Raw genomic sequence first — 144,179 nt, forward strand, 5'->3', positions numbered from 1 at the left:
ACTCTTGGGAGAGAATTGGCCAGTTAGCAGGTGTATGAGTGTCAAATCCTAAATCCTAGTTGTGACCTGTGACCTTTTTTAAAGCTGTGTATAATTTGTTGTATGACAGATAGTAAAACATTCGTTCCACAGGGTCACATAAAGACTGGTATATTTGTTTTAGTTTATTTAATAATCTTAAGGTTCAATGGGTCAATGTCATTTTGTATAGACGTATAAGTTGCCTTTTCATTTTATGCTTAGCTACTGTTTAGAGTTTATGACTGTTCATTATACTTTATTATATAGTTATTATATCATGTCATTATATGTTCTCTATGACTGTTCAGACAGAGGTCAGTCATCATCACACACTGTGTACATTCTATATGCCCTGATAAGCATAAGTACTGCATACATAGTGAAACTGAGAAACATGACCTTAGAATTGATCTCCCCGTCTCCCTAGAGTTCCCGTCTCCCAAGTACTCTTGGGCCAGAGAATTGGACAGGATATTGTTCAGCAGGTGTACGAGTGTCATTTTTGTTAATAAAAAATCCTAGTTGTGACCTGTGACCTTTAAGCCATATGTAATTTGTTGTATGACAGATTGTAAGAAATATCCATTCCACAGGGTCACAACATGTCTAGTAACCAATAAGTAGTTCATGTTTGCCTTGTATTGATGATGTTATACCAGGAGCATTTGATCATTATTCATGTTACATTATTACAAGCAGAGTATTAGTACTCTTTATGGGTCAAACTATTCCTGCCTTCCAGACATTTTTGTTGTATATTAAAGGTTAAAACAAGTGTTAAATTGCTCAATAGTCTAATAGTAATCATTGCTATAGATAGAGATGTTTCAGTAATAGGGGTATCCTTGTCTCTCCAGCTCTTTAGTAAACAGAAAATACATTTTCAGGTCAGGATATCAATTTCATCCAATCAGGAGAGAGAACTCATACAGGATAAACTAGTGTAATTGTAAGTGATGAAATAAATAAATTAGCAGACAAATTGGAACTGTAACACCATCTGCAATTTTTTGGGAGAGATATGGTATAAGTCATAGGCTTATTCAAATTGTTAATAACCTGTATTATTGTATATGAGCTGTTTGAACTTTTAAGATGTGTGTCAATGATTGATTCCCAAAAGAAAGGAACAAAGTGTTTCCCTTATCAGATCAATAAGGGACACTAAATAAGGGACACTTCTGTATTTCATTAGGTGCTGTTCTTCTCTGGCTGGCTGACTGTCTGAACTGTGCTCACTTGAGTTTTTGACCTTCATAAAACTAACGACAAGCGCCATCTTGTGGCGAAAGCAGGAATAGCCTTTAATACTGCTCATGAACTGCACGGACGTCGGACACACAGAAACGAATGATGATTTAACGTTACAACCACGTTAATTATGATTCAATAGGCTTATTACAGACAGGCAAACTGCACAGCGGCAGACAGCCTTGCAAAGACAAACGACAGCCTACTATTACCAGTCCTGCTCCTTGCATTTGCACAGCGGCAGCATTACAAGAAAAAACAGAAACACAGGTCCTGCGTAAATTACGCATTTTACGCAGCAGCATAATGCACATTAAATGAACAGTGGCCAACTTAACCAAGCTCACAGGACAGGTACTCTGGTAGTACAGACTGTACTGCGTACAGTACAAAAATATGCAATGGAGAGGCAGAGAGAGAGAGAGAGAGAGAGAGAGAGAGAGAGAGAGAGAGAGAGAGAGAGAGAGAGAGGCAGGAGATGCTGTCGGTTTAGGTAGGTAACTGGATAAGTAAATGCACAGCAGCATTGCTCCAAAGAAAAAAAAAATATTATGCAGGCCCAGACATGAGCTGCACAGCATCAAATAAAGCCATCTTACCTGAAGCCTTGCGTTCTGGTGAGAAACTTTTAACAAGGCATGTATGTCCAATGTGTCCAGCAGGATGGCACAGTGCGCATGCATCACAGCAAACCTTTCTCTTGCCTTTTCCAGTTGTTAAATCCTCCCTTAGCGAACGAACAGCCACTGTTGTCATGCAACAATCCAAAGGTTGGCACGGAGAACTTTGAGAGAACATTTCAACGAAGCTAGTTTGAGAAATAGCAGTGGTTGCAATGCATTGAAGAAACAGAACAGACTGTGTGTGCTTTGCGTCATTTGCAAAAAAACAGTGACCAAGGGATTCCCCTGAAATTCCTGAAATCAAATGCAAATGAGATTTCCGAAGGGGGGGGGGTTTACCAGGCTGGACCTGAGAGGCTGTCTGTGCACCCCATGGTGCACCGTTACAATCATGCGCATTCCGAACTTTGAGTGACCCGGGCCGGTGTGATTACTTTTCTGCTTTGGCAATGTAAACGTATGTTTTCTCATGCCAATAAAGCCCTTTGAATTGAAATTGAATTGATTACTAAAAACAACACACACACACACACACACACACACACACACACACACACACACACACACACACACACACACACACGCACACACACGTGCGCGCGCAGTCACACTGTGTGTGGATGCAAGAATAGCAGCCTGGTGTTGGTAAACCAACCCAAACCAGCTTCCATCTGTTTTATCCACAGGGAACAATGTTTTTTTCTTATGTATAAGCAAATACCTAACTCTATGGCAAATACACGTAAATATTTTAATGGTTTGAATTTATCTAGTCAATAACCCCCTCTCAACTATTTTTAAATGGCTAATTATCGTTACGTGGTTCCTATTAGAATAAAAATAAATAATGGGCTGGAACAAAGATCTTAAATAATCTTTGTTTCCGTCCGGACTCAATACCAGTGGCCAGCGTTGCCATGTCGGCTTATTATAAGCGACTTTGACTTTTTCTGTAAAGTTGATTGAAAATGCTTGCAGTTACGGGTTGTGTTTTTTGGGGCTTGTTTCTAAAGTGTACATGCTTATTTAGGCTTGTTTCAATAATAATAATAATAATATTTAAACCAGTGGTTCTCAAACATTTTAATAAAAATGTTTTGTGCCGAGGGGAGCATTTGTGTTGTTAGAATGTTTTAAAAATGTATATTCAAAAATATTTCCCATTTTATTGCAAGAGTTTTTGAAAATAACATATCTACAAGCTCACGATTCGACGCGTTGTGAGCTTGTAGATCGGCTATTTTCAAATAGCCAATTAAAAAGCGCTCATGTGACCTAAGTTGCTTCTTTTGGGCTTGTTTTCCTAGACCCGGTTGCTTATTTCTCTCCCAAAACCTGGCAACACTGCTAGAAGCACCGCCATATTGAATGTTTACCCTGCCATGCTGGGTTGAGCTCCGTTCCGGTAGCAAATATAACACATCCGGTTTCTGAGCTAGCAAATATAAGGTTTCCGGTTGCCTTCAAAGTAAGAGCATCGCATTTAATGTTTTATGAAAGACATACATGCATTTCGAAAAAGACATTTATACAGTGGTGGAAAGTAACTAAGTACATGTAATCAATTACTGTACTATGCATTTTGAAAAATACACGTATACAGTGGTGGAAAGTAACTAAGTACTACTCCACTACATTTCAGAGGCAGATATTATACTAGTTACTTGTTACTTTGTATATTTTTGATTATAATTACAAGACCACTTCAGCCCTATTTAAACTTTGGAAATTTGAAAATAGCCGATCTACAAGCAAAAGATTTTTATATTTATACAAGACCACTTCAGCCCTATTTAAACTTTGGCAATTTGAAAATAGCCGATCTACAAGCAAATATTTGTATATTTAATTACATTTTGATACCAGTACTTTTACTTAATTACATTTAGAATTCAGGACTTTTACTTTTGCAGAGTATTTCTACATTGCAGTATTGATACTTTTACTTAAGTAAAACATTTTAGTACTTTTTCCACAACTGCATTGATGGATGTAAATATAAGAATTAGTCCTTGTCAATGCACAATGACCCACTAGATTTGATACACAAATTATTAATCTGGTTGCATGATTGTAGTGTCCAAACAACTGCTATGGCAAAACATACAGACATCTGTAAAAAATGTGCATCGAAAGTTGAAAGCATTTCATGCGCGCCTACTGTTTTTGCATTACCGCTGACACAGAAATGTGAGTCCCTCAATTCTCTTTTCGAACACACAATCATGGAAGGTGAAGGTCAACAGAGATGTACAGCATGTGGTTCAGAAATGAAGAGACAAATATGTTGGATTGATGCTCCTGATGTCATTACTCTTTCTGTGTCCCGTGTTGATAATGGTGGGACGGTGCTCCACACGCCTGTAGTCCCATCTGATATAATCGAAATTCCCATTCGTGACAGCAGTAAAATTAAGTATAAGTTGGGCTCAATCATTTGTCATGTAGGCTCAGTGGCCAAAGCCGGACACTTCTGGGCACATTTGCTTTATGACAATGTTGTAATTAGAGCAGATGATACAAATATAAACATCCTTCAACCAGCAAATGCATTGCAATTGGCAAAACCACATGGGTACATTTATTTCTATGTGAAATGTAATGATGCATCACTTAATGCTGTTATCACAATAGAGGACAATTTGGAAGATATTGGCCATGGTGTGGATGTGTTTTTTTGCAATGAAAGACCAAATCACAATATGTGTGAAGCCATACCATTACCAATACTAACATTTCTAAAACAGACATCTGCTTTCCAAAAATGTCACACACGGCTTGCAGCAGCAGCAGCAGCAGCGCAGTCCCCAGCATTGTTTAAAAGAGCGCTTGAGAAACTTGCCAACACTCAGGTGGTGTCATTAGTGTCTCGGCAATTTTCTATGACAGACGTGTACCACATATTAAACAGCTTTGTGAATGACACACTTGGGGCTCCTTTCCTTGGAAATGACCTGCTTTGCCTTAAAAGTCTTGGTCGCTATATTTGTACTCAATGTGGTGACCAGGCCGTACCATCTAGAAAGAACATATCAGAACTCATAGTGCAGCCACTTGAAGTGTCACAAAAAGGCATCTTGGACACAGTTGCCAAAATATGTTCTGCTCAACTTGACCAATGTGAAACATGTAAGCAGGACTTAAGCTTATCAACCTATCAAGTAATTCACAGCCCACAGACTTTACTTCTCCTGCTAAGATCTGGTGCAGAAATTCCCAAAACGTTCACTCTCTCCTGTCTGTACCACCAAAATGATTATGCTGTGTCCAGCATTTGTGCATTTTTTGACAAGTCACCATATGTGTCATTGTACACGTGTAAAGACCAGCAATAGTGCAGCGGCTAAAAGCAATATTTTGGGAGAATCGTTCACTTGGTGATACAAGCGTGAAACTTGGTACAGATCATCTTTAGAGGTCATTTATCGATTTTTTTAATCGAGCCACTTGAAAATCAAAGATGGCGGCCATTTTTCAAGATGGCCGACATCTTAGTGGGCAGTTAAGTGATATGATGGTTTATTTGGTGATACAAGCATGAAAATCGGCATGAGCAGTCTCTGTGGGTCACTTGACAATAGGCCACCCACAGCTACTTGAAATTTCAAGATGTCGGCCATTTTTCAAGATGGCCAACACTTTAGTGGAGCAATTAAGTTATATAATGGTTTATTTGGTGATACAAGCATGAACATTGGCATGAGCAGTCTCTGTGGGTCACTTGACAATAGGCCACCCACAACTACTTGAAATTTCAAGATGGCGGCCATTTTTTAAGATGGCCAACACTTTAGTGGAGCAATTAAGTTATATAATGGTTTATTTGGTGATACAAGCATTAAATTTGGCATGAGCAGTCTCTAAGGGTTGCTTGACAAGAAAACACTCCCAGCCACTTTACATTTCTATTTTCAAGATGGCCGCCCCCTGGATCCTCAAAAGATACATTTTCTCATAGAAATGTATGTTTTTTTTTCATTAAGGACGATTATACGATTATTATTATTATGCTAAAGAACAACTTTTAACACATCACAATATAGTTGTGTTGATTTGTTGATCATAGATAGATTAGATAAGAGTGAATATCTGCACTACCAGGGCACACTGGTGATATATCACTGCTGTTAAACTCAGAGTGGGGTTCAATGTCAGCTAATTGAAAGTTGGTATCCCAAATGCTGTCTAATTTACCCCAAAACAGTTAGATAGCCGCACCTGAATTGACAGGTTGTGCCAGCACGGGAGAGCCGAGCCAAGGTTAATGGGGTTTTAGTTAACCGGATGGTGTACAGATCGCTCAGGATTTAAATGGCATTGGATGAACGATCGAACTAAGTGTAGGGTTAAGGCACGAACTTAGTTGTATCCCATACATCAAAGTGCTTGGTAAAAGGTGGTAAAAGGATAAACCCTCGGCCTCTGCCTATGCTGCAGACATGGCAGAAGCCATCATAACAGTTGTGAAAACTAACTGGGACAGATGTTTAATTTGTCAGCAGGTCACCAAGGAAAAACTCATTCAGCCGAGTTTATTCAACAGAGAGCACGATCGTACTGGTTATGATACCATTGCAAGAAATGTTCCATTATTTCATAAGATCAATGCTCTGCCTATCTTACTTAGTCCAACCCGACTAGATGAAGGTGATGGCATAGAAAGCACATCGACAAGAAACAGAGCAAAATATAATTCAAGCTGTAAACTTAGGTTCAACAACACAGAGCTGGAAAGGGCCCAAAAGAGAGCATCTACATCTGCTGAAGACACTGAAGATACCAAAGATATCCATGTCAAGAGGCCAAGAAGATCTAATGTATGACCGGTCCAGCGATGTCACAACTGTGAACGAGGCCAGGCTTGATCTCTTTGCCAGAAAGCAAAGACAATATGACTTGATCCCACCAACTCAAGCAGCACTCAAAGAGCATGCCAAACATGCTTCTTATGAGGCTGGATACGTGTGGGGACAGGCATTGAAGCGACATCCACAAATGCCGAGCCCATCTGACTGGGGATGGGTGGAACAGGACGAGAAGTGGAAAGTCTTCTGGACTCCACTTCCACCTATTGCGGAGAGTTGTTGGGAGTTGACCAAATGTGGGTGCTCCAAGGCATGTACTGGAAGGTGTAACTGCTTCAGATATGGACTCAGTTTCACATGCCTATGTAGTTGCCCCTGCTAGAACCTATTTGCATGTTTATTTTGCCAGAGTTATTCCCTGTTGTCCTCTGTGTTTTCAAGTGGAGGCCTATGGCTCGGCTTCCCCTCGTCACATCGACGCATCATGTTTTACTTTTTATCTAGTCTATTACTGTGTAATTTTCAGTTGTTACTTTGTAACATTGCTTCCACTGCCTTCCACTGCCATATCTAACAGTGAAGCACATTTTCAGTTTAGTTCCTTAGTATCGTTTGTCATGGTTCCGTGGCTATTGCCATTCAGTTTTAGCCATTACTCATAATTTTGGAGCACTGTCCGTTCAGCACCACAACTGTGCTTATCAGCACCACAACTGTGCTAATTTATTCATCTTATTTTTTGTATCCCCACCCCTTAGTATTTATTTGACACATGTAATGGCTGTTAGTTTAAAAAAAACAATATATATATATATATATATATATATATATATATATATATATATATATATATATATATATATATATATATATATATATATATATATATCCTCCCTTGTGACTGTTACCTTGTCGTGGTAAGGGAGCTTGTTTAGGCCTACCTCAGTGAACCCTGAGAGCTATGCCGGTGGGAGGCAACTCCTGACAGGTCTTACCAAACTGGACAGGTCGTGGGCGAGGAGTCAGACAAAACACAGTCAAACAACCTCTCTTGACAGAGCTTTTTGAGGAACCCAATACATTTCTATGAGAAAAGGTATCATTTAAAGATTGACATCTTGAAATTTCAAGTGGCTGTGGGCGGTTTCTTGTCAAATGACCTTTTGAGACGGCTCATGGCAATTTTCATGCTTGTATCACCAACTAAATGATTTCTTAAGCTTAACTAGTCCACTAAGGTGGTGGCCATCTTGAAAAATGGCCGCCATCTTGACATTTCAAGTAGCTGTGGGTGGCTTATTGTCAAGTGACCCACAGAGACTGCTCATGCCAATTTTCATGCTTGTATCACCAAATGAACCATTATATAACTTAAATGCTCCACTAAAGTGTTGGCCATCTTGAAAAATGGCCGCCATCTTGAAATTTCAAGTAGCTGTGGGTGGCCTATTGTCAAGTGACCCACAGAGACTGCTCATGCCAATTTTCATGCTTGTATCACCAAATAAACCATCATATCACTTAACTGCCCACTAAGGTATCGGCCATCTTGAAAAATGGCCGCCATCTTGGATTTTTGAGTGGCTCGATTAAAAAAGTCAAAGAGTTGACCTAAAGGAATGTTCATGCCAATTTTCACGCTTGTATCACAAAGTGAACGATTGTTCCTACTATCCGCTCTACTACAATGGCATATCATGACAAAAGCATCCAATGACACAGCAGGCTATACCTTTGAGCTGATGCTAAAAATACTGACCACAGCTAGTTGCTTTGTCGTGTCATACGAGAAAACTAATAGTGTGAAACTAATCAACTTTCAGCAGGTCGAACAAAAACATAAATGCACAGACAGATGCAAACAACACAAGCAGACAAGGGCTAGAAAAGGGAGATCCATTCCAACGGCAGCTGTGGAGAATAACGAGTGGCTGAGTGATAAGATGATCGATGAGTACCATAAGCTCTTGCTTTCGAGTGTTGAAAGAAAAAAAAATGCATTTATTTGTCCCAGCACTTTTGTAAGCCAACAGTTACAGAGTTTTTGGTGTGATGACATCAGTGTCCTCCCAGATGTACCACGAGCATCACGCAATTGGTGGAACTACGAGTTGGTGATATTGCCCGTCAACGCAAATAAGTCCCATTGGGGAGCCATCGCGGTAGATTTCACCAAAAAGACAGTGAATGGTGATGTTATAGTATTAGATGTTGTGATAATGGATTCACTACGTGTGCATGAGCAAGACCTGGTTAAGGCATTTTTTCCACTGCAAAGGTACTTAGCATTACAGTACTTTGCATTGTATGGTAGAGGTATGGGTATTACATTTAGATATGAGTGTTATCACAGTTGTCCCAATTTCATAGAACAAACTGACGGCAGCAGCTGTGGTATTTTCACTTGTTTGTTTTCCAAAGCTGTTCTGTTTGATGTGAGCCTCAACACTTTCAAAAGCCACCGTGAAAAGCGAGATTGTGTTATGCATGAGTTGTCAGGCAAAAAGATATTTATCTGAGTACAAAGTTAAAGCATGTACTGTGATTTACTGTATCTTGGACAAACTACCTAAAAGGCTCTGTTGTGTCTGTTGTAGGAGAACGTCACAAATGGAGGATGCGAGGGACCAGAACTGACATGTTCCCAAGACACCAGGAGGGAACGTCATTTTGGTCTTCCTTTTTTTCCTTTAGGTTTTGATTTAATCAAATGTTTTCTTCTTTTTTTCTTTTGTCTTTGTGCTTACTGTGATCATCTAAAAACAAACATTAGAGCACAGGACTATGCAATGTTTGGACTGAGCTGGTTCTGCTTTATATACGTACATCTATCTATTGATCAATTTGTGTGTGTGTGTGTGTGTGTACAATGTTTGCACTTTAAGTTTGCTGTGTTGCACTTTTGAGTGATGTTTGCACTTCAGTATATTGCATGTTATACTTTTTTATACATTTGAGTGATGTTTGCACGTTGGTACATTGCATGTTGTACCCGTTTATTATACATTTGAGTGATGTTTGCACTTCAGTATATTGCATGTTATACTTTTTTATACATTTGAGTGATGTTTGCACGTTGGTACATTGCATGTTGTACCCGTTTATTATACATTTGAGTGATCTTTGCACTTAGGTACGTTGCACGCAGTACCATTTTATACTTTTGAGTGTGGTTTGCACTTCCTAGAACTTCCACATTTTTACAGTTTTGCATGATGATTGTGTTTGAATAATGTTTGCTGTTATTAACACACACACATATAGTAAATTGATCAAATCTGTGACTACTAAACTACTAAAGTAGCCTCTCAGTCCACCTTAAGACAATTGGCAATGTTTAAAAACAAATATTGGAAAATGTATTTATATATATTCTGTTTTTGATAAATTGTACACTGTTTTATTAGTAAAGAGTAATTAAAAGGTCTTTTTTTAAACTTTCAAAGCCTGTCTGTATTCTTTTATGGTGTGGGGTTGTGTGGCCACTTGTATACACTATTGGGTTAGGGTATGGCCACTTGTATACACTATTGTCTGAAAAGGGCCCTTTTCTGACCCCTGACCTCACTGGACGTCCCGCCACTTTTTTTTACACCTTAGTGCCGCTTAGCGGAGAGTGTGGCTGTGTAGAGGGGGTCTCCCCGAACGCGTGCGTACCTCAGAAGTTCCGGCACTAAGCACCGTCTCCTGTCCAGTGTCCAATTTGTATAGGCTATGCACTGAAAAGGGCCCTTTTCTGACCCCTGACCTCACTGGACGTCCCGCCACTTTTTTTTACACCTTAGTGCCGCTTAGCGGAGAGTGTGGCTGTGTAGAGGGGGTCTCCCCGAACGCGTGCGTACCTCAGAAGTTCCGGCACTAAGCACCGTCTCCTGTCCAGTGTCCAATTTGTATAGGCTATGCACTGAAAAGGGCCCTTTTCTGACCCTTGACCTCACTGGACGTCCCGCCACTTTTTTTTACACCTTAGTGCCGCTTAGCGGAGAGTGTGGCTGTGTAGAGGGGGTCTCCCCGAACGCGTGCGTACCTCAGAAGTTCCGGCACTAAGCACCGTCTCCTGTCCAGTGTCCAATTTGTATAGGCTATGCACTGAAAAGGGCCCTTTTCTGACCCCTGACCTCACTGGACGTCCCGCCACTTTTTTTTACACCTTAGTGCCGCTTAGCGGAGAGTGTGGCTGTGTAGAGGGGGTCTCCCCGAACGCGTGCGTACCTCAGAAGTTCCGGCACTAAGCACCGTCTCCTGTCCAGTGTCCAATTTGTATAGGCTATGCACTGAAAAGGGCCCTTTTCTGACCCTTGACCTCACTGGACGTCCCGCCACTTTTTTTTACACCTTAGTGCCGCTTAGCGGAGAGTGTGGCTGTGTAGAGGGGGTCTCCCCGAACGCGTGCGTACCTCAGAAGTTCCGGCACTAAGCACCGTCTCCTGTCCAGTGTCCAATTTGTATAGGCTATGCACTGAAAAGGGCCCTTTTCTGACCCTTGACCTCACTGGACGTCCCGCCACTTTTTTTTACACCTTAGTGCCGCTTAGCGGAGAGTGTGGCTGTGTAGAGGGGGTCTCCCCGAACGCGTGCGTACCTCAGAAGTTCCGGCACTAAGCACCGTCTCCTGTCCAGTGTCCAATTTGTATAGGCTATGCACTGAAAAGGGCCCTTTTCTGACCCCTGACCTCACTGGACGTCCCGCCACTTTTTTTTACACCTTAGTGCCGCTTAGCGGAGAGTGTGGCTGTGTAGAGGGGGTCTCCCCGAACGCGTGCGTACCTCAGAAGTTCCGGCACTAAGCACCGTCTCCTGTCCAGTGTCCAATTTGTATAGGCTATGCACTGAAAAGGGCCCTTTTCTGACCCTTGACCTCACTGGACGTCCCGCCACTTTTTTTTACACCTTAGTGCCGCTTAGCGGAGAGTGTGGCTGTGTAGAGGGGGTCTCCCCGAACGCGTGCGTACCTCAGAAGTTCCGGCACTAAGCACCGTCTCCTGTCCAGTGTCCAATTTGTATAGGCTATGCACTGAAAAGGGCCCTTTTCTGACCCTTGACCTCACTGGACGTCCCGCCACTTTTTTTTACACCTTAGTGCCGCTTAGCGGAGAGTGTGGCTGTGTAGAGGGGGTCTCCCCGAACGCGTGCGTACCTCAGAAGTTCCGGCACTAAGCACCGTCTCCTGTCCAGTGTCCAATTTGTATAGGCTATGCACTGAAAAGGGCCCTTTTCTGACCCTTGACCTCACTGGACGGCCCGCCACTTTTTTTTACACCTTAGTGCCGCTTAGCGGAGAGTGTGGCTGTGTAGAGGGGGTCTCCCTGAACGCGTGCGTACCTCAGAAGTTCCGGCACTAAGCACCGTCTCCTGTCCAGTGTCCAATTTGTATAGGCTATGCACTGAAAAGGGCCCTTTTCTGACCCTTGACCTCACTGGACGTCCCGCCACTTTTTTTTACACCTTAGTGCCGCTTAGCGGAGAGTGTGGCTGTGTAGAGGGGGTCTCCCCGAACGCGTGCGTACCTCAGAAGTTCCGGCACTAAGCACCGTCTCCTGTCCAGTGTCCAATTTGTATAGGCTATGCACTGAAAAGGGCCCTTTTCTGACCCTTGACCTCACTGGACGGCCCGCCACTTTTTTTTACACCTTAGTGCCGCTTAGCGGAGAGTGTGGCTGTGTAGAGGGGGTCTCCCTGAACGCGTGCGTACCTCAGAAGTTCCGGCACTAAGCACCGTCTCCTGTCCAGTGTCCAATTTGTATAGGCTATGCACTGAAAAGGGCCCTTTTCTGACCCTTGACCTCACTGGACGTCCCGCCACTTTTTTTTACACCTTAGTGCCGCTTAGCGGAGAGTGTGGCTGTGTAGAGGGGGTCTCCCCGAACGCGTGCGTACCTCAGAAGTTCCGGCACTAAGCACCGTCTCCTGTCCAGTGTCCAATTTGTATAGGCTATGCACTGAAAAGGGCCCTTTTCTGACCCTTGACCTCACTGGACGGCCCGCCACTTTTTTTTACACCTTAGTGCCGCTTAGCGGAGAGTGTGGCTGTGTAGAGGGGGTCTCCCCGAACGCGTGCGTACCTCAGAAGTTCCGGCACTAAGCACCGTCTCCTGTCCAGTGTCCAATTTGTATAGGCTATGCACTGAAAAGGGCCCTTTTCTGACCCTTGACCTCACTGGACGGCCCGCCACTTTTTTTTACACCTTAGTGCCGCTTAGCGGAGAGTGTGGCTGTGTAGAGGGGGTCTCCCCGAACGCGTGCGTACCTCAGAAGTTCCGGCACTAAGCACCGTCTCCTGTCCAGTGTCCAATTTGTATAGGCTATGCACTCCTTTGAACAGCATCTATCAATTTAGATAAATAATTAATGTTTTAAATCCGTTTTTGTTACACAGAAACATAATATGTGATATATAGCTTCGTTTAAATGCTTAATTTATAGTTTTAATGTGCAAATGAACCGTTTTTCAATGGTTTTCAATGGTTTCTTTTTACTCTAGAGGGTACTCTTATTCTGAAGAGATCGTCCACCGGAAGTCTTATATTTGCTCCGTTATATTTGCTGACTGAACACTGCTGCTGGGTTGTAGGCTGAGTTAAATACCATTATGTTAACATTAGCGATCAAAACCTTACATGTAAAGTAGCTCTTTGATTCCTTACATCCAGCTCCATAAAGTCTAACATTTTAGGTGATAAAAGGCGGATTATTAATCATTAGTTAGTTTAATAGCTCTCTAGTTTTGCTGTCCAGGCACCATGAAAATCAAACGACAAAAGCAAGCCAAGAAGAACATAAGCTTCTACAAATACAACTTTAACTTCAGGCAACCCTTTCAGATCCTCATCGACGGGACCTTCTGCCAAGCGGCTCTGAAGAACAAAATCCAGATCAAGGAGCAGCTGCCCAAGTACCTGATGGGAGAGGTGACACTCTGCACCACCAAGTGAGTATATAATATTATGTGTAAATACCTGATGGGAGAGGTGACACTCTGCACCACCAAGTGAGTATATAATATTATGTGTAAATACCTGATGGGAGAGGTGACACTCTGCACCACCAAGTGAGTATATAATAGCTCTGGTCCATAGCCTAGACAGTGGAGTTCCTCTCCCCTGGGGAGAGGAACTCCACTGTCTAGGCTATGGACCAGAGCTATTATATAATATTATGTGTAAATACCTGATGGGAGAGGTGACACTCTGCACCACCAAGTGAGTGGACTTGGACTTGTTGTCTGCTTTCATACTAGCCATGGTTCACATGACGCTTGTATACAAGCGTCATGGTGCCGAGTCCCCCTGGTCTAAAGTTGTGTTCGATTTTTTCACATTGCCATCTCTCACATAAACATAAACGTTCAGATTTCAAATATAAAGTGCTTACCACCGAGCCACGGATGTTACAAGGCGATGCGGACCGCGATGAGTACCCGTATCTCCCGTATTGTTCAATAAAAAGCATTTTAATCCCATCGCCGGCCATTTTCTCCAAATTGTCTCCGATACTTTCAACCATGCGACACTAATGGTTGGGAGGTGTATTGCACTCTGATACATTACAAAACAAAAAAAACAAAAAAAAAATGGCCGGCGATGGGATTAAAATGCTTTTTATTGAACAATACGGGAGATACGGGTACTCATCGCGGTCCGCATCGCCTTGTAACATCCGTGGCTCGGTGGTAAGCACTTTATATTTGAAATCTGAACGTTTATGTTTATGTGAGAGATGGCAATGTGAAAAAATCGAACACAACTTTAGACCAGGGGGACTCGGCACCATGACTGTCATGGTATGACAGTCATGTTTCAGGGCTACTTTCATACTAACAGTGGTGGAAAGTAACTAAGTACTGTACTTAAATAAAAAAAATGTTTTTACTTTACTGGAGTATTTCCAATTTTCAGTACTTCTACTCCACTACATCTCAGAGGCAAATATTGTCCTTTTACTCCACTACAATTATTTGACATTTTGAATTCTGGACTTTTACTTGATACTTGATACTTTTCAGTAAAACTTTTGAGTACATTTTCCACCACTGCATAGTAAACATGGCTTAAAGGTGTACTAGTACGTGGTTTTCTTGGTTAACGTAAGTGTTAAATAGCTCTATATTCCGATACCAAGCAATCATTGTTGTGTTTGTTCAGTAACAAACATCCTGTCCCCACTACAGCTCTTTAGTAAACAGCAAATGGGTTTTCAGGTCAGACACCAATTTGATCCAGTCAGGAGAGAGAAAGGATACAGGATAGACAATTGAAATTGGAAGTGATGACACAAAGAAATGACCACACACAATTGAAACTGGAACACTAAAATCGAAGCTGATAACTGAAAACAAAACATTTTCACAAAAAACACTTAATAGGCTCTATGCACAGCAGCCACATTGGAAAGAAAGTGGACCTCTTCCTCACTTCCTTCACAGGTGTTACCAATGATACTAATGAAGGCTCTGTTCCTTGTAGCACAGTGGTTCTCAGACTTTTTAGTTTCAAGGACCCCATAACTCTGAGAATGTACAAATTACGGGTCCATTTGGTTCCATTTGTACACTATGGGTCCATTTGGTTCCATTTGTACACTCTCAGTTACACACCTGTAAGGGGCCATCTGGAATCCCCTCAAGGAACCATACTGTAAGGGTCCCTGGACCCCACTTTGAGACCCACTGGTGTAGCAGAGTGTCTCCAGTGAGCCAACATGCACAATATCAGCACCCTGACTCTGGTTGACCAGAATGGAACAGAGCCTTAATAGTATCATTGGCAACACCTGTGAAGGAAGTATGGAAGAGGCCCAATTTCTTTCCTATATGGCTGCTGTGCATAGAGCCTATAGTTATCTTAAAGTGTATCAATTAAACTCATGTCATTGTCATTGTAGCATAATTGTTTCAATCTCTCATGCACTACAGTTGTGCACTGAAGGAACTGGAGACTCTGGGAAAGGAACTGTACGGGGCCAAAATGATCCTCCAGAGGTTTCAGGTCAGGAACTGTCGTCACCTCAAGGTTCCCGTTCCTGCCTCGCAGTGCCTGCTCTCCATGTTAGAAGACACAAACCCACACCACTACTTTGTTGCTACACAGGTTTGTATAATTTCACAATTAATTTAAAGGTTTATTCTCTTTAGCACTTGTATAAGAGGATATGAAGAACTTTCAGGCTTTGTATGTACCTTTAAAATAATCGAATATAACGTCTTCTCTTCAGGGAATACAAACTGTTATTCTGTCTTACTTTCGGGACTGAAATTAGGCAGCATTAGAGTACTACGTTTGTTTTTAGGCATTTAGCCTATGTACTTATACACACCAAACAGTGATGTAAAACAAGTACAGCAGCAGAATAACCTTCTGTTCCTACAGTAGCTTGCTGAAATTTACAATGAGCATCAGAGCTGTAGTACCCACTATCCAGACAAAGTTGACAAAAATTGAATTGAAAAATTGAATTGAATGACATTTTTAGCCACACACTTCTTCTTCTCATGCCTTAGTTTAACCCATTAAGACCTGAGGCCGATTCTACAAATGTCTTCTAAATCCTAACAGTTTTTCAGAACGTATGTTGCAATATCAGTGGTGCTCCAACTTTTTCGAAATTATAATTCCAAAATGATATGTATTTGGCCGCTGACCCTCATCTCAAAATATTTTGTTCCAGGGACCCCCAGAAGCAAAGATTTGAGTTAAAAATGTTCGCTTCATATATAAAAAAATATATATTTGGGACAATTTTCTCTATTTTTTTTAATAGAGGCTATGAGCGTGACATCATCGTACCCGGATGTTATGCAGGAATGCCTACTGAGTCGTTCAGTGTGACAGGATAAAGGACAGCCTTCTTCAAGCTGATGCCGTTAGGCTATGAGTTCTGCCGATTTTGTGCCATGTGCCATGGTCGTTAAGTGTGCTTCTACCATAACCAGACAAACTGCTGCAACAATTATTTTACATGTTTCATGTGTTAAAGCACAGGAATCAAACACTACTGTATCTGCTAGTCTATGTGTACACAGTTTTGTGTAAAAATATCTGGAGATATTTCCACTGAATCATCAATCCAAGTCTGAGTCTAAATCTTCCTCCATTTATTTGTTTTTTTTTGTTTTTTGTTTTATTCAAGGTAAATATTGCCCCAACATATGTCAGCTGAAATACTGTAGGTTGTAGTTTCATCACACACACAAACGGGTAGACTCCATTCAATAATTGGCACAGTGTGAAAGATTTTAGCATGGTCAAAAATGGACAGGCGTTTGATTCATAATGTCTGGTCCTACTAAAAAACACAGCCTGTTACACTTGTTAAGTTCTCTCTCTCTCTCTCTGTTCCTCTATAACAGGTAGTCTTCAGACTCTAAGGCAAGAGGGAAGTCTGTATGAAACAGACCAAGATGGCAATATTGCTTTCACATGGTATGTGTGTTTCAGATATGCTGACATTCACCAATATGTGAGTGTACTGTATATGTCAGAATATTATTTGGCTGCTTAGAGGATACCAACAACTAAATATAGTATAAATGAATATTTATTTTTATTTTTCCTGTCCCATGTGATATAATTTGTGAACCACATTTCACAAACAGTACTCAAAAAACCCTTTAATCTCAAAAACCCTTTTATTGTCAATTTCAAATATATTGAATATTCCTCCCATTACAAAAATATGAAAATATTTAACATTTTGGTCTAAGTATCTTTGCATAACAAGTTATTGGTTCTGTGTATTCAATATGAAAATGTGCTCCACTTGGCAGGGAGGGAAAAATGATGCTGCACAAAGAGACTCCCACGACAAAGAACCCCTTCCTCCAAGACCTGGACAAACTAGATGTGAGTATTTATAATGAGATGTAAATCCTGTGCATTACGATATGTTATTTAAATTGATCTTATGACACAATGCTTGTAAATAGTCTTTTGAAAATGAAAAAAGAAAAGAGGTTCCGTCTTCTGTGACATCGACATGTAATTATTTTCAAAAGAAAGGACGGTTATGTTTCAGACAGCTCTGAGAGCATAGCGTTTGTTTATTGTTCATTCCATCACTGGGAACAAAAAGAGTCCTAAGATTAAAGGACAGGGCTTTGTTTTTCATCCACTTACAACTTTCATGTGCATAGTACTGAACTTGAATCATGAAAACATCCTCATTCAATCTTATTTTGACGTCTATCTTTCTTTTCAGAAGGGGGAGGTATTTGCTGATTTTGCCTCCGAGTCTCACCCTCAGTGCTCAGGTAATAGAACGATCCAATCATTTTCTCAACTCCTAATCAGCAATTTTCTCTTAAATATGTATTTATATTATTTTTATTAGCAATTGTTTGAACTTTGCATGTGATATGTAAATGCAGTTTATGGTGTTCCCTTCTGCGTGTAATTAAAAGTAACCAGAGATCATTCATAAAACTCCTGTTGTCAACTGCAGTGAGCATGGCTACTGTGAACGACCATCTGGAGCGTTTGCAGAACACCTACAGGTTGGAGGGCAGTGTGAGGGTATGGTCTGACTTCCTCAGGATCCACCTGCACCCTCGCACCATCTCCGTCATCCACCAGTACAACCATGATGGGTGAGGGGCAGCGCCGATCCACTTTACACACATTCTTGGAGGAGCGATGTGGGACTATTTGGGATGTCCAGATTATGTTATAGAGTTATCTGGGACACCATAGTTCATTATATTCAGTTTCATGATATAGATGCCATGTCAGAGTCTCAACAACAGTGTGCATGTGTGGATGTCCAGGGAGACTCACCGTCTGGAAGCGTTTGGCCAGGGAGAGGCACTGCTCCAGGGATCTGTGTTGGAAGAGCTGGAGGACAGACTGCACTTCTTTGTGGAGGAATGTGATCATCTTCAGGTAACTACAACACATACACACTTAAACTCTACTCATTGTTTTGATTTAGATTTTAAATAGTTTCATTGTACACACTCTCAATTTACAATTTAGCTCCACCTCTCATTTCACACACGCACACGAAATAGTGAGCCTCATTCACAAAACTTTGATTTGTTTGCAAACTTAGGTGTATCATTTGCCACATTGACACTGGTTTGTAAATCGATTGAGCATTCATCATTTGATGAAGTTATAGCTATAGTTATATAAGCTAACATAGATTCTTGCTCCTTGCTCCCCCCCTCTTCTTTTCCTTTCTTACTGAAAACAACAAAAACAATGGCGCTAGCACAAACTAATTTCCCCCACTTCATTTCACCTGTAAACCTAAAGGGACATTTGTAGGTAAAACATTTTTAGGGTAGCTTTATTTTGAAAAGTGTTGGTTTATTTTATTTTTTCAGGGTTGTTTTTTTTCAAGGTGCAGGGAAAAAACTAAGTTGGTGAATTGAGTTTTATTTTATTTTATTCGTCCACATTTGTTTTTCACAAACTTCACAAACTAATTCACTAACTTTGTTTTTTGTAAAGCTACTCCTATTTTTTTTTTACCTACAAATGTCCCTTAGGGGCTCTGTATAAACCTGTGATGAGACAAAGTGGATTCTAGACACTTGCATGAGCGCATTAATATCAAATGTGATCATAATTATATGCATGTTCTATTATAGGTGCATTACACTGAAGATTATAGAGGAACTTGGGTTAAGTCGGGTACATCCAATTACTACTGTATCTACTTTATTTCAAGTGCATTTGTGATGTTGACCAAAAACGGGAACATATTTACTCACTAGTGAAAGTACTCTTATCATTTCTTCCTTCTGTCCTTTTCTTCATTCCCTTCTTTCTTTTCCCATTAATTCCATCTCTTCCTCTTCCTGCATCCCTTGTTTCTCTCAGGGGTTCCAGGTGCTGTGTGACTTGGCCGATGGCTTTTCCGGCCTGGGATCAAAGGTCACAGAAATGCTGCAGGACTCATATGGTGGGAGAGGTATCCTAACCTAGGGGCTGGCACCTGTCAGCCACCCAGATTCGGTGAGTAATGAGAAACGTTCTATGGTAGCTATCTGCAAAACTCCCCAAGATTACAGTTTTGTTCATTGTCTAACCCTGTCATTTAACCCAGAGGTAGTTTATCGTTCTTTTGTCATTTTTTTTTTGTAAAAGCACCATTTCTTTTTATACTGCTGCAACAAACTTATTTTGTAATGCTATTGCTTCTGTTGATTCAGACTCCAATGAAGGACCTCTACCACCTGATGAACTGTGCATTAGGGACAGTGCATATGGCCAGGCACAGTTCTTTCTTCTGCCCTATGACCTTGAGGGGTGGGCTGGGCAGACGACCCACCTCTCCCATGGCCTTTCCTCATCTAAACTACAATGTGAGTCTCACTTATCAGTTTCTCTCTCTCCAGACTGTTTTCTTAGTTTTGTTTTGCACCCTGTCCATCCATGAGTGTGTGTGTGTGTGTGTGTCCGTGTGTCCGTCTGCGAGCAGCTAATCTCCGGTACCGTTGGCCTGGTTGCAGCGAAACTGTGCACACACACTCCCTGGATGCCAGAGCAGAACCTCTGCCCCAAATGTTTCACATGGGCCTGTTGTAGCGTCACCAGGAGGCCGATTTTTGCAAAACACATTTTTTAACAGTACTCCTACAGATTTTGTCCAAACACACGTAAATCGGTACACAGCAGTATCTCTATAGTCATTAAACGAAACAGATTTTTTAACTGATTATTTCAGATTTTTTTAACTGTTTTTTTTTTTCAGATCTTTCATATTCTATCCTGATTGGCTAAGATTGTCTTCCAAAGTTTGCAGTAGTGCTCCATTTTGAACAAAATGCCACAAATCCTGAACACAGCTTGTGATTTCCGTGAACTTTTGCATGCACATTCCCACTAGGCCGAGGAAGAAAAGCCACTTGAATTTTCAAATCAGCCTTATGGTGGCGCTATAACAGGCCGATTTGCTTTTTTACCTATAACTTCACAGATTTGCATAAAACTTTGTATGCTTACTCCCTAGAGGCCAAGGAAAAACCTTTGCCCTGCATTTTTCACATCTGCCTTTTATAGCGCCACCAGGAGGCCGACTTATGTAAAACATTTTTTTTATATTATTTCAGATTGTATCCACATTTCACGCACATCGGTACACATGATCTCTTTAGTGATAAAGACGAATCTGTTGGATTTTTCATATGCCATCCTGATCGGCTAAGATTGACATCTAAAGTTTGCAGGAGTGGCCCGTTTTGAACAAAATGCCTCAAATCATGAACGCAGCGTCCGATTGTGGTGAAACTTGCGTTTACATTGCCCTATTATAGCGCCACCAGGAGTGTCCGACACAATTGAACTCGGGCGGTGTGGGGGGCGAGTGTTTTAATCCTTTGCCATCCAGACACCCTCTGCCTGCCATTCCTAATTGCCAGTTTACCATAGAGATTTTCCAGTTTTATTTAATTTATCAATTGATCTATGTCTAAGTACATCTTTATTTCCTTTGTGCCAGCCCTTACTGTGGTACCACAGCAGCGCTGTCCTGGCTCTAGGTCTGGATGCCCTTACTGCATCCTACAGGCTGAGGAACAACACTGTCCCCATGTGGCAAGTGGCAGATGCGCTGGCCTCGTCCGGGAAAAAGGTGACTTCAAGGTTTTAGGGTCATCATATGTGATCATCATCAATGTTAAATAAATGTGATTGTCCTCTATGAGGTTTCCTACATACCATGCAAGAGGCTTTTAGCTTGTACTCAGTGAGGTAATGTTAATTTCAGGTGGTGGCTGCGTATGGTGCCGTTCCCTTTCCCATGATGCACGGCAGCTGTCTCCCTGATGCCTTGACATCCTGTGCTGATGCACTACCATGGAAACCCTTATCAGCTTGCCCGGAACTTGGTGATGGTCGATGTTACGGCCAGATGGTAACACTCAAGGGCTTGGAGGGACAGAGCCTGGTCAGGTCAGCATCTTCCCCAAATGAATGAATAAATTACTGTTGATTTTCTTTCTGCCATAAAACGTTCCATAGCCCAGATAAGCATCTTCCACGTGACTTTTGTAATACTTGATGAAAAAACAACTACAAAAACTACGATCCATGCTATCAGGTCTCTGGAACCAGGAACCCAGCCACGCACTCCCCTGTACAGCCTTAACCGTGGGGAAGATGTCCTTGAAGACTACATCAGATCCTTCTATCCTACCACACCTCTGTGAGTTCCCCATTCACACACACACACACACAACAGATAACTACTATTTTGTATGTAACTACAACTGATTGACGGTTTCTGCTCTTGTCTTTTTGCCTCTCTCTCCTTTGCTGTACAGGGCATTGCATCTGGTGTCAGCCCCCAGCAAACTGACACCTCCTTTCCCACACATATGCAGCCAGTCTCTTGGTGAGCAGGGCTTATTACAGAGTCAGGCCCCTCCCCGTGGCTGTGAGTATACAGTGATTTCAATCGTTGTTTTGGCATTTTTTTCTGAACAAAACCGATTCTGATTCATTTCTTTCAAGTGGAGCCTCTGTGATTTTTGCCTTCCTTTCTTGAACTTCTGTTTCTCTTTCTTCATTGTGTGCAGCCTCAGCACCAGTAGTCTCTTCCCTGCCCATCCTGACCTCCCTCCAGTCAAGCCCTGCGGTCGGCCAATGGCTGTCAGATATGCACCGCGGTGTCAGCACCCTTAACATTGGCCGTGTGGCCCCCAGCTTCCTCTCACAAGGACCTGAAATGGCTGACTACCTGGAGGCTCTGGAGGAGCTGCGTCTCCTGGCCCGATGTTACCGGGATGACAGCGGTGGAGTGTTACGCTCTTCTTCGGAGGAGGAGGATGATGATGATAACTGACAATGACGTTATTATGAGAGTCTGTGTTTAGAAGAGTTCCATGCACTCCATAGTCATGTGGATAGACTGATGTCCACTGACATATATACAGTATGTCAGCCCAACAGCTGTGTATTCACCCTGCCGATCAACATATGCACCTTTCATACATAGTGAGAAGAAAAAGAGCTGTACTTCTTCTGGTTTGGATGAGGACACAAAGTCACAGAATGAGGTGAAACGGTTAGTAGATTGCACATTAACCAGAAGAAAGAAGCCTGTCTCGTTAAGATGTAAAAAAAAACATTAGCCTACAGTAAATCTGTTAATTTAACGCTGAGAGTGTGAGAATGCCATTTCCATTTTTACACTCTAGTTAAATTAACAATGAGGATTTTACAGTGCACAAGGAACTGTTATGTTTCTTAATGTGTAATTAAATGTGTTTTATACTAAGTGCTTTTGTTTTCAAAAAGTACATCATTACAATATCTAATACCTGTCTTGAAGACATCAAAGCCGTTGTTTAGTGCCAAGAAGTTGTTGAAAGAACGCTTTTTCATTTATTTTACTTAAACCGGTTGATATGGACCTATAATTGTTCATCAGGGATGTGTATAGAATATTGTAATTTAAGAGTGGCTTGATGACTCCGTTTTCAGGGCTTGTGGAAACCAATCTGAGAGAAGGGATGTGTTGACAATTTATAGAAGATCTGATACCATGCAATTTGATTTTTTTCCTTTTGGAAAAGCTTGTTGGCCGAATATCAAGGCTGCAGGAGGAGGATTTCAAATGTTGCATAATGTACTCCAGGTTTTTATGGGGAGATTCACTCTTTCAGACACTACATGACATTGGTGCAGCTCTGCACTCTTTTGGGAGGGAGGGGGTCATTGGCAGAATCTTAAGTTTAGTTATGCCTGGCAATGAAGAACAGATATAGAGTAGGGGTTAGTTGTTCCTGTTAGGAGGGGAGGTCTGCTGCCTCCTGTAGATAGTCAGGGCCGGTGTAGCTGCTACCGCTCCTTGTGTGTTGCTTCTCATCGTCTGGTGTGACATTGACACCCGACTCATTTCTGTCCATGCCGTCCAGCAAAGCTAGTTCCCCAGGGAAATAGCTTTACAGTAGCATGAAGTTGCATAGGTGTAAACTGGCCTTAAGCCTTTGTAGCACAAGCGATATGGCAGGGGTTTATAAGCTGAAGGTTTAGGTTTCCAAGCTGGTAAGGAACATTTTCACACTAAACTCTAAAAGATCCTCTCTAAACTCTATAAAGTTAACTATTTTCAATGCTGTGGCATGAGAGCTATGCCCGTGGTGTGTAAACCAAAGGTTTGGGGTTCAAGACCAGAGTTTGGCAAATTTTCACTCTCCATCTAAATTCTACAAGGTTAAGTATTTTTTTTCTCACTTGCATCTTCCATGCTTCCGTGGCATGAGAGCTATGTCCAATTGTCCATGATTTGTAAACCAAAGGTTTGGGGTTCAATTCCACCATTTGGCAGATTTTCACTCTCCATCCTCTACAAGGTTAACGATTTTGTTCTCACTATTACCTTCCATGTTTCTGTGGCACGAGAGTTATGTCTATCAATTGTAAACTAAAGATTTGGGATTCAAAAACAGACATCTAATCCAAATAAAGGATCAATCAAATGCCACAATAAACTAGAACAGGAGTCAAACAAAACTATTAATATGAAACACTGGGAGAAAAAAAATACTAAAAGGAAATCTCAAAAAATGAAATGCTTTAAAAAAAAAAATACAAATAATAAAATGAAATACTAATGTCACTTTGCTTAATATGTAAATGTCTTAAGGTAGTAGTATGGAGTATGGAGGCAGGCTGCCTCCATACTCCTCGCCTTACAAAGCCCAAAAATAAAGATTCACCGGGAACAAGATTCAAACCCACGACCTTCAAATTGAAAAATCTCTCCTTTAACGTTGCACCACCAGGCCTTCCACTCTAAAGTGATGTTTGAGGTTATATTTAAGGTCGAAGGGAGCGGTGGCAAGTCAAAAGATGAAAATCCACAGAAAACACCTCTCCCCTACAGAATGACTGTATCTACAGATACATCCACTGATGATCAGGGTTCATCATTGACACAACTGAGATTTAGGATATTGTTTAAAAACATCTGTTGGAAAACTTGTACTCTGCACCCATATTTACTTTTTCATTAGAGAAGATTAGTTTTAGCCTTAGTAATGTCATTACAATTCATACCAATTATTGTCATATATTAATAATTTCTTAGTTTTAGATGACCAAAACTATAGCAGTTTTAATGACTCGGAACTAATAAAGTACATTCATTGGCTGTTATTGTCACGTTATATTAACAATGTTGTATTATGACCACAGTTCCTCTTTGAATAGCTGTAAATTTGAGTAAATACCACTGTACACTCTTGGCATGCAGCATATCAAATCAATGATCAATTAAAGGCAGAGCCCCATACTTATACATAGCATTGATTTGTTTTGTGGTATTCTAGTGACTTTGGGATAACAAATTAAGTCAACTGAATCCAACCACTTTACACCAATTTATGTGTTCATTGCAATTAAGATCAATCACTTAAAGGTAAGTGATATTTTTGGGTTAAAACAAAAAGTATTTTGTCAAAAGGTTAAAGCACGATATTCTGATAGTAATCATTGCTATAGAGTGTTTGTTCATTAACAGGAGTCTCCCCGTCTCTCCAGCTCTTTAATAAACAAAACATTGATTTTCCGGTAGGTGTCAAAATCTCAGCCAATCAGGAGAAAATACCCATTTTTAAGCTTCATTTTTATAGTGTTCCAGTTCCAATTTTGCCTGCTCATTTCTTAGTGTCATCACTTCCAATTTCACTTGTTTAATCTCTATCCTGATTGGATAAAATTGGAAATGAAACTGGAACGAAAATGCATTTTCTGTTTTATAAAGAGCTGGAGAGACAAGGAGACTCCTTTTACTGAACAAACACTCTATAGCAATGAGTACTATCAGAATATAGAGCTATTTAACACTTATGTTAACCAAAGAAAATCACTTACCCTACCTTTAAATACAAAAATAGATCACAATTTAGGCTAATGGGAACAAAGCATTAGACTATGACATAATGTATGACTCTTTTTAACAACAGTACTATATGACATTTCTTTTCTTTTTTTAACTACAGTATTGTATGACTTAATTTTTAATTACTTAATTTTCATACCGAGGTACAAAAAATCTTGTTAGTGTCATAATTTATGTTCTCTTTCTACTCTCTTGATCTGTCTGTCTGTCTCTCTCATCCATAACACTTAAGTAAAGGTAAGTCATTACATCTTGTGCATCGTGTATCTCAGACAAATACAAAGGATGCTTCCCAATGAGGGTAAAACTATAATAAAACCATTTGTTGCGCCTCTCTTCAAGAGAACAATACCATAAAGTGCAGTCATATTTAGATCCCATAATAAATCTGATAGTGTTACTGAGAGTAACACTGCCTCCAATACCTTTTCCTACAACCTAAATGGAAACTGGACTGAACTTGTCAATGAGGAATTTAAAATTGACTTTTTTAATAGTTTTGTCATACTTCCACCATGTCTTTCAAATATATTTCATGAATAAATGTACATAATTTGTAGGCTGCCCTTCTTAATTAGCCTATATAGACATCAATACAATCTGGCAAGAGGTCGAGGCTGTCAGTTCTCCGAGTCACCACTAGAAGGAAGCGTTGGCCTAAAAGTGAAAGAGTGTATTTGGTCCTATCCTGGTCAGCCAATGACACTCAGAATAGGTAACCCAGCTAGGGTTCGTGTGGTTTAAATGGAGGTCAACTCAGGGCCCAGCATGTACTGTTGGTGGTGTTGCTGGTGTGTGCTCCTCCAGGAATTGTCCTTGTATCCTCTCACAACTTTGTGTCCTTCCCTCTTTGTCTCCCTCTCTCAACCTTATTTATCTCCCAATTTATTTCACCCCTCCCACCCCCTCCATGTTGCCCTCATTCCCTCAGCCCCCTTCACCTTTTCTCTCTTACGTTCCCTTCCTCTTCTACCTATTTAAAACCCCACCCTTATTTCTAGTGATTGTAGTCTTTTTGCAGCCTGTCTTCTTAACTTCCTCTAAATGGATTAATCTTTGTCTATCCTTCTCTGCGTTCAGTTTCAGTTTGACAGAAATACCTACACTGTTCTATGTGTGTGTGTGTGTGTGTGTGTGTGTGTGTGTGTGTGTGTGTGTGTGTGTGTGTGTGTGTGTGTGTGTGTGTGTGTGTGTGTGTGTGTGTGTGTGTGTGTGTGTGAGATAGAGAAATACATAAACGCCTATAGCCTCTTAGTTCAGTGTCCATGTTGTACACAAGTCTCGATTATCTAAGCGCCACTATATAAGGGAGACCAACAGCATATGTCAAGTTGTTAATAATATCTTCAGATTCTAACCATTCAAACTGGTTATTCTGTGAATTATCATTCTCCATAATAAGAGAGACTAGTAGGCAGTGGTGAAAAAATAACTCAATTTCTTTTACTTAAGTAAAAGTATCAATACTGCAATGTAGAAATACTCTATTACAATTACAAGAATTCAAAATGTACTTGAGTAAAAGTACAAAAGTATTGGTGTCAAAAATGTACTTAAAGTACCAAAGGTAGAAGCCTACTCATTATGCAGAATGTTCCATTTCGCAAGTTTTTAAAATGTATTAAAATCCTTGGGGAAAAAACTCTACAAGCTCACAAGGTGTCGCTGCATTGTGAGCTTGTAGGTTGGCTATTTTCAAATAGCCAAAGTATATAGGGCTGAAGTGGTTAATGTATGTTTTGTAGTAATAATCAAAATCTGCAAAGTAACTAACTAAAGTTTTCAAATAAATGTACTGGAATAAGAGTAACTGAGTAAAAGTATTTCCAATATTTGGATCTGAGAGGTAGTGGAGTAGAAGTAAAAGTATTGAAAATTGGAAGTACTGCAGACAGTAAAGTAAAAAATACTTCAAAATTGTACTTAAGTACAGTAATTGAGTAAATGTACTTAGTTACTTTAGTTTACACCACTGGAAATCTGTACATTGCAACTGCGTGTGTGTGTGTGTGTGTGTGTTTGCACTGTGTGTATTTTAGACTCGATGTAGCCTTTGAAGAGGAATTTGTGGACGTATTAAACTGCATTTAATAATTGTTATCATTAAATCATTTTGATATTTTTTAATCATGACAACAAGTTTGTGCGCAAACACAATTATGTAGATTTAATATAATATAAATTCTTGTTTGTATTTTATTTTTGCCGTTTAACCCTACTGTCTGTATTGTGTCAATAACATTGTTAAATAAAGTTAAACCCTTTAAAATGCCACGGTTTCGCCGTGTGCGGGAAAGTAGCTGATCTACAAGCTCACGACGTGAGTCTGACGTGTGGCTTTGTGAGCTTGTAGATCGGCTATTTTCCCCACACGCTGCACCGCGCGCACCTTCGAACGTCGCGATGTGCATTCCTTCAACCAATGAGCGGCGTGCTTTCCACGGGAGGCCGGCCAATCAGAGGAGGCGCTCGCGGTCTGTGGAGGTTAGCTAGCAGACAGCAGAGAAAGTGAACCAGTCAGTGTTTGTTAATCTAACGAAGAGCATCTGACTCACTACTGCGGTAGATAACTGAAGACTAGAGACATCAACAGAGATTTATTATCGGTTGCGTTCAGAATTGAACTATTTTTATCGTCTTCATCGGTGGAGTTTGAGATTTATTGTTAGTTGTATTCAGAATTTAACGGTTTTATCGTCTTTTCGGTGGAGTTCAGCGTTATGGTGAGTACAATAATTATGAAAATATAACTAGAGTTAAGCTAGTTATTCTTCCGTTAGGCTAAACGTTAACATGTCGCTCGCCGAACTGATCTTCCCAGCTTATAACGGACGCTTTGTCAGCTTGAGTATCTGTTTTGGCTGCTGTTTGCTCATGTTTGTTGTTTGTTCAACGGCTTTTAAACGTTGGTTGTTGAGTGAATTTTGAATGTTGTGAACGTTGGTGAAGTGTGTTTTGAACCGTCTAAACGTAACTTATACAGGTTGAACGTTGCTTTTTAACTAAACACGTTGTTTTTAACGTCTGTTTTGGTCGGCAAGTGACATGTCGATTGAGTCTTTTGCTATTTTGGGTGTTTTTTGCTAGTTTTGTAACCTGAAGACGTTATGAATCTTTTAAACCTCAAGTGAATTTTTAACTATGGGTTTTTGTAACGGTTATTGTTTCTGATTTTGAGTTCAGCGTTATGGTGAATACAATAATTATGAAAAATAACTAGAGTTAAGCTTGTTTTTCTCCCGTCAGGCTAAACGTTAACATTATGGTGTTGGTGTCGCTCGCCGAACTGAGCTTATAACGGACGCTTTGTCAGCTTGATTATCTGTTCTCTGCTGGTCGACAAGCGACGTGCATTAAGTTTGAGTCTTTTGTTTTGTGGTTTGTGGCTTATTTAGCTTTATTTTATTGTGTCCGTGCAGTTTTGGCTGCTGTTGGTTGTTCAAAGGCTTTTAAACGTTGGTTGTTGAGTGAATTTTGAATGTTGTTGAAGTCTGTTTTGAACCTTCTAAACGTAAAGTGCAGGTTGAACGTTGCTTTTTAACTAACGGGTGTTTGTAACGGTTTTTGTTTCTGATTTTGAATGTTTCCTGAACAGTGGATGAACGTGGAGATGGAGAACCCTGCACACATGGGGAAGACCAACCTAGCTGGTCCAAAGAGAGCTGCTCTTGGAGACCTGTCCAACTTTGCCAACAAGGCTTCTAACACCAAGGTAATATTTAAACCCCTGGTTCTCAACATTTACAATTTCACAGACCCCAATTTGATACTTTTTTCCAGACCCCTACACTGAAAAATCCCTTTGTTAATTTAAACTGACTGTCAATTTAAACAAATTACATTGTTTACATTTAGTTGTTTTAGTTGAGTTGCATACCTCTAATTTAAGGTTCCCTTTGTACACTCTCAGTTCAAGACAGTACAACAGGACAAGGCCCTGGATGTCATCTACACAAGAATGATACAGAGGATCCCTGATGTATCGTGCGTGGACGTGGACCACATCAGAAACGTGGACCTCCCGAGAGTCGCGGACAAGGTCAGGGAGAGAATGATGAGGCTGGCTGGGCACTGTACCAGGCCCCTGAAACTGATGGCCAACAAGCTGACACAAGGCACAGCAAGGAGGGGAGAGAGGCGCACCACCTATGTAGACACACTGCAGCGTGACAGCAGAGCTAACAACACTGCAGAGCGCCTGATGCTGGACAGGAAGGTGTGGAGAGCATCCATCCTGGAATCCCGAGTAAGTTTTTGCTAGTCTGCACTGTAGCACTGCATATCATCGCTGTCGGGTTGAAACATTCTCCATATTTCAATGTTTTATATAAATTAATGCCCTATGTTGTTGTGTCATGCAAAAGGAGCCGTGACTCGACTAGTCACAACGCGTTGTGAGCTTGTAGATTTGCTCATTTGGAAGATAGTGAAACCCATTTAGACCTGAGGCCGATTTGTTTATAAAAAAAAACGGCCTCTAAATCCTAACCTTCTGAAAAACCTCAATTCTTTATTAAAAAAAAACGTAACCCTAAAACTAAAATCAAGTTTATAAATATTGAACCAATGACAAGTATTAACAAGAGTTTGTGACTAAATAATAACTACATTGGATCCATTGGAATTGGTTATTTTTTCCATTTCCTCAAAAGTAACAGTTATGGACATGCAAGGTTTCCACCCGACAGTGACGATATACACTCAGAGTTACAGACCTGTAAGGGTCCATTTGGACCCCTGGTGGTCTCTGGACCTGATGTTCAGAACCAGTGATTTTAACTATATACAAGATACAAATTACCTACAGTTTAACTTCATTGAAGAACGTGTTTTGAATGTTTTTTTTTTTTCTCCTTCTCAGAGGACTGGAGCAGCCAGAGTTGAGGCACCTCCTCAAGTGTCTCCCTCCACTGGTCCAGAACAAGCTGCAGATGTTTCCATGAAGGAGGAAGAGGAGCTGTTCTGGCTGGCCTTCCCTGACCCACTCACAGTAGAGGACATTGATGCAGGAGACTCACAGATGACCCACCTATGTTCTGAATATGTGAAAGACATATATGCACATCTAATGGATCTAGAGGTACGTGACGCCAGAGGCATGTTTTTTTACTGCATGAGGTGACAAGGGTTGTCATACAATCATGACTTTTTACTTGACGATTCATTGTCATACAAATTATGGCGATTTTAATTGTGTTTTTCCATTGAACATTGGAACATAAATTATGTTTATCTATTTGGCTTTTAGGCTTTGTAAACAAAAATTGCACTGGGCAGATTTGACAAATAATTTAAATATGCAAAGAAATGACTGACAAGGACCTCTACCAATAATTAAAATAAATAATGTGCTATGGCCATAATAGGCCATATTTAATAATTTCATACTGAAAATGTGTAAAAAGAAATTGTGGAAATAGACAAGCTTACAACGCGGTGTGACGCATAGTGAGCTTGTAGACCTATTTACACTATTTTTGAACATGTATGAACATTTTTGAACATGAAACTGATTATGACGACAATGCAAAATAATTGCAATCGTGCGATTATGTAATAATTGTGACAGGCCTAGATGTGACCTGGTGTCTTGCAGCAATGTAATGAAGTCTTTTGTTTGTACAGGTAAAGCAGGCTGTGCAACCCGGGTACTTGAAGGGCTGCGACATAACGGCACACATGCGAGCTGTCCTAATCAACTGGCTGATCCAGGTTCATTCCAGTTTCCAGCTGCGGCAGGAGACACTCTATCTCACAGTTGCCATCTTGGATCGTTTTCTGCAAGTAAGGGCAACTTACAAATTTGTTTGCCATTTGATCTGCTCTTGTCTTTCTTTCTTTTCTTTTCCCTTTCTTTTTTTAATTAGCTGTTGTGATGTATTACAGGTTCGGTCAGTTTCACCAAAGAAGCTCCAGCTTGTTGGTGTCGCTGCCATGCTGCTGGCCTCAAAGTATGAGGAGATATATGCCCCAGGGATCCAGGACTTTGCCTACATCACAGACAACACCTTCACAACCACTCAGATCAAACCGATGGAGCGGGTGGTGTTGAGGGCCCTCAACTTTGAGCTGGGGTTCCCGCTGCCTTTGCACTTCCTCAGGAGAGCATCCAAGGCTGCAAGCGTGAGTCACTGTTCACATGGTTCATTAACATACACGGTGTAGTGATCAGACTTGACCCTCTGCCCCAAGGCTTTGTCGAGACTGCATCTGATCTTTAGGACTGACTGTCAACACTTATCGCCGTTAACCTTATAACGTTATTGGCAAGTGGTTAATTTGGATTTGTGTAGAAAATAGCACAATTTGACATGTTAGCTTGTGGATCGTCTATTTCCCACGAGCGCCATGGTCGTTCGCAGTGTCAATGTTCAGACTAAAACACACAGATTTGAATATTTCAATCCACCCCCAAAAAATTGTGGACATTCTTATTTCCATGAGGGTTTAGCAGAGTATTTTAAATTGTATATGCAAGCAGGCTTTTTAATAGTGTTGTTTGTTTGTTCTAGTGTACTGTGGAGAGACACATGCTGGCCAAGTATCTGATGGAGTTGACACTCCTTGACTACGAAATGGTTCACTACCGGCCCTCTGAGATTGCTGCTGCTTCACTGTGCCTCTCTCAGCTGCTGCTGGGTGGCCTGCCATGGGTGAGTTCAATAGAATCAATGTATATGTTGGCTTATTAGTACAGATGGCTAGCTTGACATTTTGTCTTTTGATTCTAGTCCGTTTTCCTTTCCTACAGAGCAGTATTGCACCACATATGATGATCCTAATTATTGTTTTTCATGTGTTGCAGACTCCTACAGAGCAGCATTACACCTCATACGACGAGGCTCACCTGAAGCCCATAATGCAGCACATCAGTAAGAATGTCGTTAACGTCAACGAGGGGAAAACAAAGTTCCAGGTGAGTTGGCAAACGAAGGCATTTGGAAGTTGATGGAGTAAGATGTGGATGTTTGAATAGATGAATACTCATGCGAAGATTCCCTCTTCACTAGTATAAATGGAGGTTAGATAGCATGTTGTTTAGACAGATGCTAGGTTCATTTGTTTACCTTGCATCCTATAGTTTCAATGTGCAGATCATTTATATCATATTGTTTAGACTGATGCTAGCTTCTTAGTTTACCTATCCTGTCTTGATCCTAGATTACTGAGACACTACACTGTCTCTGCATGTGATGTACAGTATGTGTTTACCTGGCTTAATTGCTTACTGTAAATTGCTCTGGATAAAGAGCTTCTGCTTAATGCCTAGATTGTAATTGTAAATTGTAGTACAGTATAATGGAGTAAGATAGGGATGTTTGCATAGATGAATAGTGAATACTAATATGTTCCCTCTCCACTAGGTTAGTATAATATAATGGAGTGAGATAAGGATGCCTAAATAGATGAATACTAATGCTAGTTTTCCCTCTCCTCCACTAGGCCGTCAGGATGAAGTACGCAGGGAGCAAACTGATGAACGTCACTCGCCTGTCTGAGCTGCAGTCCTCCACTGTGAGGAGCCTGGCTGCTCCCCTGCTTGAGAACCATAGAGTTAAAAGTAATAGAGAGGGCACCGGAAATCCCCGCCCGTCCACTTGTATGGAGTTGCTCACCCAGCGCATACTCCCTTTTCACTCCTTCTTCCGGATTGGGAAATGTGACATGCTATTTGGGGCCTCTGTGACACGTTTTGCGTCATGGAGGTGACGCCTCTGTGCGCAACCCTGTGCGCAAGCTCGCAAGTCGAGCCCATTGGTCGAAACAGTTTTGTCAAACGTTTGTCTACTGTTTGTCTGTCAGCTTGTCATGTACATATTTGTTTGTTGTACATATTTGTTTGTTGTACATATTTGTTTGTTGTGCATATTTCTTTGTTGTGCAAAAACAAATGTAACATAAATTGTGTTCATGTTCTGTGTACCATCAAGTATGTATATATGTAAATAGCAAAGGTCTCATATCCATGTACTTTTGTAAATATCTATAAATGATGTAAATATCCATTAATGTAATAAATGATCAGTTTGAACCATGAGAATTGTTGGTCTGACTCTTGAATTGGAGGTCTAATCTCCTTTCAGTAGTATGGTAATGTTTATTATGTTGAAAATTAAAAGAAAGTTGTGGCATTAGGTCAGTGGTGGGATGCAATACACTAGCTTTTGTTACATTAGAATGCAAAATTAGGCTACATTAGGATATGATGTTTGGACAAATTCTGTTAGAATTTAATTCATTGTTAATGTTACAGTATTTATGATTTAACTAACTGCTTGCTCTGAGACGAGCCCTCTAAGTTCCTGTGTCTCTGTTTCTAATGGCCATCAGACAGTACAGTATATGTCCTGTTTATGGGTCACAGAGGTCATGGCAGGTAAAGGATATGCAACCAAATAGTAAACATTACATAATGGGCTAAACTCTACTCCCTAGCTGTCTACCTAGCTGTCCTGAATTATGTTATGCATGTCTTAAACTACATGTCTTAATACAGGTAGCTTACTTCAAGGTTACTGTATTTTGTCTCCCTTGGGAGAAATGTGTCTTATAATTCACTAGTGTTGCAACTTGCAGGTAAAGCATTCAATGAGCCTCAATGAGACCCCAACACACCCCTGGATCACAGTGCAAGGGGATGGAACAGTCCTTATGGCTCATTGCACCTGTAAGAAAAGCTTAGGAGAGGTGCGCTCTCATGCAGCAGCTTTAATGTATGCTGTGTTGGCTGCTATATTGATAAAAGATGAGCAGGCTTGCACCCAGGTGCCCTGTGCATGGAGTCAGCCCAGCATGGAGGCTGTCCGAGGTGTCCCATATGCAGAGATCTGCAACATCAGTTAGGTTGAAAGTACCTAAGTACAGTTACTCAATTACCGTACTTAAGTACAATATAAGGTACATACAGTACATACAGTACCTTACTGGAGTATTTCCAATTTTCTAAACTTTTACTTCAACTCCACTACATCTCAGAGGCCAATATTGTACTTTTACTCACTACAATCATTTGAAAACTTTAGTTACTACAAAACATACATTAACCATGTCAACCCCATTTAAACTTTGCCTATTTGAAAATAGCAGATCTACAAGCTCACAACACGTGATGTGACGTGTTGCGAGCTTGTAGATTTGCCATTTTAGGCATAACTTGTGAAACACGTTCTGTAAAATTTGTACTTTTACTTTCAGTACTCAAGTATATTTTAATGCAAATATTTTTGTACTTTTACTCAAGTATATTTTGAATACCAGACTTTTATCTGGAAGAGTGTATTGCTACATTGTGGTATTGGTACTTGTACAAGATGTGAGTACTTCTTCCACTGCGTACCAGCTATCATTTGTGTCCACACCAGATCTAGCCAGCAAATATATTACAAACGTTACATGAACTTCCAACATACTTCCTTGAGTATTGTAAACATGCCTAAACAAACCAGATATTTATATTGCTCAAATTATTTTTATTTGAAAATACAAAATGTAAAGACACATTTAAAATTATACATAGAAAAAAAAATCTATTAACCCAAAGTGGCTTCTCATATTTAAGATTGCGCTGCAGAGCCCTTGGAGCTCAGCAGCTTCTCCACCATCTGCTTGGCGTAGCGCATCCTTGTGGCCAGCTCCCTGCTGCAGCCAAACTCCTCCAGCAAGGACAGTTTGTAGGTGTGGAAGACTCGCTTCTCATCGATGTATGTCACAGCACCATCAGGGGGCAGAGGATCACCTTGGCGTGGTCCTGGAGGAGATGAAAACAATGTCATTTAATGTGTTACGCCAAGTGCAATCTGTGATGCAGCGTGGAAGGAGCCCCCAACACTAGCGCTGCTTTTCCTTAACAATCCAGCACAATATGTAGAATTTAGAGGTTTAGATAATATCGTTCTAAATCTGTGTTCGTTTTTGTTGCAGTCGTTCTAGTCCTACAGTAAGTTCTTGCCGTTCTAAATCCAGCCAACCAGTTGAAGAAATTGCAGATTGAATATATACCTTTTGAAATATTCGGGACCAGTACGGCTGCTTCTGAACATGTATTCCATTGCTAGTTTGACCCATTGAACAAGTCGCATGAAAAAAATAAATAAGTGTATTCTACTTCACAATAGCGTACAAAAATAGCCGCCCTACAAGCTCACAACGATTGTGAGCCTGTAGATCTGCCATTTCCAATGGCAGATGGCAGATCTATCAGAATAATTGGGACATCAATGTGAAGTCATATCACCCAGCCCTACCTGAAAGTACAACAGAATTGTGCTTGGTCTTGGTCCCAATTCCCAAATATAAACTCCTGAACACTCCCAACTAGCAGTGTGTGAAGCCTACACGTGTGTTGTTGGTCTGACATTACTCTTTGGATGCAGTGAAGTTTACCAACCTGGAAGAAGTTAATCTGGACGGTGCCGTTCGACAGGTGCAGCACGATGGCACTCTTGGTCCTGAATCAGTGAGAGAGGTAGGGCAGGCGTGCCAGCTCGTCACCGTCTCTACGTGCCATGTTGGCACCGGCCTTGAGAAGGTGCTCGCTCATGTAGCTACGGAAGTACTTGAGCAACGTTATCTGCACGAGAGGCGATAAACAAAGTGATAAGGATTAACAAACATAAAAAAGGAGGCAGTGAGACAGAAAAGTGTAAAGACTTCCACAGATCAAGCTGTAATGCTACGACTACTTTAAGTGTGACTACACCAAGAGATCAGGATAGCATGAGATCTCAGGTATAAAAGGTGCTCCAAGCAGAATACGTGAATGAATTGAACTCCTTTCCCACTGCCAGTAGATGAGTGAGTATATAGTGTTGAGCCTAGTGTACTTTCAAGCCAGATCATAATATGGGGTGCATGGGCAAAAAACTCGCTACAGGAACGAAATGGATCTGTCATCTGATGTTTCATCAAATAAGTGTATGTCTCTCTTTCCCACAGACTCACTCCCCGCCACACACTTTACTTGCTGTGGACCCAATAGCAAATTACAAAGTACATTTACTCAAGTACAATCTTAAGGTATTTATTACTTTACTGGAGTATTTCCCAGTACTTTTACTCCACTACATCTCAAAGGCAAATATTGTACTTTCACTCCACTACAATCATTTGAAAACCTTACTAGTTATGTTGTAGATTTTGATTACTACAAAAGATACATTACCCACTTCAGCCCCTATATACATTTCGGCCATTTGAAAATAGCCGAGCTACAAGCTTGTAGATCTGCTCTTTTCAAAAGATTTTTATACATTTTATTCATTTGAAAAAATGTGAAATGGGACATTCTGCATAATGAGTACTTTCAGTACATTTTGATGCCAATACTTGTACTCAAGTACATTTAGAATTCTGGACTTTCACTTGTAACAGAGTTTTTCTATATTGCAGTATTGGTGCTTTTACTAAGTAAAGAATGTGAGTACTTTTTCCACCACTGCCTTAAATACATCTGGCTCCCTGTTTTTGGCTCCACGCCCACCAATAGGTGAGTTAGTAACATCTTAAATGTTAAAAAATAAAAAATAAAAAAGTACTGGGTCAGAGACAGAGACAACTACTGACCTTCTTGGTGAGCGTGGCAGGGTACGATGTAGCTCTCTGCATTGGTTTTGTCAATGTACTGCAGGCTTTCTCCATCAGTGTACATCATCAACCGTGTGTAATCGATGACGAGCACACCCACGCTGTTGTCACACAGCTGGTAGCCTGGAAAAACCCCATCAAAACTTTTAAAATACACCAAGCTAGGAAGAAATGGCAGAAGGCAAGTCTACATAGACACTGCACATTATTGCAGTACTGTAGTCACATCATGCTACTTCTACCCCTGAAAACAGTTGCATACAAATTCAGTTGCAAGAGGCTTTAACTGATATGATGTGAAGGCAGAATAAAACATTTAGAAAATAAATATTTCCCCAAAATGCAGAAGTGTGCCTTACCTAGCCCGTATTTATCAGAATAGTCGACCCATTTGCTGATCCAAAAGATGGGGATGCACTCGGGGTCTTCTGCCTTTTCTGAAAGTTCACACAAACAGAATGATTGTCAGTGTCAGAGGTGGCTTCAGTAAAAGTAGCAATACCACAATGTATAAATACTCTGATTCCATTAACAGTCAAAGGGTCAAGGGTCCTTGACATGAGAATGTTTGAGAAACACTGGTTTAAACAACATTACACAGCAAGCCCAAATAAGCAACTACACTTTAGAAACAAGCCCCCAAAAAACGCAACCACCAATATTTACAAGCAACTTTACAGAAAAAGAAGCCCAAAGTGGCTTATAATAAGCGGACATGGCAACACTGGTGTGTAGATCTTAAACTCTAGTGCATTGGTTCTCAAAGTGGGGTCCGGGGACCCCCAGGGGTCCTTGAGGAAGTTCCAGGGGGTCCCCAGACCCAGCTAAATGATGGATAGTTAGGAACCAAATTCGACCCATATGGGTCTGAAACTCAGAGAGTGTACAAATGGAACCAAATGGACCCTGACGGGTCCATTTGGTTCCATTTTTACACTCTCAGAGTTAAATTAACATTCATTTTACAATATAAATTGGGGTCCCAGAGATAGAAATGTCATCAAATGGGGGCCGTAGCTTGAAGCATGTCTGGGGGTCCTTGAAATTAAAATGGTTGAGAATCAGTGCTAGAGCCTTAAAAATCTTCTCTTAGTTATGGGGGTCCCCGAGGCATATATTTTCGAATGGGGGTCCGCAGGCTAATAAGTGTCAATTTGGGGGTCCTTGACATGAAAAAGTTTGAGAACCACTGCTCTAAGGGACGCTGTCAGCGGCGCTATCCATGGTTCTGAAGCGATCAGCGTCAATAAAGAACGCAGTAAAACTCTGCACTCTACTTACATATATATATATATATATATATATATATATATATATATATATATATATATATATATATATATATATAAGCAGTGGTGTGTTCTAGATTTTTTGGGAGGGTATACTATAACTATTCCCTCTCTAGTTCCTAATGTAAAAAAAATTGCGCGCGCTTCGCCAGGCCCACTCAGGCCCAGTTTCACAGTAACACTGAGTACAATTACAATATGCTTTGTACTGATTTTCTACTGTTTCTAATGTTAATCACCCTGTTTATTACCATAGAATAGTGCAAGGATTGTTATAAATAAATGCTGGTTAGGCTTATCAGATATAATAGCAGTGTTAACAGCGAGCATTCCTGTATCTATTACAGAATAGTATTAACTTGGCATTGAAGACATAAACTGTATTGAAGATTCAAGATTTTGCTGTGCTATGACACGCAATTTGAATACTAATGAAGTACTCAATTCAGTGACCTGCCGTTCAATGAAGTGAATGGCAGGTCGTTGAGTTAATGTGTGAATTCCGTCGCCAGCAGCCTTTAATTATCACGTCAATAACAATAGCCACACACGTGAGTTAGACTAGTCAGCAGTGGTGGAAAAAGTACTCAAATTCTTAAGTAAAAGTACCAATACTGCAATATAGAAATACTTCGTTACAAGTAAAAGTCCAGAATTTACTTGAGTAAAAGTACAAAAGTATTGGCATCAAAATGTACTTAAAGTACCAAAAGTAAAAGTACTAAAATGTTTGAAAATAGCCTATGTATAAAATAGGGCTAAACTGGTTAATGTATGTTTTATAATGTAATAATTTATATCAGCAAAGTAACTAGTAACTAAAGTTTTCAAATAATTGTAGTGGAGTAAAAGTACAATATTTACCTCTGAGATGTAGTGGAGTAGAAGTAAAAGTATTGACATTTGGAAATACTCCAGTAAAGTAAAAATACCTCAAAATTGAACTAAAGTACAGTACTTGAGTAAATGTACTTAGTTACTTTCCACCACTGTCCTAGTGTAATGTTGTTGTCGTTTTAGTTTTTTGCATTATTTAACTTTCCAGCACTTAGAATTATTTATGAAGTTATTTAAGTTATAAATGATCTGTTTGTAGCTCAGTATCACGATTGTATGCATTTGGTAGCTATGGAGCGAATTTGTTCACGGATTCTGTTTCTAAATTGTTCTAAAATGAAGCAACGCTGCACACATGCATGTTTTTAACGTTGTTTTCAAGTAGTTACGAGTTATGACGCTTCAGTGACGACGTCACGCTTACGTCAGTTACGACGCGACGTAAACGTACGAAAACGTTGGGCGTGCTGTTGCTGCTAACGAAGTGCTGTGATTGGCTAGAGGAGAACGAAGTGCTGTGATTGGCTAGAGGAGCGGTAAACAACCTGGCGCGCGCTGTTCTACACATTCGAAACGTTGCCTCAGCCAATCACAGTTCGAGGCCGTTGGGTCGCCACCGCTATTAAAACACCTGACGAGACGCCAGCGTTTCAGAGCTTTGAGAACAGAGGCACGGAGCATCATCCGAGAGAATCAGCAGAGAGACATCAACGAATTTAACAGAGTCAACGCAGGACGTTTATCAGCTGAAGACGAGGAGAACGGAACGAAGCTAGACTAGAGATGGATCTCATCTGCAATATAGCAACTTGGCTTGCGATCACCGAGTCCCTTGACCGTTCTGAACGTAAGTGATGTTGAATTATTATATATGCAACGGAAATGTTATTCATGTAGATTTGGTAACTGTGCGATTTAGGCCAGTAACGTGTATGGACCAGAGCTACTAGTAATGCTAGTTCATGGATTATTTTTCTACCGTTGGCACGAAAGCACACGTTATTCCTGCAAACGTGTTGATAATTTTTTTATATTTGCTTCAGTGAACTGTAAGCAGTTACAAACTAATGTTATGATTTGAATGAGAAACTGTTGGTCGCCGTTAGGTTAGCCTACTGCAGGACAATGAGTCGCAGCTAATCACAACTCTAGGGTTCGTTAAATGTAGTTACTTTTAAATCATAACAATCAAAAGTGGCTTCTAAATAATATGTAGCCCATTTGGCCACGGACCCCACCTGAAAATATTTCGTGCCAGGGAGTCCAGGCCAGGGACCCCCTTACAAGATCTGTGTTGTTGAAATGTTTTTCAAGATTTCTTTGAAAATAGCAGATCTACAAGCTCACAACTTGTGTGACTTTAGATCGGCTATTTTCAAATAGCTGATGGTTAAAACTGATTTTGATGCTATATTAAGTAATTTTGCTGGGGACCACCTGCAACCACCTCTGCAAGGACCCCTGGAGGTCCCATGACCCCACGTTGAGAACCATTGACTTAAAGATACAACTTATCGCATTGCATTAATTCTGAGTTCTAGCAAGTGACCCATGGATAATTTCCTGTATGTGTTTCCTGTGTGTTTTTATCCATCCATTTAGTCAAGAATCTTGGTTGGCAAAAGTGTAGATCTCTTAAGAGTCCAATAGTTTGAGCCAAATTTGAATTAGGATGTCCAACTCAATGTTTCTTTTGAAGGCGTAAAAACATGTTATTTTGTATTCGTATATAACCTTTATTGATTATGATTTACAACCTTCTGTCAGTATGTCTCTCTTTCTGTTAAGTTTCTCTTAACTACAATATTGTCTTTGTTATAGCTGTGGTGTGGACTTTGCTTAACTCTCACTCACTAACTCTCTGTGTGGCTGTGTTTCCCCCTAGTCGCTAAGGAAGGAGCCAGAGGGATGAACAGTAGGAAACCCCTGTACAACAGGAGAGGACCTGCAGAATCCAAGGCCTCCTCCCTCCTCCTGCCCAACACCAGAGCCATGCTCCAGAGGATGTACAGCAGAGGACCAGCCCCCTCCACCACCTCCTCCATGCAGTCCAACAGGAGACGACCCACACGCCACACCACCGCCTCCTCTCCCGTGCTCACCAACCCCAAATCAGGTAAGGAGAACTTGCACATGAGAGCCCATTTTCTCAACCCCAATGTATGACATAGTAATTCATAATATAAAATACAAATGTGTTATAATAGTGTTGGTCTACTCTGCATAGAATCTGAGTGTGCAATCCATCTCCCTCAATTTTGCAATTAGAGTCCAACCGACTTTTGGGTCAGAAACCAATTTGAGGACATTTAACTTATAAACAAAAAAAAATAATACGGATAAACATTTTGAAAAATAAACACATTGAACTTTTTTATTTAACCAAAGGTTTCACCTATAATAATTCCACGCCCAAAGTAGGGACGCCAGGATAGAAGTGGTTTATAACTGGGTTCGGCTGCATATTTTGCTAAAGCCAGTGTCATCAAAAAAGTCAAATAATGGTTGGTCGGGCTCTATATGCAATCTACTGTAGTGTGAGTTTAACCATTGCAATCCTGTAGAAGAGATAAATAAACTAAATAAAGTTTTCAGACAGTCATGATACCTGTTTCAATTTGCAGTCCTGAAGAAAACTGTAACTCCAGAGGAACTACAGCAACCAGCAGGACCCTACAGGAAGAAAATGTTAAGAGTACGTACCCACAATAATTCACTTGCAACTCTGAACTCACAATTCATCAAGCTCTGCTCAAGAGATATACCCCCTCCATGTACACACACACACACACACACACACACACACACACACACACACACACACACACACACACACACACACACACACACACACACACACGCACACTTTCTGCTACCGACAAATACAAATGTTTGTCATGTGTTGTCTTTGCACAGATCGAGAGCGACGGGTTGGGCTGGGGGTTCGTTGTTCGAGGGACTGGACCATGTCACGTCCAGGCTGTGGAGCCCCATGGACCAGCTGCGGTTGCTGGGATGAAGGTAGGAATCATGGAAAATGGCGTTGAATGTTGTAATGTCATACTTTTTGGTAGCCATTATCCCCAAAAGATCCTGCTTTGTTGCATTAGCCTGGTACTGTAGGACGTTAAAATGACCTCTCTCGGGTGGATCAAGACTGAAGCAAGTAAATGTAAAAAGCAGCACTTCTACAAAGGCTTACATAAGTAAATGGCTATAAGCCTTCATGACTTTGGAGTATCATTCTCAGAATATAGTGAAAAGTGGGTCAAATCATTTAATTTCAAGTCATTTTGTGTTTTTCTCTCCCGCTCTCTCTCCACCATACCCCTTCCTCTCCCTCTGTATCTGTCCCAGGTGTGTCAGCTTGTAGTTGCCATCAATAACCAGAGCGTTCTGGAAATGGACTACAAGGCCATCAACCACCTCATCTTGACTGGCCCCAGGAAGATGCAGATGGAAGTCATGGAGGTTACTGAAAAGTAACGGTTTTGGTAGGTATCTGCCTGACAGCACAAACATGTTATTTTGTATTTGTATCTAACCTTTATTCACCCATTGAGACAATGGGTTCTTACACTTTTATTGAACCCTTTGATAAAAAAGGGGGGGGGGGTCCTACTCCTCCTCCATCCTCCTCAGATTGTAATTTGGTTAGAGTCGGCTAGAGTCAGTCTCTCTGTTAAGTTTCTCTTAACTAAACTGTATATTGTTCACTATTGTCTTTGTTATAGTTGTGGTGTGGACTTTGCTGAACTCTCACTCTATCACTCTCACACACTCACTCACTAACTTTCTGTGTTTTCCCCCTAGTCGCTGTGGTGAAGTCAGAAGTTCAGGAAGGAGCGAGAGGGATGAACAGTAGCTAGCTACTGTACAACAGGAGAGGACCTGCACCACCAAAGGCCGCCTCCAATCATGTGCAGTCCCAACAAGGGTTGGATTAGCCCTTGTGTTGGCCGGTGGCATCGTTTTGCCGCTACCTCAGCAGCCCAACAGCAGGACAATATTTTGCCGCTGTTATAGCCATTTTTGGCCCCCAGAGCTTGGTGCCCAATGTGGCTGCAGCCCTAATGCCTGTGTGATCAGGCGGGCCTGGACAGCAACATGACCATCACCAAGGATTACACACTGAAAAGCTACTTTATTTCTTTAAAGTTGACAATGTGTCCTGATGTAGGGGTGATGTAACCACAACTTTCAGATGATTTCTTTTTTTATTCATCACCAGGTAAAGGCACACATTCACATTCTAGATATTGATGATGCTAATTTGTTTGTTATAAGTGCAAATATGTTTTTATAATCATTGAACTTTTGATTTGAATGTGTATGCTTACATGTGGTATTAATTATTGTATATTTGAAAGGTCTGAATATGAGCCACTGATCAATATGAAGTGCTAGATATCTTTCATAAAAACAATTATTGACCACAGACTGATTTGATTTAATATATATCTCATTCTAGATATTGATGCTAATTTATTTGTTTTCTAAATGTAAATATTTTTGATTAAGATAATGCAGTAGATATTTATTAAATTTAATAAATTATCACCAAGTGATCGGCTAGCTTTTGATACTAATGGTTGTAAGTGTAAATATTTTGATTAAGACAATGCTGTAGATATTTATTAAAATACAATTGTAAATATGACTTCTGTGTCCTTTTCAACAATGTCAGTTTGTTGACAACAGTGGCCTGTTGCATTCTTTTCTCTTCAGGGTTTCTTTTTTGTCTGTAATCCCTGTGTAAGTAACTAGTCCACAATCACCTGTACGTCTAAGCCTAGCTGAGTTGAAAACAAGATCAACTGATATTAGATTTAAGCGGCCACATTGCAGATCCACCATCTTCTTTCTATTTGATATCCTTCTTCCACACTCATTACAATGCATGATATGATGATGAATCCTATTCATTGCACAGAACATGCACTTCAAGCCTAACTAGTGAAGTATGGAATGAACACTAGTTTCCTGTGTACAAGGTCACATTACAGCATGCATGTGTCTATAGCAGCCACATGCATTTGGTATGAGGAGATGACAGGTTTGAGGAATGTGAAGGAATGACTCAGACGAGGTAGAAAGTTGGTACAAGTGACTTTGCTTCAATACTGTTATGTAAAGTCAGTCACCTGTCCTGTATGGATAAAATTAGTAACTTAAAATGTAAACACACAAAGTTCTATTACAACCACAATCCACACAGCACTGTTACATGCATTATCAGTCTTTTTAATTTCAAGGGCCCCAGTTTGATATGCATTAGAGTCCTCAGTATTCATTTAACTCTGAGAGTGTATAAATGGATCGGATGCACCCTCGAACACCCCTGGGGTCTCCCACACCCCACGTTGCAAACCAGTGCTGTGTATAGTGTACCTGTGGAAGCATTCAAGGGGATGTGTATTTGAATGAGTGCTATAATCACTTGTCTTATACGTATAGGATGATTTGGTGTGCAAATACTAGACAGCTCTAAGGTTTAGAGCTCTTAATATTAACACAACTGAGTCTAAACAATTGTGTTAATATTGTTCTTTAGGACAACAGTGCAGCTGCACTGGAATACTTTTCACATCTGGATGAGCAGACAGCAAGTGAATTCCACCATACCATTCAAATTCAGGCAGTAGTCAAGAGGTGAGGCTGATCATACATTGGCATTTGAACTGTGGCGTTGAATAGAATCCTAAAATCAGTAGAATTCATGACTTCTTGGGGTCAGTTTTGGCTGGCCATTCACACGTTTAACACGCCCCGTCTCAGAACCATTACAGATGCCTGCGGATTTAACTTCTGCTAGCCCCAAACTAGGAGCTGCATAGGGTCATAAACATTTGTATTTGTGCTGGCACCAAGGTAAGATGTATGACAGAGCCACAGCGTGAGACATTTACACTGAAAAGTTTTGAGTATTGTTCAGTACCTGAGGTTCACGTTGAAAAGCCCATTTTCATTGCACTAGTTTGCCATTATCCGACCAGAAGATCTCACAGAACCTAGTGGCCGTCACTCTGGGTATTTGCTAAATTTTTAGTGACTGGTTTATAAATACAATGGAAGGCTGCATGTGTCACTTATTTAATATGTTATGTTAATCACATTGTTCTGGTGGTGATACAGTTGTGATCAAATATTTGGAATAGTTAATTGAATAAATCTGTATTTGGTTTCTTTTGTATGAAATCATATTCATATTTTTTCCTGAAATGCTTATGCGTATACGTTTCAGAATGGAGTGTCTAGTCATTTTATGATATAGTAGTCATTACGGTCAGCAGTATGAAGTGAATATTCATGATGGTTTTCACAGTGTGAGTTGAGGTTTGCTTAAACAGGAATTGAGTTGCTAGTTTTGATACTAGCATACAGTAGGTTTACTATCTGAGATGATCCAGATAGTATCCATGATTTTAATTAAGCCCAGATAAGCGAAATAAACTTAAATATTTTGAGGAACCCAGTTGACCTAAAAAGTTGTGTAATGAAAACTTGAGTGAATTTAACTTAAAATAGCAATTTCAGCATAAATATACTAAATGCCAAATTGATTTAACTTCAAATAATTATGCTAATTTGTTTCCAATTACTCCACATAGAATCTTTTTTTTTTGTAATTCAAATGTTTATTTGTTTTTTAATATGATACAAAATGTAACTCCAGTGGTACAAATCAGCATACAGCATAAAACAACAATACAGCCATTCCAAAAAATAAAATACAAAATAACAAAATACAAAATAAATGCTGTCCCAATATCAGAGGTTCATATATATCCAAAATCTGTCCCATGTGTCCTTCATCTTTTTTTCTCCATTCACTCTACCCAACATATATTCGTATGATGTAATCTTAATCATTTCCTCATTCCATTCTTTAAGCCCAGGTGTCCTAGGGGTCTTCCAATTCCGCAGCAGTATTCTGGCAGCTGTAACAAGTCCAACTTTCACAATAGTGAATTCGTTGTTATTTATCCCAGGAACCGCTGCCCTGTCCCCCAATAGGCAGAGCCGCGGTTGTGGGGATAGAGTGAGTCCCACCCATTTCTCCAAATATTTTAAAACTGTACACCAGAATGGATACACCATGCGGCAATCCCATATCATATGCATATACGTGCCAACCTCTTCATTACATTTCCAACATGTATTGTTATCTGCTATTCCCATTTTAAGTAATCTAGTCGGTGTAAAATAATTACTATGAATTATTTTATACTCCACATAGAATCTTAAACAAAAAGGCAAAAGCAAAAAAGTACATTATTCTTCTGTTTATTTCATTTTTTTCATTTGAAAACAAACATTGTGTTTAAAAAATGTGGCTGAGAGACATGCTGGAGCTTCGTTTTAGTAGTTATTTTGGTTTCCTTTGTGCTTTCCTGTTTCCTTTTGATACTGTACATGATGCATTTCTGAGTAAGTATTGGTTATTTTTCTATTATTCGCTCAATATCCCTATATTTCACACTCACAAACTCTGTGTGACTGTTTTCCCCTAGTAGCTGCATATGTGGTGAAGGCCACCGTCCTTCTAGCCTGGTAAACCCTCCCTCCGGAAATCTCATTTCCATTTGATTCCAGGAGTGGAATCAAATGGAAATGAGATTTCCGGAGGGAGGGTTTACCAGGCTTCTACGAGAGCAGAATACGGGTGGTTCTTGAGAGATTAGCATAATGTTCCGTTCATATATCAGAAAAATGATTGACTCTATAACGATTCCTGCTTTACCGCCTGGTGTTGATCAGGCCAAAGCATCAAAAGTTGATTTAAAGTCACCCCAGATAAAATTGACCACCCGTTTGGCCGCTAATGGGGTCCTTATGGCCTTTCATGGGGAAAACCTAACTGTTGTGGGGATAAGGCTAGCGTGGGCGGTGGGTGGCGTCGCCATGTTCAGCACGTGTCTCCAATTGTATCTGTCACACAGGTAGGTCAATATACTAACACTGTACCCTAAAAAATAACATACTAAATGTGTGTTTTACAGTTTAATATTTGTACTTTTATTAGTGTTGCATGGCACACAACGTCATGGCTTGACCATTGTTTAAGGATTATGCCTGAAATGTACGGGAACGGCCAAGAATTCACGCCCCATTCGATTTTAGCTGGGGGAAAACAACCATCTGCCTCATAGAGTTACATCATACACGATCGTTTGGATCACTTTCAGAGCTTCTAACTTGTGGTCATAGTCGCGAAACTTTTCAGTTGTGTGGTGGTACTTTTAGATGGATTTTACTGTACAGAAACAGAAAGTTTTAGACAAACAATTAGAGAGAGCATGGTTAACAGTGTTGCCAGATTCTGCTGGAGAGAAACAAGCAACCAGGTCTATAAAAATATAACCTCGCGTCACCAGTCTTTCCACCTCGGAGGAAAAATAAAAAATAAGGCCAAAATAAGCAACTAGGGCAGGTCAGTCAAACTTTAATGTCTAATATTGTTTTATGTTTTCTCAAACATTTTCATGCCAAGAGGAAGGACCCCCAATATGTACAATATACTTAACAGAAACATAATACCAAAGTCGCTTATAATAAACAGATTTGGCAACACTGGTCAGGTACTGTAGCTAGTAGCCACAAACACGCCGTCTCTCTTCTCCTCCGAATAATTTTGCCCAATTTAAATATATTTTATAATGGTACTTACAATCACTTGACTATAATTTATATATGCTAATTGGATTCATAATCTGGAATCAAATGGAAATGAGATTTCCGGAGGGAGGGTTTACCAGGCTACCGTCCTTCCCTTTCCGCTGAGAACCTCTAACTGGAAGGAACACAATCCGGCGAACATCACGACAAAAATTAGGCATCCGACGCCCAAAGAATCCAAGATGTCTCAACAACATCAATAAGACGGTAGGCGAACTAGCTAGCATGGTATGACACTGAAGGATGTAATGTGCAGGTGTAACGTTAGATCTGTAAGGTGTACAGACAGTATATTGTAATGGAAATTCTGTGATTAAATGCGGAGTTGGATCATGGTAAAAGCTTTTAAGAGTATTAGTTTGCCTGCGTCTCCCTGTCAGTTATCCACAAAACCATGTATGGTTAATGTAAAGTTGAACTTGAAACTAACCAATAGTCATTTATGTAGACCTAATTTATTATGACTGGTTGTATTTAAACAAGCCCTTTTTACCAACCATTCTGAAAATCTGCTTGTATAGCCATGATCTGCATACCCCCTTAGTCGCCCACCAACCTCAGAATCACTATCCCCCTTTCCGCTGCGAACCTCTCACTGCAAGGAACACATCCGACCAAAATCACCACAAAACGACGCCCAAAAACATCCCAAAACGCCCAAAACATCCAAGATGACGACTGCATTTGGGGAATTTGAGCATCCATTAGAGTTTGCCATCCTTCAGGCTGCGTGCCTTCTCAAACTTGCTAATAAACCCATCACAGTATTGCATCTGCAATCCCTGGTTGGAGTGACAGGGATAACTTATCACGAAGACGATGGCGGGCATCTGTTTGGAGAATGTGCCACGATTCTGCGTGGAAATGATCCCAATAATCAACTTCCGTTAATGACCCAGAACGTGCTGCAAAAGATCGCCAATCCGTATGGACAAAACTGAGAGGAAGCCATCAACTTGGATTCGATGAGGATGAGAGGAAGCCATTAAACTTCCCATCTAAAAATGTTTTGTGCCAGGGAATTGAATTCCGGACGTGCTACATGTCAATAAAAATGATAAATGAAAAAAAAAAAAAAAAATCACTATCCTCCAACACAATGAAAAATTGACTCCCAGACAGAGAAAAGAATACTTTTTTTTTTAATTATAAAAAATATAAGGTTGACACAAGACCCGAAGGTCAAGATTTCGGGCAACATGTTCAGATCGGTTAATTGAAATAGTCTTTCATTTGTACACCCGGGGGACCTTCCTACATCTGGTTTCTTCTAATGGTGAGACTTTGCACATAATGAGATCTATCTGTCACTAACCCTGTCTTGTTCTTTAGAAGAGGACGACCCCTTTCCGCCCGAAAATACAAGATCAAGATGGCGCGTCGGAGTCCCGATCCGGATTTGCCCGATGACTATTATATGTGGAGGGATTTGAGTTTTTGGCAGTATAAGTATGGGGAGGAAATTGGCGATGATTTGTCCGTCTTGTCCGATGACTTGGAGACCGATGACTGGTGGCTTTGTCCCCTCTGGCTGGGGACATGCTACATGTCAATAAAAATGATAAACAATGAAAAAAAGAGGACGACGATACCAGTGACGAAAGCCTGACGAGCCTGCACTGGCTCCAGGACTTCTCCACCCTCGGTGCCAACGGCAGAGGCCAGTCACCGTCGGCCATTGGGTTTGTCTGTGGTGGCTTTGTCCCCTCTGGCTGGGGACATGGCGTCCATGGGCATTCAATCCCCTGACCCCGGTCATGCCCACACCAGCGGCTTGCAGCCGGGCCCAGCAGAGCCTCCCAGGCGTCGTGACGCACGGCGGGCTACAACACAAACGCCCATGAGAGGCCACACTACTCCTGTCCCACGCTGATCTGCATGGCCCTACAGGCCAGCGAGAAGAGAAAGCTCACACTGGCCTCTATTTACGAGTGGTTCAGTGAGAACTTCTCTTTCTACCGCTGCGCCAAAACCAAGTCCTGGCAGAGCACCAACCCTGTCTCGTTCTTTAGAAGAGGACGACGATACCAGTGGCGAAGACAATGAGGAAGCCACTCAACTTGCTTAATTCATGTATATGTCCCTTAACCCCTATCTAAAAATGTTTTGTGCCAGGGACTCTGATATCAAATTTGTGTTACCAAAAATATTTCAAAATGTGTACTTGAGTACAAAATGATTGGATCAAAATGTAACCAAAAACATTTAAGACATGTATTTGTAACAGAGTATTGCTACATTACTACGTTTTTCTATCAAAAGTCAATCAAAATGATAAACATGTTCAAACAATGTCATCTAACAATGTCATCTAAAATGTTTTGTGCCAGGGACTCATGTCAAATTTGTTACCAAAAATATTGAATTGAATTCCGGACGTGTACGAGTATTGCTACATGTCAATAAAATGATAAATGTTTTTTTTTGTTATGTAAAATATGTTCATGCACAATGACATCCAGTGGTAGTGAACACTTGACTGCCAATGCAATTTTATATTTGTAGCGATCAAACTAGGAGAGACAGCTAAATATTTAAGCCAATTTTACTACAGCAGTTAAGTGGTCAGATTATGTTCTATTATATTAACATCATGAATTGTGCTTAACATGAATGCTGGTATACCAATCTGTATTTTAACAATGGCCTCTAAGAGGCAGGTCCAGTGCAAGACTTTCACATTAAAAACCAGAGCCATTAGAAATTATGCAGTGGGACAAATAGAGGGGTGGATTTGCTGATTTAAAACCAAATTTGCCTGTAGTAGGCTTCTTTGACAGAATGAATGAATGTCATTTTTAAACTTGTACAGTGCAGATGTAAGAATCTTTCATTTTATCTTTATTCTTAACTTACTGTATGTTTCACGCTTACTGCTATTGCTGCCCCAACTAACACCTAAACTTCACCATGGGGATCAATAAAGGCATATCGTTGCTGTCGGGCAGAAACCTCGTATCTCCATAATTTAACTTTGTTTTATCGCAAAATAACACCCTGCTTACTAAGCATCAAAAGTAGCAGATCCACAAGCTCGAAAAGTGACACGACACGTTCCTGGTAAAGTAAGTTTTGGACACCCGACAGACGATATCCTACTGTATCTTGTCCTAACAATACTAAAGTTAATTCGCACAAATACAGAATAGATTTTCAACCCATTTGTCAAGTGTAAATCTGATTTTGGCTTTAAGAAAAAGAAAATAAGAATCACAACAATAAAACATCCCGTGTTCACATATTGTTACTTGGGGCAATAAATGTCTTGTAAATAAAAGTTGTTCTAGTACTGAAAGTGTGGCTAGGATCCTTTATCTTATTCCAGCAAGCCAAGACTAGACAACATATCACACCACACGAAAATGGGCACACCCGAGTCCCCGCTCTATTTTTCTCACTCGTAGCCTACTGTTTCCCACATGTACTGTAACATAATTTATTTTTTGTATTGTCATGTGTTATATTTATAAAACATTTCATTCATTTTGTCCATTATAACTATATTTTGTATATACCTATTTTGAAGGTTGTTACATTATCTAATACCTTTCATATTTATCTTGATGTAGCTGCCAGAATTGTATTGAAAATGTATATTCTGTTTCTTTTGTATGAAATCATATTCTTTTGCCATTATCCCCAAAAGATCCCCTGTTGCTGCATTAGCATGGTACTGTAAGACTTTAAAATGACTTCTCTCACGGGTATAACAATGAAGCAAATAAATGTAAAAAGCAGCACTTCTATAAATGGCTTACACAAGCAAATAACTTTGGAGTATCATTCTCAGAATATAATGAGTGGGTCAAATCATTAGATTTCATATAATTTTGTGATTATCTCTCTTTCATACCTCCTCCTCCTCCTCTGTATCTGTCCCAGGTGTGCCAGGATTGTAGTTTCCATAAATCCATAAAAAAAATCCAAAAATCACAACTAGTCCATACCCGGTCGACGCATCCGTGGGGGGATATGTGCACATGATCTGGCAACCCGGGAGGCAGTAGTCCCATAGCTGGGCAGCCCCGTAACCATGGCGACATTCTTTTACACAAAACGCTAATAAACAGCTGAGATTTGGTGATATCGAAAAACGGTTGCGTTCAGATGGTAATGGTCAATGGCTGTGTGCAATTTCGGATCAAGTGCTCCAGGAGAACAGGGCATACAGTTTTGGGCTCACCACCACCGCAGAGGTTTCTCGAATTATAGGAGGATTATAGGAGGATGTTCTGGACATAGACTACAAAGCCATGAATCACCTCACTGGCCCCAGGAAGATTGTGATTGAGATAATGGAGAACCGCAATATGTAATGTTAATCACATCATTCTCCTTCAGAAGAGGGTTTTCATGTCATCTGGGAGGCTGTAACCATCTGAATCCATGCTGATGTACTGGTCGGAGGTGCCGAAAAACTGACAAGTATTTGCACCCACTTCTCCTAGTCCCGCGAGAATGGGACCAAATACTATAAAAATGGGACCCAATGCCTCCCTGCTTAGCATTCAGCATAAAGAGTTGGATTGGGGGTAAGTCCATGTGACATAGTAGCATTATGTATAGAGGGTGCACATGTACATCAAGCTGCCTCACACTACAGAAACAGGAGATACTAGGCTCCTGCCCTATGGGCCACATGGCTACTTAGCCCAAAACTAGGAGCTGCATAGGGTCATAAGCCTTTTCATCTGTGCTGGCATCAATGTAAGGGGATGTATGACAAAAGCCACAGGGTGAGACATTTTACACTGAACAGTTTTGAGAATTGTTCAGTACCTGAGGTTCCTGTTTAAAGCCAATTTTCATTGCGCTACTTTGCCATAATCAAACTCCCCCAAAACATGGCAAACCGATGATCCCGAATCTGGATGGGTTGAGGTGAGGATGTTCTTGATCGACACAGAGTGCTCCCACTGAAGTTTGACTGTCCCGGTCCTTGTCAGTTACATCCTGACACAGAAAGAAACAAATTGACAATGAGAGGACATAATCATACCAGTTAGATAATGCTGTGCAAAACGTACTGTTTATAATGGAAAGCATTTTATAATGTAAACTGCAATGAAAGGAATCATTATATTATTATACCAGTCTTAAATTAACTTTTCATGAACTGCCACATCTGGATCTGTACATTACAAGTACTGGTTGCAAAAGTGTGCAACAAATGCTTTGTAACTTGGCAGACAGATATTAAAAACAGTTTTCAGTTCAAATCAGTTTGGCCATAAGATAGAAGTAAAAGTCTGGGGAACACACTGAATAACTGTGGAAATTAGTGGCAGTCTTCATTATGGCTTAAAATAACTGAACACCTGTAACATTTACAACTAATTAAGTTACTTACAGTCCGGAGCAGGTCTTGAAGAAGGCAGAATGCTCGTTCCCCAAGATGACTGTCAGTCTCTGAAGACAAAGGCACTAGCTGTGTGTTGGCTCTGTGGTCTGGAAGACAGTGGATATAACACTAAGGAATGGATATCAACACGTATTTATAAGATGTTTAATAACTTCCCGACACTTTTTTTTATTGTACATATCCAAGACTGTATAGTACAGGAGAGAAGAGAAAATTACATTTAAGGGGAGAGTAGAGGAAAGGGGAAGACAGAAGGGCAAAGAATAGAAAAAGAGATCAAACACAAAAAGCACAGGACAGGAGTAAAAGGAGAATGGAGACAGGAGATGAGGAAAAAGTAGAGATGAGAAGAAAGAAGATTTGAAAGGCAACGGGGAGCAAGAGGAACAGAGAAAGAGGTTAGAGAGGAGTAGACTGGTAAAGGCACCCACCTTTGTCTGACATAAAAGCTCAGCAAAATGTTTGATGCCAATCATGCCGTCAACATTTCTTTTCCAGTTTCCAGTTACCTACAACACAACAAAGCAAAACAAACAAGGAGGAACTTAAATTAAGCTAGTTTATCACAACAATGTGTATGTCTTCTGCATTAAACATATTTAGACAGTCACTTCAATCTGGATACCATTAAGGACATAACTCTGCATTTAGCTAATGTTCCCTTCTAATTAGCCAAGGAATGTTATGGTAGAGAATATCAACTGGGCATTACAAAATTAGTTAACCAACAGCCCCTTGACCGAGAACGATTAATGAAGAATTAACAGGTGTTACTTTTAGTTTTTTCAAGAGTTTGGGTGTTTTAAGCCAAACTAGTTAAAACAAATTTCCAATTTCTCACCAACAGCCTCTGGAATTCAAACACATGCAACCAAAATAATATTGCGTTTTGTGTGACTGCACAAGTGGATGAGGTGGAATCAGGTGCTCTGTAACTAAACAAGACCAGGAGACCTGGTTCTGCCAGACCCAGAATAAATTCCTAGTACGTAACACACCTACAAACCACTTTATAAGTTGAAATCTGAAGATCAGAGCAGTAGCACTACGTCACGCTAAGCTTGGCCAATCGAAAAGAGGGACCGGGAGGAAAAACGTTGTACCGGGAGGAAAAACGTTGACTGGGAGGAAAAGAGGGACAGACAAAGCCTCATGTAGGCCTGACCCCCTGGGTCTGGCAAAAATAAAAGCCTGGAGATCGAGGCTAGGTGCTCTGTGAATACAATGTGGTTGCTAATGTTAATTGGTTGAAAATGATGAAAAAGCAGAGTTAAAAGGACCATAGATTGAGTTGCAACAGTTCTTTGAGATAGTGTTTCTCAAACTTTTCAGGCTTTGACCCCCTAAAATAATCATGTTTGAACTGGGGACCCCCCACACTGACAAGCACTTGGAATTGTAGGAGTTGAGACATTAAATTTAGCTGGACTTAATGCCACAGATAAATATTGGTAAAATATTTTCACATTTTGGGTATTTTCGCAAAGCGAGGCGTTGTGAGCTTGTAGATTGGGGTAGTTTCAAAACAAATTCTATCACTCACAACAAGATTAACAGGATTGATTTATCCTAATAGCCAGCTCAGCACTGCAGCAGTGGGAGGTGGAAAGACTAGTGACACGAGGTTACAGCAGTGGTGTAAAGTAGCTAAGTACATATACTCAAGTACTGTACTTAATTTTGACATAATTAAATATTTATTATTATTATATATATAAAATATTTGGAGGCACTTTTACTTTACTGGAGTATTTCCAATTTTCAATACTTTTACTTGTACTCCACTACAAATCAGAGGCAAATATTGTACTTTTTACTCCACTACAATTATTTGAAAACTTTAGTTACTAGTTACTTAAAGTAATACTAGGTAACGTTTTCAACAAAACTAAAGTTAAATTGTATATCTTTTGCGAGTGGCAAAAGTTTCACAACACCCACTCCGTGAATTTCACCCCCGGAAGCCTTTTATTTATATATTTTCTATTGAACGTGTACGGGGGGACTTTCCCGGGAAAATGACGTTCCTGGCCAACGTCATGACGTCGTGGCCGACGTCCTCAGGAACTACCGCAACGGTTTCCTGTTTGGCCAGGAACTACCGCGCTATTAACAAAAAGGAACCTCACGCTGATTTTAAGATAATGTAGGATTGGAAGATCGAAAAATAACAGAAAAAGAAAGCACAGCTCATGGTAACTAATGCTCCACTGGCTAAGAGAAACGATCCGTAGATAGTATAAAACAATTAAAAGATCGCTTTTTGAAACGCTTCCGGCTTCCGGTGAAAACGAATGGAATTCTGGGTAATCGAGGACTAGGGAAATTGTATGCAGTGACGGTAGTGACCAGCAGAGGTTGCTAAAAATCGTTATTTGTGATTCTGCATTGTACAACTTTAAGTATTACAAAACATACATTAATCTCTTCAGCCCTATTTAAACTTTGGCTATTTGAAAATACCGATCTACAAGCTTCAAAAGATTTTTGAAACATTTTATGATAGCCTACCTTGTGAAACAGGACACTCTGCATAATGAGTACTTTTACTACTTACAAGTACATTTTGATGCCAATACTTTTGTACATTTACTCAAGTACATTTTGATTACCATTGTAACAGTGTTTCTACATGGCAGTATAGATACTTTTACTTCAGAAAAGAACCACTGCAGAGGAGAGAGGTGAGGTGACAATAAAATCAACTTCTTCACGCGCAGTGTCAATGAATAAACATGTTTAAAAACCATTGCAGTCCTTTTTGTTGTTACCTAAACATGTTGTCAGCTGCATGTACACATGTACAGAAAACATGATGCAACACAAACACTACTAAACACACATTACCCAGCCAGCTTGATGATGGTGATTGCTATTGGAAGCAGCTGTATAACTGCTCCTAAACTAATCTCTCAAGAACAGATTCTGCTAGTAAAAAACAGCAGAGGGCGCTTTTTCCTTATTTATTTGGCGATGGGTTCACAGATTGCTCCTTTGTCAATGCAAATGCATGGATTCTTGGAAAAAAATCCTCAAGACTATGAATCCACGCATTTGCATTGACAAAGCATTGGCAGATTCCGCCGGGTGCATTTCTCCTTTCCGACATGTCGCCTTTCCGACGTTGACGAACCCTATACCTAACCCTAACCCTAACCATAACCGCACGCGGAAGCCACTAGTCGGAGTGGTGAGATGTCGGAATGGAAGGAGCACCCCGATTCCGCCCCAGAGGTAAAATAAAAGTGCGGTGGGGCCGTGCCCTAAACTGTCTTTTTCTGAGGCAGTGCAGGCAGAGTAAACCACGCTCCGCCTGATGTTCACAAGGGCTTTGTATTTCTCCCAAGAGAGACACCGTGAAAAAATGAATGAAATGACATAAAACAAATAAAATATTTTTTAACACAAGTTATAAACGTCATGAATTGTAAATCAGTCAAGCCATTTTAAATGTCCATTAAATTATCAATGAAATGTCCATATTGATGAATTGTCTGCGTTGCATAAACACACACAAACAAACAACAACAATTATCATTGTACAGACAAACAAAATAAACAGGTGACATACCGTGTGCGCCTTCTGCACAGAATATCTAGGAGTGTTAAGTTATTTTTATCTTATGTATCTGTATTTATATTTTGTAGACTCTCCTTAGCATAGACAGAGCTCCTTTCAGCTCTGAAACTCTGTTTGTTCTGCCCTGCTCAAACCCAACATGTGAAGTCAATGCTGCTGTGATTGGTGTCACGTGATATCTGCTACAGCAGGCCAGTAGAAGGCACTATATCACCATACTCCATACACATACAATACAGTATATTACCCCAAATAAACAATATTCACAATTTCCATGTTTTCAAAAAAATAATAAATACCACAAAATTCAACCCAACTCTGGGACAGCTACAAGCTGTGCAATATATAATGTGTGTGTGTGTGCATGGCATATTAACGTCCTCCAAACTCAATCAATTCACTGAAAGTTTCTTCAGAAAGCGATAGATTGCTTAGATTCATGGTCAGTTTCCGATCACGTTGGGCAAGACCGTGGCTGTTGGTTGTCTAGGAAGTGACAACCGGAAATGGTTGCATTTGGCGGAAGTACCGCCCAAGGAAATGACGTTGATGCTTTACAAATCTGTTAACATTCTCCGTGAATGAAACGAGTGTTGTGATTGGTCAAAAAATATAGTTTCCGGGGGAAACGCGTACGACGGAAATGCTGTCCATTCAAGACTTCCTAGACCAGGGGTCTTCAACGTTTTCAGGCCAAGGCCCCCCTAGCTGAGAGAGAGATGAATCAGGGACCCCCTCTATATTGTATAAAATTGTGTTTAAGATAAACTTTTGCTGCTCTTTTTTCCCTCTACACCTATAACTCTTTGCCAAAAATAACCGACCTAAAAGCTCACAACGCCTCGCGCTGCAAGGCGTTGTGAGCTTGTAGATCGTTGTGCAGTGGCGTTCCCAGAAATTACATTTAGGGCAGGCGAGATTTCCCCCCCCCCAAGTTAACAACACAACAACACTACCTGACTACAAAACTGAAAAACGTTAATAAAAACAATAATAAGTATAATCAATGTATGTATTTTGATTCTAAAAAAAAACAGCATTACAGAAAAGGTGAACATGATGTCCTGCACAAATTATTGAGTCATTTCAACATTGCGATTACAACAGTAACAATAACAGCCAAATCAAATAGTTTTCAAGCATGTAGTGATGTCTCAAAACATGAGACGACGGGGCTTGCTGCACTTGAAAATATCTATAACTGAATCGTAGTTCAGACCTTCAGTTAAATCTCTCTCAAACGCTAGGAGACACAGACTAGGCGAGAGGTTGTCATTGTACTTCTGCGTGTACTTTTTATGCCAGGTGAGTACAGGTGATGGCCCAGACCCCCACTCCTGGCACTCCTAGTACCCCATGAAGACCATAGCATACATGATTTGCATCACTATAGGCGCGGTTCGCTCTGCTGAATGGATACGGTAGTGATTGGCTGTCTGCCCGCGTGAATGACAGCCGCTGTCTGTCAGTCTTTTACTTTATTTTCTAGGGGTGGCGAGATTTTAGTTGGGCAGGCGGCCGCCTGCCTTGCCTCTATGGTGGGTACGCCACTGTCGTTGTGAGCTATTTTTGGCTAAAGTTCTCCTCAGAAAAGGGATTACATTACATTACATTACAGTCATTTAGCAGACGCTTTTATCCAAAGCGACTTACAATAAGTGCATTCAACATAGGTAGGGAACGAAACTACTAATCACCAGAAGTCTTAAGTGCATTTCCTGCAAAAACAAGCAACCAAGAGTATACCTAGCGCTAAGGTAAAAGTGCAATATATCAGCTACCTACTTTCTTAAACAGATGAGACAAAATAGCAAAATCAAGACAAAATAGCGAAATCAAAGCTAGTGGTTAATGTAAAAAAGAATAATCATATCATACAAAGATTTGGCGGACCCCCTGTAGTAACTCTGAGGACCCCCTAGGGGTCCCGGACCCCCTGTTGAAGACCCCTGTCCTAGACACTCGCTGCTTTAGGTCGTGACCAGGCTCTTCTCTTCGCAGATGAGTGAGGCTGGACCGAGGCTAGTAGTTTCCGATAGGCTACTCAAGGCTGGCGGCTGCTGGCTGCTCTGTGGACATAGGGTACTCTTTTTCCATAGTATAAATTGATTGGGAACGGCTAACTACAAGATCTTAAACAAAGCCCTCTCCTGCCGACTGGCGAGTGGCGACTGCCCAGACCACCAGTCAGACAGACCATACCCGGCCGGAAACATTACATAACCATCTCTAACATAATGTCAAAACCTATGCATTTCTGACTAATAATGGCAATTCCAATACATATCATTTAGCTTATCCACCAAACTTCATGAAGGGGAAAAGTACCTTGTGCAAGTTACAAAGCGCGCAAGCTGTAGGCTTGTATATACTGTAAAAGTATCAATACTGCAATGTAGAAATACTATGTCACAATTACAAGAATTCAAAATTGACTTGAGTAAAAGTACAAAAGTATTGGTGTCAAAATGTACTTAAAGTACTAAAGGTAGCCTACTCATTAGTTTTTAGAATGTATTGAAATCCTTGGAAAATAGCTAATCTACAAGCTCACAACGCGTTGACGCGTTGTGTTCTAGTCTTTTTTCTAGTCTGGGAGACGTCGCCTCAGAGCCTGTACAGCAGGGGCGCGGCCACTGCGTTCTGATTCAAATCAACAGCCAATGAAGAAAAGGGGGCGGGATCCACATGCAGCGGGTGTTGCATGTAAATAGGAGCGACGGGAAGCAATTTTTCCTTGAGAAATTGCGGCCGCTATTGTTGTGTACTGCTGTTTGCCTCTCGTCGGACTGTTTAGACGAGTTGCACAGCTCTCAGACCGGTAAGAGGCGTGTCCGCTCAGATTCTGAGCGTAAGCTACATCCCGCGCACAAATACCAGGGCTCTGGCCCAGAAGTTCCTCGCCCCTCCCGTTTGTCTGCGAGAGCTGGCGAAAACTTCTGGGAACTCAGATTACTCCCAACTAGGAGTGTGTGAAGCCTACACGTGTGTTGTTGGTCTGACATTACTCTTTGGATGCAGTGAAGTTTACCAACCTGGAAGAAGTTAATCTGGACTGTGCCGTTCGACAGGTGCAGCACGATGGCACTCTTGGTCCTGAACCAGTGAGAGAGATAGGGCAGGCGTGCCAGCTCGTCACCGTCTCTACGTGCCATGTTGCTACCGGCCTTGAGAAGGTGCTCGCTCATGTAGCTACGGAAGTACTTGAGCAACGTTATCTGCAAGAGAGGTGATAAACAAAGTGATAAGGATTAACAAACATAAAAAAGGAGGCAGTGAGACAGAAAAGTGTAAAGACTTCCACAGATCAAGCTGTAATGCTAGTGCTACTGTGCTACGACTCCTATAAGTGTGACTACGCCAAGAGATCAGGATAGCATGAGATCTCAGCTATAAAAGTTGCTCCAAGCATGGAGGAAATGACTCCATACTGGGCGAATACGTGAATGAATTGAACTCCTTTCCCACTGTCAGTAGACGAGTATAAGTGAGTATATAGTGTTGAGCCTAGTGTACTTTCAAGCCAGATCATAATATAGGGTGCATGGGCACAAAACTCGCCACAGGAGCCAATAATATCCGGCAATACAAATAAAAGGATCTGTCATCTGATGTTTCATCAAATAAGTGTATGTCTCTCATTCCCACAGACCCACTCCCCGCCACACACTTTACTTGCTGTGGACCCAATAGCAAATGACAAAGTACATTTAAACTCAAGTACAATTTTGAGGTATTCATTACTTTACTGGAGTATTTCCCAGTACCTTTACTCCACTACATCTCAAAGGCAAATATTGTACTTTCACTCCACTACAATCATTTGAAAACCTTACTAGTTATGTTGTAGATTTTGATTACTACAAAAGATACATTAACCACTTCTACATTTCGCCCATTTGAAAATAGCCGAGCTACAAGCTTGTAGATCTGCTACATGTATTTTCAAAAGATTTTTATACATTTTATTCATTTGAAAAAGATCTGAAATGGGACATTCTGCATAATGAGTACTTTCAGTACATTTTGTTGCCAATACTTGTACTCAAGTACATTTAGAATTCTGGACTTTCACTTGTAACAGAGTATTTCTATATTGCAGTATTGGTACTTTTACTTAAGTAAAAATATTTGAGTAATTTTCCACCACTGCCTTAAATACATCTGGCTCCATGCCCACCAATAGCTGAGTCAGTAACATCAAAAATATATATGCTGGGTCAGAGACAGAGACAACTATTGACCTTCTTGGTGAGCGTGGCAGGGTACGAGCATACACTGATGTAGCTCTCTGCATTGGTTTTGTCAATGTACTGCAGGCTTTCTCCATCAGTGTACATTATCAACCGTGTGTAATCGTTGACGAGCACACCCACGCTGTTGTCACACAGCTGGTAGCCTGGAAAAACCCCATCAAAACTTTTAAAATACACCAAGCTAGGAAGAAATGGCAGAAGGCAAGTCTACATAGACACTGCACATTATTGCAGTACTGTAGTCACATCATGCGACTAGTTATTCTACCCCTGCAAACAGTTGCATACAAATTCTCTGTTGCAAGAGGCTTTAACTGATATGATGTGAAGGCAGAATAAAACATTTAGAAAATAAATATTTCCCCAAAATGCAGAAGTGTGCCTTACCTAGCCCGTATTTATCAGAATAGTCGACCCATTTGCTGATCCAGAAGATGGGGATGCACGCGGGGTCTTCTGCCTTTTCTGAAAGTTCACACAAACAAATTGATTGTCAGTGTCAGAGGTGGCTTCAGTAAAAGTAGCAATACCACAATGTATAAAATATTCTGATTTCATTACAAGTAAATGCCTGCATTCAAAAAGTTTGACCAATAAGAAAACTTCTCGAAATTGTTCCGATCTACAAGCTATTGAGCTATTTTGAAATTGACAAAGTATAAACTAGGGCTTAAAGGTAGGTAAGTGATATTTTTTGGTAATTTATTTTTGTTTTGTTAAAAATAAAAAGGTTAAAGTACTATATTCTGATAGTAATTATTGCTACAGAACGTTTGTTCGGTCACAGGGGTCTCTCCAGCTCTTTAGTAAACAGAATATAGTACATTTTCAGGTAGGTGACAACATTTAAGCCAATCAGGAGAGAGCACTGAAAAGGCATTTTCTGTTTAATAAAGAGCTGGAGAGACATGGGAGACTCCTTTTACTGAACAAACACTCTATAGCAATGAGTACTATCAGAATATAGAGCTATAACACTTATTTTAACCAAAGTAAATCACTTGCCCTACCTTTAAGTGTTTCCTTTTGTAAATAATTGAAATCCACAAAGTAACTTAAGTAAGGGTGCGGTCACACCAAACTTTCATTCTGCCTATGCGGCGGATTTTGTCAATGGGAACGAAGTGGTTTGTTGCCATTCGCGGAGTACCGCAGAAAAGAAACACTGTTCCCGCTGACAGTGGTGAGCTGTGGATTTTTGAACTATGGGGGCTCTATTTTATGACGTCACAGCGCGCGCACGTGCCACTCAGCTCAGTGCTAGTTGAAATACTGTATTCAACATGTGATTATTAATGTAATTATATTTCTTATTATTTTGTTGCATTGTTAATTTGTTGTTTTTATTTTTGTTTCAATTAATTAATTATTTTATTTTCCTTTCAGTTTTATATAAAATCCCTTTACATAGACTCACCCACACATTGTAGTTAAAATAAGCAGACAACTTGTCTTTGTCTTGTCTCAGAGAACTGGGTCCTCTGCTAAGCGATCCCCTTCACACTCTGCAGTGCAGACTGTTGTCTCTCATTGTGAGAGGAATGTAACACCATGGCTTTTCTCGAGTAGCCTAATGTTATGCAAAGCAGCCAGGTAGAGGCTATTGAGAACGGCTCGCCACTGACGGCGCGAACCTTGAGAGGCTATTGTTTAAACTTTAAGGTGTTAAAGACCGCCGCTGACGGTGCGTGCATGTGGAGCATGCGTGAGCCCCCAGCCCCCATAGTGTCAGAACTAAGGGGTCGTCGACCCCCTGAGCACCCCCTAGAGCTCACCCCTGCCCGCTCACCCCAACTCAATTTTTTTAATAATTGTAGTGGAATAAAAGTTCCAATATTTTCTTCTGCGATGTAGTGGAGTAGAAATATCAAGTATTGTAAAATACATATACATACTCAAGTAGAGGAAAAGTACATCAAAACAGTACTTTAGTAAATATACTTCAGTTTCTTTCCACCACTGGTCAGCATTCACAATGTTATCACAATTCACAAAGATAAGTTCAGTGATCAGCTGAGAGACACACGGCCAGTTGCAGCTTGGGGTGGAATCTGAACGCAGACATTTGAGAGGACATGACAAAGTGTTTGCTCTCACCTTCGCATACGAGGGGCCTCTCGGATGGCTTTGTTGCAAGGAAAGCTGTGATTTGCTGTAACACGTCAGTCAGGTTGCAGTCTGGTCCCTCTGGTACATCCCTGCCCGCAATGTCCCTGAGAATACAGAACCAGAACACACTTGTAAAAATCAATCTGTACTAGACACTGGGCGATGTCCAAGAGCCAGTGGAGAAACCCCTCAACATATAGTTGCCGTCAGGCGGAATATTTTAATTTGTGAGTCGTAAATGAATGCCCTACTTTATCATACTACAGCGATACAGAAGCTTGAAGCGACGCATTTTGAGCTTGTAGATCTGCAACTTATGGCATTTTTTAATCCTAAAAGTAACAGTTTTGAACATGTGACGTTTTCACCCGACAAACTATATTAAAAGCGAAACCCTCCCATCTATGCTGAAAAAAGTCATGTTTATTCTGAAATGGCACGTTTACCACTCAATATTCAGAACTTATAAAGAAAAAACACATGGCATATACTGAGAGACTACCCTCTACTACAGCACCATCCCAATCTAATTTAGCACATTATGCTTGAAAGCAATTGCTGTGAGTGTTAGTCATCAATATAATTATACATGAATTATCCTACTAGTCAAGTCAAGTCATTTTTCTGTTTCGTTTCTTCTCTTGGCTAATCTAGCCTAAAAGTATGCTGTAGTAAAGAACAGTGATGTCTCACCTTGGTGCAGGGTCATCCTTCACCTGCACCTTTTCTGAACCTCCTGGAAAAATAAGAAAACATTGGTCAGGACCAACCTTTCTCTAGCACATGAAGGTAGTACTTTGTTTCATGATGTGTTGTTGAGTACAGTTTCTACCATTGAAGAACAAAATACCTTTGTTGTTGAGCGAGGTGAGCGGGTTCGAATCCCGAGCCCCATGACCTTGGATGCGTGTCACTCCCCGTCTCCCTCTACTGTGGTGTGCCGACGTAACCAGGGGATGGTATAGTTGTTCTTCTTGATCCGGTTGTATGTCTCCTTCAGACAGGACGTCTCAAATGGAAGCGAGTGACCAGACGTCCATCTCGAGCCTGTGGCCCTTCTTGCAAAGCACTTCAGGGGCGATGTAGTTGGGTGTTCCACACAAGGTCTTCTTCCTCTCGCCATCCAACTCGATCTTAGTTTCCAGGGTTTGGTCCCCTTGTGGAGAGATATAAAGATTCATGTTAGCTTTCATTCAAATAAGCCCATGTTTACAACTTTATTAGTAGTATTGGAAACCATTCATGTTGCGAGTTGGGGTGTGCCGTGGTCTGTTAAGAGGACAAACAGACTTGTTGTCATAACGAAAAAAAGATAGGGATCCCCACAGTTCTTTGAACGCTGTGCTGGACCAAATATTTAAGTGAAAATAAGGGAATGTCCGCACACAATATATTGCTTTCCCATATTTTGTGTAACCAACAAGAACGTTTTGCCCATACAAGGGCTTCATCAGAAACCGGATGAAGCCCTTGCATGGGCGAAACATTGTTCTTGTCGTTTAAATAAAATATGGGAGAGCAGTATATCGTGTTGTGTCATTAGTTAACAATCTATGGGTGGCCCGGGATGTGTCACAGCATGCAATTAACTTACCTATTTTGACCATCATGTCTTTAGATCTCTATGGATGACTCTGTTGTTGTGGAGATACCGGCAGCCGTTCAGCAGCAGCATCATGAAGTAACGTGCCTCTGGTTCAGTCACTGCCTTTCGTTGCTTGTGTAGTTCCGGCAGAGACTGTAAATAGAACAGAAGACAATGTTGGCATTATTATTATAACCCTCAGAGGACAAGGGATTTACAAACCCAATTTAAAAAATATATATCACGATGAAGATTGTGGTTTGTTTAAGTGAAGCCATTTCACACATAGCCAGTAGGCTTTAAATAAATAAAATACAGTAGGCTACATCAGGGGTTCTTACAGTGGGGTCCTTAAGGGGGTCCCCAGATAAAATATTTGATAGTTAGGATTAGGAACCAAATGGACCCCTTATGGGGCTGCAACTCTGAGAAGTGTCCAGACGGAACCAAATGGATCTGTAAGGGTCCATTTGGTTCCGTCTGTACACTCTCAGAGTTATGGTGGTTCTCAAAGTGGGGTCCGGGGACCCCCCAGGGCCCTATATACACAGCCATTTAGAAAAATAAAGTACTGAAATTGGAAATGCTCCAGTAGAGTAAAAGTACCTAAAAATTGCACACACAATTGCTACTTGAGAGTAAATGTCCTTAGTTAATTTACACCACTGGATAAAAGTCAGACACACATGATTGATAGTCCTGATCCAAGGCTATTAAAGATAAAGGCTATAAACAACAAATCTACAAACCCTCCATCTGCAGATCTCCAGGACCACGAACACGAAGTCGTCATCCTCGAAGAAGCCGTTGAAGCCCACGATGTGCGGGTTGTCCAGGGCCAGGGCTCTTGTGGATGGCGATCTCCGAGGTCATCTTCTCTCTCTGGTGCTGCCAACGAGTTGAAAAAAGCGTTTAAATCGCTTATCTACTAACTAGTAACTAGATTTTTCAAATAATTGTAGTGGAGTAAAAGTATAATATTTGCCTCTGAGATGTAGTGGAGTAGAAGTAAAAGTATTGAAAATTGGAAATATTCCAGTAAAGTAAAAATACCTCAAAATTGTACAGTACTTGGGTAAATGTACTTAGTTACTTTACACCACTGCAGAGGAGACAGAGGTGAGTCAGGTGACAAACAATAAAAATGGTTTAAAAACCATTACAGTCCATTACCTAAAAATGTGGTCAGATGTTCACATGTACAGAAAACAAAACATGATGCAACACAAACACTACTAAACACACACTTTTTCCCTCCTTCCCAGCCAGCAGCTGTGCAGCGTGTGTGTGTGTGTGTGTGTGTGTGTGTGTGTGTGTGTGTGCGTGGCATGCAAAAACGAGCTCCAAACTCAATTAATTCACTGAAAGTTTCTTCAGAAAGCGATAGATTGCTTACATTCATGGTCAGGTTCCAGTTAGCCTCGGAAACCCATGCTTTTTTTTGGGTTACGGTTCCAGTTGGCTACTCCAGTCCAGTCTGGCTGCTAGCTGCTCTGTGCACATAAGGTACTCTTTTTCCATATTACACATTGATAGGCCACAGCTAACTACAATACCAAAAACAAAGCCCTCTCCTCCTACCCACTACCCAGGCCAGACCGTACCCGGAAACATAACCATCCCTAACATAATGTATAAACATTATGCATTTCTGACTTATAATGTATTCTAGGATCATTCCAATGCATTATCATTAACTTATCCAGCAAACGTCATGAAGGGGAAAAGTACCTTATGTAAGTTACAAAGCACGCCAGCTTTTGGGGCCCTCTAACGTGACGGGGTCTCTGACCCAAACCTATAAAAAATACTTTTTTTTAATAGCAGAACTACAAGGACATGTTGTGAGCTTGTAGGCATTTCCAAAAATGTTTGGCATTTCTGATTTAAAAAAATATATATATATTTCCTTTTTTTTCCCTTAAAGAAAAAAAATGAAAATAGTTTTAACAATACTAAAGTTATTTATTTGCGACCCCGACAAATTGGGTGGTCCGTGACACCAAATTGGGGAGCGACCCCACGTTTGGGAAACACTGTTGGACCGAATTGTTTACAGTTGAAAATGCCTCAGCGAGCAGCGGACCAATAGGAACAGGGCTGTCGGGCATCCTTCCTCTTCACGCAGGTGTTCTAATCAAGTGCGTTCAAGACCAGACGTTAGTGCTGTCCAGAGACTCTTTGAGATCAGACGTGCATCACACCAGCTCCACAGAGACACCGTTACTGAGGAACTACTGCTTGTTTTCATCGATCTTTTGTCATTTCAACGTGTATTTTTTGCTTTTTCAACATTTGCTGACACTTCTTTTGGAATTCCAAGTCATCTTCAGGTTAACCGACTAAGGTAAGCGGTGTTTTAGTTTTTCAAAACGCTCTTAAAGGGGAAATCCACCCATTTTCAATATTTAACTATGTCATTAATATAGCATAAAGGAGTTGTGTGGAAATAAGAAAAAATTAAAAAAAAAATTAACATTGCAAAAAAATTTAACATTGCAAAAAAATTAACATTGCAAATTACACTGTGATGACTCATCATGGTGTAATTTGCAATGTTAAACCCACAATCAATCCTCCAGTTCAAGACAACACAGAAAGGGGGGAACTTTTTTCTTATTTCCACACAACTCCTTTATGCTATATTAATGACATAGTTAAATATTGAAAAGGGGTGGATTTCCCCTTTAACGGCTGTGTTTGTAGTTAATTTACACCTTGAGAGGCTGATGTCTACAACAGTTGTGGATCGTTTACATTTTCAAATGTTTTTTGGGGGATACAAGAAGAGTGGGTTGTTAGTTTTTAGTAGCTAGCTAGTTGTTTCAATTTTACTGAATGACGGACGGAAAGCCGTTGTCGTTGAAATCACTCAAGTCATCCTGTCGCTTGTCAAAAAGAACAGAAGATAAGCTTCATAGAACTGTTTTTAGGTGATTTTGGGTGAGTTTTGTTTATTTTCAAAATGTTAACGGAATTGGTGGGAATGTCATTTCATATTTGTTGATTAGGCTACAATCCTGTATCCAACGGTCATCCACTGGCTGGATGAAGAGGTTGTTTTGAATTAAATAAAATGACGATAGGCCGCATGTTGTCGTACGAAATCAAGCTAACAACAACTGTTACTCGTTAGCTTGTAGATCTGTTCTTTTTGACCAATATGTGACCATCGTGTGGACTGGACTTCACATATTAACGTCGATGTCCGACCGTAAATCGCAGTTGTTTACTCTGTTTATTAACAGAGTTAAACCTAGTGGTGTTTAGGCCACGTATTGCAAGACCTCAAATGTCCGTTTTGTGTAGTCCACAAGACATATTTCTCCAGGTCACCAATTTAAACCATAACGGAGGAGACATGTGTTGGAATCTGTGTTGGGTCTTATTATGAACTGAACTGTACACGTTATAAATGTTTCACTGTCCAGCAGACACACAGACCATACTAGCCATGGTTCACATGACGCTTGCAAGTCATGGTGCCGAGTCCCCCTGGTCTAAAGTTGTGTTCGATTTTTTCACATTGCCATCTCTCACATAAACATAAACGTTCAGATTTCAAATATAAAGTGCTTACCACTGAGCCACGGATGTTACAAGGCGATGCGGACCGCGATGAGTACTCGTATCTCCCGTATTGTTCAATAAAAAGCATTTTAATCCCATCGCCAGCCATTTTCTCCAAATTGTCTCCGATACTTTCGACCATGCGACACGAATGGTTGGAAGGTGTATTGCACTCTGATACATTACAAAACAAAACAAAAAAAACAAACAAAATGGCCGGCGATGGGATTAAAATGCTTTTTATTGAACAATACGGGAGATACGGGTACTCATCGCGGTCCGCATCGCCTTGTAACATCCGTGGCTCGGTGGTAAGCACTTTATATTTGAAATCTGAACGTTTATGTTTATGTGAGAGATGGCAATGTGAAAAAATCGAACACAACTTTAGACCTGGGGGACTCGGCACCATGACTGTCATGGTATGACAGTCATGTTTCAGGGCTAAGACCATACACTCTCCATATCATTCAAATGGAGACTGTACACTCTTATTGGCTTATCAGTGGTTCTCAAACGTTTTCATGTAAAGGACCCCCAAATTAATATGCATTCAAATGCATCTGAAACGATTTTGTGACCCCCATAACTGAAACACTGTGTTTAAATGTTTCCAAATTAGTCCAGATTTCCAAATGTTTAGAACATAGCAGATCTACAAGCTTACAACGCACTGCATCGCTACCCTTTGTGAGCTTGTAGATCTGCTATTTTCTGAATAGATGAAATATAAAATAGAGTTAAAGTGGTTAAACTGATTCTGATGCTATATTAACAAATTGTTGGCCTCTGTTATGTGTTTTCAAATGAGGCCATCATTGTGTTGGTGTTTTTGTCATCTTGTTACAGCTATTCGTGTTTACTGACTCCCCCTTCTCTCTCAATTTCTCAGTCTCCTCACTGCAGTGCAGCCAAGAGGACAGGACACCAGTAGACCAATACACACACACACACACACACACACACGTCACATTATGTTTCAGAGGATAGCCATGCTGCCTCTGCACTGTGCCAAGGTGGACGAAAGCCTGACGAGCCTGCACTGGCTCCAGGACTTCTCCACCCTCGGTGCCAACGGCAGAGGCCCCCAGCCAGGCTGGGACCCTCCGCTGTCCAGTCACCGTTGGCCAATGGGTTTGTCTGTGGTGGCTTTGTCCCCTCTGGCCGGGGACATGGCGTCCATGGGCATTCCCCTGACCCCGGTCATGCCCACACCAGCGGCTTGCAGCCGGGCCCAGCAGAGCCTCCCAGGCGTCGTGACGCACGGCCACTACCCCGGTGGGGTGGGCTACAACACCGACGCCCATGAGAGGCCACACTTCTCCTGTCCCACGCTGATCTGCATGGCCATACAGGCCAGCGAGAAGAGAAAGCTCACACTGGCCTCTATTTACAAGTGGTTCAGTGAGAACTTCCCTTTCTACCGCTGCGCCAAAACCACGTCCTGGCAGAGCACCATCCGGCACACCCTGTCCGTCAAGAAGGGCTTCATCAAGCTCCCGCGGGAGAAAGACGAGTCGGGAAAGGGGGGCTTCTGGACGGTTGACCCGCAGCATGTTGAGCGCTTCCTCAACGGTGTTTACAAGTTCCAGATCGACCCCCGATCCGGCTCGCAGCAGCTCCCCGGGAACTTTGAAGTAGTCACCTGGACGGAACAGAACCACCCGAGCCAGGCGGTCGGCGGGCACAAGAGGAAGCTGCCCCAAGCCTCTGCAACTAGCCTGGCCAAAGTCCCCCGGCACTCCAGCTCCCTGCTGCTTCGTGAAGGAGACGAACAGAAAGAGCTAGAGTCGGTCGACGGGAACTTTGACTTGGACGCCCTCCTGGAGTGGGCCTCGAGCAGGGAGCTCAGTCCGGACAGCGGCGAGCCACTGTCCAGACTGAGCTACACACTCCCTCCTATCCAGCACCAGCTTCCGGAGCTCTGCAGTGTGGCTAGCTCCGCTGTGTCTGCGCCTCCTTCCCCTCCTAGCTGTGCCTTGGATTGGCTCCCACAGAGTCAGTGCACCATCCCCACAGAGGAGGACCTGGTGGCTGACTATGACTGGGACGCCTTCCTTGATCCAGCTTTGAGTGAGGAGCTGAGCCAGGACAGCGGGGAGCCACTTAGCCCCACCCCCACAGAGGAGGATCAGGTGGAGGACTTTGACTGGAAGTCCTTCCTTGATTCTGCCTTTGGTGGGGAGCTGAGTCTGGACTGAGGGGAGCTGCTGAGCCCCATCTCCTAAGAGGAGGACCAGCCGTGAACATCAGGGAGGATTCCCTGTTTGGTTATGGAGGTCCTCCCAAGATGACCATGGTTAGTTGAGTTGAGGCTTGCTGGAGTTTCCTCTCTGATGTCCTGAGAGCATGTATGGTCTGAGATCAGCGTGTCGAGATAGGATCATGTTGTTGGACACCAGGGCTTGTCCACACACCGGTGGGCCTGTGCACCCTGCCTCTGGGGCCCACTGCTGCTACATTCAATTAAAGTTTATTTTATTTTAACTTAAACAAGCAAGAAATCACCTTCCACCATACACACATACAATACACCTGTACCTCTGTCTGTCTGTCAGTCATGGACCACACAGCAGGTTCCCCGGACTGAAGGTGGAGGTCCCCCCAGTCGAAGTTGGTCAGTCGAGCCTCGCTCCTGATCGCTCCTGGTGCGTGTGGATGCGCTTCCAGAAAGGGACGACGACTGTAGGCATGCATACGCTGTACTGTGGCTGCCAGGAAACACTAGGAAATGTGTTTGAAATAACCTGAGGTAAGAACATTTACGTTTGTCTGTTACTTTATATGGTTTAGATTTTAACATCAAGTAGTAATAGTCATTTTAGGAATAATTGTTCAGAAGACAAAGGGCGAAAATGCAACAAAAAAACTACCTGTCTGTCTGTCTTTTATGGACCGTGTAGGAGTTTCCCCGGACTGGAGGCGGAGGTCCCCCCAATCGAAGTTGGTCAGTCGAGCCAGGCTCCTGATCGCTCCTGGTGCGTGTGGATGCGCTTCCAGAAAGGGGGACGACTGTAGGCATGCATACGCTGTACTGTGGCTGCCAGGAAACACTAGGAAATGTGTTTGAAATGACCTGAGGTAAGAACATTTACGTTTGTCTGTTACTTTATATGGTTTAGATTTTAACATCAAATAGTAATAGTCATTTTAGGAATAGTTGTTCAGAAGACAAAGGGCGAAAATGCAACGAAAAAACTACCTGTCTGTCTGTCTGTCTTTTATGGACCGTGTAGGAGTTTCCCCGGACTGGAGGTGGAGGTCCCCCCAGTCGAAGTTGGTCAGTCGAGCCAGGCTCCTGATCGCTCCTGGTGCGTGTGGATGCGCTTCCAGAAAGGTGGACGACTGTAGGCATGCATACGCTGTACTGTGGCTGCCAGGAAACACTAGGAAATGTGTTTGAAACGACCTGAGGTAAGAACATTTACTACTTGTTGTTAAACTCTAAACCAGTAACAGACAAAACTAAGTCATTTTAGGAATAGTTGTTAAGAAGTCAAAGGGTGAAAATGCAACAAAAAAACTACCTGTCTGTCTTTTATGGACCGTGTAGGAGTTTCCCCGGACTGGAAGCGGAGGTCCCCCCAGTCGAAGTTGGTCAGTCGAGCCTCGCTCCTGATCGCTCCTGGTGCGTGTGGATGCGCTTCCAGAAAGGGACGACGACGACTGTAGGCATGCATAGGCTGTACTGTGGCTGCCAGAAGACACAGTTTGTTTGAAATAACCTGAGGTAAGCTCATTTACTTTCGTCTGTTACTTTATATGGTTTAGAGTTTAACATCAAGTAGTAATAGTCATTTTAGGAATAGTTGTTGAAATGTAAAAGAAAAAAACAAAAAAAGCTAAAAATATATAAATCAATCAATATCTGTCTACTATCTATACTGTATATCTTGTGTGTGTGTGTGTGTGTGTGTGTGTGTGTGTGTGTGTGTGTGTGTGTAGACACACAATCTAAACATTATGGGGCGTCTGGGTGTGGTAGAGGCAAAACACTCCCCCACCACCGCAGATACCTGGGTTCAATACCCAGCAGCAGCGGCGGTGCATCCAGCTTGGCTGGGCGCTTCAACAAACACAATTGGCCGTGTTTGCGGGTGGGAAGCTGGTGAGGATCAAGTGATCATGTCCTTTTTGCTGCGCTGCAGGATGTACATCAAGATTATTATAGTTCTGAATACTTCATTAGTTTGTATTTCGTTTTGACTTCGTATTTTCTATTTCAATTTAGTTGTAATAAGTTTTTAAAGTGAGTTCACTAGTTAATTTTTTGAAAAAGCTGACTGGATAGTGGATAATGCTGCCTTGTTGACGATTAGCCGCCTTTGCTAATCGTCCTTACTGAGGGGGAGAAGCTCAGGGGACGACTGTAGATATAGGCCGTTACATTGCCGCTCGCTAGCGAGCCTGGCTTTTTACCCAACTGATAACATATGCGCCTACAACCCCAGAAATCCTGGGTTCGCCGAGTCCCGGCCGGGAGTTAGGTTTTAGTTTTTTGTTGTAGTATGGGGTATTTGTCAGGGGTGAGATATTAAAAGGTTCTAGTTTCGTTTTTTCGCTAATTTCATTTACCTATAATAACCTTGATGCACATAGTAGTTTATACCTCCAAAGGTGAGGGGAGGTGGCAGCAACAGGGACTGCAGGACACTTGGGGATAATTGGGAATTGGCAATGACTAAATCGGGTTCTCCTCCCATGGATTGTCACCTTGCCGGTGGTGGAGGAGCTTGAGTTATCCCAGTGACCCAGAGAGCTAAGCCGGCTGGAGTCACGGCTTCTGGCTGGTCCAACCATGCCGGACAGCTCACAAGGGTAGGGATCAGACTAAGGACAATCCCTAGTCCTCCATATTGGGGGTTGGGCATGAGGTTAACAACTTCATCCCTTAAAACTAACATGTTACAGAATTCATCACAAAATCAATGCACTCTGAAACCATCAAAGACGTTGAATGTAAGAACTATTACTTAAACTGTCATGTGTCTCATTATGCCAATGCTTCCTTAGTTTTGTTTCTGATCTATTCAGAACAGAGCTCTGCTGTGAAGGTAACGGGTGTGTGAGCTATGAGCCACTGTCATCAAAGCAGCTTGCAGAGGTGCTTGCAATGAAGGTCAGTTTTGTTTATTTCTGTATTATTTCTGACTACATACATTCTTGCTTGCTTTTCTCTGTATAACATTTGACATGAAATGCTGTACTGTATATCGTTGCTGTCGGGCAGAAACCTTGTATCTCCATATTATATCGACACGTGTTAGGCATGCTGTTGCCTTACTTTAAATAAAATGTTGATTTTCTTCTTTTTTTTTTCATTAAAGACAGAGTGCCTTGGAATTCTACAGTCCACTCCATACCACTTGGGAGTCAAGCAGTACTTCTTGGATTTCTTTTGTCATACACTCTACTATGCCGTTCACGTGAAGATGCTTCGTCGGTTTCTACAGAAGGAATCAATCACTGCACTGAGGGAGGAAGAGCAGCAGAAGAGTCAGATGATGGAGACGACTGAGGGTCTGAACAGAGACATCATCAACCCTTTCAAACACAGTTAGAACCATAGAAGAGGAGCTGAGAGTGAGACCTGGACATATCTCACAAGCTTTCATCCAACCTCAACACTAAATACACAAAACATTTGTTTTTCTTTTTTTGCAGTAGAAGGCCCAATGTAGGGTAGATTGTGTTAAATTGTTTTTACCCTTTGCCTCCCCGGCCCCCCGGCCCAAACACACACACTCACACTCCATCCATCTATCCACTTAACCATACTCTTTCCTTCCTCTCTGTCTGTTGTGTTCCAATCTCCAGGCTCCTGAGCCTCTCAGTTCTCTCAAGGTCGATGGCTGAAAGGGCAGCGCTAAGATCTCATCTGGATGGAGAGATCCCAAACCTACACCTGCCAGACAGAGGTCAGCATCATCATCATCACGCACTAACTAACACACTGGGTACATTCTGTAGTATCCTACAAGCAGGCAGAGGTCATCATCACACAAGTGTTACTCAGCTGTCATGTTAGCCAGTTGTGTAATTAGTGTTGGTCTCATTCACTGTGTAGTGATTTATGGCCGTTTTCACCATAGAACGTGTCAGGAGAACGCTTCATTCATTCATTCATCCATCCATTCATCTTTGGCCAGTATGGTTGTACAAGGTACCTCTGTGGTCAGAATGTAAACAGTCTATGCCGTTTTAATATTATGCTTTATAAGATATTATTCTATTCTTAATTTTATGGAGTGATGTGTGATCTGCATTTGTGAGTCCTAATTTGTATTTTGTGTTAAACCCAGGGTACAGTAATGTAAAAGACTAAATGGGTTTAGGTTGTTTTTGCTTGTCTGTGAGACGTTGTTCTGCATTCATTCATCTCACATCACTTTTCTGTGTGACACTCTTCTGTTTAAAGTGGACATAGTGAGGAAAGAGGACTGCTCATCATGCCTGTGGAGAACTGACTGCTCATCGTGCCTCTGTTCACTGCTGCTCCTACTGCATACTTGGACAACATTGGTTTTTCCATTCTCTCCATTTATTTTTCTATATTCGTATGTTTTGGACTGAGGACAATTATAAAGGGGCCCTTTTGGATACTCAACGAGAGATTTTGTTTTGTTTTAGTTGAGTACCGTTCAGTCTTAATATCTCAGAAAGGACTTATTTTCTTTTTTTGGTTCAAAGGGCAATAGGCTACATTTCAGGTTTGACTGATCTTAGAACTGTGTACATTCTATATGCCCTGCTAAGCATATAAGTACTGCATACATAGTGAAACTGAGAAACATGACCATAGAATTGATCTCCCGTCTCCCTAGAGTTCCCGGCTCCCAAGTACTCTTGGACCAGAGAATTGGACAGGATATTGTTTAGCAGGTGTACGAGTGTCATTTTTGTTAATAAGAAATCCTAGTTGTGACCTGTGACCTTTAAGCCATATGTAATTTGTTGTACGACAGATTGTAAAAAAATATCCATTCCACAGGGTCGCAACATTCTAGTCTAGTTGCGGCACGTTGTGACCCTGTACACTATCAGCTATTGTAGCTATTTTGGAACATTTTAAAAGGTTTGCCTACAATGACATGCCCAAAATAGGGAGGCCATGTTGAAGGTGTTAGAATACAATATATTGACCATGTCTAACAAAAACAAACTTTTCAGTATTGCTTGTATTGCCTCTAAAACTATTGGCCTTCCCACACCCACACTTTCTGATATGAACGATAAAGCCATCACACGTTTAGCACTCGCAATAGAAAATTATACTGACAATGACCCTCAATCGTCACTTAACACTCATGCCATCCGGACGAGGATGCAGAACTTTGAAATGGCAATAAGTTGGTTATAGTTGGAGTTTTGTCCATTCAGCCATTGCTGCACTAAACAACACTGATATGTTGGTTAGTGTATCCTGGGGACTTCATGTTGTCATGGTGTTATGATGTTTTGTGTTATATTATGTATGTTCTGTGCAACAGACTGTGAAGCTGAATATCCCTGTGGGACAATAAACACTATTATTAACCAATAAGTAGTTCATGTTTGCCTTCTATTGATGATGTTATACCAGGAGCATTTGATCATTATTCATGTTACATTATTACAAGCAGCGTATTAGTACTCTTTATGGGTCAAACTATTCCTGCCTTCCAGACATTTTTGTTGTATATTAAAGGTTAAAACAAGTGTTAAATTGCTCAATAGTCTAATAGTAATCATTGCTATAGATAGAGATGTTTCAGTAATAGGGTTATCCTTGTCTCTCCAGCTCTTTAGTAAACAGAAAATAAATTTTCAGGTCAGGATATCAATTTCATCCAATCAGGAGAGAGAACTCATACAGGATAAACTAGTGTAATTGTAAGTGATGAAATAAATAAATGAGCAGACAAATTGGAACTGTAACACCATCTGCAATTTTTTGTGAGATTTGGTGTAAGTCATAGGCTTATTCAAATTGTTAATAACCTGTATTATTGTATATGAGCTGTTTGAACTTGTAAGATGTGTGTCAATGATTGATTCCCAAAAGTAAGGAACAAAGTGTTTCCCTTATCAGATCAATAAGGGACACCAAATAAGGGACACTTCTGTATTTCATTAGGTGCTGTTCTTCTCTGGCTGACTTGTCAGTCTGAACTGAGCTCAGTTGAGTTTTTGACCTTCATAAAACTAACGACAAGCGCCATCTTGTGGCGAAAGCAGGAATAGCCTTTAATACTGCTCATGAACTGCACGGACGTCGGACACACAGAAACGATTGATGATTTAACGTTACAACCACGTTAATTATGATTCAATAGGCTTATTACAGACAGGCAAACTGCACAGCGGCAGACAGCCTTGCAAAGACAAACGACAGCCTACTATTACCAGTCCTGCTCCTTGCATTTGCACAGCGGCAGCATTACAAGAAAAAACAGAAACACAGGTCCTGCGTAAATTACGCATTTTACGCAGCAGCATAATGCACACATTAAATGAACAGTGGCCAACTTAACCAAGCTCACAGGACAGGTACTCTGGTAGTACAGACTGTACTGTGTACAGTACAAAAATATGCAATGGAGAGGCAGAGAGAGAGAGAGAGAGAGAGAGAGAGAGAGAGAGAGAGAGAGAGAGAGAGAGAGAGAGAGAGAGAGGCAGGAGATGCTGTCGGTTTACAGGTAACTGGATAAGTAAATGCACAGCAGCATTGCTCCAAAGAAAAAAACTATTATGCAGGCACAGACATGAGCTGCACAGCATAAAATAAAGCCATCTTACCTGAAGCCTTGCGTTCTGGTGAGAAACTTTTAACAAGGCATGTATTGTATGTCCAATGTGTCCAGGATGGCACAGTGCGCATGCATCACAGCAAACCTTACTCTTGCCTTTTCCAGTTGTTAAATCCTCCCTTAGCGAACGAACTGCCACTGTTGTCATGCAACAATCCAAAGGTTGGCACGGAGAACTTTGAGAGAACATTTCAACGAAGCTGGTTTGAGAAATGGCAGTGGTTGCAATGCATTGAAGAAACAGAACAGACTGTGTGCTTTGCGTCATTTGCAACAAAACAGTGACCAAGGGATTCCCCTGAAATTCCTGAAATCAAATGCAAATGAGATTTCCGGAGGGGGGGGGGGTTACCAGGCTAGACCTGAGAGGCTGTCTGTGCACCCCATAGACCATATTCACACGGCGGCCATGTTTCTATGAAGTCAATGAAAGTAGCCACCCCGGGTGGCAGCACTTTCAATGTTAAATTCCAATATGGCCGCCGTGTGAATATGGTCTATGGTGCACCGTTACAATCATGCGCATTCCGTATTGAACTTTGAGTGACCCGGGCCGGTGTGATTACTTTTCTGCTTTGGCAATGTAAACGTATGTTTTCTCATGCCAATAAAGCCCTTTGAATTGAAATTGAATTGATTACTAAAAACAACACACACACACACACACACACACACACACACACACACACACACACACACACACACACACACACACGCACACACGCACACACACGTGCGCGCGCAGTCACACTGTGTGTGGATGCAAGAATAGCAGCCTGGTGTTGGTAAACCAACCCAAACCAGCTTCCATCTGTTTTATCCACAGGGAACAATGTTTTTTTCTTATGTATAAGCAAATACCTAACTCTATGGCAAATACACGTAAATATTTTAATGGTTTGAATTTATCTAGTCAATAACCCCCTCTCAACTATTTTTAAATGGCTAATTATCGTTACGTGGTTCCTATTAGAATAAAATAAATAATGGGCTGGAACAAAGATCTTAAATAATCTTTGTTTCCGTCCGGACTCAATACCAGTGGCCAGCGTTGCCATGTCGGCTTATTATAAGCGACTTTGACTTTTTCTGTAAAGTTGCTTGAAAATGCTTGCAGTTACGGGTTGTGTTTTTTGGGGCTTGTTTCTAAAGTGTACATGCTTATTTAGGCTTGTTTCAATAATAATAATAATAATATTTAAACCAGTGGTTCTCAAACATTTTAATAAAAATGTTTTGTGCCGAGGGGAGCATTTGTGTTGTTAGAATGTTTTAAAAATGTATATTCAAAAATATTCCCCATTTTATTGCAAGAGTTTTTGAAAATAACATATCTACAAGCTCACGATTCGACGCGTTGTGAGCTTGTAGATCGGCTATTTTCAAATAGCCAATTAAAAAGCGCTCATGTGACCTAAGTTGCTTCTTTTGGGCTTGTTTTCCTAGACCCGGTTGCTTATTTCTCTCCCAAAACCTGGCAACACTGCTAGAAGCACCGCCATATTGAATGTTTACCCTGCCATGCTGGGTTGTAGGCTGAGTTAAATACCATTATGTTAACATTAGCGATCAAAACCTTACATGTAAAGTAGCTCTTTGATTCCTTACATCCAGCTCCATAAAGTCTAACATTTTAGGTGATAAAAGGCGGATTATTAATCATTAGTTAGTTTAATAGCTCTCTAGTTTTGCTGTCCAGGCACCATGAAAATCAAACGACAAAAGCAAGCCAAGAAGAACATAAGCTTCTACAAATACAACTTTAACTTCAGGCAACCCTTTCAGATCCTCATCGACGGGACCTTCTGCCAAGCGGCTCTGAAGAACAAGATCCAGATCAAGGAGCAGCTGCCCAAGTACCTGATGGGAGAGGTGACACTCTGCACCACCAAGTGAGTATATAATATTATGTGTAAATACCTGATGGGAGAGGTGACACTCTGCACCACCAAGTGAGTATATAATAGCTCTGGTCCATAGCCTAGACAGTGGGGGAGAGGAACTCCACTGTCTAGGCTATGGACCAGAGCTATTATATAATATTATGTGTAAATACCTGATGGGAGAGGTGACACTCTGCACCACCAAGTGAGTGGACTTGGACTTGTTGTCTGCTTTCATACTAGCCATGGTTCACATGACGCTTGTATACAAGCGTCATGGTGCCGAGTCCCCCTGGTCTAAAGTTGTGTTCGATTTTTTCACATTGCCATCTCTCACATAAACATAAACGTTCAGATTTCAAATATAAAGTGCTTACCACCGAGCCACGGATGTTACAAGGCGATGCGGACCGCGATGAGTACCCGTATCTCCCGTATTGTTCAATAAAAAGCATTTTAATCCCATCGCCGGCCATTTTCTCCAAATTGTCTCCGATACTTTCAACCATGCGACACTAATGGTTGGGAGGTGTATTGCACTCTGATACATTACAAAACAAAAAAAACAAAAAAAAAAATGGCCGGCGATGGGATTAAAATGCTTTTTATTGAACAATACGGGAGATACGGGTACTCATCGCGGTCCGCATCGCCTTGTAACATCCGTGGCTCGGTGGTAAGCACTTTATATTTGAAATCTGAACGTTTATGTTTATGTGAGAGATGGCAATGTGAAAAAATCGAACACAACTTTAGACCAGGGGGACTCGGCACCATGACTGTCATGGTATGACAGTCATGTTTCAGGGCTACTTTCATACTAACAGTGGTGGAAAGTAACTAAGTACTGTACTTAAATAAAAAAAATGTTTTTACTTTACTGGAGTATTTCCAATTTTCAGTACTTCTACTCCACTACATCTCAGAGGCAAATATTGTCCTTTTACTCCACTACAATTATTTTACATTTTGAATTCTGGACTTTTACTTGATACTTGATACTTTTCAGTAAAACTTTTGAGTACATTTTCCACCACTGCATAGTAAACATGGCTTAAAGGTGTACTAGTACGTGGTTTTCTTGGTTAACGTAAGTGTTAAATAGCTCTATATTCCGATACCAAGCAATCATTGTTGTGTTTGTTCAGTAACAAACATCCTGTCCCCACTACAGCTCTTTAGTAAACAGCAAATGGGTTTTCAGGTCGGACACCAATTTGATCCAGTCAGGAGAGAGAAAGGATACAGGATAGACAATTGAAATTGGAAGTGATGACACAAAGAAATGACCACACACAATTGAAACTGGAACACTAAAATCGAAGCTGATAACTGAAAACAAAACATTTTCACAAAAAACACTTAAAGGGATACTTCACTTTCGGCGGGGGGAAACATTTAAAAAATATATTAAAAATAAATGAAAAAAGTAATGGAAAATTCATGGCCCCCTCACGCATTAGAGTGTCCTACTAATGTGTGAGGGGGCCTTTATTTTGCCATAACTTCTTTCATTTTTTTTTAATATATATTTTTAATGTTTATTTTATGTGAAAGTGAAGTATCCCTTTAATAGGCTCTATGCACAGCAGCCACATTGGAAAGAAAGTGGACCTCTTCCTCACTTCCTTCACAGGTGTTACCAATGATACTAATGAAGGCTCTGTTCCTTGTAGCACAGTGGTTCTCAGACTTTTTAGTTTCAAGGACCCCATAACTCTGAGAATGTACAAATTACGGGTCCATTTGGTTCCATTTGTACACTATGGGTCCATTTGGTTCCATTTGTACACTCTCAGTTACACACCTGTAAGGGGCCATCTGGAATCCCCTCAAGGAACCATACTGTAAGGGTCCCTGGACCCCACTTTGAGACCCACTGGTGTAGCAGAGTGTCTCCAGTGAGCCAACATGCACAATATCAGCACCCTGACTCTGGTTGACCAGAATGGAACAGAGCCTTAATAGTATCATTGGCAACACCTGTGAAGGAAGTATGGAAGAGGCCCAATTTCTTTCCTATATGGCTGCTGTGCATAGAGCCTATAGTTATCTTAAAGTGTATCAATTAAACTCATGTCATTGTCATTGTAGCATAATTGTTTCAATCTCTCATGCACTACAGTTGTGCACTGAAGGAACTGGAGACTCTGGGAAAGGAACTGTACGGGGCCAAAATGATCCTCCAGAGGTTTCAGGTCAGGAACTGTCGTCACCTCAAGGTTCCCGTTCCTGCCTCGCAGTGCCTGCTCTCCATGTTAGAAGACACAAACCCACACCACTACTTTGTTGCTACACAGGTTTGTATAATTTCACAATTAATTTAAAGGTTTATTCTCTTTAGCACTTGTATAAGAGGATATGAAGAACTTTCAGGCTTTGTATGTACCTTTAAAATAATCGAATATAACGTCTTCTCTTCAGGGAATACAAACTGTTATTCTGTCTTACTTTCGGGACTGAAATTAGGCGGCATTAGAGTACTACGTTTGTTTTTAGGCATTTAGCCTATGTACTTATACACACCAAACAGTGATGTAAAACAAGTACAGCAGCAGAATAACCTTCTGTTCCTACAGTAGCTTGCTGAAATTTACAATGAGCATCAGAGCTGTAGTACCCACTATCCAGACAAAGTTGACAAAAATTGTATTGAAAAATTGAATTGAATGACATTTTTAGCCACACACTTCTTCTTCTCATGCCTTAGTTTAACCCATTAAGACCTGAGGCCGATTCTACAAATGTCTTCTAGTTAAATCCTAACAGTTTTTCAGAACGTATGTTGCAATATCAGTGGTGCTCCAACTTTTTCTAAATTATAATTCCAAAATGATATGTATTTGGCCGCTGACCCTCATCTCAAAATATTTTGTTCCAGGGACCCCCAGAAGCAAAGATTTGAGTTAAAAATGTTCGCTTCATATATAAAACAATATATATTTGGGACAATTTTCTCTATTTTTTTTAATAGAGGCTATGAGCGTGACATCATCGTACCCGGATGTTATGCAGGAATGCCTACTGAGTCGTTCAGTGTGACAGGATAAAGGACAGCCTTCTTCAAGCTGATGCCGTTAGGCTATGAGTTCTGCCGATTTTGTGCCATGTGCCATGGTCGTTAAGTGTGCTTCTACCATAACCAGACAAACTGCTGCAACAATTATTTTACATGTTTCATGTGTTAAAGCACAGGAATCAAACACTACTGTATCTGCTAGTCTATGTGTACACAGTTTTGTGTAAAAATATCTGGAGATATTTCCACTGAATCATCAATCCAAGTCTGAGTCTAAATCTTCCTCCATTTATTTGTTTTTTTTTGTTTTTTGTTTTATTCAAGGTAAATATTGCCCCAACATATGTCAGCTGAAATACTGTAGGTTGTAGTTTCATCACACACACAAACGGGTAGACTCCATTCAATAATTGGCACAGTGTGAAAGATTTTAGCATGGTCAAAAATGGACAGGCGTTTGATTCATAATGTCTGGTCCTACTAAAAAACACAGCCTGTTACACTTGTTAAGTTCTCTCTCTCTCTCTCTGTTCCTCTATAACAGGTAGTCTTCCGACTCTAAGGCAAGAGGGAAGTCTGTATGAAACAGACCAAGATGGCAATATTGCTTTCACATGGTATGTGTGTTTCAGATATGCTGACATTCACCGATATGTGAGTGTACTGTATATGTCAGAATATTATTTGGCTGCTTAGAGGATACCAACAACTAAATATAGTATAAATGAATATTTCTTTTTCTTTTTCCTGTCCCATGCGATATAAATTGTGAACCACATTTCACAAACAGTACTCAAAAACCCCTTTAATCTCAAAAACCCTTTTATTGTCAATTTCAAATATATTGAATATTCCTCCCATTACAAAAATATGAAAATATTTAACATTTTGGTCTAAGTATCTTTGCATAACAAGTTATTGGTTCTTTGTCTCAATATGAAAATGTGCTCCACTTGGCAGGGAGGGAAAAATGATGCTGCACAAAGAGACTCCCACGACAAAGAACCCCTTCCTCCAAGACCTGGACAAACTAGATGTGAGTATTTATAATGAGATGAAAATCCTGTGCATTACGATATGTTATGTTATTTAAATTTATCTTATGACACAATGCTTGTAAATAGTCATTTGAAAATGAAAAAGGAAAAGCGGTTCTGTCTTCTGTGACATCGACATGTAATTATTTTCAAAAGAAAGGACGGTTATGTTTCAGACAGCTCTGAGAGCATAGCGTTTGTTTATTATTCATTCCATCACTGGGAAAAAAAGAGTCCTAAGATTAAAGGACAGGGCTTTGTTTTTCATCCACTTACAACTTTCATGTGCATAGTACTGAACTTGAATCATGAAAACATCCTCATTCAATCTTATTTTGACGTCTATCTTTCTTTTCAGAAGGGGGAGGTATTTACTGATTTAGCCTCTGAGTCTCACCCTCAGTGCTCAGGTAATAGAACGATCCAACAATTTTCTCAGAACTCCTAATCAGCAATTTTCTCTTAAATATGTATTTATATTATTTTTATTAGCAATTGTTTGAACTTTGCATGTGATATGTAAATGCAGTTTATGGTGTTCCCTTCTGCGTGTAATTAAAAGTAACCAGAGATCATTCATAAAACTCCTGTTGTCAACTGCAGTGAGCATGGCTACTGTGAACGACCATCTGGAGCGTTTGCAGAACACCTACAGGTTGGAGGGCAGTGTGAGGGTATGGTCTGACTTCCTCAGGATCCACCTGCACCCTCGCACCATCTCCGTCATCCACCAGTACAACCATGATGGGTGAGGGGCAGCGCCGATCCACTTTACACACATTCTTGGAGGAGCGATGTGGGACTATTTGGGATGTCCAGATTATGTTATAGAGTTATCTGGGACACCATAGTTCATTATATTCAGTTTCATGATATAGATGCCATGTCAGAGTCTCAACAACAGTGTGCATGTGTGGATGTCCAGGGAGACTCACCGTCTGGAAGCGTTTGGCCAGGGAGAGGCACTGCTCCAGGGATCTGTGTTGGAAGAGCTGGAGGACAGACTGCACTTCTTTGTGGAGGAATGTGATCATCTTCAGGTAACTACAACACATACACACTTAAACTCTACTCATTGTTTTGATTTAGATTTTAAATAGTTTCATTGTACACACTCTCAATTTACAATTTAGCTCCACCTCTCATTTCACACACGCACACGAAATAGTGAGCCTCATTCACAAAACTTTGATTTGTTTGCAAACTTAGGTGTATCATTTGCCACATTGACACTGGTTTGTAAATCGATTGAGCATTCATCATTTGATGAAGTTATAGCTATAGTTATATAAGCTAACATAGATTCTTGCTCCTTGCTCCCCCCCCTCTTCTTTTCCTTTCTTACTGAAAACAACAAAAACAATGGCGCTAGCACAAAAACTAATTTCCCCCACTTCATTTCACCTGTAAACCTAAAGGGACATTTGTAGGTAAAACATTTTTAGGGTAGCTTTATTTTGAAAAGTGTTGGTTTATTTTATTTTTTCAGGGTTGTTTTTTTTCAAGGTGCAGGGAAAAAACTAAGTTGGTGAATTGAGTTTTATTTTATTTTATTCGTCCACATTTGTTTTTCACAAACTTCACAAACTAATTCACTAACTTTGTTTTTTGTAAAGCTACTCCTATTTTTTTTTTACCTACAAATGTCCCTTAGGGGCTCTGTATAAACCTGTGATGAGACAAAGTGGATTCTAGACACTTGCATGAGCGCATTAATATCAAATGTGATCATAATTATATGCATGTTCTATTATAGGTGCATTACACTGAAGATTATAGAGGAACTTGGGTTAAGTCGGGTACATCCAATTACTACTGTATCTACTTTATTTCAAGTGCATTTGTGATGTTGACCAAAAACGGGAACATATTTACTCACTAGTGAAAGTACTCTTATCATTTCTTCCTTCTGTCCTTTTCTTCATTCCCTTCTTTCTTTTCCCATTACTTCCATCTCTTCCTCTTCCTGCATCCCTTGTTTCTCTCAGGGGTTCCAGGTGCTGTGTGACTTGGCCGATGACTTTTCCGGCCTGGGATCAAAGGTCACAGAAATGCTGCAGGACTCATATGGTGGGAGAGGTATCCTAACCTGGGGGCTGGCACCTGTCAGCCACCCAGATTCGGTGAGTAATGAGAAACGTTCTATGGTAGCTATCTGCAAAACTCCCCAAGATTACAGTTTTGTTCATTGTCTAACCCTGTCATTTAACCCAGAGGTAGTTTATCGTTCTTTTGTCATTTTTGTTTGTAAAAGCACCATTTCTTTTTATACTGCTGCAACAAACAAGGCTTATTTTGTAATGCTATTGCTTCTGTTGATTCAGACTCCAATGAAGGACCTCTACCACCTGATGAACTGTGCATTAGGGACAGTGCATATGGCCAGGCACAGTTCTTTCTTCTGCCCTATGACCTTGAGGGGTGGGCTGGGCAGACGACCCACCTCTCCCATGGCCTTTCCTCATCTAAACTACAATGTGAGTCTCACTTATCAGTTTCTCTCTCTCCAGACTGTTTTCTTAGTTTTGTTTTGCACCCTGTCCATCCATGAGTGTGTGTGTGTGTGTCCGTGTGTCCGTCTGCGAGCAGCTAATCTCCGGTACCGTTGGCCTGGTTGCAGCGAAACTGTGCACACACACTCCCTGGATGCCAGAGCAGAACCTCTGCCCCAAATGTTTCACATGGGCCTGTTGTAGCGTCACCAGGAGGCCGATTTTTGCAAAACACATTTTTTAACAGTACTCCTACAGATTTTGTCCAAACACACGTAAATCGGTACACAGCAGTATCTCTATAGTCATTAAACGAAACAGATTTTTTAACTGATTATTTCAGATTTTTTTAACTGTTTTTTTTTCAGATCTTTCATATTCTATCCTGATTGGCTAAGATTGTCTTCCAAAGTTTGCAGTAGTGCTCCATTTTGAACAAAATGCCACAAATCCTGAACACAGCTTGTGATTTCCGTGAACTTTTGCATGCACATTCCCACTAGGCCGAGGAAGAAAAGCCACTTGAATTTTCAAATCAGCCTTATGGTGGCGCTATAACAGGCCGATTTGCTTTTTTACCTATAACTTCACAGATTTGCATAAAACTTTGTATGCTTACTCCCTAGAGGCCAAGGAAAAACCTTTGCCCTGCATTTTTCACATCTGCCTTTTATAGCGCCACCAGGAGGCCGACTTATGTAAAACATTTTTTTTATATTATTTCAGATTTTATCCACATTTCACGCACATCGGTACACATGATCTCTTTAGTGATAAAGACGAATCTGTTGGATTTTTCATATGCCATCCTGATCGGCTAAGATTGACATCTAAAGTTTGCAGGAGTGGCCCGTTTTGAACAAAATGCCTCAAATCATGAACGCAGCGTCCGATTGTGGTGAAACTTGCGTTTACATTGCCCTATTATAGCGCCACCAGGAGTGTCCGACACAATTGAACTCGGGCGGTGTGGGGGGCGAGTGTTTTAATCCTTTGCCATCCAGACACCCTCTGCCTGCCATTCCTAATTGCCAGTTTACCATAGAGATTTTCCAGTTTTATTTAATTTATCAATTGATCTGTGTCTAAGTACATCTTTATATTTCCTTTGTGCCAGCCCTTACTGTGGTACCACAGCAGCGCTGTCCTGGCTCTAGGTCTGGATGCCCTTACTGCATCCTACAGGCTGAGGAACAACACTGTCCCCATGTGGCAAGTGGCAGATGCGCTGGCCTCGTCCGGGAAAAAGGTGACTTCATGCTCTCATGTGAACACAATAGTTTCTTTCTATGTTGTTTTATAATGTAGCTTACCTGTCCTAGCACCACTGGACTTAAGGTTTTAGGGTCATCATATGTGATCATCATCAATGTTAAATGTGATTGTCCTCTATGAGGTTTCCTACATACCATGCAAGAGGCTTTTAGCTTGTACTCAGTGAGGTAATGTTAATTTCAGGTGGTGGCTGCGTATGGTGCCGTTCCCTTTCCCATGATGCACGGCAGCTGTCTCCCTGATGCCTTGACATCCTGTGCTGATGCACTACCATGGAAACCCTTATCAGCTTGCCCGGAACTTGGTGATGGTCGATGTTACGGCCAGATGGTAACACTCAAGGGCTTGGAGGGACAGAGCCTGGTCAGGTCAGCATCTTCCCCAAATGAATGAATAAATTACTGTTGATTTTCTTTCTGCCATAAAACGTTCCATAGCCCAGATAAGCATCTTCCACGTGACTTTTGTAATTCTTGATGAAAAAACAACTACAAAAACTACGATCCATGCTATCAGGTCTCTGGAACCAGGAACCCAGCCACGCACTCCCATGTACAGCCTTAACCGTGGGGAAGATGTCCTTGAAGACTACATCAGATCCTTCTATCCTACCACACCTCTGTGAGTTCCCCATTCACACACACACACACACACACACACACAACAGATAACTACTATTTTGTATGTAACTACTACTGATTGACGGTTTCTGCTCTTGTCTTTTTGCCTCTCTCTCCTTTGCTGTACAGGGCATTGCATCTGGTGTCAGTCCCCAGCAAACTGACACCTCCTTTCCCACACATATGCAGCCAGTCTCTTGGTGAGCAGGGCTTATTACAGAGTCAGGCCCCTCCCCGTGGCTGTGAGTATACAGTGATTTTTTTCTGAACAAAACCGATTCTGATTCATTTCTTTCAAGTGGAGCCTCTGTGATTTTTGCCTTCCTTTCTTGAACTTCTGTTTCTCTTTCTTCATTGTGTGCAGCCTCAGCACCAGTAGTCTCTTCCCTGCCCATCCTGACCTCCCTCCAGTCAAGCCCCGCGGTCGGCCAATGGCTGTCAGATATGCACCGCGGTGTCAGCACCCTTAACATTGGCCGTGTGGCCCCCAGCTTCCTCTCACAAGGACCTGAAATGGCTGACTACCTGGAGGCTCTGGAGGAGCTGCGTCTCCTGGCCCGATGTTACCGGGATGACAGCGGTGGAGTGTTACGCTCTTCTTCGGAGGAGGATGATGATGATAACTGACAATGACGTTATTATGAGAGTCTGTGTTTAGAAGAGTTCCATGCACTCCATAGTCATGTGGATAGACTGATGTCCACTGACATATATACAGTATGTCAGCCCAACAGCTGTGTATTCACCCTGCCGATCAACATATGCACCTTTCATACATAGTGAGAAGAAAAAGAGCTGTACTTCTTCTGGTTTGGATGAGGACACAAAGTCACAGAATGAGGTGAAACGGTTAGTAGATTGCACATTAACCAGAAGAAAGAAGCCCGTCTTGTTAAGATGTAAAAAAAAAGCATTAGCCCACAGTAAATCTGTTAATTTAACACTGAGAGTGTGAGAATGCCATTTCCATTTTTACACTCTAGTTAAATTAACAATGAGGATTTTACAGTGCACAAGGAACTGTTATGTTTCTTAATGTGTAATTAAATGTGTTTTATACTAAGTGCTTTTGTTTTCAAAAAGTACATCATTACAATATCTAATACCTGTCTTGAAGACATCAAAGCCGTTGTTTAGTGCCAAGAAGTTGTTGAAAGAACGCTTTTTCATTTATTTTACTTAAACCGGTTGATATGGACCTATAATTGTTCATCAGGGATGTGTATAGAATATTGTAATTTAAGAGTGGCTTGATGACTCCGTTTTCCTTTTGGAAAAGCTTGTTGGCCGAATATCAAGGCTGCAGGAGGAGGATTTCAAATGTTGCATAATGTACTCCAGGTTTTTATGGGGAGATAGAGGACTCACTCATTCAGACACTACATGACATTGGAGCATCCCATTGGTGCAGCTCTGCACTCTTTTGGGAGGGAGGGGGTCATTGGCAGAATCTTAAGTTTAGTTATGCCTGGCAATGAAGAACAGATATAGAGTAGGGGTTAGTTGTTCCTGTTAGGAGGGGAGGTCTGCTGCCTCCTGTAGATAGTCAGGGCCGGTGTAGCTGCTACCGCTCCTTGTGTGTTGCTTCTCATCGTCTGGTGTGACATTGACACCCGACTCAGTTCTGTCCATGCCGTCCAGCAAAGCTAGTTCCCCAGGGAAATGGCTTTAAAGTAGCATGAAGTTGCATAGGTGTAAACTGGCCTTAAGCCTTTGTAGCACAAGCGATATGACAGGGGTTTATAAGCTGAAGGTTTAGGTTTCCAAGCTGGTAAGGAACATTTTCACACTAAACTCTAAAAGATCCTCTCTAAACTCTATAAAGTTAACTATTTTCAATGCTGTGGCATGAGAGCTATGCCCGTGGTGTGTAAACCAAAGGTTTGGGGTTCAAGACCAGAGTTTGGCAAATTTTCACTCTCCATCTAAATTCTACAAGGTTAAGTATTTTTTTCTCACTTGCATCTTCCATGCTTCCGTGGCATGAGAGCTATGTCCAATTGTCCATGATTTGTAAACCAAAGGTTTGGGGTTCAATTCCACCATTTGGCAGATTTTCACTCTCCATCCTCTACAAGGTTAACGATTTTGTTCTCACTATTACCTTCCATGTTTCTGTGGCACGAGAGTTATGTCTATCAATTGTAAACTAAAGGTTTGGGATTCAAAAACAGACATCTAATCCAAATAAAGGATCAATCAAATGCCACAATAAACTAGAACAGGAGTCAAACAAAACTATTAATATGAAACACTGGGAGAAAAAAAATACTAAAAGGAAATCTCAAAAAATGAAATGCTTTAAAAAAAAAATACAAATAATAAAATGAAATTCTAATGTCACTTTGCTTAATATGTAAATGTCTTAAGGTAGTAGTATGGAGTATGGAGGCAGGCTGCCTCCATACTCCTCGCCTTACAAAGCCCAAAAATAAAGATTCACCGGGAACAAGATTCAAACCCACGACCTTCAAATTGAAAAATCTCTCCTTTAACGTTGCACCACCAGGCCTTCCACTCTAAAGTGATGTTTGAGGTTATATTTAAGGTCGAAGGGAGAGGTGGCAAGTCAAAAGATGAAAATCCACAGAAAACACCTCTCCCCTACAGAATGACTGTATCTACAGATACATCCACTGATGATCAGGGTTCATCATTGACACAACTGAGATTTAGGATATTGTTTAAAAACATCTGTTGGAAAACTTGTACTCTGCACCCATATTTACTTTTTCATTAGAGAAGATTAGTTTTAGCCTTAGTAATGTCGTTACAATTCATACCAATTGTCATATATTAATAATTTCTTAGTTTTAGATGACCTAAACTATAGCAGTTTTAATGACTCAGAACTAATAAAGTACATTCATTGGCTGTTATTGTCAAGTTATATTAACAATGTTGTATTATGACCACAGTTCCTCTTTGAATAGCTGTCAATTTGAGTAAATACCACTGTACACTAGTGGCATGCAGCATATCAAATCAATGATCAATTAAAGGCAGAGCCCCATACTTATACATAGCATTGATTTGTTTTGTGGTATTCTAGTGACTTTGGGATAACAAATTAAGTCAACTGAATCCAACCACTTTACACCAATGTATGTGTACATTGCAATTAAGATCAATCACTTAAAGGTAGGGTAAGTGATATTTTTGGGTTAAAACAAAAAGTATTTTGTCCAAAGGTTAAAGCACGATATTCTGATCGTAATCATTGCTATAGAGTGTTTGTTCATTAACAGGAGTCTCCCCGTCTCTCTAGCTCTTTAATAAACAAAAAATACATTTTCCGGTAGGTGTCAAAATCTCAGCCAATCAGGAGAAAATACCAATTTTTAAGCTTCATTTTTATAGTGTTCCAGTTCCAATTTTGCCTGCTCATTTCTTAGTGTCATCACTTCCAATTTCACTTGTTTAATCTATATCCTGATTGAGTTCTCTATCCTGATTGGATAAAATTGGAAATGAAACTGAAACGAAAATGCATTTTCTGTTTTATAAAGAGCTGGAGAGACAAGGAGACTCCTTTTACTGAACAAACACTCTATAGCAATGAGTACTATCAGAATATAGAGCTATTTAACACTTATTTTAACCAAAGAAAATCACTTACCCTACCTTTAAATACAAAAATAGATCACAATTTAGGCTAATGGGAACAAAGCATTAGACTATGACATAATGTATGACTCTTTTTAACAACAGTACTATATGACATTTCTTTTCTTTTTTTAACTACAGTATTGTATGACTTAATTTTTATTGTCATCATACCGAGGTACAAAAAAATCTTGGTTAGTGTCATAATTTATGTTCTCTTTCTACTCTCTCTTGATCTGTCTGTCTGTCTCTCTCATCCATAATAACACTTAAGTAAAGGTAAGTCATTACATCTTGTGCAGTATCGTGTATCTCAGACAAATACAAAGGATGCTTCCCAATGAGGGTAAAACTATAATAAAACCGTTTGTTGCGCCTCTCTTCAAGAGAACAATACCATAAAGTGCAGTCATATTTAGATCCCATAATAAATCTGATAGTGTTACTGAGAGTAACACTGCCTCCAATACCTTTTCCTACAACCTAAATGGAAACTGGACTGAACTTGTCAATGAGGAATTTAAAATTGACTTTTTTAATAGTTTTGTCATACTTCCACCATGTCTTTCAAATATATTTCATGAATAAATGTACATAATGTGTAGGCTGCCCTTCTTAATTAGCCTATATAGACATCAATACAAGCTGGCAAGAGGTCGAGGCTGTCAGTTCTCCGAGTCACCACTAGAAGGAAGCGTTGGCCTAAAAGTGAAAGAGTGTATTTGATCCTATCCTGGTCAGCCAATGACACTCAGAATAGGTAACCTAGCTAGGGTTCGTGTGGTTTAAATGGAGGTCAACTCAGGGCCCAGCATGTACTGTTGGTGGTGTTGCTGGTGTGTGCTCCAGGAATTGTCCTCGTATCCTCTCACAACTTTGTGTCCTTCCCTTTGTCTCCCTCTCTCAACCTTATTTATCTCCCAATTTATTTCACCCCTCCCACCCCCTCCATGTTGCCCTCATTCCCTCAGCCCCGTTCACCTTTTCTCTCTTACGTTCCCTTCCTCTTCTACCTATTTAAAACCCCACCCTTATTTCTAAAGTGATTGTAGTCTTTTTGCAGCCTGTCTTCTTAACTTCCTCTAAATGGATTAATCTTTGTCTATCATTCTCTGCGTTCAGTTTCAGTTGGACAGAAATACCTACACTGTTCTGTGTGTGTCAGTGTGTGTGTGTGTGTGTGTGTGTGTGTGTGTGTGTGTGTGTGTGTGTGTGTGTGTGTGTGTGTGTGATAGAGAAATACATAAACGCCCTATAGCCTCTTAGTTCAGTGTCCATGTTGTACACAAGTCTCGATTATCTAAGCGCCACTATATAAGGGAGACCAACAGCAGGTGTCAAGTTGTTAATAATATCTTCAGATTCTAACCATTCAAACAGGTTATTCTGTGAATTATCATTCTCCATAATAAGAGAGACTAGTAGGCAGTGGTGAAAAAATAACAATTTTTTTTTACTTAAGTAAAAGTATCAATACTGCAATGTAGAAATACTCTATTACAATTACAAGAATTCAAAACGTACTTGAGTAAAAGTACAAAAGTATTGGTGTCAAAAATGGTAGAAGCCTACTCATTATGCAGAATGTTCCATTTCGCAAGTTTTTAAAATGTATTAAAATCCTTGGAAAATAGCAGATCTACAAGCTCACAAGGTGTCGCTGCATTGTGAGCTTGTAGGTTGGCTATTTTCAAATAGCCAAAGTATATAGGGCTGAAGTGGTTAATGTATGTTTTGTAGTAATAATCAAAATCTGCAAAGTAACTAACTAAAGTTTTCAAATAAATGTACTGGAATAAGAGTAACTGAGTAAAAGCTCAATATTTGGATCTGAGAGGTAGTGGAGTTGAGTAGAAGTAAAAGTATTGAAAATTGGAAGTACTGCAGACAGTAAAGTAAAAAATACTTCAAAATTGTACTTAAGTACAGTAATTGAGTAAATGTACTTAGTTACTTTAGTTTACACCACTGGAAATCTGTACATTACAACTGCGTGTGTGTGTGTTTGCACTGTGTGTATTTTAGACTTGATGTACTGTAGCCTTTGAAGAGGAATTTGTGGACGTATTAAACTGCATTTAATAATAGTTATTATTAAATCATTTTGATCTTTTTAATCATGACAACAAGTTTGTGCGCAAAGACAATTATGTGGATTTAATATAATATAAATTCTTGTTTGTATTTTATTTTTGCCGTTTAACCCTACTACTGTATTGTGTCAATAACATTGTTAAATAAAGTTAAACCCTTTAAAATGCCACGGTTTCGCCGTGTGCGGGAAAGTAGCTGATCTACAAGCTCACGACGTGACTCTGACGTGTGGCTTTGTGAGCTTGTAGATCGGCTATTTTCCCCACACGCTGCACCGCGCGCACCTTCGAACGTCGCGATGTGCATTCCTTCAACCAATGAGCGGCGTGCTTTCCACGGGAGGCCGGCCAATCAGAGGAGGCGCTCGCGGTCTGTGGACGTTATGTAGGAAACAGCAGAGAAAGTGAACCAGTCAGTGTTTGTTAATCTAACGAAGAGCATCTGACTCACTACTGCGGTAGATAACTGAAGACTAGAGACATCAACAGAGATTTATTGTCGGTTGCGTTCAGAATTGAACTGTTTTTATCGTCTTCATCGGTGGAGTTTGAGATTTATTGTTAGTTGTATTCAGAATTTAACGGTTTTATCGTCTTTTCGGTGGAGTTCATCGTTATGGTGAGTACAATAATTATGAAAATATAACTAGAGTTAGTGCTGCACAATTAATCGAAAAAATATCGTGATCTCGATTCAGACACCTATGCAATCTCGAATTTAAATTATGGCGATTTTTTTTTTTCAATTTTTTTTTTTTTTTTTTTAAACTTTTTTTACTTAATATTTTTATATTTACAAGAGAATCGTGTGAGAATCGTGATCTCAATTCTTATGGAGGAAAATCGTGATTCACATTTGAGCAAGAATCGTGCAGCACTAACTAGAGTTAAGCTAGTTATTCTTCCGTTAGGCTAAACGCTAACATGTCGCTCGCCGAACTGATCTTCCCAGCTTATAACGGACGCTTTGTCAGCTTGAGTATCTGTTTTGGCTGCTGTTTGCTCATGTTTGTTGGTTGTTCAACGGCTTTTAAACGTTGGTTGTTGAGTGAATTTTGAATGTTGATGTGAACGTTGGTGAAGTGTGTTTTGAACCGTCTAAACGTAACTTATACAGGTTGAACGTTGCTTTTTAACTAAACACGTTGTTTTTAACGTCTGTTTTGGTCGGCAAGCGACATGTCGATTGAGTCTTTTGCTATTTTGGGTGTTTGTGCATTTTTGTAACCTGAAAACGTTATGAATCTTTTAAACCTCAAGTGAATTTTTAACTATGGGTTTTTGTAACGGTTATTGTTTCTGATTTTGAGTTCAGCGTTATGGTGAATACAATAATTATGAAAAATAACTAGAGTTAAGCTTGTTTTTCTCCCGTCAGGCTAAACGTTAACATTATGGTGTTCGCTCGCCGAACTGAGCTTATAACGGACGCTTTGTCAGCTTGATTATCTGTTCTCTGCTGGTCGACAAGCGACGTGCATTAAGTTTGAGTCTTTTGTTTTGTGGTTTGTGGCTTATTTGACTTTATTTTATTGTGTCCGTGCAGTTTTGGCTGCTGTTGGTTGTTCAAAGGCTTTTAAACGTTGGTTGTTGAGTGAATTTTGAATGTTGGTGAAGTCTGTTTTGAACCTTCTAAACGTAAAGTGCAGGTTGAACGTTGCTTTTTAACTAACGGGTGTTTGTAACGGTTTTTGCTTCTGATTTTGAATGTTTCCTGAACAGTGGATGAACGTGGAGATGGAGAACCCTGCACACATGGGGAAGACCAACCTAGCTGGTCCAAAGAGAGCTGCTCTTGGAGACCTGTCCAACTTTGCCAACAAGGCTTCTAACACCAAGGTAATATTTAAACCCCTGATTCTCAACATTTACAATTTCACAGACTCCAATTTGATACTTTTTTCCAGACCCCTACACTGAAAAATCCCTTTGTTAATTTAAACTGACTGTCAATTTAAACAAATTACATTGTTTACATTTAGTTGTTTTAGTTGAGTTGCATACCTCTAATTTAAGGTTCCCTTTGTACACTCTCAGTTCAAGACAGTACAACAGGACAAGGCCCTGGATGTCATCTACACAAGAAAGATACAGAGGATCCCTGATGTATCGTGCGTGGACGTGGACCACATCAGAAACGTGGACCTCCCGAGAGTCGCGGACAAGGTCAGGGAGAGAATGACGAGGCTGGCTGGGCACTGTGCCAGGCACCTGAAACTGATGGCCAACAAGCTGACACAAGGCACAGCAAGGAGGGGAGAGAGGCGCACCACCTATGTAGACACACTGCAGCGTGACAGCAGAGCTAACAACACTGCAGAGCGCCTGATGCTGGACAGGAAGGTGTGGAGAGCATCCATCCTGGAATCCCGAGTAAGTTTTTGCTAGTCTGCACTGTAGCACTGCATATCATCGCTGTCGGGTTGAAACATTCTCCATATTTCAATGTTTTATATAAATTAATGCCCTATGTTGTTGTGTCATGCAAAAGGAGCCGTGACTAGTCACAACGCGCTGTGAGCTTGTAGATTTGCTCATTTGGAAGATAGTGAAACCCATTTAGACCTGAGGCCGATTTGTTTATTAAAAAAAACTGCCTCTAAATCCTAACCTTCTGAAAAACCTCAATTCTTTACTAAAAAAAAACGTAACCCTAAAACTAAAATCAAGTTTATAAATATTGAACCAATGACAAGTATTAACAAGAGTTTGTGACTAAATAATAACTACATTGGATCCATTGGAATTGGTTATTTTTTCCATTTCCTCAAAAGTAACAGTTATGGACATGCAAGGTTTCCACCCGACAGTGACGATATACACTCAGAGTTACAGACCTGTAAGGGTCCATTTGGACCCCTGGTGGTCTCTGGACCTGATGTTCAGAACCAGTGATTTTAACTATATACAAGATACAAATTACCTACAGTTTAACTTCATAGAAGAACGTGTTTTGAATGTTTTTTTTTTCTTCTCCTTCTCAGAGGACTGGAGCAGCCAGAGTTGAGGCACCTCCTCAAGTGTCTCCCTCCACTGGTCCAGAACAAGCTGCAGATGTTTCCATGAAGGAGGAAGAGGAGCTGTTCTGGCTGGCCTTCCCTGACCCACTCACAGTAGAGGACATTGATGCAGGAGACTCACAGATGACCCACCTATGTTCTGAATATGTGAAAGACATATATGCGCATCTAATGGATCTAGAGGTACGTGACGCCAGAGGCATGTTTTTTTACTGCATGAGGTGACAAGGGTTGTCATACAATCATGACTTTTTACTTGACGATTAATTGTCATACAAATTATGGCGATTTAATTGTGTTTTTCCATTGAACATTGGAACATAAATTATGTTTATCTATTTGGCTTTTAGGCTTTGTAAACAAAAATTGCACTGGGCAGATTTGACAAATAATTTAAATATGCAAAGAAATGACTGACAAGGACCTCTACCAATAATTAAAATAAATAATGTGCTATGGCCATAATAGGCCATATTTAATAATGTCATACTGAAAATGTGTAAAAAGAAATTGTGGAAATAGACGCAACGCGGTGCGACGCATAGTGAGCTTGTAGACCTATTTACACTATTTTTTAACATGTATGAACATTTTTGAACATGAAACTGATTATGACGACAATGCAAAATAATTGCAATCGTGCGATTATGTAATAATTGTGACAGGCCTAGATGTGACCTGGTGTCTTGCAGCAATGTAATGAAGTATTTTGTTTGTACAGGTAAAGCAGGCTGTGCGACCCGGGTACTTGAAGGGCTGCGACATAACGGCACACATGCGAGCTGTCCTAATCAACTGGCTGATCCAGGTTCATTCCAGTTTCCAGCTGCGGCAGGAGACACTCTATCTCACAGTTGCCATCTTGGATCGTTTTCTGCAAGTAAGGGCAACTTACAAATTTGTTTGCCATTTGATCTGCTCTTGTCTTTCTTTCTTTTCTTTTCCCTTTCTTTTTTTAATTAGCTGTTGTGATGTATTACAGGTTCGGTCAGTTTCACCAAAGAAGCTCCAGCTTGTTGGTGTCGCTGCCATGCTGCTGGCCTCAAAGTATGAGGAGATATATGCCCCAGGGATCCAGGACTTTGCCTACATCACAGACAACACCTTCACAACCACTCAGATCAAACAGATGGAGCGGGTGGTGTTGCGGTCCCTCAACTTTGAGCTGGGGTTCCCGCTGCCTTTGCACTTCCTCAGGAGAGCATCCAAGGCTGCAAGCGTGAGTCACTGTTCACATGGTTCACTAACATACAAGGTGTAGTGATCAGACTTGACCCTCTGCCCCAAGGCTTTGTCCAGACTGCATCTGATCTTTAGGACTGACTGTCAACACTTATCGCCGTTAACCTTATAACGTTATTGGCAAGTGGTTAATTTGGATTTGTGTAGAAAATAGCACAATTTGACATGTTAGCTTGTGGATCGTCTATTTCCCACGAGCGCCATGGTCGTTCGCAGTGTCAATGTTCAGACTAAAACACACAGATTTGAATATTTCAATCCACCCCCAAAAAATTGTGGACATTCTTATTTCCATGAGGGTTTATGCTGTTCAGACTTGATGAAACAACTCTGATTTCCAATCTGGTTAGGACAATTATCAGATTTGGGCTGACTGTGTGAACATAGCCTAAATGAACATAAGTGGTGACTGGTCAAATGGTGGTTAAAATAAAGCATGTAGCAGAGTATTTTAAATTGTATATGCAAGCAGGCTTTTTAATAGTGTTGTTTGTTTGTTCTAGTGTACTGTGGAGAGACACATGCTGGCCAAGTATCTGATGGAGTTGACACTCCTTGACTACGACATGGTTCACTACCGGCCCTCTGAGATTGCTGCTGCTTCGCTGTGCCTCTCTCAGCTGCTGCTGGGTGGCCTGCCATGGGTGAGTTCAATAGAATCAATGTATATGTTGGCTTATTAGTACAAATGGCTAGCTTGACATTTTGTCTTTTGATTCTAGTCTGTTTTCCTTTCCTACAGAGCAGTATTGCACCACATATGATGATCCTAATTATTGTTTTTCATGTGTTGCAGACTCCTACAGAGCAGCATTACACCTCATACGACGAGGCTCACCTGAAGCCCATAATGCAGCACATCAGTAAGAATGTCGTTAACGTCAACGAGGGGAAAACAAAGTTCCAGGTGAGTTGGCAAACGAAGGCATTTGGAAGTTGATGGAGTAAGATGTGGATGTTTGAATAGATGAATATGCTAAGATTCCCTCTCCACTAGTATAAATGGAGGTTAGATAGCATGTTATTTAGACAGATGCTAGGTTCATTTGTTTACCTTGCATCCTATAGTTTCAATGTACAGATTATTTATATCATATTGTTTAGACTGATGCTAGCTTCTTAGTTTACCTATCCTGTCTTGATCCTAGATTACTGAGACACTACACTGTCTCTCTGCATGTGATGTACAGTATGTGTTTACCTGGCTTAATTGCTTACTGTAAATTGCTCTGGATAAAGAGCGTCTGCTTAATGCCTAAATTGTAATTGTAAATTGTAGTACAGTATAATGGAGTAAGTAATAGTGATGTTTGCATAGATGAATAGTGAATACTAATATGTTCCCTCGCCACTAGGTTAGTATAATATAATGGAGTGAGATAAGGATGCCTAAATAGATGAATACTAATGCTAGTTTTCCCTCTCCTCCACTAGGCCGTCAGGATGAAGTACGCAGGGAACAAGCTGATGAACGTCACTCGCCTGTCTGAGCTGCAGTCCTCCACTGTGAGGAGCCTGGCTGCTCCCCTGCTTGAGAACCATAAAGTTAAAAGTAATAGAGAGGGCACCGTAAATCCCCGCCCGTCCACTTGTATGGAGTTGCTCACCCAGCGCATACTCCCTTTTCACTCCTTCTTCCGGATTGGGAAATGTGACATGCGATTTGGGGCCTCTGTGACACGTTTTGTGTCATGGAGGTGACGCCTCTGTGCGCAACCCTGTGCGCAAGCTCGCAAGTCGAGCCCATTGGTCAAAACACTTTTGTCAAACGTTTGTCTACTGTTTGTCTGTCAGCTTGTCATGTACATATTTGTTTGTTGTACATATTTGTTTGTTGTACATATTTGTTTGTTGTGCATATTTCTTTGTTGTGCAAAAACAAATGTAACATAAATTGTGTTAATGTTCTGTGTACCATCAAGTATGTATATATGTAAATAGCAAAGGTCTCATATCCATGTACATTTTGTAAATATCTATAAATGATGTAAATATCCATTAATGTAATAAAATGATCAGTTTGAACCATGAGAATTGTTGGTCTGACTCTTGAATTGGAGGTCTAATCTCCTTTCAGTAGTATGGTAATGTTTATTATGTTGATAATTAAAAGAAAATTTGGCATTAGTTCAGTGGTGGGAAAAAAGGGTATTTTGAAAATAGCAGATCTACAAGCTCACAATACGTTGCATCTAAGGCCTTGAACATGACAGGGCTCTTGTTTGTGACTGAAACTGATGTTGCAGATCTCTGCATATGGGACACCTCGGACAGACACCATGCTGGGCTGACTCAGTGCACAGGGCATCTGGGTGCAAGCCTGCTCATCTTTTATCAATATAGCAGCCAACACAGCATACATTAAAGCTGCTGCATTAGAGCGCACCTCTCCTTAGCTTTTCTTACAGGTGCAATGAGCCATAAGGACTGTTCCATCCTCTTGCACTGTGATCCAGGGGTGCGTTGGGGTCTAATTGAGGCTCATTGAATGCTTTACCTGCAAGTTGCAACACTAGTGAATTATAAGACAAATTTCTCCCAAGGGAGACAACATACAGTAACCTTGAAGTAAGCTACCTGGATTAAGACATGCATAACATAATTCAGGACAGCTAGGTAGACAGCTAGGGAGTAGAGTTTAGCCCATTATGTAATGTTTACTATTTGGTTGCATATCCTTTACCTGCCATGACCTCTGTGACCCATAAACAGGACATATACTGTACTGTCTGATGGCCATTAGAAACAGAGACACAGGAACTCGTCTCAGAGCAAGCAGTTAGTTAAATCATAAATACTGTAACATTAACAATGAATTAAATTATAACAGAATTTGTCCAAACATCATATCCTAATGTAGCCTAATTTTGCATTCTAATGTAACAAAAGCTAGTGTATTGTCATACTGTGCCATCATTATTAGTATTATTGTTTAATAAACAAAAGTTGAACACTTTATTTGCTTAAGGCAGAGGGATTCCAAATGAGAATTTGAGTTACAGTATCAACAATTCCAAAGGCTGGTGAATGTCTATGGTAAATTTCAGGTGCTGTGGACATTAGCTAATCAGAAACTGTAAATGGCTGTATTTCAGTTGCAATAGATGCTTGACTGCCTCACGTCTGATGGAAAAGACGTACCAGATTAGGTTGAAAGTACCTAAGTACAGTTACTCAATTACTGTACTTAAGTATTTCCAGTTTTCTAAACTTTTACTTCAACTCCACTACATCTCAGAGGCAAATATTCTACTTTTACTCACTACAATCATTTGAAAACTTTAATTACTACAAAACATACATTAACCACGTCAACCCCATTTAAACTTTGCCTATTTGAAAATAGCAGATCTACAAGCTCACTTTTACTCAAGTACATTTTTTATCTGGAAGAGTGTGGTATTGGTACTTGTACAAGATGTGAGTACTTCTTCCACCACTGCGTACCAGCTATCATTTGTATCCACACCAGATCTAGCCAGCAAATATATTACAAACGTTACATGAACTTCCAACATACAACTTCCTTGAGTATTGTAGACATACCTAAACAAACCAGTTATTTATATTGCTCAAATTCTCTTTATTTGAAAATACAAAATTTAAAGACACATTTAAAATTATACAATAAAAAAAAAATCAATTAACCCAAAGTGGCTTCTCATGTTTAAGATTGCACTGCAGAGCCCTTGGAGCTCAGCAGCTTCTCCACCATCTGCTTGGCGTAGCGCATCCTTGTGGCCAGCTCCCTGCTGCAGCCAAACTCCTCCAGCAAGGACAGTTTGTAGGTGCGGAAGACTCGCTTCTCATCGATGTATGTCACAGAGGATCACCTTGGCGTGGTCCTGGAGGAGATGAAAACAATGTCATTTAATGTGTTACGCCAAGTGCAATCTGTGATGCTGCGTGGAAGGAGCCCCCAACACTAGCGCTGCTTTTCCTTAACAATCCAGCACAATATGTAGAATTATGAGGTTTAGATAATATCGTTCTAAATCTGTGTTCGTTTTTGTTGCAGTCGTTCTAGTCCTACAGTAAGTTCTTGCGTTCTAAATCCAGCCAACCAGTTGAAAATATACCTTTTGAAATATTCGGGACCAGTACGGCTGCTTCTGAACATGTATTCCATTGCTAGTTTGACCCATTCACAAGTCGCATGAAAAAAATATATAAGTGTATTCTACTTCACATTAGTGTACAAAAATAGCCTCCCTACAAGCTCACAACGATTGTGAGCCTGTAGATCTGCCATTTCCAATGGCAGATCTATCAGAATAATTGGGACATCAATGTGAAGTCATATCACCCAGCCCTACCTGAAAGTACAACAGAATTGTGCTTGGTCTTGGTCCCAAATATAAACTCCTGAACACTCCCAACTAGCAGTGTGTGAAGCCTACACGTGTGTTGTTGGTCTGACATTACTCTTTGGATGTAGTTAAGTTTACCAACCTGGAAGAAGTTAATCTGGACGGTGCCGTTCGACAGGTGCAGCACGATGGCACTCTTGGTCCTGAACCAGTGAGAGAGGTAGGGCAGGCGTGCCAGCTCGACGAGCTCGTCACCGTCTCTACGTGCCATGTTGGCACCGGCCTTGAGAAGGTGCTCGCTCATGTAGCTACGGAAGTACTTGAGCAACGTTAGCTGCAAGAGAGGCGATAAACAAAGTGATAAGGATTAACAAACATAAAAAAGGAGGCAGTGAGACAGAAAAGTGTAAAGACTTCCACAGATCAAGCTGTAATGCTACGACTACTTTAAGTGTGACTACACCAAGAGATCAGGATAGCATGAGATCTCAGGTATAAAAGGTGCTCCAAGCATGGAGGAAATAACTCCATACTGGGCGAATACGTGAATGAATTGAACTCCTTTCCCACTGCCAGTAGACGAGTATAAGTGAGCATATAGTGTTGAGCCTAGTGTACTTTCAAGCCAGATCATAATATGGGGTGCATGGGCACAAAACTCGCTACAGGAACTAAATGGATCTGTCATCTGATGTTTCATCAAATAAGTGTATGTCTCTCTTTCCCACAGACCCACTCCCCGCCACACACTTTACTTGCTGTGGACCCAATAGCAAATTACAAAGTACATTTACTCAAGTACAATTTTGAGGTATTTATTACTTTACTGGAGTATTTCCCAGTACTTTTACTCCACTACATCTCAAAGGCAAATATTGTACTTTCACTCCACTACAATCATTTGAAAACCTTACTAGTTATGTTGTAGATTTTGATTACAACAAAAGATACATTAACCACTTCAGCCCCTATATACATTTCGGCCATTTGAAAATAGCCGAGCTACAAGCTTGTAGATCTGCTCTTTTCAAAAGATTTTTATACATTTTATCCATTTGAAAAAATGTGAAATGGGACATTCTGCATAATGAGTACTTTCAGTACATTTTGATGCCAATACTTGTACTCAAGTACATTTAGAATTCTGGACTTTCACTTGTAACAGAGTTTTTCTATATTGCAGTATTGGTACTTTTTCCACCACTGCCTTAAATACATCTGGCTCCCTGTTTTTGGCTCCACGCCCACCAATAGCTGAGTTAGTAACATCTTAAATGTTCCAAAAAAAAAGAAAATAGTACTGGGTCAGAGACAGAGACAACTACTGACCTTCTTGGTGAGCGTGGCAGGGTACGAGCGTACACTGATGTAGCTCTCTGCATTGGTACATCATCATTGTACATCATCAACCGTGTGTAATCGATGACGAGCCCACCCACACTGTTGTCACACTGCTGGTAGCCTGGATAAACCCCATCAAAACTTTTAAAATACACCAAGCTAGGAAGAAATGGCAGAAGGCAAGTCTACATAGACACTGCACATTATTGCAGTACTGTAGTCACATCAGGCGACTAGTTATTCTACCCCTGAAAACAGTTGCATACAAATTCTCCGTTGCAAGAGGCTTCAACTGATATGATGTGAAGGCAGAATAAAACATTTAGAAAATAAATATTTCCCCAAAATGCAGAAGTGTGCCTTACCTAGCCCGTATTTATCAGAATAGTCGACCCATTTGCTGATCCAAAAGATGGGGATGCACTCGGGGTCTTCTGCCTTTTCTGAAAGTTCACACAAACAGAATGATTGTCAGTGTCAGAGGTGGCTTCAGTAAAAGTAGCAATACCACAATGTATAAATACTCTGATTCCATTAACAGTCAAAGGGTCAAGGGTCCTTGACATGAGAATGTTTGAGAACCACTGGTTTAAACAACATTACACAGCAAGCCCAAATAAGCAACTACACTTTAGAAACAAGCCCCCAAAAACCGCAACCACCAATATTTACAAGCAACTTTACAGAAAAAGAAGCCCAAAGTGGCTTATAATAAGCGGACATGGCAACACTGGTGTGTAGATCTTAAACTCTAGTGCATTGGTTCTCAAAGTGGGGTCCGGGGACCCCCAGGGGTCCTTGAGGAAGTTCCAGGGGACCCTGATGGGTCCATTTGGTTCCATTTGTACACTCTCAGAGTTAAATTAACATTCATTTTACAATATAAATGGGGGTCCCAGAGATAGAAATGTCATCAAATGGGGGCCCGTAGCTTGAAGCATGTCTAGGGGTCCTTGAAATTAAAATGGTTGAGAATCAGTGCTAGAGCCTTAAAAATCTTCTCTTAGTTATGGGGGTCCCTGAGGCATATATTTTCGAATGGGGGTCCGCAGGCTAATAAGTGTCAATTTGGGGGTCCTTGACATGAAAAAGTTTGAGAACCACTGCTCTAGTGGACGCTGTCAGCGGCGCTATCCATGGTTCTGAAGCGATCAGCGTCAATAAAGAACGCAGTAAAACTCTGCACTCTACTTACATATATATATATATATATATATATATATATATATATATATATATAGGCAGTGGTGTGTTCTAGATTTTTTTGGGAGGGTATACTATAACTATTCCCTCTCTAGTTCCTAATGTAAAAAAAATTGCGCGCGCTTCGCCAGGCCCACTCAGGCCCAGTTTCACAGTAACACTGAGTACAATTACAATATGCTTTGTACTGATTTTCTACTGTTTCTAATGTTAATCACCCTGTTTATTACCATAGAATAGTGCAAGGATTGTTATAAATAAATGCTGGTTAGGCTTATCAGATATAATAGCAGTGTTAACAGCGATCATTCCTGTATGTATTACAGAATAGTATTAACTTGGCATTGAAGACACAAACTGTATTGAAGATTCAAGATTTTGCTGTGCTATGACACGCAATTTGAATACTAATGAAGTACTCAATTCAGTGACCTGCCGTTCAATGAAGTGAATGGCAGGTCGTTGAGTTAATGTGTGAATTCCGTCGCCAGCAGCCTTTAATAATCTCATCAATAACAATAGCCACACACGTGAGTTAGACTAGTCAGCAGTGGTGGAAAAAGTACTCAAATTCTTTACTTAAGTAAAAGTACCAATACTGCAATATAGAAATACTTCGTTACAAGTAAAAGTCCAGAAAAAAACATGTACTTGAGTAAAAGTACAAAAGTATTGGCATCAAAATGTACTTAAAGTACCTAAAGTAAAAGTACTAAAATGTTTGAAAATAGCCTATGTATAAAATAGGGCTAAACTGGTTAATGTATGTTTTATAATGTAATAATTTATATCAGCAAAGTAACTAGTAACTAAAGTTTTCAAATAATTGTAGTGGAGTAAAAGTACAATATTTACCTCTGAGATGTAGAAGCAAAAGTATTGACATTTGGAAATACTCCAGTAAAGTAAAAATACCTCACAATTGAACTTAAGTACAGTACTTGAGTAAATGTACTTAGTTACTTTCCACCACTGTCCTAGTGTAACGTTGTTGTCGTTTTAGTTTTTTGCATTATTTTAATTTCCAGCACAGAATTATTTATGAAGTTATTTAAGTTATAAATGATCTGTTTGTAGCTCAGTATCACGATTGTATGCATTTGGTAGCTATGGAGCGAATTTGTTCACGGATTCTGTTTCTAAATTGTTCTAAAATGAAGCAACGCTGCACACATATATGTTTTTAACGTTGTTTTCAAGTAGTTACGAGTTATGACGCTTCAGTGACGACATCACGCTTACGTCAGTTACGACGCGACGTAAACGTACGAAAACGTTGGGCGTGCTGTTGCTGCTAACGAAGTGCTGTGATTGGCTAGAGGAGAACGAAGTGCTGTGATTGGCTAGAGGAGCGGTAAACAACCTGGCGCGCGCTGTTCTACACATTCGAAACGTTGCCTCAGCCAATCACAGTTCGAGGCCGTTGGGTCGCCACCGCTATTAAAACACCTGACGAGACATCAGCGTTTCAGAGCTTTGAGAACAGAGACACGGAGCATCATCCGAGAGAATCAGCAGAGAGACATCAACGAACTTAACATAGTCAACGCAGGACGTTTATCAGCTGAAGACGAGGAGAACGGAACGAAGCTAGACTAGAGATGGATCTCATCTGCAATATAGCAACTTGGCTTGCGATCACCGAGTCCCTTGACCGTTCTGAACGTAAGTGATGTTGAATTATTATATATGCAACGGAAATGTTATTCATGTAGATTTGGTAACTGTGCTGAGCTACTAGTAATGCTAGTTCATGGATTATTTTTCTACCGTTGGCACGAAAGCACACGTTATTCCTGCAAACGTGTTGATAATGTTTTTTTTTTTGTAATATTTGCTTCAGTGAACTGTAAGCAGTTACAAACTAATGTTATGATTTGAATGAGAAACTGTTGGTCGCCGTTAGGTTAGCCTACTGCAGGACAATGAGTCGCAGCTAATCACAACTCTAGGGTTCGTTAAATGTAGTTACTTTTAAATCATAACAATCAAAAGTGGCTTCTAAATAATATGTAGCCCATTTGGCCACGGACCCCACCTGAAAATATTTCGTGCCAGGGAGTCCAGGCCAGGGACCCCCTTACAAGATCTGTGTTGTTGAAATGTTTTTCAAGATTTCTTTGAAAATAGCAGATCTACAAGCTCACAACTTGTGTGACTTTAGATCGTCTATTTTCAAATAGCTGATGGTTAAAACTGATTTTGATGCTATATTAAGTAATTTTGCTGGGGACCACCTGCAACCACCTCTGCAAGGACCCCTGGAGGTCCCATGACCCCACGTTGAGAACCATTGACTTAAAGATACAACTTATCGCATTGCATTAATTCTGAGTTCTAGCAAGTGACCCATGGATAATTTCCTGTATGTGTTTCCTGTGTGTTTTTATCCATCCATTTAGTCAAGAATCTTGGTTGGCAAAAGTGTAGATCCCATAGATCTCTTAAGAGTCCAATAGTTTGAGCCAAATTTGAATTAGGATGTCCAACTCAATGTTTCTTTTGAAGGCGTAAAAACACGTTATTTTGTATTCGTATATAACCTTTATTGATTATGATTTACAACCTTCTGTCAGTATGTCTCTCTTTCTGTTAAGTTTCTCTTAACTACAATATTGTCTTTGTTATAGCTGTGGTGTGGACTTTGCTTAACTCTCACTCACTAACTCTCTGTGTGGCTGTGTTTCCCCCTAGTCGCTAAGGAAGGAGCCAGAGGGATGAACAGTAGGAAACCCCTGTACAACAGGAGAGGACCTGCAGAATCCAAGGCCTCCTCCCTCCTCCTGCCCAACACCAGAGCCATGCTCCAGAGGATGTACAGCAGAGGACCAGCCCCCTCCACCACCTCCTCCATGAAGTCCAACAGGAGACGACCCACACGCCACACCACCGCCTCCTCTCCCGTGCTCACCAACCCCAAATCAGGTAAGGAGAACTTGCACATTAGAGCCCATTTTCTCAACCCCAATGTATGACATAGTAATTCATAATATAAAATACAAATGTGTTATAATAGTGTTGGTCTACTCTGCATAGAATCTGAGTGTGCAATCCATCTCCCTCAATTTTGCAATTAGAGTCCAACCGACCTTTGGGTCAGAAACCAATTTGAGGACATTTAACTTAAAAAAAATAATAATTATACGGATAAACATTTTGAAAAATAAACACATTGAACTTTTTTATTTAACCAAAGGTTTCACCTATAATAATTCCACGCCCAAAGTAGGGACGCCAGGATAGAAGTGGTTTATAACTGGGTTCGGCTGCATATTTTGCTAAAGCCAGTGTCATCAAAAAAGTCAAATAATGGTTGGTCGGGCTCTATATGCAATCTACTGTAGTGTGAGTTTAACCATTGCAATCCTGTAGAAGAGATAAATAAACGAAATAAAGTTTTCAAACAGTCATGATACCTGTTTCAATTTGCAGTCCTGAAGAAAACTGTAACTCCAGAGGAACTACAGCAACCAGCAGGACCCTACAGGAAGAAAATGTTAAGAGTACGTACCCACAATAATTCACTTGCAACTCTGAACTCACAATTCATCAAGCTCTGCTCAAGAGATATACCCCCTCCATGTACACACACACACACACACACACACACACACACACACACACACACACACACACACACACACACACACACACACACACACACACACACACACACACACACACACACACACACACACACACACACGCACACTTTCTGCTACCGACAAATACAAATGTTTGTCATGTGTTGTCTTTGCACAGATCGAGAGCGACGGGTTGGGCTGGGGGTTCGTTGTTCGAGGGACTGGACCATGTCACGTCCAGGCTGTGGAGCCCCATGGACCTGCTGCGGTTGCTGGGATGAAGGTAGGAATCATGGAAAATGGCGCTGAATGTTGTAATGTCATACTTTTTGGTAGCCATTATCCCCAAAAGATCCTGCTTTGTTGCATTAGCCTGGTACTGTAGGACGTTAAAATGACCTCTCTCGGGTGGATCAAGACTGAAGCAAGTAAATGTAAAAAGCAGCACTTCTACAAAGGCTTACATAAGTAAATGGCTATAAGAATTCATGACTTTGGAGTATCATTCTCAGAATATAGTGAAAAGTGGGTCAAATCATTTAATTTCAAGTCATTTTGTGTTTTTCTCTCCCTCTCTCTCTCCATCATACCCCTTCCTCTCCCTCTGTGTCTGTCCCAGGTGTGTCAGCTTGTAGTTGCCATCAATAACCAGAGCGTTCTGGAAATGGACTACAAGGCCATCAACCACCTCATCTTGACTGGCCCCAGGAAGATGCAGATGGAAGTCATGGAGGTTACTGAAAAGTAACGGTTTTGGTAGGTATCTGCCTGACAGCACAAACATGTTATTTTGTATTTGTATCTAACCTTTATTCACCCATTGAGACAATGGGTTCTTACATTTTTATTGAACCCTTTGATGAAAAGGGGGGGGGGGGTCCTACTCCTCCTCCATCCTCCTCAGATTGTAATTTGGTTAGAGTCGGCTAGAGTCAGTCTCTCTGTTAAGTTTCTCTTAACTAAACTGTATATTGTTCACTATTGTCTTTGTTATAGTTGTGGTGTGGACTTTGCTGAACTCTCACTCTCACACACTCACTCACTAACTTTCTGTGTTTTCCCCCTAGTCGCTGTGGTGAAGTCAGAAGTTCAGGAAGGAGCGAGAGGGATGAACAGTAGCTAGCTACTGTACAACAGGAGAGGACCTGCACCACCAAAGGCCGCCTCCAATCATGTGCAGTCCCAACAAGGGTTGGATTAGCCCTTGTGTTGGCCGGTGGCATCGTTTTGCCGCTACCTCAGCAGCCCAACAGCAGGACAATATTCTGCCGCTGTTATAGCCATTTTTGGCCCCCAGAGCTTGGTGCCCATGGCAGCAGCCCTAAAGCCTGTGTGATCAGGCGGGCCTGGACAGCAACATGACCATCACCAAGGATTACACACTGAAAAGCTACTTTATTTCTTTAAAGTTGACAATGTGTCCTGATGTAGGGGTGATGTAACCACAACTTTCAGATGATTTCTTTTTTTATTCATCACCAAAGGCACACATTCACATTCTAGATATTGATGATGCTAATTTGTTTGTTATAAGTGCAAATATTTTTTTATAATCATTGAACTTTTGATTTGAATGTGTATGCTTACATGTGGTATTAATTATTGTATATTTGAAAGGTCTGAATATGAGCCACTGATCAATATGAAGTGCTAGATATCTTTCATAAAAACAATTATTGACCACAGACTGATTTGATTTAATATATATCTCATTCTAGATATTGATGCTAATTTGTTTGTTTTCTAAGTGTAAATATTTTTGATTAAGATAATGCAGTAGATATTTATTAAAATGATACTTTCTGATCAATTTTCTTTTTTTACTCATCACCAAGTGATCGGCTAGCTTTTGATACTAATGTTTGTAAGTGTAAATATTTTGATTAAGACAATGCTGTAGATATTTATTAAAATACAATTGTAAATATGACTTCTGTGTCCTTTTCAACAATGTCAGTTTGTTGACAACAGTGGCCTGTTGCATTCTTTTCTCTTCAGGGTTTCTTTTTTGTCTCTAATCCCTGTGTAAGTAACTAGTCCACAATCACCTGTACGTCTAAGCCTAGCTGAGTTGAAAACAAGATCAACTGATATTAGATTTAAGCGGCCACATTGCAGATCCACCATCTTCTTTCTATTTGATATCCTTCTTCCACACTCATTACAATGCATGATATGATGATGAATCCTATTCATTGCACAGAACATGCACTTCAAGCCTAACTAGTGAAGTATGGAATGAACACTAGTTTCCTGTGTACAAGGTCACATTACAGCATGCATGTGTCTATAGCAGCCACATGCATTTGGTATGAGGAGATGACAGGTTTGAGGAATGTGAAGGAATGACTCAGACGAGGTAGAAAGTTGGTACAAGTGACTTTGCTTCAATACTGTTATGTAAAGTCAGTCACCTGTCCTGTATGGAAAGTAAATGACTAACTTAAAATGTAAACACTCAAAGTTCTATTACAACCACAATCCACACAGCACTGTTACATGCATTATCAGTCTTTTTAATTTCAAGGGCCCCAGTTTGATATGCATTAGAGTCCTCAGTATTCATTTAACTCTGAGAGTGTATAAATGGATCGGATGCACCCTCGAACACCCCTGGGGTCTCCCACACCCCACGTTGCAAACCAGTGCTGTGTATAGTGTACCTGTGGAAGCATTCAAGGGGATGTGTATTTGAATGAGTGCTATAATCACTTGTCTTATACGTATAGGATGATTTGGTGTGCAAATACTAGACAGCTCTAAGGTTTAGAGCTCTTAATATTAACACAACTGAGTCTAAACAATTGTGTTAATATTGTTCTTTAGGACAACAGTGCAGCTGCACTGGAATACTTTTCACATCTGGATGAGCAGACAGCAAGTGAATTCCACCATACCATTCAAATTCAGGCAGTATTCAAGAGGTGAGGCTGATCATACATTGGCATTTGAACTGTGGCGTTGAATAGAATCCTAAAATCAGTAGAATTCATGACTTCTTGGGGTCAGTTTTGGCTGGCCATTCACACGTTTGACACGCCCCGTCTCAGAACCATTACAGATGCCTGCGGATTTAACTTCTGCTAGCCCCAAACTAGGAGCTGCATAGGGTCATAAACCTTTGTATTTGTGCTGGCACCAAGGTAAGATGTATGACAGAGCCACAGCGTGAGACATTTACACTGAAAAGTTTTGAGTATTGTTCAGTACCTGAGGTTCACGTTGAAAAGCCCATTTTCATTGCACTAGTTTGCCATTATCCGACCAGAAGATCTCACAGAACCTAGTGGCCGTCACTCTGGGTATTTGCTACATTTTTAGTGACTGGTTTATAAATACAATGGAAGGCTGCATGTGTCACTTATTTAATATGTTATGTTAATCACATTGTTCTGGTGGTGATACAGTTGTGATCAAATATTTGGAATAGTTAATTGAATAAATCTGTATTTGGTTTCTTTTGTATGAAATCATATTCATATTTTTTCCTGAAATCCTTATGCGTATATGTTTCAGAATGGAGTGTCTAGTCATTTTATGATATAGTAGTCATTACGGTCAGCAGTATGAAGTGAATATTCATGATGGTTTTCACAGTGTGAGTTGAGGTTTGCTTAAACAGGAATTGAGTTGCTAGTTTTGATACTAGCATACAGTAGGTTTACTATCTGAGATGATCCAGATAGTATCCATGATTTTAATTAAGCCCAGATAAACGAAATAAACTTAAATATTTTGAGGAACCCAGTTGACCTAAAAAGTTGTGTAATGAAAACTTGAGTGAATTTAACTTAAAATAGCAATTTCAGCATAAATATACTAAATGCCAAATTGATTTAACTTCAAATAATTATGCTAATTTGTTTCCAATTACTCCACATAGAATCTTTTTTTTTTGTAATTCAAATGTTTATTTGTTTTTTAATATGATACAAAATGTAACTCCAGTGGTACAAATCAGCATACAGCATAAAACAACAATACAGCCATTCCAAAAAATAAAATACAAAATAACAAAATACAAAATAAATGCTGTCCCAATATCAGAGGTTCATATATATCCAAAATCTGTCCCATGTGTCCTTCATCTTTTTTTCTCCATTCACTCTACCCAACATATATTCGTATGATGTAATCTTAATCATTTCCTCATTCCATTCTTTAAGCCCAGGTGTCCTAGGGGTCTTCCAATTCCGCAGCAGTATTCTGGCAGCTGTAACAAGTCCAACTTTCACAATAGTGAATTCGTTGTTATTTATCCCAGGAACCGCTGCCCTGTCCCCCAATAGGCAGAGCCGCGGTTGTGGGGATAGAGTGAGTCCCACCCATTTCTCCAAATATTTTAAAACTGTACACCAGAATGGATACACCATGCGGCAATCCCATATCATATGCATATACGTGCCAACCTCTTCATTACATTTCCAACATGTATTGTTATCTGCTATTCCCATTTTAAGTAATCTAGTCGGTGTAAAATAATATCTATGAATTATTTTATACTCCACATAGAATCTTAAACAAAAAGGCAAAAGCAAAAAAGTACATTATTCTTCTGTTTATTTCATTTTTTTCATTTGAAAACAAACATTGTGTTTAAAAAATGAGCTGCACCTTGAGTTGGCAGTATAAAAAGGGGTTCCAAACAGTAAAAGAATAAGCACTTGATTATTTCAGATTTTTATGAAGGGGTAGGCAGCCCCTTGAGATGCAGCATCTAATTTTCGAGGGGTCCCATAAAAACATGAACCACATGACATAGATAGATACATACAATACAAGTATACAGATACATTCATAAACAGATAGCTAGCTCACCCTCTCCCACCCATCACCACCATCAGCTGTTAAACAACAGAAGAGAAAGAAGGGTACAGTACAAATACATCAGTGTATATATCCCTACCAGTACAGTCAATTTAGAAGTGTAAATGTCCTGAAGCGACAAAATGGATCTAGGAGATAGAGGACGATCATTCCAATCAGATGAAGCTTTGTAGCAGAATGACCTTCGGCCAACTTCTTTAAAGATTTGTGGGTAAATAAAGTAAGTGGATATCTAAAGCAGTAGTATAATGTTGCACTTTTAGAATAACAACTTTGCTATACTGTTTGCAGTGTACATTTCATGGTACTGGTTTGATTTGATGCAGTATCATATAGTATATATATACACATACTGTGTACGCATAGTACACACATGCAGTTCACAACTGTACTTTACACACACACACACACACACACACACACACACACACACACAGTACAATTTACCCCAAGTGCATGAAAACACTTAGCAGCTAATGCTGAACAGCTGCCGATATGTTCGTACTTAGAATGAGTACTTAGAATTAAAATGTTATCTGGCTGCTCTCTAGAGAGGAGCTCGGGAAAATGTGTTAATATAAATTGGCAATAAATAGGCACCTGTACTGAACTGATTAGAGCTGATTAGCACCACACCTGAACTGAAGGCCTACTCCATTTGTTGGCTGAGAGACATGCTGGAGCTTCGTTTTAGTAGTTATTTTGGTTTCCTTTGTGCTTTCCTGTTTCCTTTTGATACTAGTGTACATGATGCATTTCTGAGTAAGTATTGGTTATTTTTCTATTATTCGCTCAATATCCCTATATTTCACACTCACAAACTCTGTGTGACTGTTTTCCCCTAGTAGCTGCATATGTGGTGAAGGCCACCGTCCTTCTAGCCTGGTAAACCCTCCCTCCGGAAATCTAATTTCCATTTGATTCCAGGAGTGGAATCAAATGGAAATGAGATTTCCGGAGGGAGGGTTTACCAGGCTTCTACGAGAGCAGAATACGGGTGGTTCTTGAGAGATTAGCATAATGTTCCGTTCATATATCAGAAAAATGATTGACTCTATAACGATTCCTGCTTTACCGCCTGGTGTTGATCAGGCCGAAGCATCAAAAGTTGATTTAAAGTCACCCCAGATAAAATTGACCACCCGTTTGGCCGCTAATGGGGTCCTTATGGCCTTTCATGGGGAAAACCTAACTGTTGTGGGGATAAGGCTAGCGTGGGCGGTGGGTGGCGTCGCCATGTTCAGCACGTGTCTCCAATTGTATCTGTCACACAGGTAGGTCAATATACTAACACTGTACCCTAAAAAATAACATACTAAATGTGTGTTTTACAGTTTAATATTTGTACTTTTATTAGTGTTGCATGGCACACAACGTCATGGCTTGACCATTGTTTAAGGATTATGCCTGAAATGTACGGGAACGGCCAAGAATTCACGCCCCATTCGATTTTAGCTGGGGGAAAACAACCATCTGCCTCATAGAGTTACATCATACACGATCGTTTGGATCACTTTCAGAGCTTCTAACTTGTGGTCATAGTCGCGAAACTTTTCAGTTGTGTGGTGGTACTTTTAGATGGATTTTACTGTACAGAAACAGAAAGTTTTAGACAAACAATTAGAGAGAGCATGGTTAACAGTGTTGCCAGATTCTGCTGGAGAGAAACAAGCAACCAGGTCTATAAAAATATAACCTCGCGTCACCAGTCTTTCCACCTCGGAGGAAAAATAAAAAATAAGGCCAAAATAAGCAACTAGGGCAGGTCAGTCAAACTTTAATGTCTAATATTGTTTTATGTTTTCTCAAACATTTTCATGCCAAGAGGAAGGACCCCCAATATGTACAATATACTTAACAGAAAAATAATACCAAAGTCGCTTATAATAAAAAGATTTGGCAACACTGGTCAGGTACTGTAGCTAGTAGCCACAAACACGCCGTCTCTCTTCTCCTCCGAATAATTTTGCCCAATTTAAATATTTTTTATAATGGTACTTACAATCACTTGACTATAATTTATATATGCTAATTGGATTCATAATCTGGAATCAAATGGAAATGAGATTTCCGGAGGGAGGGTTTACCAGGCTACCGTCCTTCCCTTTCCGCTGAGAACCTCTAACTGGAAGGAACACAATCCGGCGAACATCACGACAAAAATTAGGCATCCGACGCCCAAAGAATCCAAGATGTCTCAACAACATCAATAAGACGGTAGGCGAACTAGCTAGCATGGTATGACACTGAAGGATGTAATGTGCAGGTGTAACGTTAGATCTGTAAGGTGTACAGACAGTATATTGTAATGGAAATTCTGTGATTAAATGCGGAGTTGGATCATGGTAAAAGCTTTTAAGAGTATTAGTTTGCCTGCGTCTCCCTGTCAGTTATCCACAAAACCATGTATGGTTAATGTAAAGTTGAACTTGAAACTAACCGAGTCATTTATGTAGACCTAATTTATTATGACTGGTTGTATTTAAACAAGCCCTTTTTACCAACCATTCTGAAAATCTGCTTGTATAGCCATGATCTGCATACCCCCTTAGTCGCCCACTTCCTCCAATACAATCCCACCAACCTCAGAATCACTATCCCCCTTTCCGCTGCGAACCTCTCACTGCAAGGAACACATCCGACCAAAATCACCACAAAACGACGCCCAAAACATCCCAAAACGCCCAAAACATCCAAGATGACGACTGCATTTGGGGAATTTGAGCATCCATTAGAGTTTGCCATCCTTCAGGCTGCGTGCCTTCTCAAACTTGCTAATAAACCCATCACAGTATTGCATCTGCAATCCCTGGTTGGAGTGACAGGGATAACTTATCACGAAGACGATGGCGGGCATCTGTTTGGAGAATGTGCCACGATTCTGCGTGGAAATGATCCCAATAATCAACTTCCGTTAATGACCCAGAACGTGCTGCAAAAGATCGCCAATCCGTATGGACAAAACTGAGAGGAAGCCACTCAACTTGGATTCGATGAGGATGAGAGGAAGCCATTAAACTTCCCATCTAAAAATGTTTTGTGCCAGGGAATTGAATTCCGGACGTGCTACATGTCAATAAAAATGATAAATGAAAAAAAAAAAAAAAAAAGAATCACTATCCTCCAACACAATGAAAAATTGACTCCCAGACAGAGAAAAAGGAATACTTTTTTTTTTAATTATAAAAAATATAAGGTTGACACAAGACCCGAAGGTCAAGATTTCGGGCAACATGTTCAGATCGGTTAATTGAAATAGTCTTTCATTTGTACACCCGGGGGACCGTGACCATGAAAATACCTAACCCGCCTGACCATGACTTAATCGAACCATATCTTGTAGTCTGTCCAGCTTCACCATTCATAGTCCTGGGCAGTATTACTTTATACCTGGACCTATGAACCCTGGACAGACAACATTACAACATTCTTTAAACAGAATGGATTTTGGTTCATCTCTGTTGAAAGATTAAACAGATTTTCCTCTGGTGGGTGAAGGAAAAGAGTAAGAGGATAAAAATTAAAAAATAGATACAGAAATACTTTTAACCCTTTATTTGTATTTAAAAATAGAAATAAAAAATGATAAAAAATAATAAAGGGTAATACAAATAAAAAGTATTAAACAAAGATCCAGGGTTAGGGTTAAAGACTCCTCATTAATAAGGGTTAATGAGGAGACATTTCCTTCTCATTTCCGGAGAAGGAAATGAGGGGGATGTGGATGGTAGCATTGGGGAAAGCCTTGGTGGCTTGTTGGTGCATGGTTTTGAGTGAGTGATTGAGGGTTTGGGAGGTACCCCTTTCCCTATTATTCAATCCATATGAGAGAACTACCATGGTCACCGATGGGTATGGGTGGGGTAGTTTTTGGAGAATGGCCGTAGCATGGCACAGTGCGGCCCCCGGGTAGGTATCCACCTGCACTCTCTGATCCTTGATGCTGGGTAGCCATTTATTATTAGAGTCTCCCATGAGTAGGACCACCCGGCTGGTAGGACAGGGCGTGTAGGGTTCAGGGACCAGGAGGATTTATTATCATTGTGGTGGTGAGTATAAGAGGGGGCCAAGATGTTCCAGGCCAAGGCCCTGGTCTCATCAGTTAAGTACATTACCCCTAGTTAGGGCCTATTTCGTAAAGGATGGGTATAGTATGTAAGGTCAGTAGGTCAAGGCCTCTTTCCTTCTTTCTTAAATCTTCTTTAATACCATCCTACATCTGGTTTCTTCTAATGGTGAGACTTTGCACATAATGAGATCTATCTGTCACTAACCCTGTCTCTTGTTCTTTAGAAGAGGACGACCCCTTTCCGCTGCGAACCTCTCACTACAAGGAACACATCTGACGAAAATCACCACACAAATTATTCCTCCGACGACGCCCAAAACATCCAAGATGACTACATTTGGGAATTTTGATTATCTAGTAGTTTTCCATCCTTCAGGCTGCGTGCCTTCTCAAACTTGCTGGAGAACCCATCACAGTAATGGGTCTGCAATCCCTGATTAGAATGACAGGGATACTTTATGACGAAGACGAAGCGCAGGATCTGTTTGGAGACTGTGTCAAGATTCTGTGTGGAAAAGATGCCGATCGTCAAAAAATAATACTCCGACATGGCAACATTGGTTGGGTCAGAGTTGAGCGACCTGATTGGTGAAGCTACTTGCTCAGCCCACGGCACCACCAATCAGAGCTCTTCTCTAGCGTACCTCCCAGATAATCAGCTGAAAGTAAACAATTTGAACTCATTGCAGCCAAGTGCTAATCAGACCGTTAGTACAGATAACGACGCCCGAAAAATACACCGAAAATACAAGATCAAGATGGCGCGTCGGAGTCCCGATCCGGATTTGCCCGATGACTATTACATGTGGAGGGATTTGAGCCAGGCGGAGGTCCCGGCTGGGACCCTCGCTGTCCAGTCACCGTCGGCCATTGGGTTTGTCTGTGGTGGCTTTGTCCCCTCTGGCTGGGGACATGGCGTCCATGGGCATTCAATCCCCTGACCCCGGTCATGCCCACACCAGCGGCTTGCAGCCGGGCCCAGCAGAGCCTCCCAGGCGTCGTGACGCACGGCCACTACCCCGGTGGGGTGGGCTACAACACAGAACGCCCATGAGAGGCCACACTACTCCTGTCCCACGCTGATCTGCATGGCCCTACAGGCCAGCGAGAAGAGAAAGCTCACACTGGCCTCTATTTACGAGTGGTTCAGTGAGAACTTCTCTTTCTACCGCTGCGCCAAAACCAAGTCCTGGCAGAGCACCAACCCTGTCTCTTGTTCTTTAGAAGAGGACGACGATACCAGTGGCGAAGACAATGAGGAAGCCACTCAACTTGCTTAATTCATGTATATAGTATATGTCCCTTAACCCCTATCTAAAAATGTTTTGTGCCAGGGACTCTGATATCAAATTTGTGTTACCAAAAATATTTCAAAATGTGTACTTGAGTACAAAATGATTGGATCAAAATGTAACCAAAAACATTTAAGTTTGAATTCCGGACATGTATTTGTAACAGAGTATTGCTACATTACTACGTTTTTCTATCAAAAGTCAATCAAAATGATAAACATGTTCAAACAATGTCATCTAACAATGTCATCTAAAATGTTTTGTGCCAGGGACTCATGTCAAATTTGTTACCAAAAATATTGAATTGAATTCCGGACGTGTACGAGTATTGCTACATGTCAATAAAATGATAAACAATGTTTTTTTTTGTTATGTAAAATATGTTCATGCACAATGACATCCAGTGGTAGTGAACACTTGACTGCCAATGCAATTTTATATTTGTAGCGATCAAACTAGGAGAGACAACTAAATATTTAAGCCAATTTTACTACAGCAGTTAAGTGGTCAGATTATGTTCTATTATATTAACATCATGAATTGTGCTTAACATGAATGCTGGTATACCAATCTGTATTTTAACAATGGCCTCTAAGAGGCAGGTCCAGTGCAAGACTTTCACATTAAAAACCAGAGCCATTAGAAATTATGCAGTGGGACAAATAGATAGAGGGGTGGATTTGCTGATTTAAAACCAAATTTGCCTGTAGTAGGCTAGAATGAATGAATGTCATTTTTAAACTTGTACAGTGCAGATGTAAGAATCTTTCATTTTATCTTTATTCTTAACTTATCTACTGTATGTTTCACGCTTACTGCTATTGCTGCCCCAACTAACACCTGAACTTCACCATGGGGATCAATAAAGGCATATCGTTGCTGTCGGGCAGAAACCTCGTATCTCCATAATTTAACTTTGTTTTATCGCAAAATAACACCCTGCTTACTAAGCATCAAAAGTAGCAGATCCACTAGCTCGAAAAGTGACACGACACGTTTCGAGCTTATAGATCTGCTACTTTTGCTACCTTTTAATTTGCTACCTTTTGATTTGAATCCTGGTAAAGTAACAGTTTTGGACACCCGACAGACGATATCCTACTGTATCTTGTCCTAACAATACTAAAGTTAATTCGCACAAATACAGAATAGATTTTCAACCCATTTGTCAAGTGTAAATCTGATTTTGGCTTTAAGAAAAAGAAAATAAGAATCACAACAATAAAACATCCCGTGTTCACATATTGTTACTTGGGGCAATAAATGTCTTGTAAATAAAAGTTGTTCTAGTACTGAAAGTGTGGCTAGGATCCTTTATCTTATTCCAGCAAGACAAGACTAGACAACATATCACACCACACGAAAATGGGCACACCCGAGTCCCCGCTCTATTTTTCTCACTCGTAGCCTACTGTTTCCCACATGTACTGTAACATATAATTATTTTTTTGTATTGTCATGTGTTATATTTATAAAACATTTCATTCATTTTGTCCATTATAACTATATTTTGTATATACCTATTTTGAAGGTTGTTACATTATCTAATACCTTTCATATTTATCTTGATGTAGCTGCCAGAATTGTATTGAAAATGTATATTCTGTTTCTTTTGTATGAAATCATATTCTTTTGCCATTATCCCCAAAAGATCCCCTGTTGCTGCATTAGCATGGTACTGTAAGACTTTAAAATGACTTCTCTCACGGGTATAACAATGAAGCAAATAAATGTAAAAAGCAGCACTTCTATAAATGGCTTACACAAGCAAATGACTTTGGAGTATCATTCTCAGAATATAATGAGTGGGTCAAATCATTAGATTTCATATAATTTTGTGATTATCTCTCTTTCATACCTCCTCCTCCTCCTCCTCTGTATCTGTCCCAGGTGTGCCAGGATTGTAGTTTCCATAAATCCATACAAAAAATCCAAAGATCACAACTAGTCCATACCCGGTCGACGCATCCGTGGGGGGATATGTGCACATGATCTGGCAACCCGGGAGGCAGTAGTCCCATAGCTGGGCAGCCCCGTAACCATGGCGACATTCTTTTACACAAAACGCTAATAAACAGCTGAGATTTGGTGATATCGAAAAACGGTTGCGTTCAGATGGTAATGGTCAATGGCTGTGTGCAATTTCGGATCAAGTGCTCCAGGAGAACAGGGCATACAGTTTTGGGCTCACCACCACCGCAGAGGTTTCTCGAATTATAGGAGGATTATAGGAGGATGTTCTGGACATAGACTACAAAGCCATGAATCACCTCACTGGCCCCAGGAAGATTGTGATTGAGATAATGGAGAACCGCAATATGTAATGTTAATCACATCATTCTCCTTCAGAAGAGGGTTTTCATGTCATCTGGGAGGCTGTAACCATCTGAATCCATGCTGATGTACTGGTCGGAGGTGCCGAAAAACTGACAAGTATTTGCACCCACTTCTCCTAGTCCCGCGAGAATGGGACCAAATACTATAAAAATGGGACCCAATGCCTCCCTGCTTAGCATTCAGCATAAAGAGTTGGATTGGGGGTAAGTCCATGTGACATAGTAGCATTATGTATAGAGGGTGCACATGTACATCAAGCTGCCTCACACTACAGAAACAGGAGATACTAGGCTCCTGCCCTATGGGCCACATGGCTACTTAGCCCAAAACTAGGAGCTGCATAGGGTCATAAGCCTTTTCATCTGTGCTGGCACCAATGTAAGGGGATGTATGACAAAAGCCACAGGGTGAGACATTTTACACTGAACAGTTTTGAGAATTGTTCAGTACCTGAGGTTCCTGTTTAAAGCCAATTTTCATTGCGCTACTTTGCCATAATCAAACCAGTAGACTCCCCCAAAACATGGCAAACCGATGATCCCGAATCTGGATGGGTTGAGGTGAGGATGTTCTTGATCGACACAGAGTGCTCCCACTGAAGTTTGACTGTCCCGGTCCTTGTCAGTTACATCCTGACACAGAAAGAAACAAATTGACAATGAGAGGACATAATCATACCAGTTAGATAATGCTGTGCAAAACGTACTGTTTATAATGGAAAGCATTTTATAATGTAAACTGCAATGAAAGAAATCATTATTTTATTATACCAGTCTTAAATTAACTTTTCATGAACTGCCACATCTGGATCTGTACATTACAAGTACTGGTTGCAAAAGTGTGCAACAAATGCTTTGTAACTTGGCAGACAGATACTAAAAACTGTTTTCAGTTCAAATCAGTTTGGCCATAAGATAGAAGTAAAAGTCTGGGGAACACACTGAATAACTGTGGAAATTAGTGGCAGTCTTCATTATGGCTTAAAATAACTGAACACCTGTAACATTTACAACTAATTAAGTTACTTACAGTCCGGAGCAGGTCTTGAAGAAGGCAGAATGCTCGTTCCCCAAGATGACTGGCAGTCCCTGAAGACAAAGGCACTAGCTGTGTGTTGGCTCTGTGGTCTGGAAGACAGTGGATATAACACTAAGGAATGGATATCAACACGTATTTATAAGATGTTTAATAACTTCCCGACACCTTTTTTAATTGTACATATCCAAGACTGTATAGTACAGAAGAGAAGAGAAAATTACATTTAAGGGAGAGTAGAGGAAAGGGGAAGACAGAAGGGCAAAGCATAGAAAAAGAGATCAAACACAAAAAGCACAGGACAGGAGTAAGAGGAGAATGGAGACAGGAGACGAGGAAAAAGTAGAGATGAGAAGAAAGAAGATTGGAAAGGCAACGGGGAACAAGAGGAACAAGAGGAACAGAGAAAGAGGTTAGAGAGGAGTAGACTGGTAAAGGCACCCACCTTTGTCTGACATAAAAGCTCAGCAAAATGTTTGATGCCATCAACATTTCTTTTCCAGTTTCCAGTTACCTACAACACAACAAAGCAAAACAAACTTAAATTAAGCTAGTTTATCACAACAATGTGTATGTCTTCTGCATTAAACATATTTAGACAGTCACTTCAATCTGGATACCATTAAGGACATAACTCTGCATTTAGCTAATGTTCCCTTCTAATTAGCCAAGGAATGTTATGGTAGAGAATATCAACTGGGCATTACAAAATTAGTTAACCAACAGCCCCTTGACCGAGAACGATTAATGAAGAATAAACAGGTGTTACTTTTAGTTTTTTCAAGAGTTTGGGTGTTTTAAGCCAAACTAGTTAAAACAAATTTCCAATTTCTCACCAACAGCCTCTGGAATTCAAACACATGCAACCAAAAGAATATTGCGTTTTGTGTGACTGCACAAGTGGATGAGGTGGAATCAGGTGCTCTGTAACTAAACAAGACCAGGAGACCTGGTTCTGCCAGACCCAGAATAAATTCCTAGTACGTAACACACCTACAAACCACTTTATAAGTTGAAATCTGAAGATCAGAGCAGTAGCACTATGTCACGCTAAGCTTGGCCAATCGAAAAGAGGGACCGGGAGGAAAAACGTTGAACCGGGAGGAAAAACGTTGACCGGGAGGAAAAGAGGGACAGACAAAGCCTCATGTAGGCCTGACCCCCTGGGTCTGGCAAAAATAAAAGCCTGGAGATCGAGGCTAGGTGCTCTGTGAATACAATGTGGTTGCTAATGTTAATTGGTTGAAAATGATGAAAAAGCAGAGTTAAAAGGACCATAGATCGAGTTGCAACAGTTCTTTGAGATAGTGTTTCTCAAACTTTTCAGGCTTTGACCCCCTAAAATAATCATGTTTGAACTGGGGACCCCCCACACTGACAAGCACTTGGAATTGTAGGAGTTGAGACATTAAATTTAGCTGGACTTAATGCCACAGATAAATATTGGTAAAATATTTTCACATTTTGGGTATTTTCGCAAAGCGAGGCGTTGTGAGCTTGTAGATTGGGGTAGTTTCAAAACAAATTCTATCACTCACAACAAGATTAACAGGATTGATTTATCCTAATAGCCAGCTCAGCACTGCAGCAGTGGGAGGTGGAAAGACTAGTGACACGAGGTTACAGCAGTGGTGTAAAGTAGCTAAGTACATATACTCAAGTACTGTACTTAATTTTGACATAATTAAATATTTATTATTATTATATATATAAAATATTTGGAGGCACTTTTACTTTACTGGAGTATTTCCAATTTTCAATACTTTTACTTGTACTCCACTACAAATCAGAGGCAAATATTGTACTTTTTACTCCACTACAATTATTTGAAAACTTTAGTTACTAGTTACTTAAGTATTACAAAACATACATTAATCTCTTCAGCCCTATTTAAACTTCGGCTATTTGAAAATACCGATCTACAAGCTTCAAAAGATTTTTGAAACATTTTATGATAGCCTACCTTGTGAAACAGGACACTCTGTATAATGAGTACTTTTACTTTTGGTACTTACAAGTACATTTTGATGCCAATACTTTTGTACATTTACTCAAGTACATTTTGATTACCATTGTAACAGTGTTTCTACATGGCAGTATAGATACTTTTACTTCAGAAAAGAACCACTGCAGAGGAGAGAGGTGAGGTGACAATAAAATCAACTTCTTCACGCGCAGTGTCAATGAATAAACATGTTTAAAAACCATTGCAGTCCTTTTTGTTGTTACCTAAACATGTTGTCAGATGCATGTACACATGTACAGAAAACATGATGCAACACAAACACTACTAAACACACATTACCCAGCCAGCTTGATGATGGTGATTGCTATTGGAAGCAGCTGTATAACTGCTCCTAAACTAATCTCTCAAGAACAGATTCTGCTAGTAAAAAACAGCAGAGGGCGCTTTTTCCTTATTTATTTGGCGATGGGTTCACAGATTGCTCCTTTGTCAATGCAAATGCATGGATTCTTGGAAAAAAATCCTCAAGACTATGAATCCACGCATTTGCATTGACAAAGCATTGGCAGATTCCGCCCCAGAGGTAAAATAAAAGTGCGGTGGGGCCGTGCCCTAAACTGTCTTTTTCTGAGGCAGTGCAGGCAGAGTAAACCACGCTCCGCCTGATGTTCACAAGGGCTTTGTATTTCTCCCAAGAGAGACACCGTGAAAAACTGAATGAAATGACATAAAACAAATGAAATATTTTTTAACACAAGTTATAAACGTCATGAATTGTAAATCAGTCAAGCCATTTTAAATGTCCATTAAATTATCAATGAAATGTCCATATTGATGAATTGTCTGCGTTGCATAAACACACACAAACAAACAACAACAATTATCATTGTACAGACAAACAAAATAAACAGGTGACATACCGTGTGCGCCTTCTGCACAGAATATCTAGGAGTGTTAAGTTATTTTTATCTTATGTATCTGTATTTATATTTTGTAGACTCTCCTTAGCATAGACAGAGCTCCTTTCAGCTCTGAAACTCTGTTTGTTCTGCCCTGCTCAAACCCAACATGTGAAGTCAATGCTGCTGTGATTGGTGTCACGTGATATCTGCTACAGCAGGCCAGTAGAAGGCACTATATCACCATAATCATACAATACAGTATATTACCCAAAATAAACAATATTCACAATTTCCATGTTTTCCAAAAAATAATAAATACCACAAAATTCAACCCAACTCTGGGACAGCTACAAGCTGTGCAATATATAATGTGTGCGTGTGTGTGTGTGCATGGCATATTAACGTCCTCCAAACTCAATCAATTCACTGAAAGTTTCTTCAGAAAGCGATAGATTGCTTAGATTCATGGTCAGTTTCCGATCACGTTGGGCAAGACCGTGGCTGTTGGTTGTCTAGGAAGTGACAACCGGAAATGGTTGCATTTGGCGGAAGTACCTCCCAAGGAAATGACGTTGATGCTTTACAAATCTGTTAACATTCTCCGTGAATGAAACGAGTGTTGTGATTGGTCAAAAAATATAGTTTCCGGGGGAAACGCGTACGACGGAAATGCTGTCCATTCAAGACTTCCTAGACCAGGGGTCTTCAACGTTTTCAGGCCAAGGCCCCCCTAGCTGAGAGAGAGAGATGAATCAGGGACCCCCTCTATATTGCATAAAATTGTGTTTAAGATAAACTTTTGCTGCTCTTTTTTCCCTCTACACCTATAACTCTTTGCCAAAAATAGCCGATCTAAAAGCTCACAACGCCTCGCAGTGAGCTTGTAGATCGTTGTGCAGTGGCGTTCCCAGAAATTACATTTAGGGCAGGCGAGATTACCCCCCCCAAGTTAACAACACAACAACACTACCTGACTACAAAACTGAAAAACGTTAATAAAAACAATAATAAGTATAATCAATGTATGTATTTTGATTCTAAAAAAAAGCAGCATTACAGAAAAGGTGAACATGATGTCCTGCACAAATTATTGATTCATTTCAACATTGCGATTACAACAGTAACAATAACAGCCAAATCAAATAGTTTTCAAGCATGTAGTGATGTCTCAAAACATGAGACGACGGGGCTTGCTGCACTTGAAAATATCTATAACTGAATCGTAGTTCAGACCTTCAGTTAAATCTCTCTCAAACGCTAGGAGACACAGACTAGGCGAGAGGTTGTCATTGTACTTCTGCGTGTACTTTTTATGCCAGGTGAGTACAGGTGATGGCCCAGACCCCCACTCCTGGCACTCCTAGTACCCCATGAAGACAATGGCATACATGATTTGCATCACTATAGAGAGTGCCAAAAATCCTGAAGGGGGCGTCAACAAGTGTCTTTTGGTAGCTGCGGACATCTTTGAGGGGTAAAAACCAGGTTGACTTAACATTGCCCAATGCCACGCCCAATGCCTTGCCCCCGCAGGCTGATTTGCCCCTTCTGCTGGTGACGACACGTTGGCACGCTTAATAGGCGCGGGTCGCTCTGCTGAATGGATACGGTAGTGATTGGCTGCCTGCCCGCGTGAATGACAGCCGCTGTCTGTCAGTCTTTTACTTTATTTTCTAGGGGTGGCGAGATTCTAGTTGGGCAGGCGGCCGCCTGCCTTGCCTCTATGGTGGGTACGCCACTGTCGTTGTGAGCTATTTTTGGCTAAAGTTCTCCTCAGAAAAGGGATGCTAGGGTTCAAGTGGTTAATGTAAAAAAGAATAATCATATCATACAAAGATTTGGCGGACCCCCTGTAGTAACTCTGAGGACTCCCTAGGGATCCCGGACCCCCTGTTGAAGACCCCTGTCCTAGACACTCGCTGCTTTAGGTCGTGACCAGGCTCTTCTCTTCGCAGATGAGTGAGGCTGGGACCGAGGCTAGTAGTTTCCGATAGGCTACTCAAGGCTGGCGGCTGCTGGCTGCTCTGTGGACATAGGGTACTCTTTTTCCATAGTATAAATTGATTGGGAACGGCTAACTACAAGATCTTAAACAAAGCCCTCTCCTACCGACTGGCGAGTGGCGACTGCCCAGACCACCAGTCAGACAGACCATACCCGGCCGGAAACATTACATAACCATCTCTAACATAGTGACAAAACCTATGCATTTCTGACTAATAATGGCAATTCCAGTACATATCATTTAGCTTATCCACCAAACGTCATGAAGGGGAAAAGTAACTTGTGCAAGTTACAAAGCGCGCAAGCTGTAGGCTTGTAAATACTGTAAAAGTATCAATACTGCAATGTAGAAATACTCTGTCACAATTACAATAATTAAAAATTGACTTGAGTAAAAGTACAAAAGTATTAGTGTCAAAATGTACTTAAAGTACTAAAGGGAGCCTACTCATTAGTTTTTAGAATGTATTGAAATCCTTGGAAAATAGCTGATCTACAAGCTCACAACGCGTCAACGCGTTGTGAGCTTGTAGATTAGCTATTTTCTAGTCTGGGAGACGTCGCCTCAGAGCCTGTACAGCAGGGGCGCGGCCACTGCGTTCTGATTCAAATCAACAGCCAATGAAGAAAAGGGGGCGGGATCCACATGCAGCGGGTGTTGCATGTAAATAGGAGCGACGGGAAGCAATTTCTCCTTGAGAAATTGCGGCCGCCATTGTTGTGTACTGCTGTTTGCCTCTCGTCGGACTGTTTAGACGAGTTGCACAGCTCTCAGACCGGTAAGAGGCGTGTCCGCTCAGATTCTGAGCGTAAGCTACGTCCCGCGCACAAATACCAGGGCTCTGGCCCAGAAGTTCCTCGCCCCTCCCGTTTGTATGCGAGAGCTGGCGAAAACTTCTGGAAACTCAGATTACTCCCAACTAGGAGTGTGTGAAGCCTACACGTGTGTTGTTGGTCTGACATTACTCTTTGGATGCAGTGAAGTTTACCAACCTGGAAGAAGTTAATCTGGACTGTGCCGTTCGACAGGTGCAGCACGATGGCACTCTTGGTCCTGAACCAGTGAGAGAGGTAGGGCAGGCGTGCCAGCTCGTCACCGTCTCTACGTGCCATGTTGGCACCGGCCTTGAGAAGGTGCTCGCTCATGTAGCTACGGAAGTACTTGAGCAACTTTATCTGCAAGAGAGGTGATAAACAAAGTGATAAGGATTAACAAACATAAAAAAGGAGGCAGTGAGACAGAAAAGTGTAAAGACTTCCACAGATCAAGCTGTAATGCTAGTGCTACTGTGCTACGACTCCTATAAGTGTGACTACGCCAAGAGATCAGGATAGCATGAGATCTCAGCTATAAAAGTTGCTCCAAGCATGGAGGAAATGACTCCATACTGGGCGAATACGTGAATGAATTGAACTCCTTTCCCACTGTCAGTAGACGAGTATAAGTGAGTATATAGTGTTGAGCCTAGTGTACTTTCAAGCCAGATCATAATATGGGGTGCATGGGCACAAAACTCGCCACAGGAGCCAATATCCGGCAATACAAATAAAAGGATCTGTCATCTGATGTTTATAATAATAAGTGTAAGTCTCTCATTCCCACAGACCCACTCCCCGCGACACACTTTACTTGCTGTGGACCCAAAAGCAAATTACAAAGTACATTTACTCAAGTACAATTTTGAGGTATTTATTACTTTACTGGAGTATTTCCCAGTACTTTTTCCACCACATCTCAAAGGCAAATATTGTACTTTCACTCCACTACAATAATTTGAAAACCTTACTAGTTATGTTGTAGATTTTGATTACAACAAAAGATACATTACCCACTTCAGCCCTATATACATTTCGACCATTTGAAAATAGCCGAGCTACAAGCTTGTAGATCTGCTATTTTCAAAAGATTTTTATACATTTTATTCATTTGAAAAAATGTGAAATGGGACATTCTGCATAATGAGTACTTTCAGTACATTTTGATACCAATACTTGTACTCAAGTACATTTAGAATTCTGGACTTTCACTTGTAACAGAGTTTTTCTATATTGCAGAATTGGTGCTTTTACTTAAAGGGCAAGACCACTTTGGTAGAGGTTTGGGTTGTGTATTTACCTTGCCATGATGTAACTCCAAAGGTGGACAAGAAATAAAAAATAATAGCTCCATTGATTAGAAATTGATAATTCAAAATATGCTCCTCATTGACTTACATTGTACGCTGAAACAGCTCTCAAAGTCACTATTTTAGCACGTAAAAATAGTGACTTTTTGTTTTTTTAATAAAAATGTCAACTTCCTGTTGATTTTACTATTTGAAGATCTGGATCCGGATCCGCGGATCCAGTCCAGGTTTTCTACTTACTAAAAATGGCAAAATCAACAGGAAGTTGACATTTGTATTTAAAAAAAAACAGTACTGGGTTTGGTGATGTTCTATATTGTCTGATTCAACTTTGTTTGCGTCCATTTACGTGCTAAAAGAGTCACTTTGAGAGCTGTTTTACCGTACAATGTAAGTCAATGAGGAGCATGTTTTGAATTATCAATTTCTAATCAATGGAGCAATTATTTTTTATTTCTTGCCCACTTTTGGAGTTACATCATGGCAAGGTAACTACACAACCCAAACCTCTACCAAAGTGGTCTTGCCCTTTAAGTAAATGCCTGCATTCAAAAAGTTTGACCAATAAGAAAACATCTCGAAATTGTTCAGATCTACAAGCTATTGAGCTATTTTCAAATTGACAAAGTATAAACTAGGGCTTAAAGGTAGGGTAAGTGATATTTTTTGGTAATCTTTTTTTGTTTTGGTACAAATAAAAAGGTTAAAGTACTATATTCTGATAGTAATCATTGCTACAGAGCGTTTGTTCGGTCACAGGGGTCTCTAGTAAACAGAATATAGTACATTTTCAGGTAGGTGACAACATTTAAGCCAATCAGGAGAGATAACTGAAAATGCATTTCAGCTGGAGAGACATGGGAGACTCCTTTTACTGAACAAACACTCTATAGCAATGAGTACTATCAGAATATAGAGCTATTTAACACTTATTTTAACCAAAGTAAATCACTTAAGTGTTTTCTTTTGTAAATAATTTAAATCCACAAAGTAACTTGTAAGGGTGCGGTCACACCGAACTTTCATTCTGCCTATGCGGCAAATTTTGTCAATGGGAACGGAGTGGTTTGTTGCCATTCGTGGTGTACCGCAGGAAAAAAACACTGTTCCCGCTGAAAAGCATTGGCAGAATCTGCCGCATAAACAGAATTAAAGTTCGGTGTGACCGCACCCCACCTCAAGTTTTTAAATAATTGTAGTGGAATAAAAGTTCCAATATTTGCTTCTGGGATGTAGTGGAGTAGAAATATCAAGTATTGTAAAAAGTATATATATATACTCAAGTAGAGGAAAAGTACCTCAAAACAGTACTTTAGTAAATATACTTCAGTTTCTTTCCACCACCGTCAACATTCACAAAGATAAGTTCAGTGATCAGCTGAGAGACACACGGCCAGTCGCAGCTTGGGGTGGAATCTGAACACAGACATTTGAGAGGACATGACAAAGTGTTTGCTCTCACCTTCGCATACGAGGGGCCTCTCGGATGGCTCTGTTGCAAGGAAAGCTGTGATTTGCTGTAACATGTCAGTCAGGTTGCAGTCTGGTCCCTCTGGTACATCCCTGCCCGCAATGTCCCTGAGAATACAGAACCAGAACACACTTGTAAAAATCAATCTGTACTAGACACTGGGCGATGTCCAAGAGCCAGTGGAGAAACCCCTCAACATATCGTTGCCGTCAGGCGGAATATTTTAATTTGTGAGTCGTAAATGAATGCCCTACTTTATCATACTACAGCGATACACAAGCTCGAAGCGACGCGTTTTGAGCTTGTAGATCGGCAACTTATGGCATTTTTTAATCCTAAAAGTAACAGTTTTGAACATGTGACGTTTTCACCCGACAAACTATATTAAAAGCGAAACCCTCCCATCTATGCTGAAAAAAGTCATGTTTATTCTGAAATGGCACGTTTACCACTCAATATTCAGAACTTATAAAGAAAAAACACATGGCATATACTGAGAGACTACCCTCTACTACAGCACCATCCCAATCTAATTTAGCACATTATGCTTGAAAGCAATTGCTGTGAGTGTTAGTCATCAATATAATTATACATGAATTATCCTACTAGTCAAGTCATTTTTCTGTTTCGTTTCTTCTCTTGGCTAATCTAGCCTAAAAGTATGCTGTAGTAAAGAACAGTGATGTCTCACCTTGGTGCAGGGTCATCCTTCACCTGCACCTTTTCTGAACCTCCTGGAAAAATAAGAAAACATTGGTCAGGACCAACCTTTCTCTAGCACATGAAGGTAGTACTTTGTTTCATGATGTGTTGTTGAGTACAGTTTCTACCATTGAGGAACAAAATACCTTTGTTGTTGAGCGAGGTGAGCGGGTTCGAATCCCGAGCCCCATGACCTTGGATGCGTGTCACTCCCCGTCTCCTTCTACTGTGGTGTGCCGACGTAACCAGGGGATGGTATAGTTGTTCTTCTTGATCCGGTTGTATGTCTCCTTCAGACAGGACGTCTCAAATGGAAGCGAGTGACCACACAAGGTCTTCTTCCTCTCGCCAGCCAACTCGATCTTAGTTGCCAGGGTTTGGTCCCCTTGTGGAGAGATATAAAGATTCATGTTAGCTTTCATTCAAATATGCCCATGTTTACAACTTTATTAGTAGTATTGGAAACCATTCATGTTGCGAGTTGGGGTGTGCCGTGGTCTGTTAAGAGGACAAACAGGCTTGTTGTCATTACGAAAAAAAGATAGGGATCCCCACAGTTCTTTGAACACTGTGCTGGACCAAATATTTAAGTGAAAATAAGGGAATGTCCGCACACAATATATTGCTTTCCCATATTTTGTGTAACCAACAAGAACGTTTTGCCCATACAAGGGCTTCATCAGAAACCGGATGAAGCCCTTGCATGGGCGAAACATTGTTCTTGTCGTTTAAATAAAATATGGGAGAGCAGTATATCGTGTTGTGTCATTAGTTAACAATCTATGGGTGGCCCGGGATGTGTCACAGCATGCAATTAACTTACCTATTTTGACCATCATGTCGTCGCTGAGGAATATGTTTCCCAGCTTTAGATCTCTATGGATGACTCTGTTGTTGTGGAGATACCGGCAGCCGTTCAGCAGCAGCATCATGAAGTAACGTGCCTCTGGTTCAGTCACTGCCTTTCGGCGCTTGTGTAGTTCCGGCAGAGACTGTAAATAGAACACAAGACAATGTTGGCATTATTATTATAACCCTCAGAGGACAAGGGATTTACAGATAGAATATTTGATAGTTAGGATTAGGAACCAAATGGGCCCTTATGGGGCTGCAACTCTGAGAAGTGTCCAGATGGAACCAAATGGATCTGTAAGGGTCCATTTGGTTCCGTCTGTACACTCTCAGAGTTATGGTGGTTCTCAAAGTGGGGTCCGGGGACCCCCCAGGGCCCTATATACACAGCCATTTAGAAAAATAAAGTACTGAACATTGGAAATGCTCCAGTAGAGTAAAAGTACCTAAAAATTGCACACACAATTGCAGTGGGCTACTTGAGAGTAAATGTCCTTATTTACTTTACACCACTGGATAAAAGTCAGATACACATGATTGATAGTCCTGATCCAAGGCTATTAAAGATAAAGGCTATAACCAACAAATCTACAAACCCTCCATCTGCAGATCTCCAGGACCACGAACACGAAGTCGTCATCCTCGAAGAAGCCGTTGAAGCCCACGATGTGCGGGTTGTCCAGGGCCAGGGCTCTTGTGGATGGCGATCTCCGAGGTCATCTTCTCCCTCTGGTGCTGCCAACGAGTTGAAAAAAGCGTTTAAATCGCTTATCTAGTAACTAGATTTTTCAAATAATTGTAGTGGAGTAAAAGTGTAATATTTGCCTCTGAGATGTAGTGGAGTAGAAGTAAAAGTATTGAAAATTGGAAATTTTCCAGTAAAGTAAAAATACCTCAAAATTGTACAGTACTTGAGTAAATGTACTTAGTTACTTTACACCACTGCAGAGGAGACAGAGGTGAGTCAGGTGACAAACAATAAAAATGGTTTAAAAACCATTACAGTCCATTACCTAAAAATGTGGTCAGATGTTCACATGTACAGAAAACAAAATATGATGCAACACAAACACTACTAAACACGCACTTTTTCACTCCTTCCCAGCCAGCAGCTGTGCAGCGTGTGTGTGTGTGTGTGTGTGCGTGCGTGGCATGCAAAAACGAGCTCCAAACTCAATTAATTCACTGAAAGTTTCTTCAGAAAGCGATAGATTGCTTACATTCATGGTCAGGTTCCAGTTAGCCTCGGAAACCCATGCTTTTTTTTGGGTTACGGTTCCAGTTGGCTACTCCAGTCTGACTGCTAGCTGCTCTCAGAGCACTGGCTGCTCTGTGCACATAAGGTACTCTTTTTCCATATTACACATTGATAGGCCACAGCTAACTACAATACCAAAAACAAAGCCCTCTCCTCCTACCCACTACCCAGGCCAGACCGTACCCGGAAACATAACCATCTCTAACATAATGTATAAACATTATGCATTTCTGACTTATAATGTATTCTAGGATCATTCCAATGCATTATCATTAACTTATCCAGCAAACGTCATGAAGGGGAAAAGTACCTTATGTAAGTTACAAAGCACGCCAGCTTTTGGGGCCCTCTAACGTGACGGGGTCTCTGACCCAAACCTATAAAAATACTTTTTTTTAATAGCAGAACTACAAGGACATGTTGTGAGCTTGTAGGCATTTCCAAATTTTTTTGGCATTTCTGATTTAAAAAAATATATATATATTTCCTTTTTTTTCCCTTAAAGAAAAAAAATGAAAATAGTTTTAACAATACTAAAGTTATTTATTTGCGACCCCGACAAAATTGGGTGGTCCGTGACACCAAATTGGGGAGCGACCCCACGTTTGGGAAACACTGTTGGACCGAATTGTTTACAGTTGAAAATGCCTCAGCGAGCAGCGGACCAATAGGAACAGGGCATTCTCGGGCATCCTTCCTCTTCACGCAGGTGTTCTAATCAAGTGCGTTCAGAACAAGACGTCAGTGCTGTCCAGAGACTCTTTGAGACCAGACGTGCATCACACCAGCTCCACAGAGACACCGTTACTGAGGAACTACTGCTTGCTTTCATCGATCTTTTGTCATTTTAACGTGTATTTTTTGCTTTTTCAACATTTGCTGACACTTCTTTTGGAATTCCAAGTCATCTTCAGGTTAACCGACTAAGGTAAGCGGTGTTTTAGTTTTTCAAAACGCTCTTAACGGCTGTGTTTGTAGTTAATTTACACCTTGAGAGGCTGATGTCTACAACAGTTGTGGATCGTTTACATTTTCAAATGTTTTTTGGGGGATACAAGAAGAGTGGGTTGTTAGTTTTTAGTAGCTAGCTAGTTGTTTCAATTTTACTGAATGACGGACGGAAAGCCGTTGTCGTTGAAATCACTCAAGTCATCCTGTCGCTTGTCAAAAAGAACAGAAGATAAGCTTCATAGAACTGTTTTTAGGTGATTTTGGGTGGGTTTTGTTTATTTTCAAAACGTTAACGGAATTGGTGGGAATGTCATTTCATATTTGTTGATTAGGCTACAATTCAGTATCCAACGGTCATCCACTGGCTGGATGAAGAGGTTGTTTTGAATTAAATAAAATGACGAAAGGCCGCATGTTGTCGTACGAAATCAAGCTAACAACAACTGTTACTCGTAATAGCTTGTAGATCTGTTCTTTTTTTGGCAAGCGACACTGTACTGCGGGGTTTAAGGGGGCTGTGACTGAGTAATGTGTATCAGGCGGCCTCCAACATGGCGGCGTTACGGTGACATTGGTGACCAGGAGAAATATGTGACCAGGAGAAATATGTGACCATCGTGTGGACTGGACTTCACATATTAACGTCGATGTCCGACCGTAAATCGCAGTTTTTTACTCTGTTTATTAACAGAGTTAAACCTAGTGGTGTTTAGGCCACGTATTGCAAGACCTCAAATGTCCGTTTTGTGTAGTCCACAAGACATATTTCTCCAGGTCACCAATTTAAACCATAACGGAGGAGACATGTGTTGGAATCTGTGTTGGGTCTTATTATGAACTGTACACGTTATAAATGTTTCACTGTCCAGCAGACACACAGACTATTACCATACACTCTCCATATCATTCAAATGGAGACTGTACACTCTTATTGGCTTATCAGTGGTTCTCAAACGTTTTCATGTAAAGGACCCCCAAATTAATATGCATTCAAATCAAATGCATCTGAAACGATTTTGTGACCCCCATAACTGAAACACTGTGTTTAAATGTTTCCAAATTAGTCCAGATTTCCAAATGTTTAGAACATAGCAGATCTACAAGCTTACAACGCACTGCATCGCTACCCGTTGTGAGCTTGTAGATCTGCTATTTTCTGAATAGATGAAATATAAAATAGAGTTAAAGTGGTTAAACAGATTCTGATACTATATTAACAAATTGTTGGCCTCTGTTATGTGTTTTCAAATGAGGCCATCATTGTGTTGGTGTTTTTGTCATCTTGTTACAGCTATTCGTGTTTACTGACCCCCCTCTCCCCCCTCTCTCTCAATTTCTCTCTCTCCTCACTGCAGTGCAGCCAAGAGGACAGGACACCAGTAGAGAGAGAGACACACACACACACACACACACACACACACACACACACACACACACACACACACACACACACACACACACACACACACACACACACACACACACACACACTATGTTTCAGAGGATAGCCATGCTGCCTCTGCACTGTTCCAAGGTGGACGAAAGCCTGACGAGCCTGCACTGGCTCCAGGACTTCTCCACCCTCGGTGCCAACGGCAGAGGCCCCCAGCCAGGCTGGGACCCTCCGCTGTCCAGTCACCGTCGGCCATTGGGTTTGTCTGTGGCGGCTTTGTCCCCTCTGGCCGGGGACATGGCGTCCATGGGCATTCCCCTGACCCCGGTCATGCCCACACCAGCGGCTTGCAGCCGGGCCCAGCAGAGCCTCCCAGGCGTCGTGACGCACGGCCACTACCCCGGTGGGGTGGGCTACAACACCAACGCCCATGAGAGGCCACACTTCTCCTGTCCCACGCTGATCTGCATGGCCATACAGGCCAGCGAGAAGAGAAAGCTCACACTGGCCTCTATTTACGAGTGGTTCAGTGAGAACTTCCCTTTCTACCGCTGCGCCAAAACCAAGTCCTGGCAGAGCACCATCCGGCACACCCTGTCCGCCAACAAGGGCTTCATCAAGCTCCCGCGGGAGAAAGACGAGTCGGGAAAGGGGGGCTTCTGGACGGTTGACCCGCAGCATGTTGAGCGCTTCCTCAACGGTGTTTACAAGTTCCAGATCGACCCCCGATCCGGCTCGCAACAGCTCCCCGGGAACTTTGAAGTAGTCACCTGGACGGAACAGAACCACCCGAGCCAGGCGGTCGGCGGGCACAAGAGGAAGCTGCCCCAAGCCTCTGCAACTAGCCTGGCCAAAGTCCCCCGGCGCTCCAGCTCCCTGCTGCTTCGTGAAGGAGACGAACAGAAAGAGCTAGAGTCGGTCGACGGGAACTTTGACTTGGACGCCCTCCTGGAGTGGGCCTCGAGCAGGGAGCTCAGTCCGCTGAGCTACACACTCCCTCCTATCCAGCACCAGCTTCCGGAGCTCTGCAGTGTGGCTAGCTCCGCTGTGTCTGCGCCTCCTTCCCCTCCTAGCTGTGCCTTGGATTGGCTCCCACAGAGTCAGTGCACCATCCCCACAGAGGAGGACCTGGTGGCTGACTATGACTGGGACGCCTTCCTTGATCCAGCCTTGAGTGAGGAGCTGAGCCAGGACAGCGGGGAGCCACTTAGCCCCACCCCCACAGAGGAGGATCAGGTGGAGGACTTTGACTGGAAGTCCTTCCTTGATTCTGCCTTTGGTGGGGAGCTGAGTCTGGACTGAGGGGAGCTGCTGAGCCCCATCTCCTAAGAGGAGGACCAGCCGTGAACATCAGGGAGGATTCCCTGTTTGGTTATGGAGGTCCCCCCAAGATGACCATGGTTAGTTGAGTTGAGGCTTGCTGGAGTTTCCTCTCTGATGTCCTGAGAGCATGTATGGTCTGAGATCAGCGTGTCGAGATAGGATCATGTTGTTGGACACCAGGGCTTGTCCACACACCGGTGGGCCTGTGCACCCTGCCTCTGGGGCCCACTGCTGCTACATTCAATTAAAGTTTATTTTATTTTAACTTAAACAAGCAAGAAATCACCTTCCACCATACACACATACAATACACCTGTACCTCTGTCTGTCTGTCAGTCATGGACCACACAGCAGGTTCCCCGGACTGAAGGTGGAGGTCCCCCCAGTCGAAGTTGGTCAGTCGAGCCTCGCTCCTGATCGCTCCTGGTGCGTGTGGATGCGCTTCCAGAAAGGGACGACGACTGTAGGCATGCATACGCTGTACTGTGGCTGCCAGGAAACACTAGGAAATGTGTTTGAAATAACCTGAGGTAAGAACATTTACGTTTGTCTGTTACTTTATATGGTTTAGATTTTAACATCAAGTAGTAATAGTCATTTTAGGAATAGTTGTTCAGAAGACAAAGGGCGAAAATGCAACAAAAAAACTACCTGTCTGTCTGTCTTTTATGGACCGTGTAGGAGTTTCCCCGGACTGGAGGCGGAGGTCCCCCCAGTCGAAGTTGGTCAGTCGAGCCAGGCTCCTGATCGCTCCTGGTGCGTGTGGATGCGCTTCCAGAAAGGGGGACGACTGTAGGCATGCATACGCTGTACTGTGGCTGCCAGGAAACACTAGGAAATGTGTTTGAAATGACCTGAGGTAAGAACATTTACGTTTGTCTGTTACTTTATATGGTTTAGATTTTAACATCAAGTAGTAATAGTCATTTTAGGAATAGTTGTTCAGAAGACAAAGGGCGAAAATGCAACGAAAAAACTACCTGTCTGTCTTTTATGGACCGTGTAGGAGTTTCCCCGGACTGGAGGCGGAGGTCCCCCCAGTCGAAGTTGGTCAGTCGAGCCAGGCTCCTGATCGCTCCTGGTGCGTGTGGATGCGCTTCCAGAAAGGGACGACGACGACTGTAGGCATGCATAGGCTGTACTGTGGCTGCCAGAAGACACAGTTTGTTTGAAATAACCTGAGGTAAGCTCATTTATTTTCGTCTGTTACTTTATATGGTTTAGAGTTTAACATCAAGTAGTAATAGTCATTTTAGGAATAGTTGTTGAAATGTAAAAGAAAAAAACAAAAAAAGCTAAAAATATATAAATCAATCAATATCTGTCTACTATCTATACTGTATATCTTGTGTGTGTGTGTGTGTGTGTGTGTGTGTGTGTGTGGAGACACACAATCTAAACACTTTGGGGCGTCTGGGTGTGGTAGAGGCAAAACACTCCCCCACCACCGCAGATACCTGGGTTCAATACCCAGCAGCAGAGGCGGTGCATCCAGCTTGGCTGGGCGCTTCAACAAACACAATTGGCCGTGTTTACGGGTGGGAAGCTGGTGAGGATCAAGTGATCATGTCCTTTTTGCTGCGCTGCAGGATGTACATCAAGATTATTATAGTTCTGAATACTTCATTAGTTTGTATTTCGTTTTGACTTCGTATTTTCTATTTCAATTTAGTTGTAATAAGTTTTTAAAGTGAGTTCACTAGTTAATTTTTTGAAAAAGCTGACTGGATAGTGGATAATGCTGCCTTGTTGACGATTAGCCGCCTTTGCTAATCGTCCTTACTGAGGTGGAGAAGCTCAGGGGACGACTGTAGATATAGGCCGTTACATTGCCGCTCGCTAGCGAGCCTGGCTTTTTACCCGACTGATAACATATATGCGCCTACAACCCCAGAAATCCTGGGTTCGCCGAGTCCCGGCCGGGAGTTAGGTTTTAGTTTTTTATTGTAGTATGGGGTATTTGTCAGGGGTGAGTTATTAACACATCGGGTGCCAAACACGGTCTGAACCGTGTTTGCGCAGAGTAGCGGTCCGGTGCCGAACACGGTCCAGACCGTGAAATATGTCTTTTTGTTTTTTTCGTTTTTCTCCACACGGGCGGGGCTAGAGCAGCTCTGGGAGTACCCTTTGTGATCTTGAGAAGGATAGGCCAGATAGATCACCGGAAAAAAAAACATGGCTGCCATCCACTTCCTGTCTATTTCCTTCTTTAAAACACCTATATCTCCGAATCTGTTTCCGGTGGGGAAAACCGGTCATGCGCGATGCGCGATCCCCCCCCATTGTAACTCGCGAGTGAAATGTTATCGTTCCAGGCTGTAGCCAGGGTCATCGCGCAACATGAATGGATGTTTTTTTTTACATGGATTTGCTCCTCGTGGAGTCTAGAGCTTTAAACAGCAAAGCGCAGTCAATGGGGAGAATGCTGGCACCCAACGTAAGTTGTTATGAAAAAATGCTGGCACCTGATGTGTTAAAAGGTTCTAGTTTCGTTTTTTCGCTAATTTCATTTACCTATAATAACCTTGATGCACATAGTTTATACCTCCAAAGGTGAGGGGAGGTGGCAGCAACAGGGACTGCAGGACACTTGGGGATAATTGGGAATTGGCAATGACTAAATCGGGTTCTCCTCCCATGGATTGTCACCTTGCCGGTGGTGGAGGAGCTTGAGTTATCCCAGTGACCCAGAGAGCTAAGCCGGCTGGAGTCACGGCTTCTGGCTGGACCAACCATGCCGGACAGCTCACAAGGGTAGGGATCAGACTAAGGACAATCCCTAGTCCTCCATATTGGGGGTTGGGCATAAGGTTAACAACTTCATCCCTTAAAACTATCATTTTACAGAATTCATCACAAAATCAATGCACTCTGAAACCATCAAAGTCGTTGAATGTAAGAACTATTACTTAAACTGTCATGCGTCTCATTATGCCAATGCTTCGTTAGTTTTGTTTCTGATCTATTCAGAACAGAGCTCTGCTGTGAAGGTAACAGGTGTGTGAGCTATGAGCCACTGTCATCAAAGCAGCTTGCAGAGGTGCTTGCAATGAAGGTCAGTTTTGTTTATTTCTGTATTATTTCCGACTACATGCATTCTTGCTTGCTTTTCTCTGTATAACATTTGACATGAAATGCTGTACTGTATATCGTTGCTGTCGGGCAGAAACCTCGTATCTCCATATTGTATCGACACGTGTTAGGCATGCTGTTGCCTTACTTAAAATAAAATGTTGATTTTCTTCTTTTTTTTCCATTAAAGACGGAGTGCCTTGGAATTCTGCAGTCCACTCCATACCACTTGGGAGTCAAGCAGTACTTCTTGGATTTCTTTTGTCATACACTCTACTATGGCGTTCACATGAAGATGCTTCGTCGGTTTCTACAGAAGGAATCACTGCACTGAGGGAGGAAGAGCAGCAGAAGAGTCAGATGATGGAGACTACTGAGGGTCTGAACAGAGACTTCATCAACCCTTTCAAACACAGTTAGAACCATAGAGGAGGAGCTGAGAGTGAGACCTGGACATATCTCACAAGCTTTCATCCAACCTCAACAATAAATACACAAAACATTTGTTTTTCTTTTTTTTGCAGTAGAAGGCCCAATGTAGGGTAGATTGTGTTGCATTGTTTTTACCCTTTGCCTCCCCGGCCCCCCGCCCCCCACACACACACACACACACTCACTCACACACTCATGTCCTCGCCTCTCCATCCATCTATCCACTTAACCATACTCTTTCCTTCCTCTCTGTCTGTTGTGTTCCAATCTCCAGGCTCCTGAGCCTCTCAGTTCTCTCAAGGTCGATGGCTGAAAGAGCAGCGCTAAGATCTCATCTGGATGGAGAGATCCCAAACCTACACCTGCCAGACAGAGGTCAGCATCATCATCATCATCACGCACTAACTAACACACTGGGTACATTCTGTAGTATCCTACTAGCAGGCAGAGGTCATCATCACGCACGTGTTACTCAGCTGTCATGTTAGCCAGTTGTGTAATTAGTGTTGGTCTCATTCACTGTGTAGTGATTTATGAGGGGCACGGTGGCACAGTCGGTAGTGCTGTCGCCTCACAGTTAGAAGGTCCTGGGTTCGATTCCCGCAGGGGACGCTGTGGGCGCTGGGGGTGTGTTCTCTCCTCCGCGTCATCAGTGCCCATACCCTAGGTGGGGTTGGCGAAAGGGCCTTTCTGTGTGGAGTTTGCATGTTCTCCCCGTGTCTCCTAGGGTGGGTACCCTCACAAAAACATGCAGTAATCCTGGTCACTATACTGCCTCCCCCTGGCCAGCCGGGGCGCCTGATGGAGGGGAAGGGAACTGGTTGGAATAACGTGTTCCTTCCACGCGCTACGTCCAACCAGGGAAACTCCCCCCTGTCAGGTGACAAGAAGGTCAGTTGGCTCTCATGCATTGAAGGAGGCATGAGCTCGGCCCTGGCCTCCCTAGGTCGGCAGAGGAAGGTAGTGCCCAGGATTACATAGACAATTGGCACTGGGTGTAAAAAATAGGGTTACAAAATCGTGGGATAAAAAATAAAAAAAAGTGTAGTGATTTATGGCCGTTTTCACCATAGAACGTGTCAGGAGAACGCTTCATTCATTCATCTTTGGCCAGTATGGTTGTACAAGGTACCTCTGTGGTCAGAATATAAACGGTCTATGCCGTTTTAATATTATGCTTTATAAGATATTATTTTATTCTTAATTTTATGGGGTGATGTGTGATTTGCATTTGTGAGTCCTAATTTGTATTTTGTGTTAAACCCAGGGTACAGTAATGTAAAAGAAGACTAAATGGGTTTAGGTTGTTTTTGCCTGTCTGTGAGACGTCGTTCTGCATTCATTCATCTCACATCACTTTTCTGTGTGACACTCTTCTGTTTAAAGTGGACATAGTGAGGAAAGAGGACTGCTCATCATGCCTGTAGAGAACTGACTGCTCATCGTGCCTGTGGAGAACTGACTGCTCATCATGCCTGTAGAGAACTGACTGCTCATCATGCCTGTAGAGAACTGACTGCTCATCATGCCTGTAGAGAACTGACTGCTCATCGTGCCTGTAGAGAACTGACTGCTCATCATGCCTGTAGAGAACTGACTGCTCATCATGCCTGTGGAGAACTGACTGCTCATCATGCCTGTAGAGAACTGACTGCTCATCGTGCCTGTGGAGAACTGACTGCTCACCGTGCCTCTGTTCACTGCTGCTCCTACTGCATACTTGGACAACATTGGTATTTCCATTCTCTCCATTTCTTTTTCTATATTCGTATGTTTTGGACTGAGGACAATTATAAAGGGGCCCTTTTGGATACTCAACGAGAGATTTTGTTTTGTTTTAGTTGAGTACTGTTCAGTCTTAATATCTCAGAAAGGACTTATTTTCTTTTTTTGGTTCAAAGGGCAATAGGCTACATTTCAGGTTTGACTGATCTTAGAACTGTGTACATTCTATATGCCCTGCTAAGCATAAGTACCGCATACATAGTGAAACTGAGAAACATGACCATAGAATTGATCTCCCGTCTCCCTAGAGTTCCCGGCTCCCAAGTACTCTTGGACCAGAGAATTGGACAGGATATTGTTTAGCAACGAGTGTCATTTTTGTTAATTAGAAATCCTAGTTGTGACCTGTGACCTTTAAGCCATATGTAATTTGTTGTACGACAGATTGTAAAAAAATATCCATTCCACAGGGTCACAACATGTCTAGTTGCGGCGCGTTGTGACCCTGTACACTATCAGCTATTGTAGCTATTTTGGAACATTTTTTAAAAGGTTTGCCTACAATGATATGCCCAAAATAGGGAGGCCATGTTGAAGGTGTTAGAATACAATATATTGACCATGTCTAACAAAAACAAACTTTTCAGTATTGCTTGTATTGCCTCTAAAACTATTGGCCTTCCCACAACCACACTTTCTGATATGAACGATAAAGCCATCACACGTTTAGCACTCGCAATAGAAAATTATACTGACAATGACCCTCAATCGTCACTTAACACTCATGCCATCCGGACGAGGATGCAGAACTTTGAAATGGCAATAAGTTGGTTATAGTCACCGGCTTCGAATGCTATCAATGCATTGTATGGGAGATTATCACGTTTTATCAGACCTGGAGTTTTGTCCATTCAGCCATTGCTGCAATAAACAACACTGATATGTTGGTTAGTGTATCCTGGGGACTTCATGTATTGTCATGGTGTTATGATGTTTTGTGTTATATTATGTATTTTCTGTGCAACAGACTGTGAAGCTGAATATCCCTGTGGGACAATAAACACTATTATTAACCAATAAGTAGTTCATGTTTGCCTTCTATTGATGATGTTATACCAGGAGCATTTGATCATTATTCATGTTACATTATTACAAGCAGAGTATTAGTACTCTTTATGGGTCAAACTATTCCTGCCTTCCAGACATTTTTGTTGTATATTAAAGGTTAAAACAAGTGTTAAATTGCTCAATAGTCTAATAGTAATCATTGCTATAGATAGATGTTTCAGTAATAGGGGTATCCTTGTCTCTCCAGCTCTTTAGTAAACAGAAAATACATTTTCAGGTCAGGATATCAATTTCATCCAATCAGGAGAGAGAACTCATACAGGATAAACTAGTGTAATTGTAAGTGATGAAATAAATAAATGAGCAGACAAATTGGAACTGTAACACCATCTGCAATCTTTTGGGAGAGATTTGGTGTAAGTCATAGGCTTATTCAAATTGTTAATAACCTGTATTATTGTATATGAGCTGTTTGAACTTTTAAGATGTGTGTCAATGATTGATTCCCAAAAGTAAGGAACAAAGTGTGTCCCTTATCAGATCAATAAGGGACACTAAATAAGGGACACTTCTGTATTTCATTAGGTGCTGTTCTTCTCTGGCTGACTTGTCAGTCTGAACTGAGCTCAGTTGAGTTTTTGACCTTCATAAAACTAACGACAAGCGCCATCTTGTGGCGAAAGCAGGAATAGCCTTTAATACTGCTCATGAACTGCACGGACGTCGGACACACAGAAACGATTGATGATTTAACGTTACAACCACGTTAATTATGATTCAATAGGCTTATTACAGACAGACAAACTGCACAGCGGCAGACAGCCTTGCAAAGACAAACGACAGCCTACTATAACCAGTCCTGCTCCTTGCATTTGCACAACGGCAGCATTACAAGAAAAAACAGAAACACAGGTCCTGCGTAAATTACGCATTTTACGCAGCAGCATAATGCACACATTAAATGAACAGTGGCTAACTTAACCAAGCTCACAGGACAGGTACTCTGGTAGTACAGACTGTACTGTGTACAGTACAAAAATATGCAATGGAGAGGCAGAGATCAGGGGGGGAGAGAGAGAGAGACAGGCAGGAGATGCTGTCGGTTTACAGGTAACTGGATAAGTAAATGCACAGCAGCATTGCTCCAAAGAAAAAAACTATTATGCAGGCACAGACATGAGCTGCACAGCATAAAATAAAGCCATCTTACCTGAAGCCTTGCGTTCTGGTGAGAAAGTTTTAACATGGCGTGTATGTCCAATGTGTCCAGCAGGATGGCACAGTGCGCATGCATCACAGCAAACCTTTCTCTTGCCTTTTCCAGTTGTTAAATCCTCCCTTAGCGAACGAACAGCCACTGTTGTCATGCAACAATCCAAAGGTTGGCACGGAGAACTTTGAGAGAACATTTCAACGAAGCTGGTTTGAGAAATGGCAGTGGTTGCAATGCATTGAAGAAACGGA

General features: G+C 41.1%; 4 protein-coding genes and 2 pseudogenes across 6 annotated transcripts; 5 read left to right on the top strand and 1 right to left on the bottom strand.

The window, feature by feature from the left end:
• The first annotated feature begins 13,870 nt into the window (after positions 1 to 13,870).
• On the top strand, positions 13,871 to 22,921 carry LOC308094683 (protein misato homolog 1-like; annotated as a pseudogene). Its single transcript, XR_013935120.1, has 14 exons — positions 13,871 to 13,899; positions 15,612 to 15,786; positions 17,046 to 17,118; positions 17,463 to 17,538; positions 17,894 to 17,945; positions 18,137 to 18,281; positions 18,459 to 18,573; positions 19,519 to 19,653; positions 19,851 to 20,003; positions 21,140 to 21,271; positions 21,407 to 21,591; positions 21,740 to 21,844; positions 21,963 to 22,075; positions 22,218 to 22,921. The product of XR_013935120.1 is annotated as a protein misato homolog 1-like (transcript).
• Positions 22,922 to 27,949: 5,028 nt separating this feature from the next.
• On the top strand, positions 27,950 to 34,390 carry LOC308095629 (G2/mitotic-specific cyclin-B2-like; the record flags this gene model as incomplete). The annotated part of the gene is made up of 10 exons (XM_080442680.1): positions 27,950 to 28,030; positions 29,142 to 29,258; positions 29,457 to 29,585; positions 30,408 to 30,626; positions 31,172 to 31,330; positions 31,433 to 31,669; positions 32,059 to 32,199; positions 32,352 to 32,462; positions 32,990 to 33,061; positions 34,124 to 34,390. 10 exons carry the CDS (start codon positions 27,950 to 27,952, stop codon positions 34,388 to 34,390), a joined length of 1,533 nt encoding a protein of 510 aa, XP_080298806.1.
• Positions 34,391 to 35,100: 710 nt separating this feature from the next.
• Positions 35,101 to 66,228, bottom strand: LOC308095630 (serine/threonine-protein kinase PLK1-like; annotated as a pseudogene). Its single transcript has 10 exons — positions 66,223 to 66,228; positions 65,576 to 65,714; positions 64,836 to 64,979; positions 64,187 to 64,397; positions 63,935 to 63,977; positions 63,230 to 63,345; positions 61,520 to 61,597; positions 61,121 to 61,275; positions 59,912 to 60,094; positions 35,101 to 35,294 (listed from the first exon to the last, which is right to left on the bottom strand). The product of its transcript is annotated as a serine/threonine-protein kinase PLK1-like (transcript).
• Positions 66,229 to 78,705: 12,477 nt separating this feature from the next.
• LOC308095909 (rRNA-processing protein UTP23 homolog) lies at positions 78,706 to 82,649 on the top strand (the record flags this gene model as incomplete). The annotated part of the gene is made up of 3 exons (XM_080443061.1): positions 78,706 to 79,077; positions 81,194 to 81,368; positions 82,632 to 82,649. The coding sequence occupies exons 1-3, from the start codon at positions 78,890 to 78,892 to the stop codon at positions 82,647 to 82,649; spliced, it is 381 nt and encodes a 126-aa protein (XP_080299187.1). The 5' UTR covers positions 78,706 to 78,889.
• A 6-nt stretch (positions 82,650 to 82,655) lies between these two features.
• LOC308095907 (protein misato homolog 1-like) lies at positions 82,656 to 90,192 on the top strand. The gene is made up of 12 exons (XM_080443059.1): positions 82,656 to 82,704; positions 83,048 to 83,123; positions 83,483 to 83,534; positions 83,728 to 83,872; positions 84,050 to 84,164; positions 85,113 to 85,247; positions 85,449 to 85,601; positions 86,734 to 86,865; positions 87,075 to 87,259; positions 87,408 to 87,512; positions 87,641 to 87,753; positions 87,876 to 90,192. Exons 2-12 carry the CDS (start codon positions 83,058 to 83,060, stop codon positions 88,136 to 88,138), a joined length of 1,464 nt encoding a protein of 487 aa, XP_080299185.1. The 5' UTR covers positions 82,656 to 82,704; positions 83,048 to 83,057; the 3' UTR covers positions 88,139 to 90,192.
• A 3,942-nt stretch (positions 90,193 to 94,134) lies between these two features.
• On the top strand, positions 94,135 to 99,763 carry LOC308095632 (G2/mitotic-specific cyclin-B2-like; the record flags this gene model as incomplete). The annotated part of the gene is made up of 10 exons (XM_080442682.1): positions 94,135 to 94,179; positions 94,933 to 95,049; positions 95,248 to 95,376; positions 96,195 to 96,413; positions 96,952 to 97,110; positions 97,213 to 97,449; positions 97,976 to 98,116; positions 98,269 to 98,379; positions 98,907 to 98,978; positions 99,719 to 99,763. 10 exons carry the CDS (start codon positions 94,135 to 94,137, stop codon positions 99,761 to 99,763), a joined length of 1,275 nt encoding a protein of 424 aa, XP_080298808.1.
• Between the last annotated feature and the right edge of the window lie 44,416 nt (positions 99,764 to 144,179).

Source organism: Gymnoscopelus braueri, assembly GCF_963280865.1.
Source record: "Gymnoscopelus braueri genome assembly, chromosome: 11".
In the NCBI taxonomy this organism is placed as follows: Eukaryota; Metazoa; Chordata; class Actinopteri; order Myctophiformes; family Myctophidae; genus Gymnoscopelus; species Gymnoscopelus braueri.

Bases quoted from the DNA above. Each gene is read 5' to 3' on its own strand.
- LOC308095907 (XM_080443059.1), top strand. From the start codon at position 83,058: ATGATGCTGCACAAAGAGACTCCCACGACAAAGAACCCCTTCCTCCAA. The intron at 83,535-83,727 runs GTAATAGAACGA...TGTCAACTGCAG, and splicing joins GTCTCACCCTCAGTGCTCAG to TGAGCATGGCTACTGTGAAC. The intron at 83,873-84,049 runs GTGAGGGGCAGC...GTGGATGTCCAG, and splicing joins CACCAGTACAACCATGATGG to GGAGACTCACCGTCTGGAAG.